The sequence below is a fragment of the Coffea arabica genome, chromosome 6c (genome assembly GCF_036785885.1).
Source record: "Coffea arabica cultivar ET-39 chromosome 6c, Coffea Arabica ET-39 HiFi, whole genome shotgun sequence".
NCBI classification, from domain to species: domain Eukaryota; kingdom Viridiplantae; phylum Streptophyta; class Magnoliopsida; order Gentianales; family Rubiaceae; genus Coffea; species Coffea arabica.
This window is the reverse complement of record NC_092320.1, coordinates 17,986,630-18,126,435: the sequence shown is the minus strand read 5'-3', so window position 1 is coordinate 18,126,435 and position 139,806 is coordinate 17,986,630. Positions and strand designations below refer to the sequence as shown.

The following is a 139,806-nucleotide window of genomic DNA, read 5'->3' as shown; positions in this document are numbered from 1 at the left end:
ATAATGGTAAAATTTATTTCAGATAATTATAAGAAAATTATAAAAAGTTATGCAATCTTCTTGTGCCTCTATAATAAAAAAAATTAAAATTTTAGTTAATGTTAGAAACTATAATCCGGATTAGAACTTTCCTTTCTTGTTATTCTACATGGCAATCAGGATAATTAGATGGGAACAATAATATCATTATGGTAATAAAATTTGAAAGTGAATCACATTGGAAATATTTTTTAGTAAGAGTGTTATTTTGACAAAAAACTCGAAGCTTTTGGTCATTTTGGGTAAATTCTGAATTGACCCCTATATTTTCCCGTAATTCTCTTTCGAGGACATAATAATGTCGGCTTTGCCCCAAGGAGGTGTAGTCCAGTCCAGAAAATATGGGCTTGAGAGAGAAGAAGGAGAGACAGTCAAAAAGATGGGCTTGTTCTGTTCATTCCTGTGTTTGTAGGGTTCTGAAGCTTTTGGAGTTTTGGAGTTTATTGCCAAAATAACTCTTCTTCTAAAATATATACTCAAAGTAATTTAATTTTAAAACTTATTACCTTTGTGATCCTTTTTTGCAACTTAATTTTAAAACTTATTATCTTTGTGATCCTTTTTTGCCACTTAAGCTGCATATGTGTCAGGATAAAGATAAAGACGTCCTCCATTTCTCTTTCTCATCTAATATTTTCTTCAATTTTCTCTATAAAGCTTCCCACATTTTTTTCTTTCGTTATCTTTCCCTTGTCAAACATAATCTAAGAAGCCAATCTTTATATTAATAGCATCTAAAAAATATGTTTCGCAAGTCGATAATCTTAAGGTAAATGAAGATTATTTTCGTTTTTTCAAAGAGTAGGAAGGATAACATAAACAAATATGATAACCTTGAAATTTTTGTAATTGATTACAATTTTCGTTGCAATTTTTGGTGCAATTTTTGTATTTTTAAAATTATTTTTTGAAAAAATATAAATGCAATAGGTTTGATACATTTAAAAAAATTCGGAGACCAATAATAGTAAGGTCAATAATGGTAAAATTTATTTCAGATAATTATAAAAAAATTATAAAAAGTTATGCAATCTTCTTGTGCCTCTATAATAAAAAAAATTAAAATTTTAGTTAATGTTAAAAATGATAATCTGGATTAGAACTTTCCTTTCTTGTTATTCTACATGGCAATCAGGATAATTAGATGGGAACAATAATATCATTATGGTAATAAATTTGAAAGTGAATCACATTGGAAATATTTTTTAGTAAGAGTGTTATTTTGACAAAAAAACTCGAAGCTTTTGGTCATTTTGGGTAAATTCTGAATTGACCCCTATATTTTCCCGTAATTCTCTTTCGAGGACATAATAATGTCGGCTTTGCCCCAAGGAGGTGTAGTCCAGTCCAGCCCAGTCCATTGGATAGGACATTGTTTTGTGGACATTCTTTTCTTGCAAATACTTCATGAACCGTCTTTGTGGACTATTTTTCATCATGTTACAAAGATATGTCATAAAGTTTGACGTATGAAATGAATAATAAAGAACCAGTGATCTATTATTTGGATTCCCTAGAGCTGCTTTTCTTGCAAATTCTTGGTAAATCTTTGTTTATTCCTACCTTTGAATACAATTTTGTTCCTCGATCCTTGTCGTCACCTTTGATACTAGACTAGATCAGATCAGATCAGACCTTCAAGAGGGTGCTTTAGGTCACTCAATCACAACATTTATTGTAGAGTTTCATGCATCATACATACAATGAGTAATTATACTTCAAATATTTGTCAAAAAGGATTATGGTTTGTTTAAAGTGAGTATTCGGATGGAATTCAGGTATTAATATATTTTAAAAAAATTAGTAAAAGTTAAATAAAAAAAAGTACACAAATATAAGGTTACGTAATAATGATTTGTGTGCACGTTTACATGATAGATTAAATATAATTTGAACCTACTAATGAGTGTCTAATGGACACCTGTTTTAAAAATTCCGACAATTATTTACTTTGCAAACTCCAAATCCAATCGTGATAAAACTACTAGCAGCGTATACATGGACCTCATGCTTCCCTCTTTCCCAAACGTCTTAATCTATGAATTCACATCACATGATAAAGTTCTCCAATATTTATGGAAATGGGGTAATTATGAGAAATGATAGTTGTTTGAAATCGTTTATTCTTCTTGTATTCTCATGATATTGCTAATTTGTAATTTGGCCTGTACATTCGCTTACTTGTGTATTGTGTGGTTAGTTGCGGAGGTATGATGAGGTGATTGAACTGTGCGAGCAAACTCTTCATACTGCTGAAAAGAACTTTAGTGCTATTGACCTTGCAAATGATGATGATGCTCAACGTACAAACTAATTGCTATTGCTCCTTTATAAAAAAAAAAAATACTATATGTGAAAAAATTAAGTAAACTAACATAGGAAATAACCATTTTAACATCATAAATTGATAATAACAATTCATCATTTTCTAACAATAAACGTCACGTCATTTCGAGACTTTCTATTTACACTTAAAAAAAAAAAGGTGATGTATAAAGAGTCCTGATAATCCATATGGCATTATTGAACTATTGGATTCATAATAAAACTTGGGTTTAATCCCAATAAATCCCTTCAAAAAATATTTTTTCCTCGCATTACCCCTTGAATATTTTATTGAACTAATTCACTCAATGTTCTTTTACCATTTTCCCAATCATGTATAATTGGATCAGGGAGTCCAATTTCTGGCTGCATGGTGTCGTGAATTGACCAAAATATGCATAAGTTTTTAATTACTAAAATCTCTTGATGAAAAATTTTCTATTTGGCTGCTAGACCCAATTGCAACCGACTGTAAAATTGAAATAGTACAGGTAGATTGGATCAATTGAACATTGGAGGGAAAAAGGGGAGGGGGGCAATGTAAGGAAGTGGCACTTTCGAGGAGTTTTATTGGATTTAATTCTAGAACTTATAATATAAGCAACATTAAAAAGAGCCTCTATCAATGAACTATCAAGAAAGGTCACACCTGCATGCAAAAATCCCTTTCAAGATATAGCATTTTGTATTTTAGCCTCTAACTTATCCTTTTTTTCCTTTCAAAATAAAAAAAAACACAATATTTTTTTGTTTATACATTGAAATTGGTACCGTACATTTAATCTCTATCGTTCAATTAAAAAAAACACCCCATCTTCATCACTAAAAGCGCATTTTGCACTTTATCTTCTAACATTATCTTTTTTGTCCTTTCAAGATGAAAAAAAATATTTTTTTTATACATTAAAATTGGTACCATACATTTAATCTCTATCATCCAATTCAAAAATACTTGTTCTCCATCATCCATCATGAAAAGCACCTTGTTGTTACCTCTGTGTTAGTAGAGCACCTTGATCCCTTATCCACCACCACTCCTTCCCCATTCCTGTTTCCACTCTCATTCCCCCAACCCATCACACCACCAACAACAAAACCAATCAGCTAACAACGGCCCCGTGCTGTAAAGGATAAAGTCTTGTGGTTGCAGGGATTCCTGCTTTGAATTGTTGTGGATTCTGGCTTTTTAATTATGTCTGGTTATGTAACCTGTGCTTTTGTTAACTTTGTCACCAGACCAGGACAAGAATCCAGGCATCAAAACCTTGTCCATGTCGGTGTCTCATCTGGATTCTGGACGTGTTCAGTTCCCATATAATATAACAGCAAATTGGACAACAGGAGTAGAGGTTGATGAAGGGACTCCAATGCCATGATTCTGAGGTGGCCCGGCCGTGTTCTATGATTTCAACGAGTTTCTTTGCATGACAGAAGTCCCGGCTTTTCATCAAAGTCCAAGAAACCAAACAACATTATTCATTGCAGAAGCAACAAAAAGCTTGGTTACAACTTACAGGATGGTCTAGGCAGCAACCAGCTTGCTAACGTAATTCTTGAAGATTTGGGGTGATGGAGTGGTGGATTTCCATTTCCACGGCAAGCTAAGGGTTGCGGGATCATTACATAATATTTAGTAAAAAAAAATGGTATAATAACTAGGTAAAAATAGTAAAAATTGACCCTGAATCTTGGGCACTTCCATGTTTCATAACTAGGTAATATAGGTGTTATCATCTTTAGATTGTCACCAAATGAAATAATGCTATAGTTGAAGACTGAACAACCCACAAATCAAAACATAGACCAGAGTCTATGATTGTCACTGCCTAGAGATCCCACACCAGGGCAACCTTTATGGCCCATTGATCAACTGGCCTATTCTGAAGAGAAAATATTGCTAGGGGAACACGAGGACTTTAGACATTAATTGATTGAATGGTACCAACATCAAATTTGAAAAATTCCAGTTGTGACAATTGATAATTAAGGATGTATATTGCGAGCAGTTGTGACTAATAACCGGAAGCAGCTACACAGGGTTTACGAACTTCCAACTGCCTTTTAAGGAAAGAAAAGACATTGGATACATTAAGCATTTCAACAAGATCCAAAACTCAGCAGCTAACAAGACTTAACTCAAATGTATCAGAAATTTAGACAAGGCTCAGCGAGCTGCCTGCTGTGTTTGAGCGTGTTCCAAAAGTTGACTGACTAACTTGTAAGTACGCCCGGAAAGAGCTTTGGTATGGTCAATGAGCTGCTCATACCTGCAAGGAGGCAAAATAATGAGGTGATAAGACATGGTCATGAAAACTTAAAAAGGAGATGATAAAAATCGGTTGAAAGCAGAAAAAATATACGCATCAGAATGCTAGTCTTATCTAGCAGAACTTACACATTAGGCTGGTTTGGTTCCATCAGAACGGTTCCTGTCTTGGAATCAATCTTGGCATCAAGTTTCGAGGTTCTAATAAGATTCACTATCCATCTCTCCGCTTCCTCATAGTTCAAATTTAGCTTCTCAGCAAGTACTCTGCCACAATTAACATATGAAAATTGGAAGAAAAAAAAAAGAAGATGATTCAGAATCCATCAGAGATTAAAACAAACAGATGCAACTCGAAAAGCAACTGATCATGAGATTTCTTTTCAGAACACTCTAAGGTTCAAAACTCTCGTTCAAAGCACACATCAACTGCACAAGAGTCTCAAAATAAAACATTATAGGTGGAAACCCTCTCCTCTTTTGGTTATTGTAACAACCACAATAGGAGGACAATGTTGACTTCCGAATTGAAGGTGAAAAGTCAAAGTTCTAAAGTTTTCTTCCCAAGTAAATCATCTGTGAAGTCCCAATGGCTACGACCACCAACCAAAACAAGTATAAAGAAGAAAGCAAAGCGCATTGCAAGCATATATATACGCTACACAAAAACGTCACTACTCTAATTATCTAAGTATACAGTGCAAACATTCATATCTTCATAGTAAGACGACAGTCATGGAGATTGACACAAGATAGGGAAGCATGGAGCATGGGAAAGAACCAACTTAGGGGTCATGAACTCTATTAATCAAGTGAGAACATGTCAGGCTCCGAGCTAGCACTGCCACAATGGCTTCAATAGTCACCGGAAAGGATAACAGAAATAGAGGAAAGAGAGAAAGGTAGGTAGAGGAAGAGAGAGAGGGAATTAACAGAAAGAGGGAAATATTGGAATTTGCTGATTTCAGACACATCAGATCCTAACTGCCTATTACAATCATTCGGTGGGTTATTTATGCAATTAAGCTTTAACCGCCTTTATTTACTACTAACTGTCACTTAGTTGAACGACACCGTTTCTGGTGTCTGTGCCCTGCGCCTACCAAACGCTAAGCAATGTGAATAAAACGACAATAGCTAACTTCTGGGTTCCTGACAGAACAACAATCAAAATCATACACATACCCCATGTCAATCCGCTGATGAATACGGCAGTAGGTCTCAAAGATAAAAAGCCGTGCATTTTCAAGAAACTCATCTCTCAGTGGAACTGACGCAAAGTTGCCTTCCTCAGCCCGTTTACCAAGGAATGGATCATTTAGAATAACCTGCATGTAGCATCTACGTCTGTGAAAAGCATATTAAGAGTAGCTGGGTAACTGATATACACATTCTTGATGTTGAACTGCAACTTGACAACATTACAAATGTAAAAGAGATCATTAAATTAGTTTAAAGATCAACTTCCGGGAGATATTGAAAATAAAAGTTGCCCATTAGAAAACATATCCACATTGTGTTTTGTCTTTTCCTGGAATGAGTTAGCACCAGTCATGCCAAGTCAAAAAACAAAGACAACTGATAAATCAACCACCGATAATAGGTAACAACCCTAAATGGCCTAAAGCCTGAAAATATAAACATAAAACAAGTAGTTGATATACTTGTGCAAACATTCCCTTAAAAGCACAATGACAGACAAGTATTTGATAAACCATATTAATAATAGGAAACAAACTTAAGACGACCGACAATAACAGGATACCACATGGTGTATGCAATACTTACTTCTTCACACTCTCTCATCTTTTGTTGAGCTGCATCAAAGTCATATTTGACGTATACACATGCCAAAAACTCTGTAATGGGATCCTCATACGAATACTGTTCTTGCTGAATAACCTTTATAAAATCTTTGAATTGAGGTCTTCTCCTTTTGTTAACAACAAATGCAGTAGCCAGATAACGTAAAAGATGGGGAGCACTTGTTTGGATGGCATTTAAGTACCTGAAAGAGAATGCTTCATGATCAATGAACCGCTCGACGAGAACACAAGTTAAAGTACAAGGAAATAAGAACTTTCAGCACCAATTTACTCAAGGATAAAAACCAAAAGACTTCTCTGAAAGTCGATGTCCATTAGTTACCCCATTGTAGTTAAAACTATGAAATTAACCAGCTATTCTAACACCAAATATTACTCAAGGAGGTAACCAGCATGCTTTTGTCCATGCTAGTCAGAGTTAACCAAAAAAGCAAGGATTAACTTGCATGTTTTATTTTTGACAAGACAGTAAAGCTATCAATTTTAAAATATATTTAGACATCATCTCATACATGATCATGAAACACAGGATGACCTTTTCCCTTTTCTTTCTTCTTCCTCTTTTTTTTTTTTTTTTTTAAATAAGATTAACGAGGCCAAACCTTGAGATGTTTTGGATTTGCCTATTACGATATACAATTGTCATGAGTCGAGACACAAATATTTCTTTTCCATAGGCCCATCAAAAAGAAATCCTCAAAACAACAGGCTTCAGCATATTTGATAATCTATCATTTTAATGGAGCTGCAGTGGACTAATAGAAAGGCCCTTTGATGGATACCTAATCCGCTTAAAAGGAATTCCTAAGCCCATGACATGCAATAAGATACAAAAGAGGAGGAAAATTAAAAAGTTCAGTTGGGACATCAAAAGATACTGAGACATTTAATTATTATATGAGGAATGCAAATACCCTAAAAATCCAGGTACGAAAAAAAAAGATGGCTGACATTATTCAAGAAAGTCTTTAGTGACAGCAAGGACAAAAGCAAACCCCTCCCAAAAAAAATTAATCTGTGTGCCTGTGGTGACTCTTGTTTGTATACATATTAAAAAAAAAAAAGTTTTCCTGTACAACGGCCCATATAGATATGTATACATATCAGGTCCATCTTCGTAAATGTTGAAACTATAAAACTTTATCAGGTCTGTCCTTGCCAATAGATTGACCAGTCGAGCAACAGCCATATACTTCTATAAGCCACACATAAAATTCAATGATGTAAATTTCACACTTATCAGCTTGACAACTCAATTAAAAAAGAAATAGAAAACATAGACATGTAGCTAAAATACAAAAATTTAGCTCATATTGCAATACTAGTAAATAAAAGCAACAAAAGCTAAATCTGTCATACTTGTCCTGATTAAATAGGTCAATGATCTGAGTTCTCCCATTGTCATGGTTAAAGAAGATGAACAGACTCCAGTGCATTAGCCATATTCTGTTCTGAACTTGATTCAAAGGAGATGAGAAACTCTGCATGATAAAATAGCCACATCTATAATCAAATAACTACTGGTCAAATCAACCAACATGTACAAATAATGCTTTGAAATCAACAATCTATACCTTTGAGTCAATGATTTCCTTCACACGGTTAAGTTCGTCAAGTGCAATGTCCCAATTCTGCATGAGGATTTCAGCAGCTAACTTCCCCCATAATGCACTAAGGCTTCTTTCACTGTTTGTGCACAACGTCCTGTACAGATACAGATAATCAGCAGCACCAGAGTAGTTTCCACATTCAAACTGAAACTTGGCATACTGATACAATGCCTCTATTTGTTCTGGACCAATCTGTAGGACAATGTGCCAACAACATTGATTATTAGGGATGGTAATAAATAAACTTCTTCACATTAAGAAAAAAAGGCAAATGGAAAAGTAGGAAATATAAATCTACTTTTTGAAAAAGCCAATTGTTAGGCGAATATAAATCTCATTAAAATGCACTGACCCAGCTGCCCACACCCACACGCACGCACAGAGAAATAAAGAGAAGGAAAAGACATTCACAGCCACAAATTATCTGCTTATGCTTTTATCTCCAGAAGTCAGTGATATTTTTGATTCATTGATGATTGACCATAAAAGAAAGCAGTCCATTATAATGAATGATCATTGAAAATTATATCAAATGTACATATCAGTCAAAAAAGACATTCCATGCTATTTACTCATCCTATCAGTCAGAAATGAAATCATCTTCAGCATGTGTCCCAGAATTGCTCTTTTTCCTCTGTTTGTTCACCTTTGATTTCCAAACCAAGTAATTGCATTCCAAATATTATAACGCTAATTACACTTCTGTACACGGTACCAGCTACAGAATGTAGAGAAGAGGATCAAAATCATCTGAAAAACAAAAATACCTGGTACCGTTCATTGAGCATCTGGAGATTATACTGCTTTTCAGCCCTTAACTCCTGATATGCTTTTTCATTCTGCAAAAAATTAACCAAAGGAGATGCTCCCTCCTCCAATGCTTTCAATCTAGCGACAACCTCAGCTCTCCTGTCCACCATATCTGAAAACACCAAAAGTTTATTCACCAAAAAAGCAATCTCAAACAAGCATTAAAGAGTATGCACTGATGACCAATAAATTCCAACCATGAACTCTATTAATCGTATACACATGCACGCAACTGCAGCCCCCTCACAAAACCAGATATAGAATATAAAAAGGCAAAATATGATATCCAACAGCAGGCAAATCCCAAAAAAAAAATCCCAATTACTGATTACGTCAAGTACAGTAAAAGGACCTTGAAACCACTGAAAACAAATGGGAAGCAAGAGAGCCCGTGATAGTGGCAGCCACCCTTTCTTCAGAAGTATTATTTTTCCTCTATATTTATGTCAAATCCCAGAAAAAATCCTTAAAAAACCAAAGCTTCCCTGGTTCTCATACCATACTACCCCCTCCCTATACACCTACCCAACCAATGTCTTAGGAAAAAATCGAAATTGTCAAAGCAGCCTAGCCCACCTAGCATTGCATCTTTAGCTCCTCACAACCGTATAATTCTTCCGAACAAGAAGCCTGAATTTCAAACTAGGACAAATCAAAATGCACACCAAAAGTCACTAAAATACAGAGCAAAGAGGCAATTTTTTACCTAAACACAATAAACCCAAAATCCAAAATCCCAATTGAATTAAAAATAATTAAATCCTCACCCACATAAAAAACACAAAACCCACATCATATAACCCCAAAAAAATTAGAAATTTAGACCATTTAAATGTATACCTTGGGGTACATCTTCTGTATGGTAAAAGGCCCTGTGAATATCCATGGCATAATCAACCATATTGGTCTGGTTAAGCAGCTCTAGCTTAGCCCTCAAGATATCTTGATCAGGGTAAAGCTGCCTCTCTTGCAAGAACTCAAGCAATGGAAAAACCAAATGCCTGTCCAGATTGGGAGCGATTCTGGGCGTCAAGTCGTAGTTCGCCATCCCGCTTCTTTTTCTCGAAACTTAATTAATAAGAAAATAACAATAATACAGAAGAAGCCTCTGAGCTTTCCTCTTCTTCTTGCTCCTTCTTCTTCTTCTGGGCTCTTTGTTCTTAGCTTTGAGAGAGAAGAAGGGGAGACAGTCAAAAAGATGGGCTTGTTCCGTTCATTCCTGTGTTTTTAGGGTTCTGTAGCTATTAGGGTTCTGAAGCTTTTGTAGTTTGTTGCCAAAATAACTCTTTCTTCTGGAATATATATTCAAAATAACTTAATTTTAAAATTTATTATTTTTGTAATCCTTTTTTGCCACTTAATTTTAAATCTTATTACCTTTGTGATCCTTTTCTGTCATTTAAGCTATATACGTGTCAAAATAGAGATAAAGACGTCATTCATTTCTCTTTCTCATCTAATATTTTCTTTAATTTTCTCTATAAAGCTTCCCACATTTTTTTCTTTCGTTATTTTTCCCTTGTCAAACATAATCTAAGAAGCCAATCTTTATATTAATAACATCTAAAAAATATGTTTCGCAAGTCGATAATCTTAAGGTAGATGAAAATTATTTTCGTCTTTTCAAAGAGTAGGAAGGATAACATAAACAAATATGATAACCTTGAAATTTTTGTAATTGATTACAATTTTTGTTGCAATTTTTGGTGCAATTTTTGTATTTTTAAAATTATTTTTTGAAAAAATATAAATGCAATTCCTGTGTTTTTAGGGTTACGAAGCTTTTGGAGTTTATTGCCAAAAGGGAAAATCGCCAATTTAGTCCCTAAACTTTTTTTTATGTCGATTTAGTCCCTATATATTATTTATAGACAATTGCATCCCTAAACTTATATTTCGGTTCCAATCAAGGATCTTTGCGGCGGCGCCACCGTATAATTTCCATTAGGTTCCTAATCGTGCAATACAAAAGGGGTATTTTAGGGAATTTTATTCTGGCGCCTTTCCCAATTAAAAAGTAAATCAATGAAAACCCCAAATCCAAGTCGTCCCTCTCTTTGAAAAAAGAGAACTGGCCAATTTTTGCAGACCCGCGTAGAAAAAGCACTGCAATTCAATGCATTCGAGAAAGAATTGGGACAAAGCTTCCTCAAGCTCAGCTAGCGATCGAATTGTTAACACCGGCATCGGAGCAAATTGTTCAGAAACAGGAAACTCGATTTATGACGGAAACGAGAACTACTACAATGGAGACAAAATCGTGCGTTGCCATTGCCTAGAACAATGCCGAATTGTGACTGCTTGGACAGAGGCAAACCCATCAAGAAGGTTTCATGGCTGCAGAAATTATGGGGTAATTTTTTTGTATGTGCATAAAGTTTAGAATTTGTTAAAATATTTCTTGTATTTTAACTATGAAATGGTGGTGAATGCAGAAACGTGGTGCTTGTAGATTTTTTTTGTGGTATGATCCACCCATACCCCAAAAGATGAAAAATATAATGGGCGCACTTTTAAGGGATCTGAGAAGTGTTGAGAAGGAAAACGCAGCATTATTGATTGAAGTGAACAAGTTGAAGGCAAAAGTGAAAATACTGTTTATAATTTGTGTCTGTTTTGGCATTTTACTTGCTATTGTACTTGGAGGCAAAGAAAGGAAGAAACAAGGTTTGTTGGAATTGAAGATGTTGCAGTAGTTTTGAACAATGTATGGAATTGTATGGTTCATCTGTACTTTAAAAGTAAATGCAGTTAAGTTTTCATCTATGTTTGACTCTGTTTTGCATCTGGATTTGTTATTACTCTGTTTCGCATTTGGATTGCTCATGTGAGTTTCTGTGACAAGTTCAATGTTATGTTGACATTGTTGACTGAAGTGAAAGAATTGCAGAAGTGATGGCCATTAAAAAATTGTTGCTCAGTCGAGTCATATATAGTCATCAGCTTGAATAAATTGCAGAAGTGATGACCATTGCTTGAATGAATGCAATATATAGTCATCAGCTTAAAACAATTGTAGAAGTGATGACCATTGCTTAAATGAATGCAATATATAGTCATGGGCTAATACGAACATCTTGAATTGGAACAATGCAATAAATAATCAGCATCTAATATATCAATTTCCAACAAAAGTAATCATTTTTCCAAAAGCATATAACTGATTTCAGCTATACAATTCCCAAAAGTAATCCAGGTCCTACCAGCCAAAAGAACTGGGTTCGGTTGTTGATTAAGGACCACAAAACCAGAGTAGATACAAAAGTGGACAAAAGACAGCTAGTACAAAAGACATCTTTTGATACAAAAATGGACAAAAGACAGTTTTCCATCTACATATCTTCAGCAGCAAATAGAGTAGAACATCTCCAGCTTGCAACTACTTCAGCAGACATCAATTCCATTCATCTTCACTGGACATCTTGCTCATCAAGTATCCTACGAGCCTGTAAATGAATGTCTAGTGAGAAACGCAAGAACAACAGTAACACTGAAACAGCCATCCTTCTACTCACAACAATAGTAACAATAGTAACTAAAAAACTCACTCTGCATTTTCTTCTACTCACAACAGTCATCCTTTTTCGCCAAGATTGTGCTTGATTGCAAGTGCAAGTTCGTTTGCTCTCGCCTGCAATATGACAAAAATAACAACACATAGTCCTTTTATTTGGCCTCTGTGAGCTTTCAATCGGTGCACTGAGTTGCACATCCATTTCTTCAGTCATTTCAGTAGCTTGCACTTCATTAAATAAACAAACCAAATAAACAACAAGAAAAGTATTACTAATCCAAAAAAAGAAAGAAATGAATGAACTTTATTACACTTGAACCTTACCAGAAACATGATCAGCATCTTCTTGAGCCATATCAGAAATATGATCAGCATCTTCTTGAACTATACCAGAAACATGATTAGCATCTTCTTGAACCATACCAAAAACATGATCAGCATCTTCTTGAACTATACCAGAAACATCATCAGCATCTTCTTGAACCATACCAGAAACATGATCAGCATTGTCTTGAACTATACTAGAAACATGATCAGCATCTTCTTCTCCTTTGGCTACCATTGGACAGGTTCTAGCATTGTGACCAAGCACCTTACACTTTCCACACTTGTTAGTGTTCAAAGGTGGTTTTCTTTCACTGCTGTCATCGCCTTTAACATTCAGCTGGCATTTTCTTTTAATGTGACCCTTCTGATGACACTTGGAGCAAGTCATCTGTGTGACACCCTTCCTGGACAGCTTTGTACACCCTTTAGAATCAGGCCTTGGCTCATCCGATTCTCTCCTTCTTGCCTTTTTAGGCCTTCCAGGCAGCTTCAATTTCTTTGTTGCACACATAGGGACCTTCTTAGATCTCTTCCAGTTATTAGGTCCATTAATTGGACCAATAGCTAGCTCATAAGCTTTCAGATAAGCATCTCTAGAATAACATTGGTGCACTAGACTTTCTGGTTTAGCTCCAGTCAATGCAATGCAACCAATAGCATGAGAGCAAGGTAAACCAGTCAACTCCCACTTTCTGCATGTACAAGTCATTGCCTTTAAATCAACAACAAATGTACTCCCATACATAGGTGTCACCTCAAATCTGGATTCATCAGACCACCTAGCAATACTTGATCTAGAGTCCTCCTTAATCTTTTCAAGTTTTTTCTGAATTTTTGGGCAAATAACATCATTTCTTTTTCTCATCCACTCTCTTTTTGTCCTCAGTCTTTCCATTAGGTATATCCTAATATTTTCTAACATACCAAGGATGGGTTTTTCTCTTGCTTCTAATATCACAGAATTAAAGCTCTCACATACATTATTAAGAAATATGTCACACTTGTAAGTGGTCCTAAAATGTGACCTTGACCAATGGTTGGGTGATGTGTTATCAACCAACCATTGGTGTGCACTCTCATCATACTGCTTCAATCCATCCATTTCAGCTTCAAACTTATTAACATATGAGGACCTTGCACATGCCCAAAACATACCCTTAATAGTTTCACTAGGATGGTGCTTCTTAAAATTGTTGTGTAGATGTCTAACGCAATGTCTGTGCTCCACTCCTGGAAGAATTTCTTGAATTGCAGAACCCAATCCCTGATGTTGAAATTACAAAAAAAAGTTCACAAATTAGTATAAAACATGCACTTTTGTTGCAACAGTAGTATTATTAGAAAATATAAATGTTCACCTTCTGCCTGTCACTGATAAATGTCCATCTTTTCTGGTCATGGATTTTAAGATCATACTTTAAGAAATCGATGAACCATTTCCAAGACATCTTGTTTTCAGTCTCCACAATTGCATAGGCAACAGGATATATGCAATCATTAGCATCAAGGCCTACAGCAGTCAAGAGTACTCCCGGGTGTGGTCCTCTTAGATGGCAGCCATCAACACCAAGTATAGGGCGGCAACCTTCCTTAAAGCCTTTTTTCAAGGCTGCAAAACAAATATACAACCTCTGGAATCTTTCTTTTCCACTATCCTCATCAATCTCTGTCTCGGCATGCACTGTGGAACCTGGATTTGAGTTCAATAATTCCTCACAGTAGTCCCAAATCCTTGTGTATTGTTGCTGATACTTTCCTTGAATCAAGATTTTGGCTTTTGCAAAGGTCTTGTAAACTTGATCCTTTGTGATATTTACATTCAACTCCTTATGCACTTTCTCTTTAAATGCACCAACTGTAACTTTTCTATTCATGCGCAAAAACTCCATGTAATATCTAGCCAAAAAACCAGAGTTCGCATGTTTGTGATGGAAAGTTCTACCACATTGATGTTGTGGTCCCATTGTTCTAATTACGAATGCATCAGAATCTGGTTCTTTTGCAGCATAAGTAAACCACATGCATTTTTTATTCTTGCATTTTGCCCTGATCCTTTTCTGGTCATTCTTCTCCCAACTATGCTCCTTACCCCACTGCACAGAATATAATTCAACAGCTCTCTTAAATAGCATCTTTGTGTCAAACAGTAAACCAACAAACAATTTAGGATTCTGCATGTCAACTTCTGGCCTGAACCTCACATATTTCGGCTTACTTCTTGAAGAGTTTTCATCTGAGGAATCATGGCAACTATGTAACTCCTCTGTGTTTATGGAATCTGATTCCTCTTGGACAGGAATTTGGTCCCCGTCATAAACATCAAAATACAAGTCAGCAGCAAAACTTTCTTTTACTTTTGCTTGTTCTTGCCTATGTGATTGTACTGGTACTTTCTTCTCTTCAGCATTTGGTATACCAGCTTTCCCTCCAACACCAGTAGTATATATGACATTCTAGCCATCAATTGCATTGTCAACAGCAGCAGTTCAATGATTAAATATTATGTCATCTTCATCATTACTAAAATCATAGTCACTGTCATCAAATCCTTCACCATTATCACCTGACTCAGATTATGCCTCGTTTTCAGCCTCAGCACCATCCTCTTCTTCAGTTTCAAGACCTCTCCGTTTACCATTGTTCAATTCTTGGACAGGAACATGAACTGGAAGTTCTTCATTCCCAATGAAGTCATCAAATGTGATGTCCACATTCCATAAATCCTCATTTTCCTTCTTAGTTTCACTTTCAACAGGTGATGAGTTCTTTAAACCAGGATCTATGGATCTAATATGAAATTCATGTACAACATAAACTTCAACTTTTCCAGTTTGTTTACCTATGGCAACCATGTCTATTACATCCTCTTCACCATCTATCTGCCTAAGTCTCAACCCACCATTTTCAGTTGGGATTCTATACCTATAGCTAGCATCTGCTTGACACCCAAGTAAGTAGCCAAAACCTCTGACAGCATCCCTATTAATTTTTTCGGCCAAAACCCCCTCAAAAAGCTCCATGCTACCACCCAAATATTTTGTTTCTGGTTTTTCAAAGTATGCCCCACCATAGTAGACATATAGAGTAAACACATCCGACTCAGCACCTGTTTCATTTTCAAACAAATTAAACTAATTTACACCACAATCTGCTAGTTTACAAGCACAAGATTTGGGGTACCATTGTCTACCATTTTCACAACATGAAAGCAACATTACACATTAAAGTTAAGGGATAGGGACCACATGAACCCATTTCTACAAATAACGACAAAAAAAATAACCTAAGAAAATTACCCACCATCAGTTGCAGTAAAATGTCTGCTATTTAACATAAGATAACCCCACCAATCATGATTATGCTATTAACTTAACAAAACAGACAGCATTGTAGTCCTTAAACTTACTTGATTTGCTTGTCTTCCTCTCCTCAACACAGCTTCTTTCGTGCTTATTGTCCCCCATTGCCTCCATCATTCGCTTTCTTATGCCCTCTATTTCCTTATTCAACACGATTTGCTTCGATTTTATTTAGCAGATCATCACTCAAGCCCTAGATTTTGCCCAAGAAATTTTTTGTTTTCATTTTGGGTTTTTGGGTGTGTATTTCTCGCAGACTTGTTTCCGTTACTTTTTAATTGGGAAAGGCGCCAGAATAGAATTCCCTAAAATACCCCTTTTGTATTGCACGATTAGGAACCTAATGAAAATTATACGGTGGCGCCGCCGCAAAGATCCTTGATTGGAACCGAAATATAAGTTTAGGGATGCAATTGTCTATAAATAATATATAGGGACTAAATCGACATAAAAAAAAGTTTGGGGACTAAATTGGCGATTTTCCCTTGCCAAAATAACTCTTCTTCTAGAATATATACTCGAAGTAACTTAATTTTAAAACTTATTACCTTTGTGATCCTTTTTTGCCACTTAATTTTAAAATTTATTACCTTTGTGATCCTTTTTTGCCACTTAGGATACATATATGTTAAGATAGCGATAAAGACATCCTTCATTTCTCTTTCTCATCTAATATTTTTTTCAATTTTCTCTATAAAGCTTCCCACATTTTTTTCTTTCGTTATTTTTCCCTTGTCAAACATAATCTAAGAAGCCAATCATTATATTAATAGCATCTAAAAAATATGTTTCGCAAGTCGATAATCTTAAGGTAGATGAAGATTATTTTCGTCTTTTCAAAGAGTAGGAAAGATAACATAAACAAATATGATAACCTTGAAATTTTTGTAATTGATTACAATTTTTGTTGCAATTTTTGGTGCAATTTTTGTATTTTTAAAATTATTTTTTGAAAAAAATATAAATGCAATAGGTTTGATACATTTAAAAAAAATTCGGAGACCAATAATAGTAAGGTCAATAATGGTAAAATTTATTTCAGATAATTATAAGAAAATTATAAGAGTTATGCAATCTTCTTGTACCTCTATAATAAAAAAAATTAAAATTTTAGTTAATATTAGAAACTATAATCTGGATTAGAACTTTCCTTTCTTGTTATTCTACATGGCAATCAGGATAATTAGATGGGAACAATAATATCATTATGGTAATAAAATTTGAAAGTAAATCACATTGGAAATATTTTTTAGTAAGAGTGTTATTTTGACAAAAAACTCGAAGCTTTTGGTCATTTTGGATAAATTCTGAATTGACCCCTATATTTTCCCGTAATTCTCTTTCGAGGACATAATAATGTCGGCTCAGCCCAGTCCATTGGATAGGACATTGCTTTGAAAGAGCCTTAAGAGGTAGATTATCTTGATATTGGGCTTCATAGGCCCAATTGTATCTGCCAACACTCAAGCCTCAAAAAGAGAAATCTGCAGCATGCCAGGCAGCTAATCTAAGTTGTGACTTGACAAGCCGAAGATATATACACCTTTTTTTTTTTTTTCCAAAGCTTTGAAGAAACCTTAGGCCTTGTTTGGATTGTCATTTTTCCTAAAAAAATTTTATTATATTTTTTAATTACTTTTTTTTATCTCATATGCATTAAATCGTTAAAGCATATTTCTTTACAAAATTTTCAGAAAATAGCAATTCAAACGGGTTCTTAGTTTTGGAATTTTAAATGAGGAGGCACCATTTTTGTAAATCACAATATTGAGATGCTCATAATTTACATCAAAACACTGACTTGTTTTTTTTTTAAAGTATGCAGACATATTTTCAAGTATGATTCAACACATATCAAATATAGTTCTTTTGTTTTTCTTATTGTATTTGGCTAAGATTTTAATGTTTACAAAAATGGTTTAGCATAGAATTGATTGATTGTATAATTGGAGATCCTACTTCTGACTCAGAAGAAAGCCATCCAATTTGTTTCTAGAATTTGAAAAAGTAATCAAGTCATACAATGAATCATAGTGAAATTTCAATCAAGCCCTAATTGTAATAGTAGAACAAAAGTACACAAGATGGCATTATGAAATGTTTGGATAGTTCACAATTATTTTCTTTGTTCACCAAAAACCTTCATTTTTTATGCAAACGATTCTCAGTGAATTTTGAAGATTGAACTCAAAAGTGGGAAAAGTTAATATATATAATCAATTTCTACAACTGCTATTTGGTATTGAACAATCTGCACACAAAAGTAGGCTGTCATGAAGAAAGGAATAATCCACATGTAGTTGTCCTCCAAGTGGATTGTCAATGTTACGTTGCTAAATCAGTGACTGAATGATCAATAAAATTAATATCATGAACCAAAAAAGAAGAAAGAACAACCTGGTCCTTTTTCTTTTTCTTTTTTTTCAAATTCCCTTCTCTTTTGTTTTTTGGTTGAGGTTGATCTTTTTGGATTCCCTGGACATTCTTTTCTTGCAAATACTTCATAAACCGTCTTTGTGGACTATTTTTCATCATGTTACAAAGATCTGTCATAAAGTTTGACGTATGAAATGAACAATAAAGAACCAGTGATCTATTATTTGGATTCCCTAGAGCTGCTTTTTCTTGCAAATTCTTGGTAAATCTTTGTTTATTTCTACCTTTGAATACAATTTTGTTCCTCGATCCTTGTCGTCACCTTTGATACTAGACTAGATCAGATCGGATCAGACCTTCAAGAGGGTGCTTTAGGTCACTCAATCACAACATTTATTAATGTAGAGTTTCATGCATCATACATACATACAATGAGTAATTATACTTCAAATATTTGTCAAAAAGGATTATGGTTTGTTTAAAGTGAGTATTCGGATGGAATTCAGGTGTTAATATATTTTAAAAAATTACTAAAAGTTAAATAAAAAAAAGTACACAAAAACTACTAATGATTTGTGTGCACGTTTACATGATAGATTAAGTATATATAATTTGAACCTACTAATGAGTGTCTAATGGACACCTGTTTAAAAAATTCCGACAATTATTTACTTTGCAAACTCCAAATCCAATCGTGATAAAACTACTAGCACAGCGTATACATGGGCCTCATGCTTCCCTCTTTCCCAAACGTCTTAATCTATGAATTCACATCATATGATAAAGTTCTCCAATATTCATGGAAATGGGGTAATTATGATAAATGATGGTTGTTTGAAATCGTTTATTCTTCTTGTAGTCAATGTATGCCATTAACTATGTTGAACGGTTGAAGCCGACCAAATTTAATTTGGAAGAATAATTGTGATAATATTGGACAAAACGTTGGCTTGGCACTTGGTCATAAAACTCATTTTAATGAGATCTAGTAAATTGCATTATATATGTTCTCTTACAAAATCTTAAAACACATGTGTTTTGAAATAGACGTGGAATAACTTAATAAGTTTCACAACAGAAGAAGGGCATTCCAACTATCCCATTTCCATTTCCCTTCAACTTCACCTTTTACTACTTTAATAATGGGAATTTCTCTTGAAGGAATAACGTACATGAGAGAAACTCAGGAAAAGTTGAGAGTTAAATCTTTGAGGAGACTGAAAAGTCATATGAGAACTCAAGAAAGAATGTTAATTATGAAGTACCATGCAAATACTCAAAGGGTTCAAAGGCTTCACGTTTTCTAAGTACGTAGTACACCACTCTAGCACTAGAATTTCCTCAATGTGTCGCCTAGAAGAAAGAACAAGAAACCCTTATGCCGTTTTGACCCACACAAAAAAAAAAAAAAAATCTCTCCATAATTCTGCTGGATTTTCTAAGGATTTTCTCACTAAATTCCAACTTCCAATCAAGTCTGAGTAAAATAAAGAAATTGGCATGCGGATTTGGACAGGCATTCCAAGAAAAGGAGGAAAAAGAAAGAAAGAATCTATATATCAACTAGTTGAAGTGTCTAGCACGGAAAACGGAAAAAAAAACTAGTTGAAGCATCCAACTTTTTATTTTTGCCTGCATAGGTATAAAATTGATTTCATCATCTCGTATGCCAAAAGATAAATTTGGATACGGATAAATAAACATTGTTAGGAATCTAATCAATTTGGAAATGGACCGAAAAACTATATAGATATATATAATTGGGGATACTCTCAAGCACCGCCCCTATAGCTCAGTGGTAGAGCGTCAGTCTTGTAAACTGAAGGTCTGTAGTTCGATCCTGCATAGGGGCAAATCCTTTTTTGCTTTTATCCCTCTGCTCAAGAAAGAAAAGAATCATTCTGTTTTTGCCTTTGTCTGGATTGACAGAAAACTTGCCTGGTCACCGTACAAGGAATACAACTTTAGTCTAGCCCATTATTTAAACATTCTTCCAAAAAAAGAAGGTAAGAAAAAACAGACAGAAACATGAAAGCACTACAATCAATTTCTGTTCCTAATTTCTTGCCGTCTCGAATTTCACAATCCATATATCAATGTCACATGACCGTTAAAAGACTGTTTGACTTACTCCTTTGAAAACTGACAACCAAACGCTTCGAATTTTGAGTCCGAAAACACAGTATCCAGTCAAAATGATTCCCTGATTCTCCTATAAATATTCAACATTGAGATTGGTATATAACAGCACTTGTTTGTGTCAGTCTAGCTGCCTTGTTTCAATGACTCTTCTTCTTCTTCCTTCTACAACTTGATTGCTTACCAGATTTTTGGCTGTGGGGCTGTACTTGTGCCTCGTGGGGTACCTATAACTTAAACCAAGATACACAAAAGTTCACAGGCTGTTACACATTCTCATCATGGCTATTAAGCAGAAATTCATACATTTTTTCTTCACGTTGTTGTTTCTTTCATCCCATCTTCTTCTGGTCACCTGTAAGAATGCTGATGATTCTGAAGTTGGTATGATCTCCTTCTTCTTTCTAGTCTCTTTCTTCTTTGTAGTCATAGGCTCATAGATTGCAACAGTTTTTTGGGAACGGTTGTATATCTGTGCTTTATAATAATATGGCATTGCATTTTGATGTTTTTTACTCTGCTCTGCCTGTAAATTAATTCCAATTTGTTTTCGTGGTTGAAGATATGTTTGAGGCCTTGACGTTTCTGAGACCCAAATCTTTCAGCTGCTGGTTTCGTATTCTATTGCTTTTGTCAAGTTCTTATTACTCTTTTGAAATCTGATTGCACTTTCTATCTAATAATTTTGTCAAGGATGCATCAGATTTTGGTAGCTCGAAGTACGTAGGATTACAACACTTCTTAGACCCCTTTGGGATGAATTAAATACACCTAGTGATTTTTAACTCTCTGCAACATGTGATCAAATCAAAATAATGGCCGGATTCTCAACAAGTTAGTACATTTAAGACAGAAATATAACAAGGGATTTTGTCAGAACATGCTAGATGTTTCAAAATTAATTCTAACGCCCTCCCTTGGCCCTTCCCTAGAGAAGTTTCTCCACAATGCATAACCTGACAAATTCAAGGGGTCAAACTTTGATGAATCCTTGCATTAAGATGGCTAACGGATTCTGCTGAAGTCGGTGGAAATGCTCAATTGCTCGTAATTGGAATTTCTTGTTGAGTACCTGAATTAACTTTGTCCCATGAAAACTTTAAAGTTTTACAGGATGAATCACTTGCATAAGGTAGTGCCGAATTGTCTACACTCAAGCAAGCTCTGCATGGATCGGAATCGTATCTGTAACATTGATTGGTAAATGTGGACACACAAAATAATAACTTGTAGTAGCAGCTTGATGACAAAATTACAGTTCATATGGCAAGAATGGACAAGGTAATTATCTGGATAGTGACACTTCTCTGAGTGCTGAGAACTTGGATGGACTAGGTTCCTCTCCTGTTGTCTCTTTTAACCTGTGTAATTTTTTTTATTGAAACTTGTGCTGCACAAATGAGTTTGTCTAGATCCAAGATAATACTAAGCATTTCCCCTCCCTGGTTCTTTGGTCGACCTCGTGGTTTTCTCAAATAGAATCTAAGGAGGTTGTCGATTAGTTTATACTGGAAAAGATTACAAGAAAAGCACCCTCAGCTAATTAATAAGAATCTCTTCAACATCTGTCTCATTCACACTTCTCTCTTTTGAGACATTCTTTGTTATTCTACGCTTAGTTTATAGCAATTTGAGGACAAGGCTTTTCCAGTTTGCAGCAGTTAGTTCTGTTTCTTGATCTTCCTTATATTATAGCAAGTCTAAATGAGAATCCTATATTATTCTCTTTACAAAGCTTTGATTCAAAGGTAACATTCGCATCTGTCTGTTCAAACATTTATTTAAGTCTACTCCAAAAATTTAATGGAATCCCACTGATACTTGGCAACAAAGAAAATCCATTATTCCCTCAATCTGCATTGTCTTGATGAATGATTTGTATTATTTATTGCAGTTAATTAATTTTGTTTATCAGTCTAAATATGGTAATAACAGAAACATGCAACTCCCTACGGAATGTGATATAATTCCGACCTTTTCTTCGGAAGATCAATCCCGTGATTCCAGACCTTCTGACTGTTTTGAACTGTAATGGCATTTACATCTTGTGAAAAACAGAGGACGAGAGTCCATTCACCTATGAGGAGGGAACTGGGAAAGGACCAAAGAACTGGGGCCACATTGATCCACAGTGGCAAGTTTGCGACAATGGGAAATTGCAGTCTCCAATTGATCTTCTTGACGAGAGGGTGCAGATCTTCCCTGGTTTAGGGAAACTGAAGCGAGGCTATAAACCAGCTGCTGCTGTACTGAAAAATAGGGGACATGATATTTCAGTAAGCCATTATGGTTCATTCAACTCTTAGTACTTCAATGATTTTTTCTTAATTTCTTCGCCTTACCTTATGAGCTTCAATTGATTTTTCAAAGTTCTTGTGCTGCATCATCACTGTTTTTGGTGTTTTTTCCAGGTGGAATGGAGAGGTGATGCAGGAAAAATAGTTGCAAACGGTACAGACTACAAAGTGCTGCAATGTCACTGGCATTCACCTTCTGAACACACCTTGAATGGGACAAGGTTGGCATAAAGAAAAATTACTAGCCTTCGATTGATCAATATGTTTTCCATACATGTCTAGCTTCTCTAGTTATATATATATATATATATATATATATATATATGCGTCTTTTGTTACATTTAAGTTCATGAACCCCAATTTCTTTCTTGGCAGGCACAATCTGGAGCTGCATATTGTTCACAGAAGCTCCAGTGGAGGCATAGCTGTGGTTGGAATTCTATATGAAATTGGCCGCCCTGATTCTTTCCTCGCGAAGGTAATTTCAAGTTTTTCCCTAATTCACTATGTCTGTTTCGTATGCTTTTTCTTTAACAATATATCACAGAAATCAATATGTTTTTAACACCATAATTATGGCTTTTCCAGCTTGATATTTTTTTGGGAGCAAAAATTTTCCAAAGCATGAGCATTTCGTAATGTTGAATAAAATAAAGTGTTGCCTATCTTGTACAAATTTGATTTAATTTAGTAGACTAGCTCTCTCCTCTTCTTTTTTCCTCCCTTTATAAACAAATTATTCCAGGATTTTTTCAAACATGCTTGCAACCAAATTGTCAAATGGACACCTTAAGTTGACCAAAATTGAATATGCATGTAAAGCTTTTAGTTCGTTAGCTCTTTGCAACTCAAGTATAATTTGTATAATCACCAAAGCTGTGCCCTTGTGCTCCTAGGAGATATGTTGAATAGTATTTGGTGGATAAACAATCTTGTTGCCTGTAAGCTTCCCTATGTGGCTCTTTACGCACCCCACAGGCTCCAGAGCTTCATACACCTGTTTCAAGAATTATCTGCAGAATGCTAGTTTAATTCATCTTGATCCATTTTCAATCATTAGAAAGGCTGCATTTTAACAGTCTCACTTTTCCTTTTCTTGACTAGTTGTTGCACCATATCAAGAGAGCAGATGAAGGAGATGTCATTGATTTGGGGGTTGTTAGCCCAGGAGACATCAAGTTTGGAAGTAGAAAATACTATAGATACATTGGTTCTCTTACAGTTCCACCATGTACAGAGGGTGTTCTTTGGACAATAGTGAAGAAGGTTCAAAAGACTCAGAAATCACCCTTCTTCCTTTCCTCATATGTATCTTACTTTTACATAAAGTGAATTCTTGCACGCACTAATCAACAAGTTTTGGATTGGTAGGTAAGGACAGTCTCAAGGGAGCAAATCAGAGCAATCAGAGATGTTGTGCATGATGTAAGGCCCTTTCACTTTGCAGTTTCAGTATCCATTTCAGCTAGCATGGTTGAGTGACAAAATAATCATGCATCCACGTAAATTTTTATGTTTTAGTTCTTTCTAACATTCTGTTTCGTTTCTTGATTTATGAGTGGCACTTATCAAGTGCTCTCTGAAGTCTGCATCTTTGTAGCATGCAGGATATTTTTAACAGAAGAAAACTTGGATTATGCATTTCTTTCTATTGAATTAGCTATTTTTCTTGAGAAACATATGTTTTCTATGAAAGGACCAAAACAACAGCCATAAACAAAAACAGAAATTCATTCACTGAGTTGACTACATTAAGCCATTCAGGCATATTCTATTCCCTGGAGTTCAGTATCTTGATCCAACTTTGTTGGCAATACAAGGGGACATATAGCAAGATCTTTTCTTTATGAATCTCTTATGGATGATGCTTACTGTGTTGTTTTCGCCTCAGGGATTTGAAGCAAATGCAAGGCCTCTGCAACAGGAAAATGGAAGACCAGTGTATTTGTACAGACCCATAGCTTAATACAAATTTGTATCACGTTTGTCTAATTAAGGCACTGGCATTATGTTAATTTAGGACAGCACAAGACAACCTTGCCATCAACATTTCAGAAACTACATGATGGTAAGGGGTGTTGTCCTCTTCACAAATATGTAATCTAGTACAAGGACTTTTATCTTCTTCTGCAATCTCTTCTTATGTGATGGTAGTATTATTAAGAGTGCCCCCAAACTCATGCTTCATACTAGTTGGAGAGCGAGGTTGCCCGGGCAGAGATGTTGATTGCATGTACATGTGCATATACATATACATATAGGTATGTATCTATGTATCTATATATATATATATATATATACATGTACTCATGGATTAAACTATTAGTAAACCCTCGAATTCAAACAAGTAAAAAGACTAATATCATCTGTAACTAGCACTTGCAGGCTACCTGTTGAATAAAACTATCCATGCAACTAATATCAATCAGTAGCCTAATTGTACTCACAAGTTCAGCTGAACAACGAACGAATCAAATTCGAAACAATTAAAGGGAAAACAGAGAGCAAAAGCAAAAGATCAACACAACAGAGTAAAGTATGAAACGAATGACAAAAAAAAAGGCCTAAGATTGACCACCTCTTGATTAGCTTTACTATATAACAAAAAGACAAGCTTTTGAATCAGCTATACAGAAATTACATGCAACCCAATATTGGCTGATCGAAAAACGAAATCAGTAGCCAAAATGGCATCCACCAACCAAAAACTATAAGCCATTGGGAAGGAGCTGAATGGCTTCCCAAAGAATAATATAACTTTACATTTCATAACATCAAATGTAATAGCAACAGCAACAATAAACAAGAATTCAGCTGACCAATGTCCAGTTTTTGTTTGAAATCAACTGCTGAGAATGCACTTCGAAAACCTCTCTACTAACTATAAATGGCTGCATGCATAACTCCAATGTTGCTTAAATCAGCAGAATTGCAGACACATACAACAGCACACTGCAACAATTTGAACGACCGATTCTGGTAGTGAAATGCAAAAAGACTACACAGCCAATTGAACTAATGTAGTTGCTATTTTAGTTAAAAGGGCATTAAAGGAACCCTGGGGCCTCATCGTCAAAACACACCACAAAATCAGGACATATTACGATCAGACCAGAAAATAAGAAACCGTTATTCCTCCAATTGTGAAAGAGGCACCCCCTATTGCACAGTAACATCCTAGCAAAAATCATCAAAAAACCCACTTATTCATGGTTCCCACTGGAGCTACAAACGAGTCAAGTCGAGTCGAATTTTAATCTAATCAAACCGAGTCTTGAGTTAGTTTTATCAAGTTCGAAGTCAAAGTCGAGCTCGAGCTCGATGAGCTGCCAATTTAAAGCGCGAATGCCAATCCTTAAAATATAGCTGATAAATAAAATAATATTTTTTCTTAATAAATAATAAAATTTTAGGAATATATATGTAAATTTATTATTAAAATAAATAAATATACATACATACATATATATAGTCGAGCTCACGAGCTAACGAGTTTAATATTTTTCAAGTCGAGTTCGATTTGGTCAGCTCGGGCTCGACTCGAGCTCGATATTGATTGAACTCGAGTCAAGCTTGACTCGAACGGCACGCGAGCGGTTCGATTCGTTTGCAACTCCAATGCCGACAGGGTACCCCTCTTTTTTTAGTAGGGACATGGTCCATTTCACTCTATTTTTTTTTAAAGTAAAATTTTCCTATAATGATAATGTATAAAGGAGTATGTCATGATATCTCAAATTGAATAATGGTAGTATATATTGTCCGTGTCAGTGTTGTTAGATTCGTATTAGATTGGCCGGTCCGACTGGTCTAATCGATTTTTTTTCGAGTTGATTAGCAGTGCAAGATCATTGGTTAGTAGCACAAAATCGCTTTGATAAAAAATCAGTTAAAAATGTCAAATATCAGGCAAACTAGTGACACAGTTAAATAACCACCAGCCAGCCATTAAGGCTTGGTGTGAATCCTTGCCTCCCACCAATTGTCAAATTTAAAGTGGCTTGGCTTCAAAAAATTCGGGCGGGTACGTACTGCACCCGTCTGGTCCGATAGTGGTCCAGTCCCCTCTGAGTTATCCCTAGGCTTCCTTAGGTTTGCCTCCTCCTCCTTAGTGTAAGATAGATTAAATTATACAACAATTGTTGTCTCTGAAACAAAAAAAAAGTGACACAGTTAAACTGCTTGACCGGATTCTCAAACTTTTCTTTTTTGTTTTTTCCAAATATAATTTGAGTTACCTAAATTATAAAACTTTCATTGTCTAAAACTTATTATCCAACAATTGTCGTTTCCAAATATGTCTAAAACTTATAGAAATATAAAATAATTATAACACCATGCTAATGTCAGTGGACTTTTTGAAACGGTCCAATCAATCTGACCAATTGACCTCTAATCCAATAATTTAATCGAGTGCTAGTTGCTCCAAATTTAACAACATTGGTCCGTGTAGGAAATACGAATCTTCTTTTAGTTATTCGACTTCAACTCACAAATATAATCATTTAATAATCAAAACCGGGTTAACCGATCAGAATTAATAATTAGCTCATTTGCATTTTCGCATCACGAAGTTTCGATGCTATTTGATGTTGATAAAAACTTTCCTTTACATGGACATTCTTCCACAAAGAAGGTAGGGAAAAATGAATTAATCGGAGGATGTGACAAGTCAAAGACGGTTTGACTTGCATTCTGGACAAAATGACCAATAACATCATACAATCCAAAATTGTCCATTGATTCACCGATAAGTATGCCAGATTATTATGATCACTCTTCTAGTACTAGACAACTATTGTATTTAATCAATCCTGCTGTCTTGTTTCAAATACTCCATTCTTCTTCTTCTTCCTTATGAAACCTTGATTGATCACAGATTTTGGCAGTGGGGTTGTGGGAATAACCGAAATAACACCACTAACGTATCATCCCGCAATCACTCATAAAGGCCAAAAGGCAGAATTTCGTATCATTTCTCTTCATTTCATTCCTTTTTCTTCTGGTCACCTGCGAGAATGCTAATCCTTCTGAAGTTGGTATGATGTCTTCCTCCTTCATAGTTTTTCATTTGCTTTTCCTTTCCTAGATTAACCTTTTAGATATACATGCATGCAGATTTTATATATGTTATGAGCTTTAAAAGCATGCAAGTTAATTTCTGGTATCTTTTCCTGTAATTTCTATCGCAACTTATTTCTTGGTTGAAGATGCTGTTGAGGTGTTGGGATTAACTTTTAAGCTTCCGTTTTGTGATCAACTCATTTTCTTGAAATCTGACGCCATATCTTTGTTAGTTTTGTTAAGCATCCATCAAATTTTGTTAGTGGTGGGTGGAATTTGCCCATTAGCTTAAATCCCCAAAGCACAGATGAATTAAGCATGCCAATGTGTGCCCGTTCATTCTCAGCAATCGGTAATCTAACCAAACCAATAGTTACAACACTCTTGGCGCATTTAAGACAGATACAAAACAAGCGATTTGATGAAATTTTAACTGTGCATTCGAGATTACAATCAGTTGATTGTGTTTTATCTTTGCCCTCTCATGTGCTAAACCATGTTTCATGAGATCCCTCAGTTATCTTTATAAGATTTTATTCTATGACATTCAACAATGTAAAATAAATAAATAAATAAATAAAATAAATCAGCTATTCTCTCCTCAAACCATTCATTGCTGGATTTTGGACCGCTTAGATTGGATAGAGTTTGTTACGCTTATTTTAGGAATTGCGCAGGATTCCGAGTTTAGGTTAGGTCCGTTTAGTTTCTTGCTATAACTATCAAAATGTTAATGCAACCGGTAAGGGTACATGCCAAATGCCCACCATTACAATGGTGTTCCCCCGGTATAACCTCCCCCGATTTTTACTAGTTCATCCGATTCTTGACCGAATTTGACTAGCTCAATTCAATTTTTGAGTTAATCATTATACCTAATCAAAGGCATGGCTGATTCATGATTCGATCGGTCCAATCGGCTAGTCTAGGCCAATTTTTAAAACCTTATTGGTAATGAAAACTGATAAATAGTTAAAGATTGAGTAGAGTAATGTGAAGCCCATCCTAATTGATTTATATAGATTTATATAAGAGTAAGACATATGGGTTCACTGGAATCTTTTCAGCACATTTACGGTTTTAAATTTTCATTCAAGTAAAATAGAAACTACTAGACTTCATAAATTAAAGATCTAGAGTTCAAATTCCCCTCGTCCCTCTTCTCGCTTCTTAAATTCCATCCTTCCCCTATTAGGGAAAAAATTGTAAAATGAACACTATTTTGGGACAAGAAATAGCATATTGAATCCAAGTATTAAACCAACTATCTCTAGAGTAATTAGCAACGAGGGAGAGGTTTAAGGCTCTCCTTGGGTGTAGGTCAATGAATCAAATCTCTTGACATGCATTTTTCTCCAGGATTTTCTGGAAAAATTCACCAACGGGTGCATCTGTCTAATCCAGTGACAATTCAGTCCCCTTCAGATTTTCCATTGACCCCTTTGAGTTCATCCCTTACCCTTAGTGTAGAGTAAAAGTAGGAGTAGGTGTAGAATCTATCGTGTTGGGGAAAAAAAAATCCAAGTATTAAGAAACAATATTGGTCGATCTATCAAAATTAACAAATAAAACTCCCCCCCCCCCAAAAAAAAAGCCCTACCTTTTTTCCTTTTTTGGATATAAGTAGGAATAAGGGAGGCTTACTGCATTTTAGTAATAGTGTACTACTCTCTCCGTCCCGTTTTGTTAGTCTTGATTTTTTCTTCACACAGATTAAGAAAGTATAATTAATTTGGTTGGAAACATAAATTTAGATTAATAATTTCCTAAAATACCCTTATGCTAATCACGAAAAGTGCCAATTAATATCAGTTACAGCTAATGGGTTAGTATTGGAAAAACCCAACGTATTCAATGTAGTGGGTTAGTATTTAATAACAATGTATTAATAACAAGATATTTAATAAGGGTATTTTAGACAATTTGAAAGATTACTACATTTCTTAATGGGAAAGTGGACTACAATTTGGGACAGACGAAAAAGGAAAACAAGACTATCAAAGTGGGACGGAGGGAGTAGTTGTTTGGCAAGGTAGCGGGTTAAAGTTGGCTGATATCACTTTTCGTTTTGGGCACTGAAAAAATGAAAAGGTGGAAATTGTTTTAACTTCCGCTCCCTATACATAGCTTGATAGGTTGAATTCTTGCAATGTTCTTGGCACTTGCAGAAAGGAGTAATACTACTGTTTTGAGGACTCACGGTCTTGCGATCTGTGTCTGAAGGTGCTTGTAAACGAAGCACAATCTTCAGGCGTGCACAACAAAGCAACACAAACTGCAGACTCAACAAGAAGTCCAAATCTGCAGGCGTAACAGCGTTGGCCTAAATCCACAATTTTCAATGGAAAAACCAATAGCCGCACGATGGAAGTGTACGAGAGGAAAACATTAAACCTATCCGCAAAGTTCCTATCATGGGTTTTGTGCTTTATGAGTGTAATACAAAAGGGTTAATTTCAGATACCTCCGAAGTTTCTCATAATATCACTCATCTTCTCAGAAATCTCTAAAATCTCACTTACTTCCCTTAAATTGATATTTCTTGTAACATTTTAACTCCTTTGAAGGAAATACAAGAAAGATAAATTTTTTAATCCAATACTACTCTTATGTTATCTTACCTATGCAATTTATAACAATAATAAAAAATAAAATAAGATTAAATTTTTATAAGATATAACTATTTATTTTAGTTATATCGGAATAAAAGCAAAATTTACAAATATAAAGAGATTATTTTAATTTTCAATACAACTTAAACTACACAATAAATTAAAATATATATTCCTAAAAAATTCTTGACTTCCTTAATTTCCCCACCCACCCCACCTCCCCTCCCCCACAACAGAAAAAAAAATTCCCAAAAAAAAAAAAAAATTAATGATGGCTCAGCGACCATAGGAGCACTTTCAGAAAATTACAAAAAAGTTATACAGAACAAACTACATCCGGCGAAACATAACATCCCCACAATTACAAAAAGCTATACTACGTAACCCAAACTTCAAAGCATAGAATTCCCACAAATTAGTTGCAAGAGAGTTTAATAACCAGGTAGTAAACTACATCCGGCCGGATTATCCAACAAAAAAACCAAAAAAAAAAACTACATCCGGCGAGACTGAGGACTTAGTCTCGCGGAAATCCTTTGCACATCTCTATGCAATCAGAAAAGGCAACACAGTCAACATGAACGACTCATAAGTGAAAGTTGCTGAGCCAGAGTACGAAGTATCCTTCTCCTTGAATTTCTCCGTCAGTCCCTGCGCACGGTAAAATCATCTCAACTCACATGATATACGAATGTTAATACTAATTTCGACGTATTCCTTAATCGGTTAACAGTTAATAAGGTAAGCAATCAGCATGTGGCAAATGAAGAGGCAAAACTAGAGAGGGAATAGATGTTGTATGGAGCTGACATACCTTCACGGTGAGGCAGCACCTGACCAAGCAGAAAAATATAAAAAGCAAAAACATTAGAAGACATGATAATAGAACATATAAATTGTAGTATAAAAAAAGAAAATATGGAGCACATAAAAAATGTGAACATACTCGATGAAATTGTCGTATTCAATGGCATTGCTCTTTCCGCCAGTTTTATCAAACTTAGACACCAGCAATTCCAAAACCACAGGTGATACTGCAAATCCCAGGCTAAGTAAGGCCTCTCTCAATTCTGAGGAATCAATCTTGCCACTCCTGTCCCTATCAAACCTTTCAAATATTGCCTGCACAAGCAACAAATAGACCGATCTCTATCAGATATCATGCAGAGGAAGATACATTCATCACATTAGGTGTGACTATGGAACTAAAAGCACATCAACTCACCCTCCAATTCTGAAGACTGTAGAAAAGTGAGGTGAACTCCTTGGGACCTGTTTTCAAGACAGCAAATCAAACATCAAAACTGCACCATCTTAATAACCAACTTGAATTTGGTCACAAATATTTTGGAAGAACAAGTCATTCTAATCAAAACACGGTAGCAAATTGTCAAAAAAAATCATGACCCAGCTTGACCACTTAGAAGAGTTGAAATAACTTAGTGTACACCATCAGCAGACAAAATTTCAGCTTTCTAGTTTAAACAACCACCCCAAAAAAAAAGGAGAATGCCAGTCATATTTAGTATAACTTGCAAGGTTGCCCTGCAAAGTTCATAAAACTTTAAATTGCCACAGAAAATGTGGCCAACAGAAATTTTAATATCATGAACACTCTTGTTCCTTAGGCAACATCATGACAACATTGGCAAGCAATTTCTTGTCCTCCTCTCACAACCAGAAAACAAGGCAGCAGGAACAAGATGGATTTCTTCAAAAGATTAATACACAGGAAATATATCGCACACAAAGAATCACATATTTTCATATCTGAAACAGAATAGTCATGCACCCACTAGAGAAGAAAGCTTTTTGCTGCCAAGAGCAGGGAACTTAAAAATATTGGGGCTCATGCTTTGCCATTTGTCATCATATTATAACATCTTATTTAGCAAATTTACTCCATCTCAAAAACTTTCCAATCACACATAACCTCTGGTTATTTCCGCCAACACTATGGTAGTCAGGGCTTGAAGCAGGAAAAAACAAATTTGACGTCCCAATAAGAAGAACATCTAACATCATTAAACCCAAAAAGAACTCAACAACAAGAAGAGGAAATAAAATGAAGAACTACCAAAAATGAACAGACCAGCGCATATCTTAAGAATGCAAACTATCAACCTAAGTGACAATATGTATTCTTGGGTGTAAAATTCACTCTAAGAGACTGACCTTCGTTGTTTTCTTGCATTTTCATTCCATTACTGTATCATGTGTTTCTACTTTGTACTGTTCTTTGTCTAGCTTGTAACAAGTATATCAACGGATAGACATGACATCCTTCCACAACATCACAGTTTCCTGACCTTGACAAATGCAACCTCCCACCCTGAAATCTCATGAAATTCTAAAATAACTGCCATTTTTATTTCATGCCCCACGAGTCCGAATGGTCCTTTTCATAAAATAGCCAAAACAATGTACCAGATTTTTTACTCAAGTGTTAAGCAGATAGATATCAAAGAGTTGCCACCACAGTCCATCACTAAGCTTAACCCCTGGGCCAAGAATAACAACTCCATTACGAATTGCAAATAAACCCCATACAACCCAATGCCACGAATACATATTCTACAACCATCAATAATAGCCGCACAACAACAACAAAAAGCAATCAATAAATGCAGATATGACATAAATTAATGATACGCGTAAAAATCACCAAGACCAGGTCCATTGGCCAACTAAACCACTTGCAAAAAGATAAACAAGTTCAATAATAGTCCACAACAAATTTTTTATCCAAACAACCACTCCACTGAGCCTCTAAGGTTTCAAATCCCAGTTTAACCCAAAAAGTCAAACAGCAAATACTTGGAATAGAACAATTCAACAAGACGAGAAAAATCCCATTCTTTTCAGATAATCTCGTGAACGTCACGAACACAGCCCCTTAAACCCCCCCACCCACCCCCAAAAAAATAAACCCCCGGCTTTTCTTTATATGGAGATAAGTCTGTCGTGGTCAATTGCTAGCTAGTTCTTTACGGCTAGACCAAGGCTGGCAACACACATCGGGGCCGGACCGTTGAGTGAACCGGATAGGCTTCAGGTTCACGGTTCACGGTTAAATTAACACCTTCGAGTCAATCAATGACTTGTACCATTAACACTAAAATTTGCACGGCACAAATATACAAATGTGCGTATCGAAATGGATGTAAAAATTACACAAAATAAATTAAAAAATTAACCAAGAAAAGAAATTATACCAATTTTTCGAGCATTGGAATTGGTAAAAAGATACATTAGAAGATGAACAGTCCTCAAACTGAAGCTCTGATTGTACGACGAAAGTGCCTTCTGGAGCTCCTTATCATCAATAAATCCACTCCCATCCTGATCAGCAATTTGGAAGCAAGCAACGATATTGGGATCAGTGCCAGGCGGAAAAGCGGAGGGGACCAAAGCCGCAAAAGGGCTGCCATATGGTGGCGGTGGAGCTGGAGCACCGTAGGGAGCCGAGTGCGGTGGAGCTGGAGCACCGTAGGGAGCGGAGTGCGGTGGCTCTCCTGCTCCGTATGGGGCGGAGGCGGAAGGCTTGTTGTCCTTGGGAGGCTTTGCGGGGTCGGAGGAATAAGGTGGAGCAGATGGGCCGGAGTATGGGGTGGCAACTGGGGCGTACGGAGATTGTCCCGGTGGTGGTGGTGCTCCATAGGGTTGCGCGGACGGTGGTGGTGGTGCTCCGTAGGGTTGGGTGGAAGGCGGTGGTGGAGCGCCGTAGGGCGGTGGTGCACCGTAACCGTAATTATGAGGGTAACCCGACATTTTGGCTAACTTTTTTTGGGAATTTTACTATTTTTCAGTTTCTCGGCGATGCAAGAAAAGCTGAAGGGGGACAGCTGAATTTATACAAAGCGGAGAAGTTGTAAGTTGTAATGCACCGAGAAGGTCAGATAATTTCCCACTTACAGTGGCAATTTCGTAGTAACACTCAACTTCGACTCCCAAAATTTATACATTTTTTGTTTTGTCTTGTACCGAATTTGGATTAAAGACTAAGGTCATGTTTGATAACTGAGGGCTTGTTTGGAAGTGAAGTTTTTGGCCAAGTTTTTTACCTACTAGTTTTTTAACAACTTTTGCTACAGGAACCCTAAAAAACTTATCAAAGTTTTTTACCTACACATTTTAAAATAATACACAAAAAACTTTCCTTTCAATTTTTCTTCTTTTTTCTCCCCCACCCAACCGGCCACAATCTCCACCACCGCTTCCGGCGGCGGTAATGAAATCTCAACACCCCAAGCTAAAAATTGCACCCACGTCCACTTTTTTCTTGCGGGTTTTTTCGCAACTGTACTCAAACAATGCTCAGTCCGACCACCACCACTTCTCCAGCACTCCCTTTCCCAGCCATCTCTGATCAGCCACCGCCAAAACCAACATCACCACCACCAGCACCTCTTCCTCCTCCTCTCCCTCCTCCACCGTCTTCCTCTCATCCACCACATGCACCGACCAAACCCGATTCGGAATCATCCTCATCTTCCTCAAACACCTCCCAAAGCTTCACCCAATGGAGGTTCCCGCTGACTAACTCCCCCATCTCTCACCATTTTATACACCCGTATCAGCAAACTCAAGAAAAGCCGAAGATTTCGGAGCCCACCCCACCAAGAAAAGCGCATGATTCTCTGCCACCGCCGCAACTATCCGCTACCAAGTTGGAAGAAACTTTTCACGTTGCGGAGCTTCGTTTCAGCTCTGGATCGGACGAAGACAAGCTCGGCGCGTTACACTTGCTAGAAAAGTCACTCGTTCCAAACCCACGTGCAGTCGCGGACGGTGGAGATGCGGTGGCATGATATGGGAAGTCGGCGCAGTCGAAGCCGGGGCTTGGGGTTGTGGTGGACGCAATGGCGGATTTGGAGGGTGCAGTAGCAGAAAGGTCGTTGGCAGTATTGGAGTGGGGGAGCTTTTGTAGGGGGTGGGGGAGGGGGGTTGCGGGCAGAGGGAGAGAGAGGGGGAGCTTTTGCAGGGGTGGGGGAGGAGCTTTTGCAGGGGTGGGGGAGGGGGGTTGCGGGCAGAGGGGTGGCGGGCAGAGGGAGAGAGAGGGGGAGCTTTTGCAGGGGTGGGGGAGGGGGTTGCGGGCAGAGGGGAGCGACGGGGGAGCTTTTGCAGGGGGCGGCGGAGGTAATGGGGAAGAAGAAGAAGAAGAAAAAAAGAAAAAGGAAAGAAAGAAAAAGAAAAAGAAAGAGAAAGAGAAAGAGAAAAAGAAAAAAAAAAGAAAGGAAAAAAAACCTTACAAAAATTTCTACAAAATTTTTACCTTACAAAATTTTTCAAAAACTTCTACAGTACACTACAGTAAAGTTTTAGACAAACTCCCAAAAAACTCAGGTTCCAAACAGGCCCTTAATTCAGCACTTAAATTTAATGAATTCAGATCTTAACATATGCAGACAGTTTAATAATCAAAATTGAACATATGAATTAATTAAGTGATATTAAATTTTCTACACAAAACTTGCCCCCAAAATTAAGTGATAAACTATTTACTTATCATTGAAAATGATATGCACTCAAATGTATTAAATTTAATATTTAAAAATTTAAAAATTTAATAGATTCAAACTTTAATTTTCAGACTTCAATTTTATCAAACACACCCTAAGGCCCTCAAAAGCTCCATTTGGGCTACGATTACTTATCAAGGAGCACTCTGATACAAGTGTTTTTAAGTTAATAAAAAATTAGCCTCCTTACAACAACACGAAAAATTAGTTACCAAACACTTTAAATGAACTTTTATTATTTAAAAGCGCTTCTTAATTTTTTTTTTTTATTTTTTTTTTTTGTAAACGCATCGTAGCTCCAAACTAGACACAAGGAGACTGATCTTGCTTTCTATTTCGCTTTTTTCTTAATGAGTTGATTATACAACCCTTAACATTTTAATTAATGCACTCTGACACATGTTTGGATATCCATTTTTTCGTAAAATTTATTTTATTTACATCATAAATATATTTTTCATAATTATTTTATACTTTATCAATTTTTTTTTATCTCACACGTAATACATCACAAAAAAAAAAAGAGTTATAATGTTGATCTAATAAATTTTTCTAAACAACCTTCTATTCGAGCACAATCTTCATCCCCTTGAATTTCATAGCATAAAAACTTTTTGCAAATAAAATAACCATAGGCCTCGCGCGCCATCAGGGCATTGTAAAATTCTAATTGTTACATAAAACATCTACTAACTTCTCTATTATTTTCTTTCCTTCACTTGGTTTATTTTCCTGGGATGAGTTGGGTAAAACAAACTTCAAATTATTAAGCAGTAACGTTTGGGGAAAAAAAAAAAGAAAATACCAGGCAATAAGGTCTTACTTACTAAGTAAATCTTATCATTCTTAGTAAAGAATCCATAGATATTGACTCTTAACATATAGTTGACTGTCCATTTCATTTGATACAACGCGGCGCTAAACTCGGTTTGAAATGTGGGCAGCAATTCTTAAAGTCCAAAAGTGCACTCAACTGACCTGTTTTTTTAATCCTTTTCTTGCCATTTGGTTCTTATATTTTAAGCAAATGTATTTGGCAAGTAGCATGACGGGAAGACGTGCGAGGACATTTTATAATTTTTTAGAGTCTATATATCTTTTACTATCCTTGCATCTTGACCTGTCATATGATTGAAGAGATGCCTCCACCAATGCAGTGCTTGAATACATGTGCTTGTTTATTTGAAGGGATCCACGATGAATTACACACTACTTGGAGAGTAACACATATGTATCTCATCTTTTATTACACGATTTCTGATCTGTCGTTATAAATTACACTCTAAAGAGAGTAATAATATGAATTCACAATTAAATCATACACATGCGTGTATACACGCACATATATTATTTAATAAGTCACGATACATATTCCGTAAAATTTAAAACTTTTAACATATTGTCAAATGGTACCCATAATCGTAGCTATTATGCGTGTAATGATCATGATGATATCGCATCATGGTTATTACATTCCCACTGTAGGAGAGGGTATAATTGTTAGACATAATAAAGGCATTACACCCCGTTGTGTTGTTCTCTCAAATTATTGTAGTGCCGGCTTGTTCATCCTTACCATTCCCCATATATTGTAGTGCCGGCTTGTTCCTCACCATATTCTTTTTGCATGTTATATATAACTTAGGAGGTGTTTGCATCGCATTCTGGAATCGGAATCCGAAGAGCAGTCGGTGTCAGAATCATAAACCCCACTAACTGTGTGATTATGTGAATTTTAGTCATTCCTCCTTCCGTGTCTGGTTGGAAGTGAGATGGGATTTATTTCATTAATAAGTTAATCAATTTGAGACCCAAGATACAGACCGATAATCATAGGAGAAAGAAAGAATTTAGCATTTTCATCCCTATTAATTAATTCCTACGTACAATAGCCTACAAAAAATAGCTACGAGTATCATTAAACCTGATATCCATTTCTGCCCTTCATATCCACTTACCAAACAACCCCTTTGTGTATAGTGTTTGGCACAAAATACAACCAAGTTTATGTCTGATCTATATTGGTTGAAAAGACATGGATTGAAGAATTATTTTCAAGAGGCATTTATTTACACTGACTTTAGTTGCTTCAGTTGATCACAATTGGAGGAGGCGTTTGATAAAACTGAAATCTGAAGTTTAAATTTTTTAAATTATTGAATTATTAAGTATTAAATATAATACATTTGAGTGTATATCACATCCAGTAATAAGTGAATAGTTTATTACTTAATTTTAGGTTGATCACAATTGGAGGAGACTAAGGGTGCGTTTGATAAAACTGAAATCTGAAGTTTAAATTTTTTAAATTATTGAATTCTTAAGTATTAAATATGAGGTATTTGAGTGCATATTACATTCAGTGATAAGTGAATAATTTATCACTTAATTTTGGGGGCGAGTTTTATCTAGAATATTCAGTGTCACTTAATCAATTCAGATGTCCAATTTTTTGTTGTCAAACGATCTGAATCCATTAAATTTAAGTGTTGAATCGAATTATCAAACAGAGCATAAATTTGATTACTCGTTAGGGTTGCAATCTTTGTCCTACAGAGGTGCGCTACCCATTGTGAAATACGTGATTGAGGAGTTTGTGGATCCTTGGAGTTAAGGGGGCTTAAAAAAACGCATGAAACCTTCACTGCTTTCTTTAGACGTTTAGGCTACCCTTTAGCATTTCTTGATGAGCTTATGATCTATGTTGTTTAATCCCGCTTAGTTCCCATTCGGTTGTATCATTGAGTTTACGCACTTTGAATTTGGTTACAAGCTTTGCTGTCAAAAATAAATTATGAGAGTCTAGTTGCATGTCCAAGGCACAGTTTAGTTAGGATCAAACCAGGATGTTAGTTTGTCTATGCTTGCACAAAATTGTTCGTTTCAACAATAGTACTTGCCCCCGCGTGAATGGTCCAGCGGTAGCTCCTCCCACAGGTAATCTTTAGGTCCCGAGTTCGACTCTCCGCTCTGTTGGATTCCTCCGCGCACTTATCGCCCTTGGGTCGGGTTGGGGCGTCGAGCCCGGACCGCAGGGAATTAGTCGAGCCCCGTAAGGATTGCGTAAAAAGAATAGGTAAATATCCAGCAAATTAGTATAGATTAATTGCGAGCTCGCGTAAGGCACAAGAACATTGTTTTGATTTATGCACAAGGCTACTGTTAAAAAAAAAAAAAAAGATTTCGGTCTTTATGAATTAGGTGTTTTTTTGAGGTATTGTCAAAAATTTTATTATAGTATTATACATAAAAAAATTTAGTATTATGCTCTGTTATTTTCTTACTGAATTTAATTGAACACATGAAACAAAAGTCTTTGGAAGTAACAATTGAACCAAGCTCCACTCCAGAAGTTCTAACCACAATTACTGAAACTCAAAACTCTTCTGAAGAAGCTCAACCGCCAACCTAGAGAAGCAAAAATCTAATCGTGTCCTTTTTCATCCCTATGTCATCTAAAGGATTGCAAAATTGCTGCCTTAGCTATTTACTTACCTCTCAAGACTACGACTTTAACTATCTATCAATCTATCTCAAGGCTACGACTTATTACACCTTATTTACATATACTAATTTGCTTGCATAATCAACACATTTTTCAATCATCTTTCTATCTCACATACATCATATCAAAAAAATGTTACAGTACTTTTTTCACAAAATTATCTCAAATAATTTACAATCCAAACACAACATTAACTCTCAATCCAATCTACAACTATTATAATTCTCTCAACTGTTTATCCACTATAATAGTATGCAATGTTTTATCTACACATAGAATGACATTTTTTACTACCATTAACAATATGCCCTACCTGAGGGAAAAATAAATTGTCCAACATAACCAAATTATTTAACAACACTACAGGTATAAAACTCTCGTGCTTTGCATGGGCCTTCTCCCTAGTATAGAAAATATGGCAAACCCAACCTATTAATGTGCGTGTATATGTATCATGACCTTATTTTAAAATTTCATAAAGTCAACCAATTTAAAACACTAAAACTGTAGTAGGACCAGCCGACCAGGCCAGCCTAAACTCGGCTCATCCGGTCTAAAATATAGGGCCAAACCGCGTGTCTTATTTGGCTGGATAAAATTCGGCCCTAAATATAAACCTAATTTAATGGTGAGTTGAAGGTTTAACAAGGCTCAGCTTGACTAAAGCCCTGCTCATGTAATTATTTATAAAAATATGTTGGTTGTATATATAATAAGCGTAAACCTTTCATGTATTGTAAGTGCATACACTAACAAGTTTTAATGTATATCACATATATAAAATTTGCTGTTTAAATTCAAATTGAGATAATGTAACATACATCTAGATATGTAAGTGTATATACTGACAATATATGAAAGATTAATTCATATAATAATGTCTACAATTCAATAATTGTATATAATAATATATGTATTATAATTTAATTTTAAAAATATGATGGTAAATACATAATTACGTATTAATTGTAATTTTGGACGCAACCCGAAGTGAGCCTGAAGTCCCAATCTATTCACCTGTTGAGTATAAGCCTCATTAGATGAGTCTACTACCGAAACGCCCGGTCCATTACCTTCTTTTTTTTTTTTTTTTTTTTTTTTTTTTTTGTGAGCCGAGTTTTAGCTCGTAAAGCCCAATTGCCATCCCCATTAAAAACTTTATAATTTGCCAAATTTCTTTAATTTCTACACAAGATTTGATGGAGCACTTACACGTCTTTTGTGCTTCGACAAACAATTTAAGGGGATAAAATAAATTTCAAGATTAATCTTTTATACATTAACAGTGTATACAACATCATCATTGGATACATGACAACTCATCTAAATTTAAAATTACATTTCAAATTTTGCTCATGTGTCATGTATCCAACCATAATAATGTATGCATTATCAGTGTATATAAGATTTGCTCCAAATTTCACAACAATTAAATTGGAAGTTTAATTTCTATGCAAAAGTATACATAGTGCTGCAAATCTTGAGGTTGCTACCCTCTTTCTCACAAGCTTTTTGTCTCCGTTTGCTCTTCACAACCTCACTTAAAAGAGCACTGGGATTCTTCAGAAAACAGATGAAGTACAGGCTGTACTTGGGAAATTTCATTCAAAATAGCATAGGTTGAATTCCGATAGTTTTTGGAACACTCTTAACACCAACAAAGTTTTGCGCCAACACAAATTGATTTACTTGACAAGAACGGATTATTTTTTTACAAAAAAAATTGTGTATTCGATATCCATTATTAATGTGAGAGTTGTGTTGGTGGAACCTTTGTAAGCGACCTATAATTCTGGAGTCATATATTGATCTGTGATGGTGAGTAGAGTTGAATCCACCAAAACCTTTTTCTTTTACGGAAAAAAAAACCCAACAAAGTTCAGCTTTATTATGAAGGGTTTTCATCATTTTTGGATGGGAAAGTTACTCCCAAACCCAAACGTGAGAAGATGCAAATGGTATTTCTATGGAATTTCCACTTAAACCCTATGTACTCAATCTGCACTTCGCCAGAACAAGAAACAAAGTCGGTAACTAACTACTCAAATAATTGAATTACTGATCTTACCTAAAATGGGATGCCTTAATTGATCGCCTTGTTCAGAAGTAGTGCTTGAAAAAAGGTCATGCAAACTGCTAAAAAGAGTTTTCATAACATACAAGGTATGAAGGTATCATAGGGTTAAAGGAGTATTGGACGGTAAAATGAAATATAAGGTATGAAGTTTTCGCCGGGAAATGAGATGGGTGGTGAAAAAAAGAACGCCTAGGATAATTTCCGTGCTACTTGAAACAATTCCAACTTTCATCGTCTGCTTTGAGAATTTCGATCTTTCCAAGTGAATCCGCGTCTGCACAATCACAAGATTAAGGGTCAATTGCAAAATACTAACTAGTACATATCAACTTGCCATTTGGTCCTCAAAATAATTGCAAAGCTTTTTGTGGCCTTAAAACTTTCCTGTCATACCCTTGAAACGGGTGAGGATAAAGTACATGAAGCTAAATCCCAATAAGTTCAAATGATAAATCCAGTCATATGCTAAAAGGATGGATGAAGCTATTGAAGGTGCTTGAAATTACCAACAATCAAACTTCCAACAGCTTCATAGCAGAAATCACCCAAGAAAAACCTTGCTCACTTGGTAAAAATCATGAATATAATAGTGGTGGAACCTTTGGAGGTCCCTTTTTTTTTTTTTTTTATCAAGAAATTCGTCCTGTCATATGCAAATTGTAGAATGGTATATAGCCTTTTAATATGTTAGAATGTGAAGTGTTCAAAACAAAACAATGAAAAAACAAATTCAATGAGAATGGTTAAAGTGTAAAGTAGAATTAATTATAATTATGCTCCTATGTTTTAACACAATGAATATAAGTAATTTCTTGGCTCTATTTTAATTATTTGCTTTAACAATTATAACATGTTAATATCTTATATCTACATCAAAATTAGATTCCTTTATGATTTGAAACTAATCCACTTTTTAATGAGAGATTTTTTTTTAAAAAAATTATGACAAGGAGGTGTGAATTGGGAAAACTTACCCAAAAAATTAGGGGAAAAAAAAAGGAAGGATATCTGTTGCAATATATAGTATTTGGATCAAGGAGAGGTTTAAATCGTCAGATTAATTTTTGACATGAATTGGACGGATGATCAAGATCTTGTTAAAATATAGTATGTGATAATGACTACCGTTCTATGTCAGATTCGAGCGATCAGCTCCCCTTTTTTAGGGTATGGTAGGCTTACCTGGATAACCAGGGTTTGAGCCCCCTTACTACCGTGCTCGGAGTGGAGTGGGGCCTCCTCTCCCGAGTCGGAGTGGGAGTTGTCGGCCCGAAGGCCCGGATACCCGGCCCATCAGAAAAAAAAAAGAAAAAAGAAAAAAGACTACAGCTCTGTGCCTTTGCTCATGAACCCCTGTGACGGGAGTAGCATTTGACAACGCGTCACGGCCGTAGCTGATCGAAGCCCGATCACTTTCCTCAACCCATCCAAGGAACAGAAAAGAAAAGCTCTCACACACAAACGCACACATACACACAGAGTAGCGCAGGTTAGCCTATAGCACCGTACCCGGTGCACGTTAGCACGGACCAATGTTCTCCAGCTCTGCGTACGCCCCTTCTTCTCTCATCTTCTTTCTCTCCCCAAGACCACCCTTTCCCTTATCTTTCTCCACTATCTCCTCTAGGGTTAGGGTTCTCGCTCTTTTCGACGTAGTTCTCAGCCTCCTCATCTTCTGCTACTGCTACTTTTACTACTATATCTTATTCATTTTTCATGCCCCAATGCTCGTCATAAACCTGGGGCTCCGACCCTTATTCTTACAGCAGAATAGCTCATGGACTCCAATCGGCGCTTCTCATACTCCAATCTCTTCAATCTTGAGGTAATTTTACATGGGTTTTTGCTCTTCTCAAATGGGTTCTCTTCGCTTTTTTCAATTAACTACTCTATTATTCTCTGCTGGGATTCATTTTTTTTTGGTGGAAAGTTTAGTGCTTTTTGGTAGATTTTGTTGGTTGGTTAATTTGGGTTGGTTGCACTTAATTTATATGGATTTAATGTAGCTTGAATTGGGTTTTTCTTGAATTCTGTGATGTCCTTTTGATTTCCTAGTTAGTTATGATTTTCTTTTTCTTGATTTTGTTTGTGATTTTTTTTTTTGGGTTTTGTTGTAGCCGTTGATGAACTTTAAACTGCCTCAACCAGATGATGATTTTGATTATTATGGAAATGGTAGTAGTCAGGATGAGAGCAGAGGTAGCCAAGGTATGCAGTTTAGCTTACTAGCAGCTTTTCCAGTTGTTTTTCAGTTTTAACTGTATCTTTTGGTTCCTCGTTTTATGAAATTCTTTCTTGTAATTATAGTTTGATACTGCATTGCAGCCAAAAGTAGTTGCTTTAGCAATTTGTTTCTTTTTTTTTATTTTTTTTATTTTTACGTTGATTAAGGATAGGTGTTCCTTTAGCAATTGAGTTTTGGAGAGCTGGAGTGTGAACTTAATATTTTTTTATGTTATTTTTACGTTGGTTATGGACAGGTGGAGCAATGGGGGAGCACAGTAACGGAGTCATGTCACGGAGGGAGTTAAAGAAGAAAAGGCGAAGTGGGTATAGCAGTGACGACGAGGACGGAAGTTATAGTAATCATATATCTGAGGAACAGTATCGAGCTATGCTTGGGGAACACATTCAGAAATATAAAAGGAGGCTCAAGAATACCTCTCCTAGTCCTGCATCAATGCGAACTGCGGTCCCGGTTGTGAAAAGCAGTTTAGGACTGAATAATCAGAAATTGCCTAATCACCAGCTGGGGGGGTTGCATAGATTTGAGTCAACTTCAGATTTTCTGAATGTTAATCATTCTCAGAAGTTTGGGAATTTTCACGGATCAGATTTTACACCAAAATATGGTGCAGATAGGTTTGCTTTCTTTCTTAAGGCTTTCTGATTTAGAATGCTTTTAAGTTTCCTTTCCTTTTGTGGCTAAATTGTATTGAGTCTCTGACATTCATAACCTTTACCAATTTTGTCCTGCAAAGTTGAATCTGTTAACTTTCAGATTCATCTGAATTCTGTCTACATGATGCCAAACCAATATTAATGATAAAGGGAGCAAATCTGTAACTGAAGTTGATCGTAGCCTTGAGCTTATTCTCTTCAGAGATTGACTAAAAGCCTAGTAACCAAATGAATAGCTGTTGAAAACCACTGTACTCTAATCTAAACTGAACAAAATTGCCAAACAGATGATTTGTTTTAATTTACCTCTTCTTTTTCAGTTTGGACTAAATTCATTGCAAAGGTCTTATTTGAGAATACTCAAACGTGTAACATTCAAAATCTATGCAGATTAGTTAGTGAACCTGGCTATTTGGACATTGGAGATGGCATCTCATATAGGATCCCTCTCCCTTATGAAAAGTTGGCAGCATCGTTAAACCTGCCAACTGTGTCAGATATCCGCGTTGAGGAATTTTATTTAAAGGGAACCCTTGATTTGGGATCTTTGGCAGCAATGATGGCTTCTGAGAAGAGATTTGGACTCAGAAGCCAAGCAGGGATGGGTGATCCTAAGCCTCTCTATGAATCTCTACAGGCCAGATTACAGGCTCAGCCTGCTAATACCTCAGCCCAGAAGTTCAGCTTGCAAGTTAGTGATGCTGCATTAGCAGCATCCTCCATTCCTGAAGGCTCTGCTGGAAGTATACGGCGATCTATCCTGTCAGAGGGTGGTGTTTTGCAGGTTTATTATGTTAAAGTGCTTGAGAAAGGAGACACTTATGAGGTGAATGCTGACATACAATTGTGATAAATTATATTTTCTCCTTATCCGACTTCTCTCCTGTTTGGGGTGGCCTAAAGGGATGGGGGCAATGATTTTTATTTAAGTCCTCCGACCTGCCTTCTATGTGTATTTCTTATACGGTTGAACGTGTGGGTTTTCAGATTATTGAGCGTAGTCTGCCTAAAAAGCCAAAGGTGACAAAAGATCCTTCGGTGATTGAGAAGGAGGAGAAGGAGAGGATCGGTAAATACTGGGTGAATATTGTAAGGAAAGACATTCCAAAACATCAAAGGAATTTTAGTAACTTCCACAAGAAGCAAATTACTGATGCTAAGAGATTTGCAGAAGTTTGTCAAAGAGAGGTAAGCCATATGAAAGAATTTTCCCTCAACTTCTTGGTAATTTTCTCCTGTTTCTTGTGACAATAGGTTAGTTGGTATGATTAGATCAGTTCAGCATTTATTGTTTCTATCGACAACTGTTAGTCATCTTTGCTGAGTTTCAGTGGTCTGCTTCTTTTCAGGTAAAAATGAAGGTTAGCAGGTCACTTAAGTTGATGAGGGGTGCAGGACTTCGCACACGGAAATTGGCCAGAGACATGCTTGTATTTTGGAAGAGAGTTGACAGGGAGATGGTACTTTGCTTCCTTGTTTACTTTTCTTATGTAATAGTTGGTCTTTTATTCTTTACATTGGCAAGAAGTGGGGAGAATATAAGCTTTCAAAATGAATGAGAATGGATATAGGAGAAGGCATGGTAGCTTTCTGAGGTTATCTGGTTGTTTGTCGCTCACATTTAGTTTTATTGACCTTGAAATTGCATGGTTGTTGGATAGTATATATACTAATGTCTTTTTACTGGAGCCACTTTGCTATAGTCAGTCTATATCTTAGGATGACATAGGGCCTTAACTGCTATTGAGAAGCTTATTTAAAATCTGAGCATGTTTATCATCAAAGAAATCCTTAAAGAATGTTAAGCCTGTAGAGTTGTTAGCGTTGATATTTTTATGCTTTGTTAAGTTTTTGTAGCTCTGAAGGTCTTACTTCTCTGAAAATATCTTGACCAGTGTTTAGGCTTAGTTTTCTGACCCAAAATTCTTTTCCCTAGGCTGAAGTTAGGAAAAGGGAGGAAAAAGAAGCTGCAGAAGCTTTAAAACGTGAACAAGAACTACGTGAAGCTAAGAGGCAACAGCAGCGGCTCAATTTTCTGCTTTCACAAACTGAACTTTACAGTCACTTCATGCAAAACAAGTCAACTTCACAACCAACTGAGGACTTGGCTACTGGTGAAGAAGAATCAGATGATCAGGAAATGCTGACTTCTTCAGAAGCAAAGCTTGATGAAGAAGAGGACCCTGAAGATGCTGAACTGAGGAAAGAGGCTCTGAAAGCTGCTCAGGATGCAGTTTCAAAGCAAAAAAAGATGACATTTGCATTCGACAATGAATGTCTGAAGCTGCGGCAAGCCGCTGATATTGATGCACCTCTGCAAGATGGATCGGTTACGGTGTCTGCTAACATAGATTTATTGCACCCGTAAGTTTCAGCACTGTTGTATGATTTATATTTTGTGTATTTGTGGGCCAATTTCTTACCGTCTGATATGGGCAGGTAAAAGGACAAATTTCATTTTGTTTGATAGCAAACTTCTCTTTGTTAAGTTCTGAAATTCTCTTTGTGAATTTATTTTAGATCAACAATGCCTGTAGCTTCAACTGTGAACACACCAGAGCTGTTCAAAGGTTCACTCAAAGAATATCAGCTCAAAGGCCTCCAGTGGCTCGTAAATTGTTATGAGCAGGTGAGAAGATAACTCTTACAGTTTTGGTAGTATTGCATCAATTTTTGAGGTTTTGGTTGTAGAAAGTTGACTCATATGTCACAGGGTTTAAATGGTATTCTTGCTGATGAGATGGGCTTAGGAAAAACAATTCAAGCCATGGCTTTCTTGGCTCATTTGGCTGAAGTAAGATATATTCTTCTTCTTCTTTCTTTTTCCTTTTCTTTTTTTTTTGATTTATTATTTATTTATTTATTTATTTTTAATATCTGTCAACATGGAATTTTTTACTCAAATTGTTCATGTTCTACAGGAAAAGAATATCTGGGGACCTTTTCTGGTTGTTGCGCCAGCTTCTGTCTTGAATAATTGGGCTGATGAAATTGGACGTTTTTGCCCTGATCTAAAAACTCTTCCATATTGGGGTGGACTTCAAGAGCGAATGGTACTTAGGAAGAACATCAATCCAAAGCGGCTTTATCGGCGGTAATGTTTCATTGACAATAGTTATTTTATATTGCTTTTGTCCTTTATGAAATCTTTAATCCAGAAGTGATGTTTGAATGAAGAATTGACTTCTTTGAGTACATGTAACTCTGAATTCAAGAGAAAGTCCTATAGTCCTGACTGTTGGTAGAACCTTACTCTGAATGGAATGAATGATCATGGCTAATTGTAGATTACTGTCAATGATGTCCATTTGAAGACTGGATTAGTTGCTTTATGCTTAGGCCATAAAGGACCAAAAGATTGATTGGTGAAAGAGAGAGTAAGATCAAGCAGGATCGGATCTGGCAGATGGTCCACTGAATTGTGCAAGAACCTTCAAGGCTTCAGGAGAGGGTGGAATGCATAGTTTCTTGAAGTGAACCACACACTTTTGTGAATAAGAGTGTAACTATATGAATTAACAGTATTTTCACTTGCATGAAAACATCTAAATTAACAGATATTTCAATTGATTTAAAAACTTTAATGGAAAAAAGTATGCAAGGCAGCAAACATTGAAAGTGCATACTACTATGGCATAACAATTAACAGAAAAGGGAGAACCATAAAGCAAAAATAGCAAACATTAGTAACACTTGAAGGTTCACATGTTCTGAAGCATTCACCGTTCATAGACCATGAAGCTCCTAGTTTCAAAGCTGGAAGTAACTTGTGCTATATGACACCTGCAGATTACTATCTCCATTTTCTCTTTTTGTACTGATTCTTGACATTTTAAAACAGGGATGCTGGATTTCACATTCTCATTACGAGCTACCAACTCCTAGTTTCTGATGAAAAGTACTTCCGACGAGTAAAATGGCAATATATGGTGTTGGATGAGGCTCAGGCAATCAAAAGTTCTAACAGGTTTGAAAAGTACTCTACATACAGACATACAAACATAGGGAGAAAAAGAGCAAGAGCAGGGAAAGCCTTTTGATATTTTGAGTATGCTATGACAACAGATAGGAGCTGTTATTCGCTATAGTCTGTCTTTGACATTTTTAATGATTTTCACAAATAGCCTTGCTATCTCTATTGCGAATATACAAATTTTAATGCTTGTTTTGTTTATTGCTATATTAGTTTTGGCAGGATTGGGGGGTGGGTCCAAAAAAGACCTCATCTAATCATGTTGATATTTGACTTGGCAGTATACGATGGAAGACGCTTCTCAGTTTTAATTGTAGAAACCGCCTGCTTTTGACTGGTACTCCAATTCAAAATAACATGGCCGAGCTATGGGCTCTCCTTCATTTTATCATGCCAACCTTGTTTGATAGCCATGAACAATTTAATGAGTGGTTTTCAAAGGGGTATGATTCCTTACATGTTTCCTGTGCCTGTATAATCAAGTTATGTAGCAACAGAATATAGTCTTAATTGATCTTTGTCATGTATGACCAGAATAGAAAATCATGCAGAGCATGGTGGGACATTGAATGAGCATCAGCTTAATAGATTGGTGAGTGTTCAAACATATGCAAAATCATTCTAAGCCTGATTGATGCAACAGCAATCTAAAGCGCTTTTATTTTTATTTCTCCAACTACCAAGTCTATGAGGAATATGTCTTTGTACCAAATGGGCTCTGTGTCTTGTGAGGCACATGAATTGCATCTATTTTTTTCAGTATCGAACTGTGTGAATGAGATGCCCTCTTTCCACATTAGTTTCTGTCCTATCCAATACTCTAATTCTGCTTTCCATTCCTGATTAACACTATGTTGTTGGTGAATGGTCTCCAAAGCTTTTCTTGCATTCTGTTTGATTGTCATGTTGCCATTGATGTAAAGCTACTACTAAATCAAATAAACTTGACATCATATTTTCAAGTGAACTTTTTTTACGTTTATTTTGGAATTGTGGTTTAATGACCCTCATATTGAATCTTTTTCTTGTTAAGGACTTTTCTGGTTTAAATATGTGAATATGCTTTTGTGTATGAGTTGCTTTGACTTGATTAATCTGCGGTTGCTTAGTTTATCTTTCTTTGGCTCTTATTCTTCTTGTCATGTTCTTTGTGAACAGCATGCTATTTTAAAGCCTTTCATGCTACGGCGGGTTAAGAAGGATGTGATTAGTGAACTTACTGGCAAAACAGAAATAACTGTGCATTGTAAATTGAGTTCTCGCCAGCAAGCATTTTATCAAGCTATAAAGAATAAGATATCCCTAGCCGAGTTGTTTGATGGCAGTCGTGGACATCTAAACGAGAAAAAAATTCTGAACTTGATGAATATCGTCATCCAGTTAAGAAAGGTAATTTGGTTCTGGCTTGGAGCACTATGTTGTTTTTTGTTGTATTAAGGGTTTTTAGTTGAAACTTATTTATTAAACTTGATGTAACTCTTGTGAATTTTGAGAATTGGCCTCCTTTTCTTTGCAATGGCAGGTGTGCAACCATCCAGAGTTGTTTGAGAGAAATGAGGGTAGTACATATTTTTACTTTGGAGATGTTCCAAATTCTCTTCTTCCCCCACCTTTTGGGGAGTTGGAGGACATATACTATTCTGGTGGTTGCAATCCAATTACATACGAGGTATTTACTAAGTATGAAGTAACTTGGTTTTATTGTTGTTTTTTTGTTTTCGTTTTTCCTGGTTTAGATTCTTCTTTTCAAATCCCATGTGAGCTAATTGTATTAGAGAACTGTTGCTTACAGGCTTAATGCATTTTTAGAGCTAATTGTATTAGAGAACTGTTGCTTACAGGCTTAATGCATTTTTAGTCATTCGTCATGATAGTGGACATATATATCGTACTTTATAAGATAATAACAGGTGCTAAACCTGTAATGTGATAGATAACTGACTCTAGTCTGGACCCTGATTTTAACATGTCATTGGTTTAGAGGCTGATTTTACGTATTTTTCATGGAATCACCTGATTTTCATTGCGTTATGGGTTGGATGCTTTAACTGTTGCTGGTAATCGTCCATTTCAAGTTACTGTCCCAGAATCCCTCCTCTATTCTCCCCTTCACCCTTGCCCATAAAGAAAAACAATGAAAACCCAATGAAAGAGAGAAGGAAAGAAGGAAAGATGAGGTCGCAGATAGATGAGAGGAATTTAGTATTTTCTGTTTCCTAAACGAATGTCCTCTCACTGAAAGGGTTGTGCATTTTGTGTACTCAAATTATGTAATGTTGATTGAAAATATGCCTCTAATTGTGCTTGGTGTTCTTGCATTTGATTAGAGAGAGATTTATGTATAGTTCATTATTTTTTTATGTATAGTTCATTAGAGAGAGATTTATGATTAGTGAGAGATTTATGTATAGTTCATTATTCTTTTCATGTTATATTTCTGTATTGTTCACTAATGTACTCAAAATTTTCATACCTTCCTAGACTTATGCAGTCCTGACTAGATTGTCTTTTGAATTCTCTTCAGATACCAAAATTGATCTACCAGGAAGTTGTCCGACAATCTAACACATGCTTCTCAGCTTTAGGTCAAGGTTTTACCAAGGAATTGTTTGAGAAATATTTTAACATATTTGCCCCTGAAAATATATATAGATCTATGCTCCAAATGGATGAGAACCTTGATGGTTCTTTTGTACATAATGGAACTTTTGGATTTGCCAGTTTGGCTGATCTAGCACCTTCAGAATTGTCACTATTGGCAACTGGTACTTCTGTTGAAAGATTGTTGTTTTCAATAATGAGATGGGATAGGCAATTTATAGATGGAATCTTAGACCTGCTTATGGAGACTGAGGAGGATGATTTTGAACTCAATCAAATTGGGAGGGAAAAAGTAAGAGCAGTCACACGAATGTTATTGTTGCCACCTAAATCAGATACAACTCTGCTGAGAAGACATGCAACTGGTCCTGAGGATGCTCCATTTGAGTCTCTAGTCATGCCTCATCAGGATCGGCTTCTATCCAATATCAAGCTTTTACATTCAACATACTCTTATATCCCAAGAACCAGAGCTCCTCCTGTAAGTGCTATGTTATATATTGGTCGAATTTATCATTACATTGAGTTGAAATTCAATCTAACACGTCTTCGTGTATCTTCCTTGCTTTTGTTAGATAAGTGCCCATTGCGCCGACAGACATTTTGCTTACAAAATGCTAGAAGAACTGCATCATCCATGGGTCAAAAGATTGTTAGTTGGTTTTGCACGCACATCAGATTCTAACGGCCCTAGGAAGCCAAATACTCCTCACCCTTTGATTCAAGAAATTGATTCTGATCTACCTGTTTCACAACCTGCCCTACAGCTGACATACAAGATCTTTGGTTCCTGTCCACCAATGCAGCCCTTTGACCCTGCTAAGATGCTAACAGTATGACAAAATCTCTCTATTAGCACACTTCTTTTAGGATATAAATATCCTTTTAAAAAGGGGCAGGTAAAATTTATTTTCATCTCTTTAACATTTATGTTTTTAAATCTCTCAGGACTCTGGAAAGCTTCAAACTTTGGATATATTACTGAAACGCTTGCGTGCTGAAAATCATCGTGTGCTTCTGTTTGCACAAATGACAAAAATGTTGAATATCCTTGAGGTAATTTAATCTCCATTCTATTTTTTGTTCAAATTATAATAGATTTCAGAATTGTATTGTGCATGTGATGCTAAAACTCTCCACATGGTTTGCTTGCTTGATCTCTGGCTTGCATTACCTGACGTGATATCAGTTGATGATTTTTGAGATTATGACTTGTTTCAAGTGAGGAGTTTTTTTTTTGGCCGCACCTTGTAATTTTATTTAACCCTGTTTGTTGTTGTTGATGGTGGTATTGTCATCGTTAAGGCATGGGAAAACTGTTTTGGATTTTTTAAACTAATTTGTATAGGAAATAGATAAGAAGAAAAGGCAATTCATCTAGTTACCTCCTAGGAGTTGAACACTGTAGAAACCATGTATGACTTATAGCACACAATTTTGGGTTGCAACTTTTCCTGACAGTCCTTTGAGGAAGGATTTTAACTTCTGGCTAGCAAAAATATCAGGGCCAAAAGGGTTTTCTCTGAATTGGTTAGTTCTCATAAAGGATGCCCACGTTTGTCATACCCATTTTACTTAATCCTTACGGAACTTAATACTAGTGGTCATAAGTGCAAGGATAAATATTGCCAACAGTGTATATCCGCAAAGTAGAATGTTGTATTACGTAGGCCTGCTTACTGGACTGGATTAGTTTTGAATGCTTTTTCTATTAGCATTACTAATCTTGTTCTCTGCCCAATCAACTTTTTGGCTTTCAAAGGGTTGCATCAAGTCCATTTTTTACTAGTGAAGGTTTTATTATCGTGTTGATAAATAGGTTACAGAAGTAAAATGACAGGCTGTATCATTCTTTATTAGAAGTCTTTATCTGCTTATTAAAGAATTAGAGGTGGTACTGGACATTGATTGTGTAAATTTTGGTGTTGATTTTTACCAATTTTGCAGGACTACATGAACTATAGGAAGTACAAATATCTAAGGCTTGATGGCTCCTCCACAATTATGGACAGACGAGACATGGTTAGGGACTTTCAGCATCGGTATGTGCTAATCAAGTCATGAGATTCGTCTGTCTTCTTTCATGTGAAACCCCTGTGATTGGAGACCAAAACCTTACTATCCTATTGTAGGAATGATATCTTTGTGTTTTTGCTGAGTACAAGAGCTGGTGGGCTGGGTATCAACTTGACAGCTGCTGATACTGTGATTTTTTATGAGAGTGATTGGAATCCAACCTTGGATCTGCAAGCAATGGATAGAGCTCATCGGTTGGGTCAGACTAAGAATGTTAGTCTCCCGTCACATTTATTTCTCCATTATACATTTGTCCAGGGAAAATAAATGATCTCCTGACCATGACATACTGTTTCAGCAACCAAAAACCAAGAAGGAGCAACTGTGTGATATCTTGATGGAAGCTGTTTTCTGAGAACATTATATGAAAAGATTTTGCTTTTTTGCTTGCTAAAAAAATTTAAAAACCCGACTTTTGTACTTGATGCACATGTAAGGTTAACTTGCGTGTAGTTTGTGGTTGGATGTAACTGTTAAGGTTTTTTCTCGAATAAATCTTTCTATTAATTTATATGACATTTATGTGTTGTGTGTGCATATAAGTTTGATTACATCTGCTTTCTAACAAATGGAGTCATGTAGATCTTTTTAAGATGGAAAATAGTCTTTAAAACATTCCATTTTACCGGGATACATCCTATTTCTATTATTTTCAAATCTTGTTGAAATCTTCTTGTATTTTCTTTACATCCGCAATGAACTTCTTGATTAATTGATATTTTAAAAAATTGTATTATTGATTGGTAATAGTATTGTATTCATCCTTTATTCTACTTCTCATGGTTTTACATGTTCTATGTTTTGTTAAAGGTTCTTATTGTGTAAGTGATTCGTTTCAACTAGGTTACAGTCTATCGGTTGATATGTAAAGAGACAGTCGAGGAGAAAATTTTACAGAGAGCTAGTCAGAAAAGTACTGTGCAGCAGCTTGTCATGACTGGTGGTCATGTGCAAGGTGACCTTTTGGCTCCGGAAGATGTTGTATCCTTGCTGATTGATGATCCTCATTTGGAGCAGAAACTTAAAGAGATCCCATTGCAGGTTCATTCTGAGTGAAGCTGTGCATCATTTGCTTTTCATAGCTCTTGATTTGACTGATTATTAGACATGAGGTTCCTTTGCATTTGAATTATGTGTAGAGTTAGTTGAACACTTGTTCTGTGTTCCACTTGTCAGGCTAGAGAAAGACAGAAAAAGAAAGCTGGAACAAAGGGCATACGCATTGATGCAGAGGGTGATGCCTCTTTGGAAGAGTTCACGGAGCTCGGATCTCAGGGCAATGAGTATGGTGCTACTCCTGATCCTGAGAAAGCAACCTCCAACAATAAAAAGGTAAACATGGTTTTCTTATTTCTGCTTCTTCTTTATTACTCGCTATTTGAGATGGGATTTTTCTTTTTTTGAGTGAAACTCCAACTTATATTTAACTTTTTTGTTAGTTGTGATACTTTAGCTTTTCTTTTTCATTATATTGTATCTCATGCAGATTAATAATTAGCAATAGAGCTACAAAATCTATTTTATTTGGTTCGCATGTTCTACTTTTAGGTTTTAGCTGGACTCTAATATACTCGAGTGATAGATTGATTTTCAGGTCTTCTTTCCTTTAGCCAGGCCCAAATACACTTGAGTGATAGATTGGTTCAGGTCTTCTTACTTTTAACTAGACCCATACCTGAGTGGTATAGGTCCAAAAGTCTAACCAGTTCATTATGTGTCCATTACTACGTTTTTAAATCAACTTTGGATCGGGGCCTGGGCTAGTTCATGTAATAATGTTCTACACTTAGTTAAAGCTTTATTTTCTGTTCGGGATTGCACTTCATGGCTTAAGTTTTAAATTAAATGTGTTTGAAGAGTATTTTGGTGGTTTGAAGTTGTTAAAAAATGCGACTAATTTCTCTGTCAAACTAGTGTATTACCAAAATGATTGGAAAGAGCCGGGGCATATGAAATGTGGACAAGGAACTTCTATGCAGACGAGTACGTTTTATACATTGGAAGAGGTCGAAGCCTTTTAAAATATTACCGAAATTAAATAGAGCAAAGGATCACTATTTGGACATGTTGCAATGTTAAAACCAAAGTGGATCCTTTTTTGGTTAATTACCATCATGTATCTTTGTGCGGGCTTCTCTTTTCTTTGATGTAGGTTGAATACCAATTAGCTATTGGAATATGTGACTCACTAGTCATCGTCTACGCTAAAACAAATATTTGCTCCATGCTGCATCTTAGAATATGTGCCTGTTTTAAATCTCAAGTACTCTTCATGCAGAGGAAAACAAGTGACAAGCAGACTCCAAAGTCTAGGTCTGTGAAAGGATCATCGCCTCCTAATTCTTCGTCAGCGGACTATGAGTTTGATGACCTCCAGGTGAACACTGAGGTACATCATCAGAGACCAAAAAGGTTGAAGAGGCCAACAAAGAGTGTCAATGAGAATCTTGAACCCGCATTTACTGCCTCCCCTAATGTGGTTCAAGAGGCCAATCAAAACCTCCCTGTGTCCGAGCTAAATTCCGGTGGTTACAATCACTTGTTGACTGGGCAGTAGTATCCATAGGGGATCATCTTCATTGTCAAGCTGCAGCTCTTTCTTGCACCACGAAAGCAAAAATTTGATGTGAGGGTGACCGGAGACTCGGGCTTCCCTTAATGCGGCGTGCTGCTTGCTATAGCCGGACCTGATAAAAGCACGGAGGATTTTGTAGCAGCGCTGTACAGATTAGATTATTGGGTAGGATATTTACTTCCTGATACCTTGCTATTATATATGGAAATATAGAAGATGTATAGTAGGGCTCATCCTTGTCTCGTTTAGGGGCTGTAAAAGCATTTTGTTAGATGGTAGAGAACTGAATTTTGTAACCGGTCCAGTACTGATGCTGACGAGCGTTGTGGGCATGGAAACTCCCATTTCATACATGATATATTGAATGAAATCCAAAAATCTGAGACTAGGCTCTGATGATGAGAAAGTAGATGAGCGTGTAAGGTCTTTTTGAGGCATTTCCGGGCAGCACGCGTGCAAACCTTGGAGACAAAAATTTGTGCTGGCCTTTGGTCACCAATGCTGGAGCACAAGGCAATGTATTTGCATATTAAATTAGGGATTATTGGCAGGTATATTTGAATAATAGATTAGAAAGGAATTCAGGAACAATATCTCTATATGAATTATGTGTTTTCTCAAAAATTAGTACTGTACGTGAAAAACTTGTCATTCTAATTATCTTTTTGGGTATTTTTAAAATTTAAAATTTTAGTTAGATGTTTTAAAAAAAAATTTTAACTCTCCTTGCCATAATCATCCACGAGTACCGCGTACCACCAGCTGCCACCGTGCCCTCCTCCCTCTTCTACTCTTCCCTCCTTCCTCCTCCCCGTTCCTCCCTTCCCTCTCCGTCCTCGTGACCAACCTCTTGGGGGAAAGAAGGAGAAGGGGGGGGGGGTGGTTAAATTTTTTTGACTCTCCTTGTCATAATCATCCACGAGCATCACACACCCCCAACTGCCACCACTCCCTCCTCCCTCTTCTACTCCTTCCGCGTCCCTCCCTCTCCCCCTCCCCGTTCCTCCCCTCCCCTCCCTTCCCTGGTCCTCCCTTCCCGTCCTCGCTACCAAAATCTTGGGGAAAAGGAAGGGGGGATGGGGGTGGAAGGGGGAAGGTTAAATTTTGGAATGTTTTTAATGTGGATTCTAAAAATAAGTACGTGGAAAACAACGCGATCCATACAGAGCCATTGAATTTTGATAAAGCTCAGAGCGCACCCACAAGCTTTTCATCATTGCACTCGACTAAAAATGTAACAAAAGGCAAACCATTTAAAGTCAAAGATCAATATAACATATTAAAGGCATTTCACTTCCCCCCAAGTTACTCCTGCACACCCCATCCGAGTGTGAATAGGTCTCCAAGGAAACAATTTATCGGAAACCAAGTAGCTGAGCAACTAAAAGCTCAGAACATTTTGAAATTAAAGCCAGGAGACTTGAAAGCTTCACAACCTATACTTGTGTCATTACACTACAGAAAGGGCTTGAGCATGGTGTCGAATATGATCATCGATAAAGGTGGCAATGAAGTAGTAGGAGTGATCATAACCAGGCTGCATACGCAAGAGAAGTGGAACAGTGGCACTCCTGCAGGCTTCTGCGAAATTGTTTGGCAGCAGCTGATCATGTAAGAATTTATCATCCTCTCCCTGAAAAAGGTGAAATTGCTGGTTAGGAAATCACTAAGAACTCTCTCATTCGTCTCTTTCCCACATAGCTACAACAACGAAAGACCAACAATTTTATCATCCTCTCCCTGCATGCGACGTGATTCAGTACAGCATACTTGATCAATGGAGCGGCGGTTCCCTATGTCTTAACATGCAAAGATACGAGGGAAAAATTGTCGATGCCAACAGAGAGAAGCATATCAACATGAGTAGAAAAAACCTTCTACAAGTACCACTGCTAAGCTCTCGAGCTCATGTCCAAAATGCTATAAGATATCTTGCAGCCAAGAACTCAAAATTATCAATTGTTTTGGTTCTTGTATTCTACAAAGAAATGTGCGCGCTGCTAACAAAATCAGAAGACCATTCTTGATGTCATCCTGATAGTTAAAACTCATAGCTTATAGAGTGATACATTGATAATTATCCGCATATTGAAAGTGAAGTGCAAAGTTCAATATTCACCAAAAGAGGCACAGCCAGTGAGACCAATTCTGAAGTGGTAATTGTAAAATGCAACAGGAACAAAAGGAAAATATACCCGACTATTATTTTTCAGGGTGCACAGTTTCTCGGAGAACTAGAAAAATCAGAAAGATAAAAGTCTGATATATTTGTGCAAAATTAATTTAATGACAAACATTAAGTTGTTACCTGATCAATTAAAATGGTGGCGGAAACATCTTTGAATTTTGATACAAGCAAAGTGGCATCATATTCCTGCACAGTTACCGTAGCAATAACATCTAAGATGTCAACTTAACAGCAATTCAACATGTCATGCCAAAGGGTAACACTCAAGATTGTACCTCCCAGTCAGCTTTATTTTCACCCAGGTAGTTTGTGAAAGCTTTCTGGCCCCAGGGACAATTCATAGGATTGACAATTGGTGCAAAAGCTGAAACAGACTGAGAGAATGGAGAAAAATATCAATGACAATAAAGAATTCATTAACAGAGAAACAGAACATAAACTTGTTCTCTATGGTTAGGAGAACACCAAGGGAACTGGAAAATGCAGTAAATTTCAGACATTTTTTGAATTTTTGTTTATAGGATTAACATCTGAAGGCTCGCAGAGCTCAAATTGGAACAAGAAGACCTATCATTCATTAACAAATCCTCTCTTGCAGCTATAATATTCAACATCAAATTCCCAAGAAGTGATTTATTTATTTATTGTTATTATTATTTTTAACTTCACAAGAAGGCAATATCACCAAGAAAAAAAATGACCTTATATTTTTCCAGATTTTTCAGGTAAATTGTTAGTGCTCCATGACCACCCATAGAATGACCAGATATGGATGCCCGAGATATATCAAGTTGAGGAAAGTTTTCACTAAGGAGAGTCGGCAATTCCTTGACAACATAATCATACATACGCCAATTCTTCCACTTCTCTTGCTTTGCATTCAAATAAAACCCAGCACCTGTTTTCCAGATATATCAACTAAATTTTCAGCAAAACACAGTAAAATTCAATAGAAACTCAACGCTTAAACATAAAGCAACAGTTGCAACAAATGAAAAACCCAGGAGATAACACAAATATAGTGCATCTTTTGACAGGGCATGAATGTGTACAACATTCTCTCTAAATTGATGGCACTAGTGCATAAGAAATCCAGGCACATGATTCTGAGCTTTTTATCATTAAGAACAGTTTCACTATTGCATACCGACACCAAAATCCCAGCTGTCAGATTCCCCTTCGACAGTTAGGCCTCCTGTAACAAACAGACGAGATGTTAAGAATCTGGCTTGTACAATCAACACAAGCCTCAAGTGTGATATCACTTCAAATGCATATGTGTCACTTTTGTCTTGCTTCTTTAACATAAAGGCTATGGCCCAAAAAGCAAAAATGGCAATCATATTACGAGCTTTGTACCTTTAATTCAAACAAAAACACATGTTAACATCTATAAGAATGCAAGGCCTTTTTCCTTTTCTCTTTGCCTTTTCTTTCTATACAGAATATTCCCCAAAGGTGGCCACAAAGTCCTTGCAATCATTCCAAGGTTAGACTTTAATAATTTGCAGCAATTAAGATGGAGGAATTTAGAGATTTCATTTAAAAAATGCAAACCAGGCAAATTTTTGATCTCTTTAAAGCACCTTAGATTAGAAAGACAAGGATGCATATATGGCAAGTAATGAAGATACTTCCTTTATGAAAGACCCACTTAAATAAAGCTTTGATTGCAAAAAATAAGGCACCCTCTCGAATTGTGGAAATTCACTTACTTTAGCAATCATAAATACTACATAGTGAATATCTGTAGCCTTTTTTTTTGGACAATAATTTGTAGCCTTAGCATCTGAAATGTTACTTAGAAAATGCATAATGCCTATGCACCCTCTGAAATTTAAGACAACAATCTTCCTGTAAACTTCAATATGTCAGTGGAGCTCTAAAGACTTGCACATACGTTAGCTATTGCTTGCTTCAAATTCTAGTGCAACTAGAACAGGTTCTGGTTAACTTCGTGGAGTTCCTTAGATTAACAAGCATACTTTGTGCCCTAAGTCTTAATTTATTAGGTCTCTTTATTGCCATGGTGTTGGCTATCTCAGTTCACTTGATCTCAAGTCCACCCAACTTTGAAAGTATTCTGTGCTGAATACCATAGACTTCTAAGAATAAAAATATTGTATTTGAACTTTAGGGAAGAGGACAGTTGTGTGAAAGGCAAATGCAGGAGGAAGAAAGGCACAGTATAGGAGGTTGCTGCAGTTGCCAGGAGGGAAAGTGGTAGAGAAAGGTGGGAAAGACAGATAACAGGGCTGACCAGCACTAACAGAAGAGCTCAATTTTATAAAACAAAACATAGATTAATAGGAAAAATTTTATAACTTCAGCAAATACAGAGGGATTGCTGTTTCATTTTTTCCCTGTATGTACTAAAGTTCCCCAAGCATAATGGAGAAAAACGAACTTCATGACACACAGAAGGACCAAAAGTTTCTTATTTAAGAAGGTTAACATGTTATTTCAAGCAAATAATAGTTTGGTGGCCAAAAGTGTATGATGGATGAAGTTTAGTGGTCCCCTAAGTCTTTGGCCTTTTCTTTAAGCCCTAAAACTTGTCTTTGCTCACCTCTCATTCACTACACCATATATAGGCCTTCGCAAGTGCTTACATGCAGCCAAAGATTTGGAATTTGGGAGGGAAACTAATATGACAATTGAGGATTCTTCCATCAGTGACTAATTCTTTTATAGGATATTCTGAAAAGTATTTCAACATAAAAATTGACTCACTTGGAGATGTATCTGGAGCAATCAGAGCAACACCTTCAATTGAAGCAACTCTTTGAGCACCAGACTTGATAATGAAGTTCTCATCTGAGCATGTAAGACCAGAGAGCCAGTAAAGTACCTGGACCAAAAAGTTCAAACAGCATCTCAGTGCTCTGTGGGATGATTCCAAAATTTACATCACAATGAATATCAAGGAGAAAAAATATCTTAAGAACTGTAGAGTGAAAGAGGTTTAGCATGTATCCTGTCAATCCAAATAAAAGTTCACATTAGCCCTTTCAACCTTATGTCTTGCATATTAAATCATCAAACTTCTACCATAGGTGAATTAATTACAGTTGATATTGATGCATTGATCTCATTCATATTCTCTTAAACATTTCCTGCGCTGATGGTATATACCAAACAAATCAACAAGGTTGGGCATGTAAAGAAGTGTCTCCAACAAAAGGTTCCAGACTATATGCAGTAAATCACCTCTTTTATTTCTCCACAAGCATAAATGTTTCTTTTCAAATGCAAAGATGTATTCTTTTAGACAAAATGAGTGGTCAAACAGAATGGGTAGGAACACTACATACAACATAACGAAACATGAAACACTCTCTTGTAGGTCATCAACTAAAAACTACAAAAGAGACTGCCACTAGTAATACCAAGTGGTAAGACAAAAATTTGTATCATAATCCATATCTTATTAATGAGTCTCTTAACACATAAATAAACAGTAAGTATGTATATGTGAGCGAGATTGCATTCCAATATACAGCAAACCAACAACAATCATCATATTCAGAAGCATCAAAGAAAACTCAATTCCGCCTGACTACTCGAATATTCAATAAAAGAAATCTATCCAACACCAGAAAAACAGAAGAAAGAAAATATAATGAGTAAATAGTTATTTACACTAAAAAAAATAAACAAAAAGTATCAGAAATGATGACATTATTAACCCACAAAGAAAAAGAATAACTCAAAAAAGCATAAAAGAACATTTCTTTTTCTTTTCAAGCATTTGGAATCTTTGGATATAACAGACAAATTTAATAGGTAAAAATTGAGTCTTTGCAGAAATTGCAGAAGTAAAATCCTAATGGGGAAATCATGCAGATAAAGAAATCTTGAAAGGAAATAAGAAAAGGGTCTGCTCAGGAAATCAAGGTTTTGGGGGAGGGAGAAGAAGATAAGGAGGGGGACTTACAGGGAATTTGTCAGAAGGGTTAGAAGAAGGTGGGAAGTAAATTGAGAAAGTCATGGAACATCCCAATGCGGGGCTGAAGTGCTTGTATCTCTTGTTGAACCCATCAAACATCTTTGAGCTGCTGATTTCTGTTGGTTTGGAATCCATTGTGGAGTCAACAGTGAGTTTGCTGATTGCTCTATCCAAGACGAAAAGGGAATGGAAGTCAGCTAGTTTGTGAGTTGAGGATAGAAAAGAAAAGAAGAGATAAGAAGAGAAAGGGTAAGTTACGAGAGAAAAGGAAAAATAAGAGAAGAAGAGAGGAGATTTTAATGTTGCGAAATGGAATGATTTTGGATATATATATTAATAAAATTTTATTCAATACCTTTGTGAGGATAAAATGGGTAATTTGAAAAAATTTTGTAAGCTTTCAACAGTTTTCCTTCGCTTTCCGCGAGTTTTGGTTAGAAAAAATTTTGGACTGTAGCAGCGCTTTGGCTTCCCTTCAATATCCGTTTCTTTTCTTTTCCGTCTCACTTAAATGTCCCAAACGTAGGAAAATTCACCTTTTTCTTTCTTTCTTTTTTATTCCTTTGAAATCCGAACTCCCAAACTAGCTACACTTAGGCCTGTCAACGGGTCGGGTCTAGACCCGGATCCGGAACCGGATCAGTGAAATTGTTGCGAGTATGAATAGAGATTTAATTCCGTTTTTCGGATCCGGATCCGAATTCGTTTTGTCAAATAAAAAACGGGTCGAATACGGAATATAGTATTTCGACCCGTATTAGATCCGGATCCGGATATAAATGAATTAATAATTTAAAAAATATATATTTATCAATATAATTTGATTAGGGTGATGTATTTGAGTAAAGTCAATTTGATTTCTTTTCTTATTTGGTTTTTTCTTTGCATTAGTTAGAAATTAGTTTACAAATATATTTTTTTCTCATTTTTATTAGAAATTGTAAATTTTGTTAAATTTGTGCGGGTAGACCCGACCCGAATTCGGGACCCATCGAATCCGAATCCGAAACATAGAATAAAAGACCCGTCGAATAAATGAATCGGGTCCGATTCCGGTATAATAATTCGGGTCCGGATACAAAATAATGAATTCCGACCCGAATCCGGCCCGTTGACAGCCCTAGCTACACTGATGTTTCAGACTCTCTATCTCTCGCTGCTAAGGCTCAAGGGACGGAGGAGAGGGACTGAACTGGAAATATGTAATTACAGAATGGAAAGTAACAAGGCAGCATAGATTGTTGGGATAATATCAGAAACAAATCATATAGTTTCTCTTAATATCATTTAGCGCTCTTTAAGGTTTGAAAAATACCGCTTACCTTCCTTACTTTTGTTATTTGTGTAGCAAAATTTAAAAAAAATCCCAAACTACTCTTTAGCTAATTTTGCTAAATAAAAATATTCTTAAATCGCTTTGTTTACTCAAAAAAAAAAAAAAAAAGAACCACCATCTAAAAAAAAACCTCTAGTTGTAGCATCACATCACAAAGTTATAGCCCATGACAATATAAATTTAAAAAATAAAAAATATTTATAAAGAAATATACGAGCACCAATTCAATTCTACATACTTAAAACAGATTTCTTACGAACTTTTTTTTTCCTCAATCTCTTTTCAACCCATCACATAAACCTTTAAGTTGTACTAAATTATTATAAAAGTCAATTCAAAATAAATAAAGAAATCATACCCCACCTTATCATAATCACAAAAAGAAAAAGATAATTAATATTCAATGTATTATAATTTATAAATAAAAAAATCGCACAGTCATCTAAAAAAATAAGTAAAAGAGAATGTTTGAGAAATAGGAAAGAGAAGAATGTGACTTTTTATTTTTTTTTCTTTAATTTTTGGAGTTCCATTTATTTGATATATAAATTATGTACCAAGTTAGGGTTAATATAATTATTTTATAATTACGAGAGAATGTAAGTGATATTTTTAAAATCTTAAAAGTACTAGATGATATTAAGAGAAATCTCAAGGGAGATTTCTGATATTATCCCTAGATTGTTTTTGCTTGCAAATGGATAGTTTCGTATGATCAATTTTAGGCTTAAATACGAAAATACGATGCCTCTGCAACTGCAATTAGGCATGAGTAGCAAATAATCTCACACAGGTAGACTCCATCAAACACTAATTTAAAATTTTCGTCTACACAAACAAGAAAAAGACCAATACACCATGGATAATTAATACAGTGCCAATTTTACTCTTTCGTCGCCAAAGGGGACAAAAATCTCATTTCAAATTTACCTTTCCATTAGAAGAAAATCATAATCATGGGACGAGAAAACATGTCATTTTGCAAAATTTGTTTGACATGTGTGATAAAAATGTCATTTCATACAATTTTCTAGTACTTCATACACATCTTCATTTTCTTAAGTTGACCTTATCCTTGTAGGAGGGTTAGATTGGATGGTAACGTAAGAAGAGGAGGTTGTGAATTTAAAACCTTCCACTTTAAAAAAAATTGACTGTATATATATATTTCTTGTTTTTGTGTAAAAAGTTTATGTATATGCAGTTCTAAGAGTCGATATTCATTTTTGTTGTATTTTTTTTTTTGAATATCTTCTTTGTGTTATTGTTATTTTGCCATTTTTTAGGATTAGAATTTTATGTCTGTGTAGCCAAATAATAGCAAGAATTGAGCAGTTTTGGCTTCATATCGGAAAGCATCAACAACATAACATGGAGCTATTAGGTACTAGCAATTTTTAGGACAACTTTATCCTTGTGAGAAAATGTTCTATCAAAGCCATTAATTACGCTAACAACGTTGAGGGTAATTTTATGTGATACATATTTATTAGTCTTCAAGAAATATTGTGTGTATTTTATGAATATAGAGGGTATTTTTTTTTTTTTGTTTTGAAGGATATAGAGGGTGATTTACTTACTGCTCATTTCTGATAGCAAGGAACATTTCGTATCTAACCCTAACAATTAATTGATTCTGATAGCATGGATCGGTTAGTTTAATTGTTTTTAATCAGACGGGACGCTTAGTCTTTAACTTGTACTTCTCGAAAGATTTTGTTGCCTAATCCTTCTAGGACACGACCCCAATAAAATCAATCCACCCACTTCACCTATTATTCACCTATTATCAAGCAAGACAAGCTATTTAAAATTGATTCCACGAAAGGAATTAAAACACGGACATATCTGTTTGTATGGATTGCTCTCAGGGATACCAATAGGCCGGTTTGCTTTTATATATTATGTATCTATTATTCATATATGTCATCGTGAGTTATATCGTCTGATCTATTAATGGCAGTTCAACTGCGATCCACTTCCTTACTCTTCTTGTTTATGTTTATTATTTTTCTTATTAATTTTTCTGATTTAGGGGCTAATTCCCCGTCCCGTCTGATGCTCAAGAAAAAGAAACAGCAGGGAAACATATTATTAAACTAACCGATCCATCGGAAAGATCTAAATTTGTGGATCTACGCTAGTAATATCATAATAAGTAAATTCAGAACTTTCTACTTATAATCAATCATTCCCACGTTATTGTCCAACCTAACCCTTCTCCGGACGATGAAAGACAATCATGAATTTATGTATGATCTGAGTTCTTGTCGTCAAAACTCGGATGTAAACTCAGACCTAAATCGTACCCAGACTCGACGACTTGTACACATAACTGCAAATGTAGGCATGGACATAAATGAATCATTTGAAGGAATGAGAGCTACTTATAGTTGATACATATTCTTCAGTTTTGCTATTTGCAAATGGTGAGGCGATTGACTGGTCTGGGACGGGTACCAGCAAAATGCACCCCTACGATTGTCCCCCTTCATTTATTTATCATAAAAAAATTGAAAGAAATCTGAACTGTTTCGATGCAAATTTTGAATGAACGATCCAAATTTCTTTATGGCAAATTCGGACCATTAATATCGCCAAATTAATTTCATAGACATTGAGGTGAGACCGACCCGATATGTAAGTGATTTATGGACTTTGTCGGTTCGCCACTTATGGAACCAAAACTTTATCTGACAACTACTAATAGCAATGATACATTTGTCGGTTCGAAAAATGAGTCAATTTCTTAAAGAGAGAGAGAGAGAGAGAGAGAGAATTGGCAGTGGAAAGAAGCCTCTGTCATCAGATTGAATGGAAGAAGAAAAGGAAAAAAAATCAACGGTACCATTTGGCTGTTGACCACCACAAAGACCGTAAGAGTAGGAGTAGATTTCGAATCTCGGCATCCATTGATTCCCAATGATACAGTTGGGCTTGTTTCCTTTCACATAGTGTAGAAGCAGGAGTAGAGATATAGGTGCAAAAGATTGGAGAGAAGGATAAAGGGGAAAAAAAAGAAAAGAAAAGAAAAGAAATCCTCATTGTCCTAGAAAGCCCTCAAGTCAGGTCACCACCTTCCCTCCAATTTAATGACCGTTGGGGAAGTTGGCAGCTCCTCCTCATCAAATCTTTAATGCCATGGGGTTGGGGGGCACCCCTCCCAATTCAACAATTTCCATCCAACATTTAACTCTCTTTTTCCCTTGCTACATTTATTAGCACCAAAAAAATTTGTGGTACATAATTTATAAATGAGCACATATTTTGGTAAGAAATTAACGTAGAGGTTGTATATAGTTTCCATAAATGTTCTTTGACAAATCAAACTTCAGTTTCATGAAATCATGAGATTCTTGTTTCAGAATACTTATACATTACTCGTATACATGCCATTTTCATGTTTCTACCTCACACGAAATTCTTTAGCTTACAACAAAAGTTGCAGGGTCTACATGACTAGAAATTGTTAATTGATTGATATTTTTTCTTATTCATTTTCTTGAGTTTTGATTCGGCCCGGCAGCAATCAACAACTGAAGGTTAGAATTCTTTTGCTTGCTTTGTTTATTCTTGGTTTTATCTTTTTGGTAGATGAACTAACTCGGGCGGATAGTACAAGGCTGCATTTATTTTACAGCACAATTTTAGTCAATTATATATATCCATTCACTGGTTACCAAGAAACTTGCATAGACAATTACATCATTCATTTGATCCGGTTTTGTCACTTTTACTTGGTCTAGAAGAAGTTTAAATACAATAGAATGGTTGGTTTGAAAATCTGAGTGGAGGGAGATGAAAGATTAGTTCTGATTTAGGTGAAGATCCTACTGGTATATAATCTGTTCTCTTCTTATCCTGACCATCAGGGCAGGTCACTTCTTCAGAATTCAATTTCTGGGATAGAAAGATCATATAAAATTTTGAAGTGTATTCCAATATAAGGATTGCGCAGTTGAGAAGACTTGAGCATTTGTAGTTGGATTCTTGGGTAAAACTAGAATGTCATGGAATATCTTGTTTAGGTGAGAAGAATCAAATGAGTTGGGATTTTGGTGATGCAACACAAGAAAAATCTCATTGTTAATTTAAGCCCCTGATTGTTTTATAGTAGTAACAAGAATCAGATTTTGGACCTGAAAACAAAGGTTAGGTACAATTTTGAAGCCCTTCTTCATATCCGTAGGTTTTGATTGGTTCTCCACATTACCCTTGTTCATTAATTGTGCTAACTTTGGTTGAGGAATGATGGTTGGAAGTATTGAAGTGGCGAATCATAAGGTGCATTTGAATGGTGCAATGCAGCATCAAAATGGTTTTGAAGAGAAGCTTGATGAGCTTCGACAGTTGTTAGGCAAGGCTGACGGTGATTTGTTGAGGATTGTTGGCGTTGGAGCAGGTGCATGGGGTAGTGTTTTTGCAGCTTTGCTCCAAGATAGCTATGGCCAGTTCAGAGATAAGGTTCAGATCAGGATATGGAGAAGGCCAGGAAGGGCAGTTGATAGAGCCACAGCAGAGCGTTTATTCGAGGTAATCAACTCAAGGGAGGATGTATTAAGGAGGTTGATCAGGCGATGCGCATATTTGAAGTATGTTGAGGCAAGATTGGGCGATCGCACACTGTATGCTGATGAGATTCTAAAAGATGGCTTCTGCTTGAACATGATTGACACGCCACTCTGTCCTTTGAAGGTTGTCACCAACTTGCAGGAGGCTGTTTGGGATGCCGATATTGTGGTGAATGGATTGCCTTCTACAGAAACACAGGAAGTGTTTGTGGAAATCAGCAGGTACTGGAAAGAAAGAATAACGAAGCCGATTATTATTTCTTTGGCTAAGGGTATAGAGGCTGAACTGGATCCTGTTCCTCATATAATAACCCCTACGCAGATGATCATTCGTGCAAGTAAGAATGTCCATCTTTTAATTCGCGTTTTTTAATCATCCTTGAATCTTTTCATCATGTAGGTGTGTACTTCTTTCAAACATTTGTGCTTATCAAATTTCTAACAATAGTACAGACAGGTGAAATATGAAATAGTTATAGAACTTGAATTCAGTTGAGAAATGAGAATCAATATAACATTTTGTTAATCATTCCTACGTAGCAAGTGCTTCAATTACATGCAAAGGAAGGCTCAGTGGGATATTAATCTCTGGGATTTTCTTTGCTTAAATAGGTTCAGTTTAGATAAGATGATTTTTAATATAGTTCGTTAAGGTATCCAGAAATCCCCCAAATATGAATAGATCTCAATGGCATCCGTCTCTACTCAAGGAAAAGCACATAAGGATCCTGAGCTCAAGAAAAATTTGTTTACAGAGACGCAAACTGTAATTCCTCGAGTGAAGTAGTTTTCGGTCAAGATCCCAGAGAAACTTGATCTACCATGTATGTATGACACACATCATAATTAGACAATAATATGACAGCCAGCAGTGTGCTTAAAATGAAGACTCCTTTTGCTTCTAATTCGACATGCTTTTCCATATCATTTCAACTGAAAAGCGTTGGAAATTTAGGGTTCATATCTTCAAGACACCTGAATGTCACCTTTCATACTTTCCAATCCATGTGGTAAAGTTTTTATATATTCGACTCATATCTGCCTCTAGGTGGAGTACCAATAGAGAACATTCTCTATCTTGGTGGACCAAACATTGCCTCAGAGATTTATGACAAGGAATATGCTAATGCTCGAATTTGTGGCGCTGAAAAATGGAGAATACCACTCGCAAAGTTCTTAAGGCAGCCTTACTTCATTGTATGGGACAACAGTGACCTTGTCACACATGAAGTTATGGGCGGCTTGAAGAATGTTTATGCTATAGGTGCAGGTAAGTCTAATTTCTACAATAATTTCGAAAAAGACTCGTCTAACTATGATCGAACTTTTGATTGATCTTTTAGCTATTCTAGAATTCATTTATCCCTAGAAAAACCAGAAGAAATCCAAAATATATATATCTGTATGGTTATCCAAGTCTCCAGAGGTAGTAATTGCTCACTCTCTCTTTTTCCCTGTCATTGAAGTTTGTAAGCCAAAAGAAAACAGGTATCACAATCGTCTGAGATAAGACACCAATTATGTTGTCTCACTCAGGAAATTGAGTTCTATATCTGCGACATTTTCTGATTATTGGCATCCCCTATCATTTTGTTTATGACTCGAAGAATAGCTGCAGTGGAGATGCTTTTAGCATGTGACACCAATTATGTTGTCATTCACACCCTGAGCAGATTGAGTTCTGTCTCTGCAACATTTGCTGGTTATTGGCATTCCCTAACATTTTGTTTATGACTTGAGCAATGGCTGTATCAATCAGATGCTTTCAGCATGCCTGCCCATATATAGACGGACAGTAGAATGTTGAAGGAACAAAACTTGCACCATTTTCTCTTTTTGATTGGGAAAATGGGAAGGAGTTTTGGCTACAGAGTCAATGATTTGTAACATAATTGAGCAAAGGATTCTGCATTTAGTTCACTGTTGAATAAATTACAATCCTTCTCAGGTCGTAAATTAAAATAGCAGTTCTCTATTCTGGATTCAAATCCTGAGTTTTCATTTTCTCCTCAGGAATGATTGCAGCACTAACTAATGAAAGTGCTACCAGCAAGTCAGTATATTTCGCACATTGTACATCAGAAATGATTTTCATCACCCATTTATTGACGGAAGAACCAGAGAAGCTTGCAGGCCCTTTACTCGCCGACACTTACGTAACCTTGTTGAAGGGGCGCAATGCCTGGTATGGTCAGATGATAGCCAAGGGAGAATTAAGCCTGGATATGGGGGATAGCATCAGCGGCAAAGGGACAATTCAGGTATATTTTGTATCTCTCTTGTACTCATAACAGGAACTTGATATAATTAAATAGCTACGTTCACTTGCACTTAACCTGGAGGATATTCTTCTCACAGGAAATTCCTGTGTTTGTTAACATTTCTTCCATATCTTTGTAGCTATGTAACATCATAGGTAGCTCATAATTAATATTAAATGTACCTCCAAGAATATCTAACATATAATGATACGAGTCCTAGAGACGTGACGATTTAAAATTTAGGCATCCATAACATATCCATTGATATAAACACAGTAAAATAGCCTGAGAACTTCCAAATATGGCCTTGAGTGTGTATTTTCAAGCAATTGGAAGCCTTCAAACTTTTATGAACTTGTATTATTAGTTTCTACTATTTTCAGGGGGTCTCTGCTGTGGGGGCATTTTATGAACTTCTAAGTCAGTCTAGTCTGAGTGTATTGCATCCTGAGGATAACAAGCCTGTTGCGCCAGTCGAGCTCTGCCCCATCTTGAAGACACTGTACAAAATACTAATAACAAGGTAATGGTTTTGAGAAACTTGCTGAATTATCAATGCTGCTTAAGCCTAAATCTGGGTATACTTCTGAGTTTTCAAGTTACATAGAGGGAAATGTATGCCTATGAGCTGAATTATTATCCTCAATACAGTAAAGAAAAGGTCGAGTTTTCTGATCATAGCAAATAATGCTATTCTGCTAATGCTTATATTGTGACTCCAGAGAACAAGGAGTACGGGCCATTCTTCAAGCATTAAGGGATGAAAATCTGAATGATCCCCGGGACAGAATAGAGATTGCACAAACTCATGCTTTCTACAGGCCTTCGCTTCTTGGGCAGCCTTGATCTGCAGGGCGACAAATTAAAGAGTGACTAAAGTTGAATAAGTGTATAAATTGCTTCGGATGGAATTTAGAATTGTCAATGTGACCTCTTCTTTTGAACTTATTTTTTAGTCTGGAGTCAAATGCAGCAACATGCACAATGCAATTTGCAGTGAAATACTTCTTAATCAGCAAATTCCATACTGAGATTTCCTAGATGCATACAGAACTCTGCAGAAAGCCATAGCTTCCAGGTTCTGTTTTTAGATTCTATGAACTGTTACTTCTGGATGCTGATGATTGTCCCAAATCCACACACATATTGCAAAGGCAATCACACTTTTCAGCCCCTAGCCATTTTTATTTGCAGCACTTGGTCTAGATAGCAAGTTGAACTTCATAGTTATTACATACTTTGTTTGATGAAATTTAAGAAACACAGAAAGATGCTTGCAGGCTAATTATGCCGTAATTGAAGTGAATATTACTCCACCATCTACTTTAAGTTATGCCCCTAATAGGACTTAGGAGGCAAACAGAAAAGCTATCATTCCTCTCATATTCACCAAACAAGTCAAAATAAGTTTCTTGGTTCATTTAACTAAGTCAAAGTAATAGCACTAATAAACCCTAATAAGCTTTAACATTACCTTTCAACTCTTAGTTTACTTAGGAGTTCTAGCTTCTAGCATGAAGTACCATATCCTCCAAGTTCGCCAAAGCTTCTTTCAATTGATCCTCTCCAGCATAACTTGTATGGGATGAAGTCGTATCCAGTAGACTCATCTTTGTGATGGATGGAATTTCCAGACCTTCAATCAGTTCTGTAATGGACTGTCGGATTAACCATTTTCCTCTTTCCTTGAGTTCCTTCAGTTTCTCAGAATACGGCGCCCGCAAGTCTGCTTTTACTTCATAGATATCCATCAACGCTTGTACTATTTGTGCAAGACAATCCTTCAAGTTCTTATCCTTTACTAAATAATCTTCATCGACAGTCTTTCAATGTATTCCTACAACCGAAATGTGAAAGTGCTAAATACTTCCCCAATTGTCTTAGGAAAGTAGAATTGGTACTGAAGTTCCTGTGGCACCTTGTAATCTGTAACAACTCTCTTAAACCGAATAATTCTACAGAAGCCTTTGCAAGGTTGTCTTTGCTTCTGACAAATCTAATCTGCCTGCACCATCTTCCTCATCCTGCTTCTGCTCAAAGGAAAACCAATAACCCGTCATTCCAAGCTTAAAGATATCAGTTAAAATGCTGTTAAACAGTTTTGTAGTTTTGCAAAGTTTGTAAATGTACTCATGACGTTTAAATTGATCAGAAAAGGAAGGACTGACAAAACCAATTCCGAAAGAGGTTACTAACTCCTTTGCAATGTCTTCCAAGTCCATGCACGGAGAGTTTATTAGTTAACCTATACCACATTCACTAGCTGCGGTACTAAAAGTCCCGAGTATCTTAACTTCTGCGATCTCCTGCCTGCCTTCTCTTAACATGTGTGCATACCCCGCCGCTAGTTCTCCCACAGTTGTTGCCAATATATCCCATATTTCCCTTGACTCCTCTGCATACGTTTTCAGCTATGATTGTGATGTTGATGGCTCTAATTCCCCTTCTTTATGAATAATATCCATCGCAATATGAGCACTCTCCTCAGCTACGTCACATATTTTTATTAATCACATCATCCATTACTGGGAACAAGAATTTATCCAGTGCCTCTCTCATCATAAAAGCGAAAGCAAGATCATTAATGTTCAGAAGTGAAAGAAAGAAGGAAAAGTTGAAAGATTATGGCTAAATCTGTATCCGACTTGCACCTTTCTTTCAGAAAATGTTCCACGGCTTTGACAGGAACATTGTTAGTCTTGTGTTCCTCGATTTTTCTGACTTCTTTAGCATCATTCAGGCTAAATTCATCAACCAGGTTTACCAAACTTTTCTCAACATTTTCATCCAGGCATGCCAACTTCATCACTACAGGAATACGTGAAATCCTCAACAACCATTTTATGAATACAACAACCCGACAATGGATCAAGAAATACTCCATCAGTAAACCAACCTTCTCTTCGAAAGTATGATAATCTTTATGATCAAGCAGTTGTTCGAAAGACTGCAAACTAGGTTCTAAACTACTACTAGAATCTGCATGTTCAACAGAACAATCAGTAGTAGTTATAGTTGAGGTCTTCACCTTGGGAACAAATTTTGTAGCCTGTTTACAAGTATATTTGCATTTAGACCAACTTTTGCCAGTTTGAAACGAAGCATTTGGGAAACGAATATAGTTTGGATTTGCAAGATTTAGGGTTTGAAACCTGATTAGGGTGGAATAGGAAGCCAACTGAGGATTTGTAGTCGAAACCATAAAACTGGCATTTAGTTCCATCCCGCTAATGTTGTTTATGTTCTCCACGGACTAATATTTTAATACTAGGCAATTCTTATTGCTTTAACTAGTGTGGATTGAATCATAAGAGGGGTAGAATCCTAAGTTCGGAAGGGTTTTTGCAGTGTGTTACTGAGTGGGGTTTAATAATGGTAACAATTCATGTTATGGAAATCTTTCTTGTAAAGTTGCAGTAATGGTAATCGAATAGTTAAACGTACCCAAAGATTTATATTTGATTCTGTGGACAGTAAAGGCACCGGACCTGTAATTATAATGGCAGCATATATTACCTCTGATGTAGTATTGCATTTGGGAACCTCTATGTTCCAACAGAATAATTTGATGGTATCACTCAATCATTCAACACATTAACTTGTGTCCTGAAATTTACTAAGTATTGCATTTCTATCATAATTTCTTTATGGCTTGAACCAAGATAAGGTCTGTTGTAGACCTGGTCCATCGTGCTTGTGAGATCGTCCATGGATGGACAGGGTCCGTATGAGAAAAAAGCTCAGCAAGAAGATACTTTTAGGTTGCAGCCCTTGAATTGTGTGGGTAGTCGAATTCTAAAAGAAAGGCAGCAGTTCCATCAGTCACTGCTGCATTCATTCCTGAGCTTCTTTATTTACTTAATTCCAGATGAAATGTACCTTAAAATCCTCTGTAAAACCTCTGTTTATGTATGATCTAGCTAAAGCAATTTTTTCTAATCATAATTTAGGAGGTAAAGACGCCCTTTGGTTAAGGTGTTGTTTCTTAAGTGACATGGTTCAAAGTCTCGGCTGAGTCCAAGATGATCCGGCCGAGTCGTCACCGTCTCAGGAGGGCCCAAGACAATACTGGGACGATACGATTCCGAGATATTTGACTCGCCGAGACGTCACCGTGAAGGATTGAAACGATCGAATCACACCGAATCACTCAGAGTCATCCCGAGTCAACTCGAATTTTTATTATTTTTACTAATTTTTTAATTATTTTTGTTTATCATATTTTTTACAATTTTTAGAATATTAAATATTTCAAAAATTCCCGTCTCACCGAAACCGCGATCGATATGCCGAGACTGACGAGGAATGGTCCAAGCCGTGACCGCAACCGCGACTGTGACTTTGAACCATGGCTGCCAGGCATCAGCAAGTCAGTAGAATTTGCAGATTGTACTTCAGTTCATTTGGATGTAGAGTATCAGTTCATATCATTAGGAGTATAGTTTCATAGCTTGCAAATTTCCAACGAAGATCATTAGGAGTATAGTTTCAATGGATGGAAGTCTTTAACTTTTCCCCAAAGAAAGACTTGGATGCATAATCAAAGAACTTAGAAAACCAAAAGGAAAGCAGGGAATTCATCTTTTAACAAACTTTACACTATACATACCCCGGCAAAGTAATAGCACTTATCATGGGATTCAGAAAACTAAGATGAGCCAATTGCCTAGCAATGGAAATCATGGGACTCAGAAAACTAAGATGAGAAGTAATATTATTTACCTCCTTCTGATTCTATGGAAATGGAATTAGATGGCTGTATGAAGTCTCATGAAAGTAGTGAACCTTACTCTCCTTACCACACCAAAGGAAACTTGTATTGCTACTCGTCTACTCCTTATTGTAATTGGGAGCACTTTATTAACTTCCCAAGTTCTAAGTCAGTCCAATCAGAATTTACTGCATCCCGAGTAAAACAAGCTTGTCATCTCAGTTGAGCTCTACCGCATTTTGAAGATGCCCTATAAAACAACAAGGTAATTTTCTTGAAAAGCTTGCTGTTTTTTAAAAGGACTACTCAAGCCTCTCTAGTTATAGTCAGAAATTGATGTTTTGAGTTACACTTAGGATAAAAATCATACCGGAAAGAAAAGTCAGTTCCATTACTTGCGGCAAACTTTCTCTTCTGCTTATGCTAGTTTAGTAACTCCAGGAAAATGGGCTAAGGGGCCATATAGAAGCACAGGATATGAAATCTGAACAACCCTTATGATTGAGTAGAAACAGAAACCCATGTCTCTCATACCTTCAGTACTTCTCTGACGGCCTTGAGCAGCATTGTAACGAATTAAACTGTAACTAAAGGATGAATAAGGGTATAGACTAAATCAGGTTGACCTTTGGATTGTCAGTAAAATCACTTCATTTATACTTTAATTCTGTGTTATGAAAGTAGCAAAAATGTGATATGCTACTGTCAGGTTTGTTTCTAAAGTATCATGATTTTGATGGGTGACTGAAGTGGACATGACAATTTTCTTGCGAACTGTAAAAACAAATCTCTGCAGAATTTATTTTGGTCAAGGTTATTCTTGTGCAAAAATACTAGGCCTAGGATTGAAAGTCTCTCCAATTGATTCCTAGCAGTAGATAAGTTCAAGTCGACCTAGCAGCTATACATACATATAGCTTTGTGCTTTAGCTGCTCCAGTTGAAGCATGAATGCAGTTCCAGGGTCATGCAGTAAATTTACACAACTGAAATTCAGTGAAGTTCTTATCTCTAAGCCAAGGTTACATTGTAAGTTCTGGATGCTGATGATCAATCTACTCTAGTACTCTCGCATACAATCATGGCTCAAAGGTATGTTTTAAAACTCAGACCGGACCGGGCGGGGCGGTCGAATTGGGAACCAGCCAAGTGTCCAGTCTGAGTTACTCTAAAAATTCAGTCAAACTCAGAAAACTCGATTGTTCTAATTTCTTTATATTTTCTTGTTAAATATATTTGAAACATCAAATATATATGAATATACTTTTATTAATATTAACATGCTTTTAGGTATTTACATACAATATTTTAATTTTTAAATTATTTTTATTTATGACGTCATCTGGTTCAACCCCAATCGAATCCGATCAGATCCATTGATCCTTGACCCCTTAGCTCGACTGAGTCGATACTTGGATCGAGTCTGAAAACATAGGTTCAAAGTCACGATCGCAGTTGGGAACGTTCCACGTCGGTCTTGGTATATCGGTCGCGGTTTCAGTGAGACGCAAATTTTGAAGCATTTAATATTCTAAAAATTGTTAATAATATAAAAAAGTATGCAAAAAAAATAAAAAATAAAAAATAGCAAAAGAAAATTTGTAAAATGTACTATTTTATACATATGAAATACAATAAGTACTTTTAATCATTTAATACAATGGCATCACAAACAAAATTAAAATAACACAAACCACAATTTTAAAACTAATAATTGCAAAGTAATATTAACCATTAACAATACAAAATAAGAATTTATTTATAGCCTAAAGTTGGAATAATTTCGCAATCTCCTATCAAAAACAAAAAGAAATCATATTAAATAAAAGGCAAATATGTAAAAAATATATTATTACTTTATATTTTTGTACCTGTTAATATCAAGTAGAATAACGATGTGGTTCAAAATTACCTTCATTTCTAGATGAACGGTAAAATAGATGTGGAAGTGGCATAGGACCTTGAGTAGATAGTGTATAAGAGCTATCTGGTGTATTTATTGGATGTAAAGATTGACTAGATGTTTCATAATCATTAGACGGAAGAACTTATGAATTACTAAATATGATGGTAGCATCCAAACCCTCGATAGTTAACACTATCGCTACTACTATATGATGCAGTAGAATCATGACCATAAAATCCAATGCTATTGGAATCAAAAGAAGAACCGTCATGAGATTTATCTATTTCTTTTTCATAGTATTCACTACTATGAATGCTAGTAGACCTTTCGACCTATCCAGATCCACCAAATGACCCATATTCACTGTAATAGTCAGGGGTGATTCCATATGATTGATCGTAACCATATCCAAATTGACTAGTGCTCCAGTTTTGGATAGATTCATACTCATAGGTTGGGTGTATATCTAAATTTTGCATCTGCTTATCGACTTTTCTCTATCTTTGTGGCGCTGAACAGTGGGAGAAAGTATCCTCACTCGAAAATTGAGTTAAATTATTGAGGAATTGACGTTATGCTTCTATGTCAGAACGATAGTCACGATTAGTATCTTGAGTGGCATAATAATTGTCTTGTCCTTGAACCTATAATATACCTCCTATTTGCAGTGTTTTGAAAATCGGATCGGACCAGCCGGTTCGATCGGTTGAACCACGAACCGGCCATGGCACCGGTCCGGTTCTATGCTTGGGTTGACTTTGCCAGAAAACCAGTCAAACCGGTCAAAACCATGAAAACCGTTAAACCGGTTTTCGAGTTCCCTTCCTTTTTTTAAATGTTTGCAAAATGTTTCTATCAAGATTCGAATTCAAGACTTTTGCAATAGAAGACCAATGTAGTAATCATTGCACCATCACATCTTATTTGCCTTTTTTGATAACTTATTTATATAAAACAAACATCTATATTTCATTTTTTTATTTTTTTTACAAAATCTCATTCTCTCATGACTCTTTCTTTCTAATCTTCAACTCTCTCATTCTCTCTCATCTTTTCTTTCGTCAATCCCTTTTTAATCAAACCTATTTAGTTTTAATTTATTGATGTTTTCTTCTATCTTTTAATTTTGTTTTTGTCCATTAAATTGAAAAAAGTTAAAAAAGAATTATTTTTCTTTAACCCAAATTATTTAATGCCACAACTACTCACTTTTATCTCATTTTTTGTTTTCTTATCAAGTTTGCATTTCTATTTTCGATTCGCTTGACTTCTTTCGAACTCCAAACTTCCTTTTTTTAAATTATAATCTTTAAATCTCAAAGACGTAAATTAAAATTTAAGTTCACAATGTCAAATTCTCATAGACGTGAATTTTGTATAATTTCAAAATATTGTGATATTTTTGGGTTGGATTTAAGATTTTTTTGGTATATATAATTGAAATTGAGATGAAATTTATTTGTTTTAACTTATAATTTAAAATTTTTATTTTTGAAAATCCAAATTATTCAAAAATAATGAACTTTTCATCATATAAAGTTTTAAATTAGTCCATTGCATGTCTTATTTTATGCATATATATGTTTATCTAAATTATTTTTTAAAAAATTCATTGAACCGAGGTTGAACCGGTCCGACCGGTTGAACCTCGACCCTTTCACCTCACTGGTTCAATTGACGGTCCGAGTTTTAAAATATTGCCTATTTGTTGGCAATCTTGATTGTAACCACCACTGCGTTTCAAAGAATTGTCCCCTCCATCTCCATTGTCACCACTGTCATCATCATCATTACACTGTCGCTTTTATTCGAAGATGATGAAACAGTATGCTTACTGGTTTGTTTAGTCTTACTTTTCTGCTTCGTATTTGTTGAACCAATTCAGATTATCTTCAAGCAATGTGGGTTGTTCATTTTCTGTTATCCAATCATCCAATATATCATCTTGATGAAAAAATGTAATTTAAGTCAATTGGGTCGTAGAAATCATCAGTTGGGTTTGTTTAGATACCTCATTTTTTCCAAATAATATTTCGTTTGCATCATAAACACATTTTCCAACCTATCTTTTTATATTCCCAATCACCTTTTTATCTCACATACATCACGTCACAAAAAAGTGCTACAGTAATTATTCTAAATAATATTTGAAATAACACTCTATCCAAACAGACCCAGCTAGTTGGTTGATGCATCAAAATTTTCACCTTTAATCGCATATTGTAATGCATAAAACTAATTTATGCAATTTTTTAACTGCCAAACAGTTACGTAGTTTTGTATGAATTAATGACCATATACTCTAATTTCGCTCACAACCAGAGATGTGTAGGTTTGACTCAATATTTTCACTGCAATTTTTTTAAGGTTTGGTGCATATTCACCGTAGTTAAACCACCATTCGTCTAAACAAACAAAGTAATAATAATAATAATAATAATAATAATAATTTATTATTATTATTATTTTAAGATTATAAAAATATTAAATTCATTAATATGATTTAAATATTTATATAAGTATGAATTAAGTGGAAATCTGGTAAATATTTCGATAATGCTCTTGCTGCAATAACACTTCCAAATCCTTCTTTTTTGTCTACAAAAATTTTGATCTACAAAAATAATATATACATAGGTGTTAAAATTTTATAATTTGTTCATGAATATAATCATTAATATAAATAAATAAAATAATCAAATGAATACCGTATTTATTGAATCAACTTGTGCATCTAAATTCGGCTCCAACTTTGCAATGATTTTTTTTAATCCTTTTCGAACATCATCCAGATTAAACACACAAGTTCCAGAATATTGAAGGATTGGGTTCAAAAGATATGCTAAATATAATAAAACCACAAAATTAGAAAATAAATAAATACATATATATTACATATTTAAATTGCATGTAATATTTAAATTACCTGTTGGATGTAAATCACAATGAAGTTGGTTGTACCATCTATTTTTGAATAGCCATTTTTGCTCTATCCTTTGCCTCATAAATAATTGGTAATATTGGTTTATTATCTTTATCAATAGTTTTTAAAACTTTGACCAGAGGCTCCATTATTGCACGCTCATTTCTAACATTTTTTCAAAATTTCTCTGACAATATCAACTCAGCTACTTAACACCTTCTGCTTTTCTCTTGGTAGTGTTATTGAACTTTGTCCATTTATTTGAGGTGCACATTTTTTTCAGTTCTGTAGAATGCCGAAGAAGACTTTCCATAGAAATGAATTCAGTTGCAAATCTAGTGATACTTGGGCGTAGCATTTCCCTTTTCCTTATATATATCTTCATCGGATTCACTATTTTGTTGCTGTTATATATAAAACTTGTTATCTTCTTCCCTTGAGTAATAGTTTCTTTTATATTATCTATCTTGACAATATCTTCCAACATCAAATCTATACAATGAGCAGCGCAAGATTACTAGAATAGATTTTTTTCTTTTTTTTCATCAATAGTTGTCTAGCTGCTTTCATACTAGATTCACTATCTGTCACAACTTGCACAACATTTTTTTCTCCCACAGCCTCTACTACCTTGTCTATTAACTTGAAAATATATTCAGCAATTTTCTTGACATTGGTACAATCAACTGAACTATGGTATATCATATACCTATCACAGTATACCATAAAATTTATTATTGGATGTTTTGTATGGATGCTCCACCCATCACACATAAGTGTACAATCAAAAGTTGAAAATTTATCATAAATATCTCCAAGATATTTCTCAAGCTCTTCAAATTTTTTGTCTAAATATTCATTTTCAATTTGATAAACTGAAGGGCTTTTAATACCAGAACCAGTTTTGACAATTTTATCAATCATCGATTGATAATAAGGATCGTCAGCTGCATGAAATGGTATAGCATTGAAATGAAAAAATTTTGAAATTGCCTTACCGACTCTTTTTATATTTTTCCCTGCAAACATTGATTTGACTGATTTTTGTTTCGAGAGAAACATATGTGAGTCAATTCTTCTGCTTGTCATTTCATCCGCTTGTCTGACACTAAAATTATGTGACAATCCTCTTTTATTTCCAAAAGTCGTTGGTTTTGAAGTGTCAGCACCCATATTTCCTAGAATTCACAATGTTTAACAAATAAAAAATGAATAAATAAATTACAACTTTATTTAATTATATTTAATAAAATGATATCAAATTTGTTATAATATTTTAGTTTACAAATAATACTTGACATAAACATAGAAGGTCAACTCTCAGATACTGAATGCCTTTGTTGTTTGTTTAAAAATTGCAAGTATTGGCTCTCTCTAATTGCTTGCTTCATCTGTTTTTTTTTTCAATGCCATCCTGTTTTCTTCATCAATTTCAAAAACGTTTTCGTCCTCCTCGTCGCCAACTATGTTGAAATTCTATATATATTTTTTTGTTGCAGAGAGTTTAATATTTCTTCTTTTTTCTTTTTTTATTGTAGCTCTTTGAACCTTAGCAGCCTTTAGATGCATTTTTATTACATCTGTAACTTCTTTTGGTGCCCTTGAACAAGTTTCAACTTGTCCTATGATATGATCGACATGTTCTTTCAACTTTGTAATGCCACCATGCATTACTTTTCTACAATAATTGTATCTCACAATTTTTCTATTCCCACCTATGGGTTTATCATGTTCCCAATCAATATCCTTGCTCGGCATTGTAATTGTTACACGTATCAATATAAATGATTATTTCATCACAAAATAATTAAAGATATGTGAAAAAAATACAACAAGTAGTTTAAGACATTTTATAATAGTAATAATTTATTTCTATTATATTAATAAGTTAAAAATCTTATCTATAATGTAAACCTACTATAATGATCGTTTGTTCATTTATTAGAAGAACTTCGAAATTTTAAATGTTTATTAAAATTATTACTGCATTTTAGAAAATTATTCAAATAGTTGGACCATTATGATTATAAGTATAATTAATTACTATTATAGCTAAAGTCAATAAACATGAAACTTCAACTAATAGTTATTTCGTAAAATTAATTATTAGCAAGAAATTTTATATTAAAAGATATAACAGTTATTTTAATATTTTCACCAAATATCAAATGAATTTGGACTAATTTGTTATGTACTTTGATTATATGTGCGATAAGTGTTAAACTTGTGTTTAGCCCAAAATAAATTCCAACAGCACAAATTAGCCAGATAAATCTAAATTTCTAAATTTTATTTTGGACACAATCATAATTAATCCAACCTTGACCCATTACATAAGGGCTATAATTAATCCAAATACGTTTCTAATTCATATCTACTAATGAGTATAGAAAAACTTAAAGAAATAAATTCATACCTGCTAACCAACGGAAAAAGTCCTTATTTCAATAAACATGAAACTTCTACTAATAGTTATTTCATAAAATTAATTACTAGCAAGAAATTTTATATTAAAAGATATAATAGTTATTTTATTATTTTCACTAAATATCAAATAAATTTGGACTAATTTATTATGTACTTTGAATTATATGAGAGATAAGTGTTAAACTTGTGTTTAGCCCAAAATAAATTCCAACAACACAAATTAGCCAGATAAATCTAAATTTCTAAATTTTATTTTGGACACAATCATAATTAATCCAACCTTGACCCGTTACATAAGGACTATAATTAATCCAAATGCGTTTCTAATTCATACCTACTAATGAGTATAGAAAAACTTAAAGAAATAAATTCATACCTGCTAACCAACGGGAAAAGTCCTTATTTCAAAAGAAAGACCAAGGGAGGGCAATGAAAGGGCCACTGCTGCAAGTATAGCTGACGACTAGCTATTTTCGATAGGAAAGAGAAGTTTGATCGGCAATCACAAATCCCAGTTCTCCGAGTTGATTCCTACTATTTTAGGTACTATCTCGCTTCCCTAAAAGTGTCCAAATAAGAAAAGAGATGAGAGAAAGTATCACCAAATTTCACCTCTCATTCACTGAAGCTTTGGGCATCTTGTCCTTTGCACCTCCTTCTCTCACTTTTTCTGTCACCTTGGATAGCTGTCGCTTTTAAAAGAAAAGTTGGAAGTGATAGCTTTTGAAAAAAAAAAAAAGCAAAGTGGTATATTAATGGTGTGTTCATGTATCAAGTACATATTTAGTAAGGTACATATACTTGATACATGAACGAAGTTGAAATAATATTACCGCATCTTCTCACATGATCAGTACTTTGGCAAATTTGTTTTTATTTCCTAATGAATGATTTCGATATTGACTTCTCCTTCTCGTGTGTTGTGACCTACTAGTAGTTGTTACTCGAAAGGCTTCGGGTTTCACTTTTTTAATCATTGTTTTCCTTTTCTTTTCTAAAGGTTTTTTGTTGGATTCAATTTAACTCGAGATGATTCGGAGTGACTCGGGTGTATCAACCATTCACGATGATATCTCGACCGATTTCTCGGTGAGTTAAATATCTCGAAATCGTATCGTCTCGGTATCGTATCAGAAGGGACCGAAACGGTGATGACTCGGCCGAGTCTTTGAACCATGCATACAATAGGAAAAGTAGCCAAGACTCTCTCTAAATCATTTCTGCAATTTGTGCTTAATTAGTCTAACTCTCTATGTGGTCCACAATCCTTTTACTTCCATCGATCACATGTTGGAATATGTGTTGTTTGATATATAGGTGAAAAATGGATGAAAAAGGAGATCCTTTAGAGGTCCCTGCACCAGAACCATACCAAAGTTACGGAAATTATGACACCTCATGTGCTCTTACATGACTAGTCTTTTGAAGCACCAATTTGTCAACATCCTCTCAACAGAAAAAAGCCAACGAATGGGTGTAATATGAGAAAATAGAGTACTAGCAAAATGTAATTTACTAAAAGGACAACTAGAGCTGAGGGGCGTAATGAGTGAGAATTAGAGTGGGTTGGGGGTAGACTCTTTAAAGGCTGTGGCCTAGCTTGGTCATTCGCTTACTTAGTAGGAGAGCAAGTAGAAATATGATACGAACTTGATCTAATAAGAACTTGTCTTGAAAAACCAAGTCGATTAGGCAGCGAAAAAATCTATTTTGACCAGATTATGAAACAATAACTATCTTACTATAGTTAAAGAGAACCCGTCTCTAGAAACCTAACTGATTGGTGATTGGATTGAAAAAAACAAGATGATTTGATTATCTTATCTTGAACACCACAAGTATTCAAAGTAAATACTTGATACAGTTTCTTGAACACCACAAGTACGCAATTTAATTTCTTGATACAATTCAAGAAGAAACTCACATTCCATCAAAGAACTTTCTAAAGGAAAAACAACTCACTTTTATTATTTCATTTCTCAAAATTGTCTTACAATAGAATAGAAGAAGGTTTTTTATAATTAAAACCTAAACTACCAAGACCAATCCAATTTGGAAATAATATAAGGCTCCTAATTTGACTTTGAAAAGACTAACAAAACATAAAATCCAACAAGAAAAGGAAACCCTAAATCTGGCCATACTTGAGACTTAACTTGGCCGATTATTTCACTACTAATTAATGACTAAATTAACATTAAAATACTGAAAAATAACATAACGAGTCAAGACTTAAACATTAACATAAATCCATCATTAAATGTGAAACCGTTTTAACTATGAATGGCTCCATCTGACTCTTCCACCATTTGAATATGATAAGCAAACTTTCAATCTTCATTCTCAAGACTTTCAATAACTTTCGGGATAATTTCTCAATTTTGGACACCACAAACTAGAAGACTTTACTTATGTTAGGCATGCCCATATCTAACAATTCTTGCTCATATCAAGACAAAATATGAAGAGTCATAGGACATTAAACAATAGAGATATTTTCTCAGCTCTTCTTTCATTTGCGAGAATCTACTTCATAGAGGAGTCTTCTTTCATAGGACATCAAATTTGGTCCCTATCTAGATTTTCGACTAGTTTTTTGTCGGAATCTTTCACTTGCCTTGCACGTGATCATTTTTGAAGTATAAAATTGTCAAATAAAATTTTACATAATCCGATCCATAGTCTCTCATATTTTACAAAATAATTTTTTTTTACATTTTTCACATTTCACAAAATAAATTTTTTTGTCTCTCACATTTCAGAAAATGAATTTTTCCATCTCTCATATTTTACAAAATAAAAATTTTCATCCTTCAATGATTATGTGTACGAATAACTTTTTTTTTTTAAATTCATGTATATATTTATTTGATTTCATCTGAACAGTACGAATAGCATGTAATATATCTCTATTTGATTTCACCTGAATATACTGTTTTGGTGAAATCAAATAGATATCTACATGAATTTTTTAAAATTATTAATTTTTCACTCATGTTCGTTTTCTTTTACTCAAAAATTGAAATAAAGAAGACATTGAATCCTAAACATTATCGAATGTTTATATTGGATGAAAAAAATATGATAAAAAGAAGTAAGTGATTGGCACTTTCAAATTTTAAAATAATTACAAGATAAGTAATTCAACTGTTGGTTTTAAAGGTAATGAGTAAAAATTTTAGATTTAAACTGCAATTTATTAACATGACTATAAATTTTGAGATAGAACCCATTAATTAGATGATCTTACTATACAACTTAATAAATGAATTATTATCAAAAGAGAAAAGGCCGTAAATATTGAATAGTGAAATCAAATAGATATATGCATGGGTTAAAAACAAAAACTATTCTTACATATGGTTAATGAGGAATGAAAAAATTAATTTGTGAAATGTGGGGGATGAAAAAATTCATTTTATGAAATATGAAGAACGAAATAATTCATTTTGTGAAATATGAGAAATTATGCACTGGATTATGTAAATAGCAATTTTGCCTTAAAAAATGATCATATGCAAGGCACGTGGTAGATTCTGACAAAAAATTAGTTGAAAACCTAAATAGGGATCAAATTTGATCAAAGTGAATTTGTAAGTAATGTAAAATTATACTTTCAAAAGTGGGGAACGAAAAAAAGTTATTTTACAAAATGTGATAGATTTTTTGAATGATTTTTTTTAAAAGAAAACTCTCGTTCATTTTATATGTACTAGCTTTTGCAAACTCTTTATGAATATTTTTTTAAGTGAAATATTTTGAATCCAAGACATCCTACTCATAATCTTTTCTACTTTACCATTCAACTCGACTCTTCCCCAACTCTCTATGAATACTTTATACTTGATTTTAAAAAACTATGAATTAGTTGATGAAAAGTTGGAGAAAGTTATTGTACAAAATGTGGAGAGAAGAAGCAGAAAGGGGAACTTACAAACTTAAGGTTTAGTTTCTTTTTTTCATTTTTTTCCTGAAGTGCAATAGTATCAGGGAGTAAAAATAATAAAATAGACATCAACATATTGGGAGTATTTCGATATCTATTATTTGAAAAAAAATTATTTATTTTGATTTTGTAGCATTTTTTTGTAATGTGAAATAAAAAAAATGATTAAAAAGATGAATAGATTAATTGAAAAATATGTTTATACACTAAAAATTACATTTATACATAATTTGTGTGAATGTGTAGATAAATTTCCAAGTTGCATCCAAAATTCCATTTGTATACACTTGGTACTATAAAGTTACTGACTTATTCCAATTACTCCTATTGTGCATGTGTTTTTAATTTAATTTTTTAAATTTTTTTATGGCGGCATGATGAACAAATATCTCCGTTTGGATTGCTTATTTTTTTAAAAATAAATTTTTCAAATGCAATGTTACAGTAATACACATTATGTGATGATCCCACCTCCCCCTAAGACGTACCCTAGGGTTTAGCGGATCACCTGCCTAACTCTCGTTAGGACTCGCTCACACACCTTAAGAGAATAACTTACAACCATAGAAAGTAAATGAAACAACAAATCTCAAACTTAGAATATACATAAATGCTTCAATTCAGCTCCAAGGCTTATACATGCCCAAATATATCAAAATATGAAAATTCAGGTACATTCAAGTTTAGTCGAGTACTAGCGCGAGTACAAGCGCAAAAATTTAAAAACTAGACTACGTTAGCCTGTACCAATCTTATGCCTTCGCTCATACCCCCTGTAAGAAAAACAAAAACTAATAGAGTGAGCTAAATCTTAGTGAGATTCCGAATAGCAAGTTGACTATTATTTAAAACTTGAACTCTTAAAATGAGCGAGTGTAAAAGTTCATAAAAGAAATAATAACACGACAAGTAATTATCATTTCAAAATATAAGGATACGAATGGTTCTTAAGAACCAAATTCCCGTTACTTCACCAGAGTTTGATCAAGTAGTAGTTGATACTTCGTCAACTTTCAAGTCAAGTACCCAGTTCCGTAGAGCACCACTTAATTACAATCTCCGTCCACTATTCAAACCCCCTACTGGGTCCAAAATCCTCAATAAACACGACTGGTAATATTCGAGCATACCAATTATTCGAGAAGATAACACTCCATTCGACAAAATAAGAGACCCAGGGTTCATTACCCAATCGACCAAACTCTTGCCGACTCGACTCGAGTAACTAGCCACAGAGTTTCTGAAATTCCAGAGAGTGCGCACATCAGACACAAGTATATCAAGTCAATTGCAACAAATAAACAAGCATATCTTACATTAGGGCAAGTGCGATAAAGTACACCCTTACTCGACCAAACCACGCAAATCTTATCCGATCACGTTGGTAAATAATTTAAATCAAGTATCAAATTCAATTATATATTTGGACGCACTCACTAAAGATTTAGTGCTTGTCAAAATCACGCTCAGGTACAACTCTTTGATTGGAATCTAAATTTGCGATAAAATATCATTTAAGAGTTTAAAATCTACTAGGGTTCGAAACATAGGAGTTTCGTTTCAAGAAAATCAAGTAAATGAAACTTGTTTAAATAGTAAGCATATGACTTATCAAACTCTAGAAAATTCATACTCGCTTTTTTAGTTTTGATAAAAAAGTGATTTATACTTTGGAAGTCGCATTTGGTTTGAAAAATCAAGAAAATCGTATTTTTAAGGGTTGTTACTTTTAACTCAAAAAAGTAACATCAAGCCATTAATCACTTAATCAATTCCATATCCTAGTTTAATAACATCATTTACTAGGTATACAACAATAATCAAAACTGAAAAATAAAAACCCTATCTAAACATTCTGTTACACCATTAAAAACTAAACAATCAACTATAGTAAGCCAAGACTAAAAGTTTCTATACCAAACTTAGCAAGATTAAGCAAGAAGAAAGAAAGTGTTAGCTTTATACCTTCCAAAAGCCTTTTGAAAGTAAAGAACCAACTACTAGCTCCCAAGATTTCTATCACACCAAGTTTTCTAAGCACCAAAGTGAAGGTTTAATCGGTTTAGTTTTTGTGATTCAACTCAAACAAGGCTAAATCAAGATGTAGTTGGCAGTTTCTTCCCTCTTGTTTTTCTTTCCAAGAATTTCGGCCAACATGAAGGAAAATGAAGAAAAATGAGCCAAAATGAAAGATTAGAAGAAAGGAAAATATCTTGGTCAACTTCCATGGATTGCCAACACTTGTCACTTTAAGATCATTTCTTTGTTTTTATTTTCTTTTCTTCCTTTTTCCTTAGTCAATAATGGTGGCTGACTTAAGGATTAATTTAGGGAGGTTTAGGTGAAATAAAAACAAGAAAATTAGAGTAAGAAAGTAGTGGTTAAATGATGTAGTCAATCGGCAAAAAACGGTGCACGTCGGTTCAAGTCTATTTTTTTTTAACTCTATTGTACTTCTGTTTTAACTTATTATTAGCACTTCTAATCACACACTTCTTCTTACATAATACTCACTCTTATCCACCAAATTTAGTACACATATCTCACTAAATAATCACATGACCAAAATACACAAAAATCCTAATTTACGCTAACTATAAAAGTAAAGGTAAACTCTCGATTCTAGTATATATTACACCTATTGAGAGAGTAAAATGAGTGGAAAAGGGAATTTATAATTTAACTTATTCAAAATAAGAGAAGTATAAGGAAAATATAGATGAATTTCTAAGTTCTCACGCAGTAGTTCAAAAAACATGTCATCCATACACTATATCAAATATTTCAAAAAATTTTAAACTGTTACAGTAAAATTTTTCAAAAACATCAAAAAAACAACTAATCCAAACAGATGTGTTGTACATTTTGGTACAACTTTGTTGAGCCGTTCCCATACCCAAATAAGAGGGGGAAAAAAAGTTTTAGTAGTGCTCTTTTCCAACCTCGAACTCTCCGAAAACCAGACACTTTTTACTCTCGGCTACTGCCCCGACGAACTACCCCAATGGCAGAAAGCAACCTACCAGAAATTTTGAAACCTTTTTACCAGCGAGCTGCTGAGGCTGAGGTTTCTGATTTCTGTTTAGCTTTTAACACCCCACCTTATGGGTCTAAATCTTGGTGCTTTTCTTTTCTTTTTTTTTTTTAATTACTTGTCATTGATATGTTATGCTTTAATTTTTCTTGTATCAAATCTCATGCTTTAATTCAATTATTGAAGGGCTTTACCAGGAGTTCTTAGACTAGTTTGATGAATTTATTTTGACGTTTCTTTTACTGATGCATCAATCATGTTGACGAATTATAAATATATGAATCAGATATTAAATTAGTCCAGCAATCTAAATTTGGAGTTTCGGATTCTTCAGTTTGATGTTTTTGTTTGGTTCCTCGTGAGAATTGGAGTAGCAATAATTGGACTTGTATGTCTACAGAAATTTTACTTAAATCCTATGGTATACAATTCAACTCTCTTTGAGGAATTAAACACACTCTTGTGTAGTGGAATTTATACAATTCTTTTGTATTTGGTATGTAAATGTAGTTATAGAAATACAGAATACTATTTTCTCGTATTCGAATGCTACTTTTTACTTAATTTTTTTATTATTAATCATTGTAGGATGCGGTAAGCTTTTAACGGCAATATGTTAATAAAATCAGAGTTTGGGAAATCTGTCCTTATTTCTGTTGACAATAGGAGTTTTACTGATTGAAATTTCCTTCTTTGTCATGTAGACTCGATTGGAAAGACTTGAAGCTGCTATTGCTAGCGACAGAAGTCGGTTTAACGATCAATGCATTTCAGTGGATTCATTTTGAATTTTCTGACATCTACTAATTGACTCAACCTTAACCTTTTCTTCGTGTGGATATGCTTCCTCAGATGCTGGGAATGATGAATTATTGAATAAGGTTCGTGAGCTTCAGTCAAAGCTAGAAAATGTGAAAGCAGAACAAGCTTTAGAAAGGGAAAAGGTGTGCTTTGTGTAGTTTTCCTAATTTTTGTACGTCAAATAGTTCTGAAAAAGTTACCCGGTCTCGCTTTATATCCCTTTTAGGCTCAGAAAGAGCTAAAGCAGCTAAATGCAGAAAATGCCAAGCTCCAATATCGTATAACACATCTTGTTCGAGCAGTAAAGGATGCTGATTGTATGTTACAATCTAAGTGAGGTAACACTATATTCCTACACTGCTTATTATTTCTTGAGAAATTTACTCATTCTTGTTATACGGTAAGGCTTTGTGATCGAGCCTGAAGGTTTTCATTGCCCTAAAAACAATCATTGGCTTTCTTTTTATTGTTTTTTCTCCATTTGGCAAGTGCTTTTAATATTTGTCATCACTACTTCCTTGATTTGAAAGACTTCTGAATTATTCATGCGGAGCTCAGACAAAGTTACTCTTGACATGAAACTTACATGTTTTATCTGAATGGCCTTTTCATCTTACATGGAGAACAATACATGTCATCTCTGGGGAGTTTTACAACTTTCTTTGTTATTTAGTTTAATTTTCTTTATTCAATCGATAATTTTTCTAGTACCCTTGCATTATTTTGTACATGCTACTTTTCAGGGACTTTTGGGACTTACCTCCGTATTTATCTCTATCAACTTGGAACGTGCAAGATGGTAAATATCATTCTATCTTTGTGAAAACTTAGTTTGCACGTTTGAGATTACTTTTTGAGAAGTATGTGGATAGACAAGCATCCTTTGATAACCTAAAAGGTTATTAGTGTTACCTCACTTAGAATGTTTAAGAACTGTAACACTAAGTGAGGTAACACTAAGCATTTATGAACCATCTTCAATGTTTAAGAACTTTGATAACCTCAGATGCTTTAGATATTTTACCAATAATACATGGTCCGGAAATGGTTGAGGAGAACATTTTGAAGGTTACTGTAAGGAGAATAGACAGACTAGTTTACTATTGTCGTCAAGGTTTGAGAACTTTGTTGACTTTGGATGACTTTGTTATTTCATAAACTGTACTTGCTTCTGAAATGGTTGAGGAGAACATTCTTCAAGGTTACTAGAGTGAGATATTGAATCCACTTTTAGAACTTGGCTACAGAGAATTAAAGTGAATACAAGGAGGTTGGATCTTATGACTTATGATATCCATCTCCAATCTTTGTCACTTTATCACAAGACCTAGGACGATGTAGAAGAATATGCTTGGATAAGCAAAACGGGAAAATGACTTGTTAACATCATAAATACGTTGATAGTAATTTTATGGAGGGAGCAGCAGTTAGAACAAACAAGAATAAGAAACAGATAAGATTTGCAGTTAGCACTTAGCTGCAGTTCCTTTTGACGCAAACACTGTATTTAAATGAAGAAACGCTATATGGTAGTCAGGGTTACTTGTTGAATGAAAAACTCAAAAATTTAAATGCGGGACCCTATTTGGAAATGATCATCGTGATAAAGCATGTGAGTCACTATCGCCCATTGAATGAAGTTGAATAGGTTTTCCATTGATACGTTAGTTCACAAGTGTTTCTTGCATCATACTGTATTGTGTCAAAAAATTTAGAAAGTGGAGATTAAGCTTTAGGGATTCTTTTTTGGGAACCTACATAAAGAAGCAAGTGTGTTTCTAGGAGAAATAAATGAGAGATTTGATCTTCATCTCAGACCTCTATTATCTCAATTGAGACTCCACATGTTAGATTCTTCAGGCATCTGACCTTTTGTCTTCTCAGTCACCTTTAAACTACAAAAGGACAAACATGGATAAGAAAAAGCGAGAAGGGTAAATATGCTGTTAGCTTACTGAAGAAAGAATTTTTTTTACTCAGAATTATACAAATGATTCTATAGTCACCAAGTGAGAGCTGACAATTATTAGTATACATATGTAACATGATCATTTTGTCTTGATGTTAATACGTGGCTAGGGCATTCTTATGTAAAGGTGGACGCTACCTACACCATTTATTTACTAGATTAGCAGTGTCCTTTTTATCATTTATATGGAAAATAGAACTGCATGCCTGGGAACTGCACTTAACCAGCTGTAAACATCTCTTTGGGGTGAAAAGCTGAACTTTTTGCTTCTGGGTGGTTGTACTGTGGTGATGGGGGAGAATGATGTGTAGCTCATGCTGATGAGTAGTTATGGAGTCTAGTTTCTCAAGTTTTATCTGGATATTAACCTATTTACTTGGAATGGAGGGAACTTGGTTGGTCTCATGTAGCCCCACTCTTGTTTTGTCCCTTCTACTTACATGATTAATTAGTTATTCTTTTAAATAACTTCACTTTCAAATCGAGCTATTTCTTTATTACTAGAATATACCCACTTTCTTGAAATGGAATATAAACAATTGCCAAAATGGCATAACATGTTAATTTGGGGGAGTTGTATACTTTGAAAAGCTTATATTGCAAATTAAATATCTTAGATTTCTTGAAATGGAATATTTTAGATTTCCAGGATACTTTTGAATGTCTGCACTTCCAGTTTGTTATTTTAGCGATTTAGTTAGTGAGTTAAAAGTCTTTACCCCTGCAAATGAGAAGTATTTTGAAAAACCTCAAATAAGCTTCATCAGAAAGATCCTTGCAAGACTGCATGCGCGAGATCCCCTGGGGGAGTAGGATTTAAGAAGGGTGTGCCTAATAAGAGCTTTTTTAGATGCAGCAGAAATTTGTTGGTACTCCAAAAGGTGTCTCAGAATACTGGTTCGTGTTTAGATCATGCAAAGGATGGCAATAGAATGTTGCCAACTTCTCAGAAAGGATAAAAATGTATTAAATTCGTAAGCAGGAATAAGGAGGAACAAAGAATTTCTAGAGATTTTTCCTAGAAACCATCCAGTTCTTGATTGCACGCACGTTCAATGTAAACCTCTTGTAGATGTTAATTTTTAGTGCAACTCTTGTTGATTTTCCGTAAATAGGGATTTGAGTAGAGTAATGCTCTGAATGTCAGCCTATGACTCTAGCCTGGTTTATAAAGGTGGATGTTTGACTCTTTCGATTTTAACCAATGGCTAAAATCATATCCAAATTAGTTCTTAATGATAAATCAGAGAAAATTAAGGAACGGAGGTAAGAAATTAGTTTTTCTGTCGGGAATGGATATAGTAAATGTAGACCTTTCCAAGGCAAGTCTGGTTCCAGGTCAGTGACAGATGTACTTACTGTTTTTTTGGAGCCATTAGCATGGAGGAAGATGACTGAAATGAGTGTTGTCTGCTTTCTCTTTTGTCTCATTAGATAATTCTTGAAGTTATTGTGTGCAATTTTCTTTCTAATTGTAGCACTCATTATAACATCACTTGGAATTTGTGCCTTGGGTAATTTAGTTCATTCCTACATGGATCGCTCTGGTTTAGTTATTCTGATATTGGGCATAGAGACAAACTTCTCTGCTTTGTGACACATTATTAATGTTGAAACGATGGTCATAATGCCTTGTTTCATTGGTAAGTAGATCTTATTTTGAGTACTTCAAATTTTGATATGATAAATGTCCAGGTTCAGCATCTGAATATAGAATTTTTTTGGGATGATTCTTTTTTGGTGGGAAGGTTGGGGGGGGGGGGGGGGGTTGGGCTGTAGGGTGAAAAAAAAAGCAGTTTTCAAGTTTTGGCGCTTAAATATTTTCCTAATCTCAACCTAACCCCTATCTAGACTTATTCAGAACTAAGAAAAATATTTCTCTTCAGAGGCAAAATCTAAAACTCACCTTTGTGAAAGATTATGTGCAATGCCACAACACACGACGGTCAAAAGTAACAAGATAGAAATAGGAAGTTGGTGATTCTCTTCTTTTTTTCCTTCTCTCTTTCTCTCCCCACAGCCCCCCCCCCCCCCCCCCCCCCAAAAAAAAACCAAAAAAGAAAAACCCCAAAAAAAGTTCTATATTCAGATGCTAAATTGGTATAGTACTCGAAATAAGATCTACTACTTACCAAGGAAACAGGGCATTATGACCACTTTGTCTCAACATTAATAATGTGTTGCAAAGAATAGAAGTACATACCCAATATGAGAATAATTAAACCAAAGAGATTCATGTCGTAATGCATTAAATTACCCAGGGCAAATTCCAAATGATATTATAATGAGTGCTACAATTAGAAAGAAAATTGCACGGGATAACTTCAAGAATTATCTAATGAGACAAAAGAAAAAGCAGAGAACACACATTTCAGTCATCTTCCTCCACACTAATGGCTCCAAACAAACAGTGAGTACATCTGTCACTGACCTGGAACCACATTTGCTTTGAAAAGGTCTACATTTACTATCCATTCCCGACAGGTAAACTAATTTCTTACCTCCGTTTCTTTTCCTTAATTTCTCTAATCTATCATTTGGATTTGATTAGTCATTGGTTAAAATCGAAAGAGTCAAACATCCAGAGGTGATATTCAGAGCATTACTCTACTCAAATCCCCATTTACGGAAAAATTACAAGAGTTGCACTAAAAAATAAACATCTTCTCTACAAACCTTATTAATTCAACCCCTAACTTTAATAAGTTAATGACAGTAATGTCATTTAGACACATGCAAATCAGAAAGTAGACTGAAGTACTCCAAGTTATCATGATTCATGTATATATATTAGAATTTATATAATTACAGGTTACTGAAAACTCTGTGCTCGGTGGTCCTGCCATTGCAGAATTTAAGGACCACATGGATGCAACCTTGAGAACCAATTCCCATCCTTGAACATCTAACACTCCATTTCTTGATATCAAATAAGTAGCTAGGAGGGGATAAATGTTTATTTGTACAAACAAAGATGTTTCTGTGCTTGTGAAGCACACCAGAGATTTCAAACTATATGCTACTCTTTTCTAACAGGAAGGTAACTGCACTATAATCGAAATGAATATCAATTCACTTCCACCACATCAAAATACGATTGTCGAATGCAATTGGAAAGAATAAATGGCATAATTGAAATGGAGAGAGAACCAGTCAAAGAGTTGGAGACTACCGAGCTGAAATGTGGAACACGCTGTTAAAGTCTCATAATGTCAAAAATCTACTGAGCTGACTGAGCAGGCAAGGCAATTACTTTGCTTCCCAGGAAGCATGACAAGAGGAGGTCATTCAAGCTGTTTTATCCTTTGTGAGTGACAAAGACAGAAGGCAACAGTCAACTAGGGCATATAAAGAAAAAAGGTGGCAGAGATTACTTTGAAAATTCAAGCTTTAACATGGCATCTCTTAACTCCTAAGAAGCCATTTTAGTAGTTAGGATAGGCTTACCCTAGGGTCTTCATTTACAAATTTTATGTATACCCTTTTTAGCACTTAGTTTTTAAGTTGGGCATGATATTTAGTCAGAAAGAATATATGAACTTTGCTATCTTAACAAGAATTTTGTGGTTTTGGTATCTAGGGACCAAGGTTCTAAATTAGGAATTGGTTTCTACAGTGAAAATGCCTCAGTAAAAACTCAGGTTGGAGAAAATATCTAGAAGCCCATAACTATGCAATTCTCATCCAAAGAAATTGCAGATTTCAATCTAACAAATGGTCCAAACTGGAGATGCTGCAGACTTTTAGTGTGTTACAGAGTTGGTGATGCGATTTAGTCTTAGGTCCAATACTGGATGCTTTCTCAGAATAGTTTCTAGAACCAAGGCAGTGAAGAAGGAAAAAGAGAAAAAAGAATCACCAACTTCCTATTTCTATCTTGTTACTTTTGACCATCGTGTGTTGTAAAGTTCTGGCATTGCCCATAATCTTTCAGCAAGGTGAGTTTTAGATTCTGCCTCTGAAGAGAAATACTTTTGTTAGTTCTGGATGAGTCTAGATATGGGATAGGTTGAGATTGGGAAAATATTCAAGTGCCAAAACTTGAAAACTGCTTTTTTTTTCACACTTTTCTTTTTCTAAATTTTGTTGTGTTTTATTTTTCTTTCTAAGAATTGTTTGTTTGGTTTCTTGTGTTTTATTGTTGTTTGCAGGGAAGAATGATATTCCATTTTGTGACCTGAAAGTGTACCATGATCAAAAGCAGCAGACAAACTCCAATGGTTTATTTTTTTGCTTTCTTCAAATTTAAAGGGTCACTTATATACCTTCGTTACTGCAAATACTTTCCTTCCTTCAAATTTTTATGCTAGTGTCAGGTGGAACCATTCTAGAGGCTCTCACTTATCTGCAGTATATAGAAGACTTATCTGTGAGTAGCATGTGAAATCAGTTTAGGGCTGTTCATTTATTGAGAATGAGGAAACTGCAAATGGTCTCTGTTTGGACTACTAAATGGAGGTAAGTCTCAGATTGTTTTGGCTTTTGATTGACATGATTTCAAAATGATAAGATAAATCCCCAACTCATCACTCGGTTGAAAACTCCCAATCCTGACAATACTCTCATTCTGTAAATTTGTCTTTAAGCTTTAACATGGAATTCATCCAGAATCAGATTGATACTTTCTGAAAGCTAAAGGAGAGCAAGTGCTGACTGTATCAATCCTTGAGAGAAAACGGTAATGGCTTTGTAACTTCCCTGATACTGCTAAAAATGGCTTTGTAACTTCCCTGATATTGCTAAACAACAGATTAGTTTAGAAGATCGATCTGAGAGAAAAAGGTGATGCCCCTGGTTTTTCTGTAGCTGCTGGTGATTTGTCACACACGAAAAGAGTTGCTTCTGCAACTACTATTTATCATAAGCCAACTCAATAGATTTGCTGATAACGGTTGGGGGAGTTGCTACCACTTAATCTGCTGAATTGCCACCTGCCTGCAGTTGAATTATAACCACAAAAAGTGTGGAATTTCACAGAATCGAAGAATGCACTATCGTGAATATTATCCATATGCAGTTTTCCAAGCGAGTAAATCACCAGCAACATTATTGCCCAGTCAAATATCAAGCTCCATGGGGAAAAAAAAGCTATCAGAGTACCCAAAATCATCAAAATTTTGTCTAGATAAGTCACACTTACACATTCTTAAAGTTTACAATGGCATTGTCTGTAAAATGGCTAAAAAACCGAAGTAAAAATGAGTTCATGCACCTTCTATAGCTACTGGAAGCATATTGCACTATCAGACTTGTTCCTTTTCTAAAGTGACTCCTCAAGAAGCTTGATCAAGCCACTTTTGTTGAGTTTGGAGTATCTTTTGAGCTTGCGTGCCTTTGCCATGGCTCTGAGTTGAGCCATTGTCAAAAACTCGAGATTCATTGTGGCCACTGACGTAGTACAAGAGACTAACTTGAGGGACTTCTTAACTCCAAATTCGTTCACTGCATGAAAGCTGGAGACCGGATCGATTTCCACCTTGACCAAACCTTCCATCCTTCCCTCATGCATCGTCTGAGCGGCTTGGAGATTGCCCGACTCTTCGCCTTTCTTGATCAATGGCTCCGTTGCCTCTTTGGAGGTGCTATTGAACACCTGTGAAGATGATTCCCCAAATGCCCATCCGAAATCAGAAAGCCACAAATCTTCTTGCTTCGTTATGGGGGGAAACTCCGTCTCTATCCAGTTGGTTATATCAACCTCTTCGGCCTGCTGTTTTACGGGATCTGTCATGTAAACTGAATCGATATCTGCAAGCTGGAACATGCTCTGAAAAAAAAAGAAAAGAAAAGAAGATGCAACACAGTTTCTTAGTCATATAAGAATCATCTTCGAAATGAAAATTTAATCGTGTAGATATTGAATCCTCCTCATACTTTGTAGGGGGCAAAAAAATTTTGTGAAAAACCAAAATCCCATTTTTGCCAAAAGTCTCCATTGGTTAGGATTTTAACAAGTAATTTTATAGGAAAAAAATTATTTCTTTATTGAATCAGAATACAAAAGCAATAGACAAAAAAAATCAAGAAAAGAAAAAAAAATACATTAACGCACATAATTTCGTTTTGCACATTGTGCAGATATTCTACATCCTCGTTTAGATATTTAAATATGATATATCGATCCTATTTTGACCTGCATTGAGAATTTCATACGGAGTGACTTCACAAGAATTAACTTTAAATATAGTTATTATAAGATATGTTTATTTATAATATAATAATATGTACAACTGATAAGTCACGTCTACAACATGAAAATGTAACAAGAAGAAAGGATACATCACTGTCGCTTACATCAAACTAAAGAAGCCAGAAACCAAGAGTCTCACAAATGATTAGGCCGAACTTGTTTATCAGTTTGATACATAAGAAACATCTCATACCATATCAGTTTCTGTAATAGTGGTTTCTGCGGGATTTGGAGATGGCTTCAACTTAGTGCTTTCAATTCCGAAATTCTGTACTGTGACTGCCCCGCCTGTTTCTTCAGAAAGATTGCAGCCCACTGTTCCACTGCTTGAACCGGCTATGTGGCTCAAGGCATTCGCACTGGTATCCATCATCATGGCAGTTGCTTCCTGTTTGTTACATGAGGTTAGCAAAGTCAAAAGAAAATTTGTACATTTATGGAGTAATTGATTCCTAACTTTGTTACTGATTGGTAGGTACCTTCTGAATGTCTGGGGTATACATCCTCTTCACTGCCTTGGTTGTTGAATCATGTATTCGTGTTCCATGTGCTATCTCAATGCTTGAATCAATCTCCATCATTTTTCTCTTGGTGGATACTTCACTTGCATGTTCAGAAAGATTTGGGAACGAGTTGATGATTGTGGTATCTCCATTCTGATCATTGTTTGGAGAAAACCAATATGAAAATGTAACAAAAAGAAAGGATATCTTGTAGTCTAAATGAGTCACAAGTTAGCACTTGACAGATTTCGCCGAGCAGCCATGCTAGGAACTGCAAAATAATGTAAGGAGGTTGTCTTTACCTGGTCTTTCTCTTCCGCATCCTCTGAAACTTCCAGATTAAAAGGTTCAGAAACCTCTTTCAAGGATTTGGCAGCACAGGCTACTGCTTCAGCATTGCTCGAGCCGGTCTCATCTGTGGACTGGAGAGCGGCGAGCTTCTCAGCATTGAAACTTGAACTCTGTAATGGAGGTTTCCACAAATAGGGAAGAAGTTGTCTTACAAGAAATAAATACAAATTCCAAATCACCCAAAACACCAAGATGACATCAAATGTCCAGTGATACATATAGGTAAAGATGGTGTATTTAACATCACATTTGCCAGCAATACCATATACAAAAAGTGCAGAAGATGTTAAATTAAAAGTACATCACGTTGGCATGCAAAGTCATGATTATAATTTAAATCCGCAATAGCCCATACCATTATTCCCCAGAAAACGTGATGAACAAGAGGAAGAGAAAAGTGATTTGTTCACCTGATCCAGTTCATGTAAACGATGAAGCTGTTTTACTTCCTTAATTCTTAAAAAAATGTTGATTGGTCCTAGAGCAAAAGAAAAGGTTTTCTTTCCCTGAAAGTTACTTTGAATAAGTTCTCAAATACCTCACCCGGTAATATACACTCAAGCCTAACTCTTTCAGTCATACATCTATCTGGCTTTTGAGATGCTTAATACCAGTGAACGTGGTATGAAGCATTTAGCAGCTAAGGTCTCAGATATCTTCAGGTATTGGATAGGAAATTTATACATATTCTGCACAGTGACAGGACACGTTACAGAATAACCAGAGCAGAAATAATCCAGAACAGGTTTTCAGCAGCTTCACATCAACCAGTGCACTTATTTACAAACAAGAAAATCCAGCGAACTATGTCTAATCAATTAACCATGCCAACTTGCTTAGTGGGGCAGCAGAGCAACAGGATAAAATTCAGGTATTACACAAACCTGCTTATCTCTGTTTGGAAAGTAGTACTTTTCCAGAAGAGCTTTTAGTATTTCACTCAGTTTCGGAGCAGGTTCTCCATGTTTCTGGTGAGGGACACCCATTTCATGTTCCATTTGTAGTGTTTCATCCTGACCAGGATCTCCATTTGTTTGGAAATTAAAATCCCGCTCATGTTCCGCTTGCAGGTTTTCAATCTGAGCAGGTTCTAGATGTGTTTGGCAAAGAACACGCATCTCATGTTCCAATTGTATTTTTTGGTTCTGAGAAGGTTCCTTACATGTTTGGATGTGAGAATCAAGGTCCTCCTCTGTTTGTAGGCTTTCAATTTTTCCAGGATCTCCATCTGTTTGAAAACAAACATCCAATTCATCTTCTGTTTGTTGATTTTTATTCTGAGCAGGATCTCCATCTGTTTGGAAACCAAAGTTTAGTTCATTTTCTGTTTGTTGCTTTTCATTCTGAGCAGGATCTCCATGTGTTTGGGAACTAGACGCCTGTCCTTGTTGCTGTTGCACTTTTTCATTCTTCAATCTCTGAATCGAGATATCTAGCGCCTTGATCCTCTCCGTCAAAGTATCAAAGCATTTCTTAGCCCAAGCATCATCTTCCAAAGCCACTTGGGCCTGAAGAAATACAATTTCTTCCTCAAGTTCCTTTATCTCGGCATCAGCCTGAGGTATCAGTCTTTTCAGCACTTCGATACAACACCTTTCATTTATAGCATCTTCTTCCATGACATCTATGACATACATATAACGGAACAGAGGGGACCTTAAGTCAGTCTAAAAAAAGTCTCCAAAGAAACTGATTAGCAAACATTGTAAAGGGGATAAACTAACCGCGCCCCACACCAGAGGAGAAATCAGACTGCCAATTTCCTGTAAAATCAGCACTGTCATCTGTAACCAAAAATTACACAAACAAAAATAAGAACTTAGGTTTAGTGAAATAGAAAATTTCCATCTTTTAAAATTTGAATCTATACAGAGTTCTAGTAATTTTTTCAGTCTAAACAACCACCAGTAGTAACTTGAATCATTTAGCTAATAAAATAACAAGGCAGAGCAACCTTCACAAATTGGTGGATCCCAGAGAGAAGAATCCATAGTCTTAGTCAATTCCGACCTGCAATATGAGCACAAAAATATGATGATAAAATATTTTGGTCATACAGAGAACATGTTTCCAACGGATATCCGCTGTTGAATCTGTAAATAAATGAATATCAGTAGTGTACACATCCGGATTTTCAAAAGAAGAAAGATGATTAAAAGGCCATCTCAGCATTAACTTAGAACAAGATAGTTCATCCCATGCAACAGTGATCCTGCTAGCATGCAGATTATATAATACCTTGATAGCATGAAGATCATACATCCAAGTCATTGGTCAGCATTTTCCTCCTGTCTAATTTTCACAGTTGGAGAGTCTAATCCAAAACTGAGTCTTTGGTTAAAAGCAAACTTTCATGCTTTCCATTGTCTCTTACTGAGTTATCATATATGGAATCTTTCTGAAACATTGGAGTCATTTCATGAATTCTCTTATACTGTTTCCACCATTACTTATGATCACTCAGCGTATACTGAGAAAAGCTTTATCCTCTGGATCATGAGGGCTAGTTTATCTTATCATGCAGCAGCTTGGAAACAATAGATATGAAAGGCAACTGTAATAGGAATGAACATAGCCTTTGTTCCCTCTATCTTACAGGTATCATTTCAACTTTTTCATTTAGTACTAAATGGAAACTAGCAGTGTCATGCTGTAATTGGAAGAGCAATTAATTGAAGAACACCTATAATCACCATATCAAGCTGATTTATCTAATTACATGCACAAATTTGTTTAAAACAAATACTGAATATTTAGGCAGAAATATCATCTAGCAAGAAAGGATGTGGGGGACAATATGGATGAGTTGTTAACAGTAATAGAGAAGGTGCTGATCAACTGCGACAAGCGTCTCACCCCAATGGTACCATTGCTCTGTAGCATTAGGGAAGAAGATCCTTGCAAGTGATACACTTTCCCCACACACACATGTATAATCATTTGTATCCAACATAGACATAGAAAAATCAAATTTAAAGAAAAAATAGATAATTTTACACGTCCACTTATTCATTTGCACATTATTCACAAGCATGCACAAATTTAATTGCTCGGAAAAAAATCAGAATTCAAAAAAGAAGACACTAAAAAAAAAAAAAGCAGAAAAATCCCCAGTTATATCAATCATCTAGGCGGCCTTGATCACATAAACGCAACATCAAACAATTCAGCAATGCAGAACTATGATTACTCGTTCCAAACTGAAGAAAACAACAATACATTCACTAGTTCGAAAATTTTCATATTTCACTCACACAGCCAAAAAGACAATCCAAAAAAAATTCCATCTTTCCTCACCAACTCCATCAACTGAGCTCTAATGATATAACTAATAACAGTAAAAAGTTGAAATTTTGCGAAGTGAAGACCAAAGCATTGTACCTGAAAATGATCGAAACCACCACGGAAGAGCTCACACACAGTCACGCACTGAAATTTGGGAGAGATTGATGATGACAGCAACGAGAGAGTGGAGAGTTTACGCACAGAGTGACAGAGTGGCTACCGGGATGGATGCACAGGAAGAAAGACGCAGCAGTGGCACTGTTGTACTTATTTGTAAATAGAAGGGTATAATTGGCATGGAAATCTTGTCCGTACTCGTCTGGGATTAATGGTAGATGGACCCCAGTTGGATTTCCATGAGTGTGAATGCATCGGTTCCTACCGTCTTAGTAGGATAGTGACGGTTACACATTTTTCTTGGCATTTTGTTCTTTTTTAATTTTGCTCTTATTTTGTCTTGATTTTTCTAATATTTGTTAATTTGAATTTGGACTTTTTTTTTATCATAATCAAGTATGGTTAAATCTTCACATAGTTAGATATAATTAAATCAAGGGGTGGCTATGGTTCAAGTTTGAATCAAAATCGGATTGGAATCGATTCGATAATTTGTTGAATCGGAATCGAAACTGAACTTTGAAAAACTGGAAACGAAACCAAAACTATGAGTAAAGGTTTAGATTCAAATTCACCAAAAATTTGAACTGAAATCGGAACGGGTAGTTTAGGACCTATTTAAACTGTCTAAACAAATATTTGCTATCTAAACCTATTTGGTCAATTTAGAGTCCAATATCAATAGTCAATACATGATATCAGTAGTTCTAATCCTAGACCAACAATCCATCGTCTCATTCTATTACTCCCTCCGTCTCACTTTGATAGTTTTGTTTTCCTTTTTCGTCTGTCCCAAATTATAGTCCATTTTTCAATTGAAGAATGTAGTTGTCTTTTAATTTATCTAAAATACCCTTATTTAATGTAAGTTATTATTACTATAAAGTATAAACTACCTTATTTAATATAAATTGTTAGTGTTGAATATAACCTATCCCAATTAATGTATTTAAATTTTCCAAAACATATTGATATATGAAAGCCAACTGTATTTAATGTAAGGGTATTTTAGAAAAATAGCAATCTAAATTTGTTTTTTCAACAAAGTTAACTACTTTTTCTTAAACTGTGTACAAAAAAAAAAAAAAAAAACTAGAACTATCAAAATGGGACAGGGGGAGTAGTAAGTTTATATGCCATGACTACTCTAAATCCAAGACCAATTTAATCTAATCAACAATGAGATTTTTTTAATTAAATTTGCATCATTTTTTATTTTTTCCTTACACATGATAATACAATAAAGTTTTTTTTTTACATTCATTGCTATATTTTTTTAGAATCAATTATATAAGAATAAGTGTTTAAACATAACAAAAAGAATTGAAACTATAACTGAAAGAAACCAAAATAAAATCGGAATCGAATCCGAAATCATAATCATACTTATAAGGGCTAATTGAGGTTCCACCCTTACAAAGAATCAAAACCGTCGATTTTTGAATCGGAACCGACAATTCTGAAACCATGACCGTATCTCACTGAATCTTTGCATGATTAAGTATAACTAAATCTTCACATAATTAAGTATTATTTGTACTTTCCCCCGACTAGATAGTGGTCACTTTAAATATTTTCTTTGTACTCCTGTTAAAAAGGATAAAATACTTCGAACATATTAATTAAAAAAAAAAACATATCAGTGTTATCCACATAGCTATAAATTAATCATGAACCAATGCCATTTAAAGTTCTCCAACCAACATGTTATACACAACTTCACGGTACATTTCTCCAATTTTCCATATCTATGATTGTCAATCGTGTAATGTGAGTGCAAAAGAAATAAGATTTTCAGGTTTCAGATTATAAGGCTCATGCCTAACTCACACATATATTGTAATATGTAGAATTGTACATTATTTACGTGATTACATATTATATATATATATATATATATATATATATATATAGACACACATGTATACATAGAATTATTTGGGTCAGGCTTTAATCAGACTTGGCCTCACAACCTAATCGGGTTCTATATCTAAACCCAAACTCTACCCAACCTAATTAAACCTAAGGTTCAGTCCCAACTTTTTCAGGTCGATCAGGTCGAGTTTGGATAATCCAATCCTATTGACGGTCCTAGCCATACTTGTCAATATTCTTAAAGACTTGTAATTTCTTAAATATTCTTCGATATTCCCTAAATCAAGAAGCAAATGAAGTTTAAAAATATTTTTTATTTTGGTTGCACATACATCTAGTGTATGTGTATCTTCAACACTGACTAAGTATCATTAAATAACTTTCCTTGGACTTAGATTTGTTAAATAAATAGTGAGGTATTCATTGTCAATTGGGAAATTAGTGCAAAGTGAAGCCATAAATTATAGCTCAATCTTTCTGAATCAAGAGTTTAACTCCTAACAACCTTTTCTCCATAAGTTAGGCATTGTTTGGATTGAGAGATGTGAGGGAAATGAAAGGACAAGAATAGGAAAGCTTTGAATTTTTTTTTTTTGTCTGGATTGATTTTTGAGGGAGGAAAGAAAATGATTGGGAGGGAAAGAGTTATTTTTGTAAGATTTGATTTCCGCACAAAAGTGAAGGAACCAAATTAAATGAAATAATTTAAAATTTCATTTTTTTTCATTTCTTGCTAGTTAACTAATACTTATTGAGGAGGTCTTGATTTAGTGGCGAGGTTGGGGTCCCAATAATTAGAGGTCCTGCATTTAAATTCTTTCATTTTTTTCATTTCTTGCTAGTTAACTAATACTTATTGAGGAGGTCTTGATTTAGTGACGAGGTTGGGGTCCCAATAATTAGAGGTCCTGCATTTAAATTCTCCCACCGTCTCCTCGTTTCTTAAGTCCAATCCCTCTCTCCCTAATCGGAAAATTTTAAAAACATCGGAAAATTTTAAAAGCAAAAAAACTAGCACTTTTTCTTTCCTTTCTTTTCCTTCCTTAAACCAAACAACAAATCTAATTTATTCTTGTTTTTCTTTCTATACTTAATTTAAGAAATCATGAAAACCACTTTCCTCCACTAACATTTCCTTTCTTTTCTATTGGTAACCTTTTGTAACCTTTTCTTTCCTTTCCCTTCGTTTCCTTCGATGCAAATGGAAACAAGAGGGTCGTCACGTTATACATATGGGTTGTTTGGATTTTTTTTATGCTTTTGATCAATTTTCCTCTCATATTTAGTATTAACTTCCTTGCACCATTTAAGTTCGTGAATTTATTTACATTATATTTCTAATATTGGTAGTCTTGTATTAAACTACTTGTCAACAAAGGGAGGATAAGTACTTAAAAAAAAAAAAAATTAGTTCTCTTTTAATTTATCAACCGCTTTCAATTTAAATTTTCTTCATTGAAAGTCATGTTTGATCTATCGATATTGAGGGTTAATAACTAAAAATTATAATGATAATTTCATAAACCTTCCTGGAAATTTTTGACAATTTCATTGAGCTCTCTTGAAATTTTAAAACTTACACTTATCTCCTTTGATTTGATACTTTTGGTAACCAAACGTTAGACTTGATCAACAATTTAAACGAATATCCCAAAATACCTTCAATTTATAAAGTTTAATTACTTTCCAAAGCAATTGTTAGCACAAATATAAAGAAAGAATGTCAAGTTTTGTATACCATATTTATTTTTTGATAAGCAATCATGACAATAGTTCAAAATTATGATAAAATGCTTTTAATGGTGCTTTACAAGGAACACATATTCTTTCTAAATTGAAGTAATTGATGATTACACAATTCGAACAATTTCGAATTCACCTCAAATAAAAAATGGATAGAACCCTTTGATTAAACAAATAAAATTAAAATTCATATTAATTAATATTAAAAAATTTTTAATTAAGGCTCAATTTGGATCTAAAAGGATACGAATTTTTTTAAATATGAATACAAACTTTTTATTAGTTGATCCTTTTATTTGGATTGATAATGTATTTCTACATTAGAGTAATGATTTCAAACTATATAATATAGTTTCAAACCATTTTTTCAGATATTGAATTAGAATACTCTATTAACACTATCTATATCAAGCCAGGCCCATTTAAATTTCATTTAGTCACCATACTACTTCTAGAATTTGTTTTTTTTTAGATTGTTGGAATTAACAATAGAATTCAGTAGTATTGACAAATTCTTTTGGAGTTTTTTTTAACTTTTTCTTTTTTGTAAGTGGGAGGTCTTGAACCCAACCTTTTGGATATACAAACTTTCTATTTATCAAGTAATGAAATTTGTAAAAAAAATAATTTGGAAGGCAATGCTTGAAAACGATATTGAACATTACAACAGAAAACATAATAGTTATTGAAGAAATTTTAGAAGAAAAAGAATGATTAATTAAAAACATAAATGGATTAGTATGGGCAATATGCTAATAGAATGCTAAAAAATGAAATTATTGTTATGAAATAATTAATATTGTGGATATCTATCACATTTATTTCATCCCCTAGATGGTGATAAGTCTTTTACTTTTTTCGAGATAATAAAACTATCACGACTTTTAAGGTGATAAAGATGGCATGATTTTCGATAAATCTATTATGAATCTCAATAAAGCTGGTACGACAATTGATAAAGTTATCATGTCTTATAAAAAGATTGTATCACTATGTTATGATGAAGAACTAATTGCTATACTTTCCACTATAAATAGGGGTTACCTCCTTTCTAACAAAGTGATAGAAAACTGAGGTTCCATTTGAGTGAATGAAAGAACAGCTTTTTTTTTACATTTCTCTTCCCCTAGGCTGTTTAATTTTCCTATTTTCTTAACATATTATCCACCACAAAAACAACTCAAATATTATATCACATTAGCAATAGTTTTGTAACAATTATGATAATATAAGAAGTATTATTAACAAATAATCAATTCAAATAAAAGGAATAGATAATGTGATTAGAGAAAAATGAAAAAAGAAAAATTATGGGTTGGTTGATAAAAAATGAGCAGTGATACACTAGCCCATATCCGATTCCTTTGAAGGACGTGGTTTGCTCGATAGGACCTGCTCCGGCATCCATTTGGCTAACCAAAAAATTGAAACCGACAAAAGAATAAAACACACTACAAATAGAACAATGAGATACTAGCCAATATCCAATTCCAAAATTAAATAAGGTGAGATTGGACTTGGAGGATGAATAAGTATAAAAATTTTCTTGTCCGAAAACTAGAATGGAATTGAGACAGAAAAGCACCACTAATCAAATAGCGCTTTCAACTTTCTAACTATGTGAGTAGCTAAAATCTGCAGAATTAAAAAAAAAATTCTGTAATCAACCTATGTGAGTAGCTATGCATCAGGAACTAAAATAAGAACAAGTAAACAGTATGCCTAGTTATCAAATATTGGAAAATGAGTACTCAGCTCAAAACGCAAGGAGTAATTTCTTTTGCTTCAAGGACCTCAATGCCAACCAGCAAGTATTCCCCACACTTTTCCTTCAGGATAGAATGAGTGAGTATTCCTGGAGCAACAACCTTCCTATTCCTGCTGCATCAGATATGATAAGACTGCAGCTCCAAAGGTAACTCTAAGTACCTGATTTGTGTAAGATATCTTGAAAGAAATGGCTAATCATCCATTGAAACTTACTCTCCCACTCTGTGGAGATCCTGAAAACCAGACGTTTTGACTGAACGTGCTCCCGCACTTGAGAATAGGAACATGACAAACACAAGCGGCCAAGTGTCCCAGTTTTGCTAGAACAGAACTGACAAACAGGATCATAATATATCCCCCAAGAATAAACTCTCTGCTTAGTAGCTAACCTCTTTAGAGTTGTAAGAGTTAGCTGGAACTTCATTAACATCATTATGATCATCAGTATCATTAATTTCATCATCAGCGTCATCGTTAATACCAGATTCATCATCAACATCACCATCACCGTCATCACATGTAGCATCAGCAACATCAGCGTCATCGTTAGCATCATTAATTTCTTCGTCAACATTATCATCATCAGAAGATTTATACTTTACCTTGCCAACACTTTTGATGGACTTCTTGTAACTTATTTTGCATGCAGAGGAGGCCCAAGTTCCTTTGCCTGCTTTAAAAGAAGCAACGTTTGAGGAGGAGAAAAGATCATGATTTGGGAGTCGAAGGGTTGAAGGCTTTGGGATGAAACAAGACTTGCCAAAGTAGCGAAAGTTTGCAAGGGGATTAACAGCTTAGAGTCAGCTCCATTGTTGCTTTGATCTGCCATAGGTTTCGCATTTTGCTTTTCCTTTGACTGCGGTCTCCTATTTTGTGATAGAAAGTTACAGGGTTTTACAACATATCCATTAAAGATTAACTAAATATTTTTAAATTTCTCATAAAGATGAATAAATATGTTAAATATCTGATAGATTTTTGTAAAAAGATACATCAAAGTTATGTGTAAAAAGTATACCAGAATGATCCTGATAATGAATACACCCATCAATCTAATCGTGCCATATCAGCAAAATCCCATTTAATCTTTATCTCATTAATTACTTTCCTATTTTCTTGCACCACTGTAATTATCAGTTGTTCCTTTATTTTCCGGAGCAGTTGTTCCTTTATTTTCCAGAGCTTCTTGCCCTTTTTTATTTTTTATTTTTTGCCCTCCCAATGCCACCTCTTGTTTCTTTTTTTTTTTTCTTCAAAATCTTCGAATTCTTTTTTTTTTTTTTTAACAAACTCTTAAAACAACAAAATCAGCTAGCAAACAATATCACGTTAAGAACTCCATGGTTGGACTAATAATTGACAACTTTTCACACTTTTAATTTTATGTTGATTTTTACCCAAGTTTTTTTTATTTTTTTTTATTTTTTGTATGTTTTGTATGATTATTTAACCAAAATAATCATGTTATAGTTGTAAGAATTTGTAAGAAAGCAAATAACCAGACTCCAAAGATTTGGAGTAAAAAAAGAAGAAACAACTGTTAGCAAGAGTCAATTGAAAATAAAATAAATCATCGTTCTTAAATGTTAGAGATTAAGCGAGATTTTACTGACATGGTAAGACTCACACTCTACGGGTAAGTGTACTCAAGATGTTGTCGTACTTTTTCTTCAATTTTCAAACCCTGAATCAATCGAAAAGCTCAAACAAGTGATTGGAAAAAACTTGAAGGATGGGAGAAAATGAGGAGGAGAAGAAATTAGCTGGGGAAAAGAAAGAAGTTGCCGACATTATTGCTACACTTCATCAAAAAAAAAAAAAAAAAGGTTTGACGATGATTATCAAACCATAGAAGTAGAAGTAGATATGTAAGGAGTGTCTCTAATAATCTAGAGAAGAACTAAAAACAACACAAATTATATGTATGTTTGTGATATAAATAATAGGAGTGTAACATATTGCATTGTATCAAATAGCACAAAAATGTAATATAATTTATCACATGAAAACTATGAATTAAGGTTATATTTCTAATAAACTCAAACAAAAAAAAAAAAAAAAGTAGAGAGAAGACTTCGTGACATTGTAGTCTGAATCTTTTACTTAATTATTCATCCAAGTTTAGTAATCCTCTCTTCGACTCGAAAAATAATTTAACTCCGCCCACCCAGTTGTGAAAACCCGTCCAACCCAACGGCCTCCTCCGGCACCGGCAGATATCAACTCGCTCTTTTCCTCGGTTTCTATGGGTACTTGACGTGCCCCTGAGTTTCTTGTAATAGTACAACGTTTTCTTAAGCTATTATACACATTTGGTTAAAAATCAGGAAACAATGAGGAAACTCCTTCTGATTGATGAGCAACCGGGAAACCTTTTTTTTTTTTTTTTGGGTGGGGTGGGAGGCATCTAAAAATTGCAGCAATGGACTTATGTGTTTGTGTTTTTTTTTTTTTAATCTTTTCTGCGGTTGTTATTGGTGAAAATGATCTTTGTTGGAAACAATAGTAAAGCAAGTTTTGAGAATTGGAATTTGTTTAAGTTTGGTGAATTAAAACTAATAGGTGATATAATAAATTCATATTGAAAATCATTCTATGTTTATACGGCAAACTCGAGATTCATAAAAACTTGCACATTTATATTAGTAAATTTTTTTTTAAGAACAAAAAGTTTGCACCATTTATGTTTCAATCATTTCTTACTTGTGAAGTTCCTTTTTCTCTTTTAGCTGGTAAAGGTAAATGCATGCTACATATTTAGAGTTTGAACTTTAAATTTGGATATAGGTTATGCGTGCTAGAATTTATGCAAAATTTTTTTTTTTTTAAATACAACTTTGGTTTGACCCGATCCTATCAATTTTGGCATGAGTTTTGTATACTTGAATCCTTAAACCAATATTTCTTTAAATCTAGACTCGGAATTGCAAAGTGTTAGATTGGCTCTGCCTAGAATTCACCTACATAGATAAAGACAACAAGTGAATTCAATTTCTCCTTTGGTGTAAATATTATAGGCAGGTAGAAACATCGATAGAAAAATTGGATGACCGCAGAGATATCCACACGAAAGCCATTCGTGGTGCTTAAACTTCCGTGTAGGTTTGGTCAGGCAGTGAAGGTACTGGAGGACTAACAAGCTGATTCACAGCAATGGTGTGCAAGGGCCTAGTTGATTCTCGCCTGCCCTCTTCAAATCGGTTCACCACTTGCTGCATTGTTGGTCGACATTTCGGGTTTGCGTTGACGCAATCCAGGGCTAACGCTGTTGCGACAACCACATTTCGAACCACCAAAGGGTTAGTCGGAGGGGGCAGACGGGCTTCAAGAAGATCCTTCAGCAGTATTGGTTCATTGGGTTGTGATGAAAAGGAGGAAAGGAAATCTTGTGGATGCTTTCCAAACAGCGTTTCCAGCACCACAACGCCAAAGCTATACACATCGGACTTTTCAGTGACCACCATGGTATAAGCTAGCTCTGCATTGACAATTAAAGTTAATCTCAACTGGACAACTCTAGATTTACTATTCCAAAAAAAAAAAAAAATCATTTCAATTGGAAGAATTTTTCCTTTTCTGTCCTTGAAAGTTAAGCCTAATATGTGCATATGAAAAACAAGTTGGTGAAAAGAAGAAAGTGATCTGGGATAGCAAGGTAACCAACCCGGTGCCATGTAACCAAAGGTGCCCGCAATGACTGTTTGATTTGATGAATCAAGTTCCAAAATCCTCGCAGTTCCAAAGTCAGAAAGAGTTGCTTCGAGCTGTGAATTCAAAAGAATGTTGTTGCTTGATACATCCCTGTGAATGATTGGCGGATCACAATCATGATGCAGGTAGGACAATGCACTAGCAATGCCCTTGATCAAATTCACTCTTTTAATCCAGTCCAGCTCCACAGCTTCGGTTTCATCTCTCAAGATACAAAACAAGCTTCCTCTGTCCATGTACTCATAAATCAGAAACATGCATCGCTTGTGCAGACAGAATCCGAAGAGCTTTACAATGTTCCTGTGCCTGATTTTAGAAAGCACGTCGGCTTCATTCCTAAAGCTCTTGTCAAAATTTGGATTCTCGCCTTCCAGACGGTGAAGCTTTTTCAAAGCCACTACTTTCCCACTTGGCAACCGAGCTCTGTACACGCTGCCATACCCCCCTGTCCCGATGCAATAACTGACACCAAAGTCATTTGTTGCTTTAATTATGTCTTCGTAAGCCATATGTCCATCATAGTTCCATATTCTGAAAATGTCTCCATGTTTATTGTCCATCAGATCAACTTCCACTTTCTTGAAGCAACAGATATAAATTACTAATCCGCCAGTTATTGCGAACACCAACAAGGGTACGCCAAGAACTATGATGTAGTAGAGGGTGTGATGTCTATGATTTCCCATAACAGAAGGAGATGCACCACAAAGTGTGGAATTGTAACGCAAGTCTCGATTGCCGACAAATCTTTCTGAACCAAACTGAAAGCCAAGGTCACACGGAAGTTCACCTTCCAAAGCATTATAGGACAGGTCGACGTCCGACAGTTGCATAAGAGACGAGGGGACGGTGCCAGAGAGAATATTGTGGGAAAGATTCAAAGTGAAAATGGGCCTATAGGATTTAAGCATGTCATCCACAAATTGGGTAGGAATTGGGCCTCTAATTTGGTTTGAGGAAAGATCTAGAATTTGTAGAGAAGTTATCTCAGAAAGTCCAAGAGGCAAGGAACCACTTATTTGGTTAGAAGAGAGGTCCAAAATAAATAGAGCAGCCAGATTACCAAGGGTCGGAGGGATTTGACCAGTCAGTCGGTTGGACCCAAGGAGAAGCTGTTCCAAATATTTCAAATTTCCTATTTCAAAGGGAATGGAACCACTTATTTTGTTAGAAGAGAGGTCCAAATTAACTGGAGCAGTCAGATTGCCAACGGTCGGAGGGATTTGACCAGTCAGCCGGTTGGACCCAAGATCGAGATATTCCAAAATTTGCAAATTTCCTATTTCAGAGGGAATGGAACCAAAAATTTGATTCCATTGAATGTATAGTTGGGAAAGACTTGTCAAATTAAAAAGAGCTGAAGGAATTGTCCCGCTAAAGTGGTTATTGCTGAGGTCAAGAATGTCAAGGTTAGACAATTGTCCAAGAGTTGGAGGGATGCTACCAGAAAATTCACTGTAACTCAAGTCTAATGCAATTAAATTCTTCAAATTTCCTATTTCTTTTGGGAGAAATCCTCCCATTAAGGGATTCGACTGAATGTATAGTAAGGAAAGATTTGTCAAATTAAAAAGAGCTGAAGGAATTGTCCTGTTAAAGTGGTTATTGCTGAGGTCAAGAATTTCAAGGTTAGACAATTGTCCAAGAGTTGGAGGGATGCTACCAGAAAATCCACTGTAACTCAAGTCTAATGCAATTAAACTCTTCAAATTTCCTATTTCTTTTGGGAGAAATCCTCCCATTAAGGGATTCGAGTGAATGTATAGTTGGGAAAGACTTGTCAAATTAAAAAGAGCTGAAGGAATTGTCCCGCTAAAGTGGTTATTGTTGAGGCCAAGAATGTCAAGGTTAGACAATTGTCCAAGAGTTGGAGGAATGCTACCAGAAAATCCACTGTAACTCAACTTTAATGCAATTAAACTCTTCAAATTTCCTATTTCTTTTGGGAGAAATCCTCCCATTAAGGGATTCGAGTGAATGTATAGTCTGGAAAGACTTGTCAAATTAAAAAGAGCTGAAGGAATTGTCCCGCTAAAGTGGTTATTGCTGAGGCCAAGAATGTCAAGGTTAGACAATTGTCCAAGAGTTGGAGGGATGCTACCAGAAAATCCATTGTTACTCAAGTCTAATGCAACTAAACTCTTCAAATTTCCTATTTCTTCTAAGAGAAATCCTCCCATTGCGGGATTTGAGTAAATGTATAGTCGGGAAAGACTTGTCAAATTAAAAATACCTGAAGGAATTGTCCCATTAAAGTTGTTATTATCGAGGTAAAGGGAGCCTAAATTGGACAATTGTCCAAGAGTTGGAGGAATGGGACCCCCAAAAGAATTGTGGCTCAAGTCTAGAGTAACCAAATTTGTCAGGTTTCCGATACCTGGAGGAATTAAGCTTCCAATCGAGTTCGAAGAAACATCGAGATGTGCTAGTTGCGTGAGGTTTACCAGAGAAGATGGAAGCTCACCTTGGAGTCCGTTGGAAGATAAATTGAGATAGGTGAGTTTGGAGAGTGCACCTATTTGATGTGGGATGGCTCCGTATAGACCATTTCCACTGAGATCCAGTCTAACCAGGTTCGGAAAAGAAGAGAAGCTGAAATTTGTCAACCCATCTTGAATTCTGCAGTTCGGAAGTAGTATTTCGGTAACGCTACCAGCATCGTTGCAAATGATACCAGACCAGTGGCAGTGGGCAGAGATGTTTGTTGCAGTAATACTGCTGTCTCCCCACCAGCCACTCTTGCGCAGTGCTTCAGCTTCCAATAAATTCACAGCAGACTCCTGTGCTGCTGCTACTGCAACTGGTGCAATAGGCAGTATCATGAGAAGAACAACTCCGCTGCATACAACATCCATCGATGCTATAGTACTATGAAAGGCCGTAATTAAGATAAGATGGATGAAATGTAAGCACCCGCCCTGATTAAGTAGTCTGGATTGAAAGACTCGCACTTAAAATGCAGTGCAGTCAGCACTCAGCAGTGTTTGTGGTCTTCCGCATTTGAATGGTACGCCGTGTGGAATTTCTCGTAAAAATGCCACGCAATTGGCTATATTGACTGTTCTTATTATAAAGGAAAAGAATTATAGAATATCATCAACAAGAGAAAAAAAATATATCCAAGAACTCTTCCATTATTACTGTGAGCCTTCACAACCTTTTTTTTTTTTTTTTTTAAAAGAACTTGAAAACACACTCCATCATCTTCTCATGGTTCTCGAATCTAATTATTGCTCTTTGTGCTAAAGAGTAAATTATAAATTCTAAGGACAGATTTCTGTTTAAAAAAAATCTAATTGTAGCTCAGATATATAAGGCTTAGTCTGTGAGTTTAGCAGATTAAAAAAAAAAGAAGAACGAACAATTTAAGTTATGATAAAAAGGAAAAGAAGTACTAGAACTTCTTTCATTTTTGTTGTTTGAGATTAGCGAGAAAGGGAGCAAATTAGTAATGTTTCAGTCTTAAAAGTACATTTTGCTGCCAGTAATTCAATACCTTTTTAGTATCTCTTTTGCCTTCTATGGGCATTCAAATTCATGACATTTGCGTACATGTGAACACTAAGACATTTGAGTTTAAGCTGTAATGATCCTTCTTTTGCATTTCTATAGATTTAGTGAAAATGTGCAACACGAAATACAACATTTGATGTCATAAATGATCTAGTAATAATTGGTACAATGTGTAGACCAGCACAATCTTCATATTTTGTCAATGATTCTTTTGTTGATAAAATTTTGAAATTTTAATTACATGGTTATTCGTTTAACAGGTACAGATGCGAAATTCAACTTTAACTAAACTGGTAAATTTTGCACAAATTTAGCTAAGGCGGTACAGTTAAAAGGAAATTACTTGCAACCTTTTTTTTTTTTTTTTTTTTTTACAAAAATAAAGTTTAAAAACTTACTCCACAATCCTCATATGGTTCTTAAATCTAATTATTGCTCTCTTTGTGCTAAAGAATAAATTCTAACTTCTAAGAGCAGATTTCTAAAACAAAAAAAATTGTAAATCTTAGATATAAGACGTAGCTTGTCAATCCTGGACATTAAAAAGAAAGAATGAAGAACAATTTGAGTATTCCGTGGTAGTCTGGATTTAATGACTTGATATGGACAGTTAAACAAGCACCATGATATACATGTTTTAATGTGTACCACTAGAATTGTTGTGTGTAATTTGTTAGAAATGCCATTAAAACAAAACACACTCTGTATAATTACTCTAAAGTCCCTAGATCATGTACACATTCACATCTCCCCCGGTGAATTGATTGGTTAAAATAATCTTGTTGATCAGGATTTTCTTGCCTCCTCGATATTTTTGTCCCAATAATGATTTTTTTTATTTATTTGAATAATTAGTAACGCATAAGATATACTCATCTTTGTTCACAATTCGTAAGCTTAAACCTGTGATTGGAGGGATTGTTTAGCATTGATTACTGGTTAATGGGCATTGCTCAAAGTCACATCTTTCAAGTTTCAAAAACCAGTCAAATTTGTCGGGCTGAAAGGTTTCTATTCAACTCTGTTGATTGTTCTTTAAAGGCAAACGCAGTTTAGACACTTCTCAGAAAGAGAATGAGTCAATAACTTTTATTATTTCTTTGAACTGACATATTTTTTTAGAAAAGGACTTTTATCAGATACGTATACAAATCTACCAATCGAACTTCGAATAAATTGGAAACCTTTGCCAAAATTTAAGAAAAAGTGGTACACTTAAAAGGAAATTATTCATAACCTTTTTTTTTTTATTATTTAAGAACAGTCTCTATCATCCTTGTATGCTTCTCAAATCCAATGGGTGTCCTCTTTTTGCTAAAGGGGAAATCTAAGGGCAAATTTTGAGAATGCGATTAACAGTAAATTTTAGCATGCAAGGCTTAATTTGTGAATTTAGACGCGAAAAAGAAACAAGAAAATGAGAGAAAGTACTGGCACTTTCTTTGACATTGTTTTGACAGTCTCATGAGAAGAAGAGAAATATAAGTAGAGTTGTTAAACGAACTGAACTGTTCATTAGCTTGGCCCGTTTAGACTCGTTCGAAATTTTATATGAGACGAATTCGAACAAATATTTTGACTTGATAAGTAATCGAATGAACATGAGTTAGTTCATGAACATGGACCTAATTGTCATTTTACAAAATTTATGGTTAATATTATATTCCTAATTCCATACTTAATTGATCGCAAACATGTGTTTCATTGTTTGTGAACGGCTCGGTTATATTAAACGAGCCGAATTCTAACTAGGATTTTCCTTAACGGATCGAACACCAACACAGATTTGGATTTCGAATATTATCGAATGAACATGAGTTTTGTTCGAATAGCTTAACGAAAAGAATTCAAATATGAGATACCCGACTCTCGACTTGACTCGTTTACAACTCTCTAAATATGAGTAGTATATAATATATATGTTGGCCTTAGAAGTGTATTCTCCTGCTCAAATATGCGAACGGATAATTTCGCCCCTTTGCCCCTCCATTCTGTCAAGTCAAATAGCAAAAGTTGATAGAATGGCCAAAAACTTAAACTAACTTGTCTAAGGGTTTAAATAACATATAATATAATTTGGGGGTTAAAAGTGTACAAAAGTGATGGATCGCTTTGGGAGTCGGCTGAGCAATTTACTCTTTTTTACTAAATGAAGTGGCTAATTCCTTTATGCCATTTCAGGTCAATTGCATGAGTTAATTAGCCTGGGTTAGTTTGGATTTAAAGTCTTGCATTTACAATCAAGTCAAGGTCCTTTGAATCTAATAACCGGCATGGATATTTTATTACGCGTTTTAATTTGGAATACTCGCAATGCTGTCTTTTTCGGCATCTGATTTCATCTCGCTTTCGAGAGTCAAAGTCGGTCTTTTACTCGGGTCTTGTGTGCAACTTCTTAGAAATAGCCCCAACTTCAAGTACAACTAGTTAAACTAAGATATAGCTTATTTGTTTTAAAGTCCATTGATGATAAAAGTTTCTTAGATAGTGAAAAAGTGGAATTTCTATCAATTTTTTTCCTTTCCCTCTTACATTTACAATGCGTATTATTGTCATGGAAGAAAAACTATTCATAGTCTAGAAGCTTCTCTTTGAATCATATTATAGTAGTTTTACAGAGGTACAAAATTTGGCTTCTTTTATATAGGCAAATTGCTCAACCTCTTGCATTTTTGCGTAATATGACATGACCTCCTTTAAAGTTTCAAAATACTCACATAATCTCCTATGGCATTATATACAATAAAAAATGGATGGAAAGCATCTTCGTTTACATAAATATCTACTTAAGTCCTCTATAGTTTTGCATAAATATTCACTTAATTTGCTCTAGTGTCGTACACAATCCTCTTATGATTTTATGAAAAGTGATTAGACCCTTATTCAATTTATTGCTCAAAATAAGGACAATATTATCATTATAGCTAACATCTTATGAATACTATTTTTCATCAAACTTCCCCTTTACATAAAATCATAAGGGAGTTATGTGGATATTTTAAAACCTTAGAGGGATCATATGATATTATGCAAATGCACAAGAGGGTAGTCAGTAATTTGTCCTTCTTGGCTTCTTATTTAGGATCTTGGAATTTCGATAATTATTTTTAGGATAAATTACATATAACCCCCTTGTAGTTTTATATATTGCCACATGACCTCTTAAAATTTTCACATAATTCTCTTGTAATTCTATATAAAGTAAAAAAGGGATGGAAAACACCATCAATAACAGCAATTGAACTAGATACCCTCAACAATGTGTGTGATAAAATCATAATGTCCACTAAACCATTTCTAATTCGCATGAATATTCACTTTATTCTCGTGTGATTTTTACATTTATTCATATAATTCCATTACGATTTTATGCAGGATGATTAGGCCATTATTTGTTTTAGTGCTTAAGTAACAGCGACATTATTAATATTTCAGCTAATTCCCGTCAAATCTTTCTGAGGTAGCATGAATTTAAAGATTTGCATTTAATGTCTAAGTCAAGGTCTTTCCAATCCGCGTCTTAAGGGGACCAAGGGAGACTTGTAACGTGTTCTTTCTGGCCTTGATTTGATTACACATTTGAGAGTCAAGTTCACTGCAATTCTTGCGCAAAATTTCTTAGAAGACTCTTCTGCGGTGCTTAAACACGTTGAAGACTTTTTTGTTTCTTGCCAGGCTTTGTTTTTTTCTTTTTTTTCCGATAATTTAAAGGGATTTGCACTCTCAAGAATTAATGTGTTAAGGACTTTTTAAGGAGTGCCGAAACTCATTAAAACACTTAACTGGCACCGAATTTACAATATGAATACACACAGTCACTCTTCCGAAATAATTACACTTTTGCTAAAATATTAACAACCGACGTCCTTTTAACCAATAACGCATGTCCTAGAACACTCGTTAGTCAAACCTATTAGACGAAATACTCTTTTATGGTTTGACTTTTATTTAAAATAGTTCTTAACTGTTTCTTTAACTGGACTGCATCTAGTATGTTGAAAGACTTTTTAATAATATTGTGGATCAAAACATACATAAGAATTATATACTAAGAATTGTAAAGCTAAGACATTTGGAATGAATACATATGAGTTTATATGTGGTGGTTTTTGGTATGAATAACTAATTCAAAGGCTAATTGCATGAAATTATCAAATTATACATATGATAATGCATCATTTATAATCAAAACCACGCCACTCGAATTAAGAAAGAAAATTAATTGACATCTAAGACAAAATGTTCTAAGAAGAAATATCTTTTATTATCTAAGAAATAATGGTATGCGAAAAAACTATCTTTAATATCCTACCTTAGTTGATATGACCTACAACTCGATATCTAAAAAATGAAGATCAGTTCGTTTGATTGTTTAGTCTTAACACACTTGGTAGGATTATGGTATAAATATTTAATTGAAGTAGTTGATACAATTATATTTCGTAGATGTCAACAAGCAACCAGAAAAGAAGTTTCAAATTCCACAAGCTAATATAAGATGGTCAATTTGTCAGCAGGGAGGCATCACTATTTCGATTCGACTGTGAGGAGCAATATACGCATTAATTGATGAAACTTTGCTAGCATTCATTTACAGCATTTTACAGATCCTGCATTCATTTATCATGGCCTCCAATTTCTTCCATAAGCAGGTCAAACTGGATCGTTGGCGGCAAATGAACCAGAAGGTGGCCTCCAATTTCTTCTAAAAGTAATATTTGCAAGAACCATTTTGATCATCCAATCCACCAGAACCATTTTTGATCATCCAATACATCCAGGCAGAGGCATTCCTCGGTTCCCATATGAAGAAAGGTCAAGATTACTCAAATTATCAGTTGTACTCTTAGAAGCAGTTTCTGAATGCGTATCAGGAATACCCATCTGTAAACAGTATCATAATTTTCCTTGGTTCACATATGGGATAACAGAATCATCAACCATCTGTAAAGCACCCAATTGTGAAAACCCAACCAATAATTCTTTTTACCAACCATTCTGAAGACAACGCAAATATCCACTCCACTCCAACCCAACAGCCACCTCCCCTGCCTCATCCAGTGACGGAGCCAGGATTTTTTTCTTGGGGCCATAATTTTTTTGAAACAAAATTACCTTAATATGTTATGTTCTAAATAATTTTCATCTATTTAAATATATGACATCTTAAAATATCAAATATTAACTTTAATTATAAAGGTACGTCTATTTCATAAATATGTAACATAGTCATAACTAAAATTAAGACAAGAAATAACCTTTGATTAAATATCTTATAACATCACAAACCACCTAAGTTGCACATTATGAGAAGATGCTCCAATATGTCACTTGTGCAAAAAAAAAAAAAATATATATATATATATAACTATGCAATATAAATATAACTATTTTCAATTAAAAAAAGATAAAAGTTATGTTAGCATATCTTGAAATTTCATCTTCTTTTATTAAGAGTAAATTGAGATTTACGTTCTTTTATAGAACTAAATTCATGTATAATTGAATCAACGCTAAATTTTCGAACAACTTCCTTTTTTATGTACATTGTTAGGCAATCATTCAAGAAAATATCTTTTATCTTGTATTGGAGCTTTGTTTTGATTATCTTCATAATTGAAAATGTACATTCTATAGACTATAGGACGGAGCCAGGATTTTTTCCTTGGGGGGGGGGCCAAAATTTTTCTGAACAAAATTATCTTAATATGTTATATTCAAAATAATTTTCATCTATTTAAATATATGACATCTTAAAATATCAAATTTTAATTTTAAGTATAAAGGTATGTCTATTTCATAAATATGCAGCATAGTCATAACAAAAATTAGGATAAGAAATAACCTTTGATTAAATATATTATAACATCACAAATTACCCAAATTTTACATTATGAGAAAATGCTCCAATATGTCACTTGTGCAAAAACAAAAATATAACTATGCAATATAAATATATCTATTTTCAATTAATAAAAGATAAAAGTTATGTTAGCATACCTTGAATTTCAACCTCTTTTCTTAAAGGTAAACTGAGTTTTACGTTCTTTCATAGAACTAAATTCATCTATAATTGAATCAGTACTAAATTTTTGAACAACTTCTTTTTTTTTTTATGTAAATTGTTAGACAATCATTCAAGAAATTATCTTTTATCTGGTTTTGGATCTTTGTTTTGATTATATTCATAATTGAAAATGCCCGTTCTATAGTTGCAGTTGACATAGGAAGAGTGAGAATAAATATAATCAATTTGTCAACAATAAGATAGATCACTCAATTTCTTGTCTTCACCAAACCTTCAAGTAATTATTTGTATATTTGTATATGGGTCAACAAGAGTATAGACCACTAATTTTAAATTTTTTATCAATTAGGCTAAGTTGTATATTTGTATATGGACCAATAAAGTAAGTATTTTTGTTTTAGCCCATTGATAGTTATGAATTGAGTCTTTTATTATAATATATCAAATTGAGTCAATTTACTATGGATTATCAAATTATATGTTTAATTTTTTGAATGTTAAATAATTAGCACAATAAAAAATAAATAATTTTTTTTGAAGAAAAAATTAAATCAACGGTGGCTAATTCATACACATACACAGATATATATATATATACATATATATATAAAAATTCTCATAATATAAACTAAAATTATAAAAATTAAGGAGGACCAATTTTGTCTTATACATATATTTACATATTATGAATTAAAAATTTCAAAACTTAGGTGGCCCCCTGGCTCCGTCATTGCAGTGGTTCCTACACGTATCAACTCCCTGTTTTCCGTGGATTCTATGGGTACTGCGTGCGCTCCAGAATTTCTTTAATAGTACAACCTTTTCTTAAGCTATTATACACTTTAGGTTAAAAATCCAGGAAGCAATAAGGAATCACCAGCTTTTTCCTCCAAAAAAAAAAAATAAATAAAGGAATCACCAGCGTTTTCCTCAATTGATAAGCAACCGGGATAGACGGGCATCAAGAAGATCCTTCAGCATTGTTGGTTCATTGGGTTGTGATGAAAAGGAGGAAAGAAAATCTTGTGGATGCTTTCCAAACAGCGTTTCCAGCACCACAACGCCAAAGCTATACACATCGGACTTTTCAGTGACCACCATGGTATAAGCTAGCTCTGCATTGAAAGTTAATCTCAACTGGACAACTCTAGACTTACTATTCAAGAAAAAAAAAATAATCGTTTCAGTTGGAAGAATTTTTTCTTTTCTGTCCTTGAAAGTTAAGCCTAATATGTGCATATGAAAAACAAGTTGGTGAAAAGAAGTGATCCGGGATAGCAAGGTAACCAACCCGGTGCCATGTAACCAAAGGTGCCCGCAATGACTGTTTGATTTGACGAATCAAGTTCCAAAATCCTCACAGTTCCGAAGTCAGAAAGAGTTGCTTCGAGCTGTGAATTCAAAAGAATATTGTTGCTTGATACATCCCTGTGAATAATTGGCGGATCACAATCGTAATGCAAGTAGGACAATGCACTGGCAATGCCCTTGATCAAATTCACTCTTTTAATCCAATCCAGCTCCACAGCTTCCGTTTCATCTCTCAAGATACAAAACAAACTTCCTCTGTCCATATACTCATAAATCAGAAACATGCATCGCTTGTGCAGACAGAATCGGAGAGCTTTACAATGTTCCTGTGCCTGATTTTAGATAGCATGTCGGCTTCATTCCTAAAGCTCTTGTCAAAATTTGGATTCTCGCCTTCCAAACGGTAAAGCTTTTTCAAAGCCACTAGTTTCCCGCTTGGCAACCGAGCTCTGTACACGCTGCCATAACCCCCTGTCCCGATGCAATAACCGACATCAAAATCATTGGTTGCTTTAATTATGTCTTCATAAGCCATATTTCCATCATAGTTCCAAATTCTAAAAATGTCTCCATGTTTATTGTCTATCAGCTCAACTTCCACTTTCTTGACCTTGCTTTTGCAGAAGATATAAATTACTAATCCGCCAGTTATTGCGAACACCCCCAAGGATACCCCAAGACCTATGATGTAGTATGGGGTGTGAATGTGTGATGTCTATGGTTTCCCACAACACAAGGAGAAATGCCACAAAGAGTGGAAGGGCAACGCAAGTCTGGATTGCCTGCAAAATTTTCTGAACCAAACCGAATGACAAGGTCACACGGAAGTTCACCTTGAAGGGCAACTGTTACAGTCTTTAACATGTCTTTTTAGGGGATTGAGAAATTTGAGACGGATATGAACACCTTGCATCCGATTTTGACTGAATGCTGCGTCCTAAAGTCGGACCTGGAGCTTGCTCTTATCCAATTTGCCAACGATATTAGCTCAGAAGCCCATGTGGAGGTCAGTACTTTGTCATGTAGAATCTTTCGTAAAATAGTAAACATGCTCCCTTTTGAATGCTCATAATTTATGCCTACCAACAACATATGTAGCCTAACCTGTGTTTTTGAAATCCAAGTTTTAATATGAGATGGAAAATTGCGCAATGTTTTAAAGGGCCCTTTATGATCCTTGGAGTTATAGACTGCAATCTCAGGTGCACCTTCGCCTGGCAATCCAGAAAAAGGGAAAAATTTGCCATCTTAATTAGTTGATTTGGTCGTCATGCGTGCTTCATGTAAAGTGATACATGAGCTAGCTGATTTTTCATGAAAAAGAACAAGCAAGCATTCATCTGGAGTTACATCACATATTAGGGGTTTCCTCAATCCTATCTCTGCAAATTAAAGAATGGAAATTCATTTGATTGACTTGCAAAGAATAATTTCTTCCACATTTGCTTTCTGATGTATGAAATACTAGAACCAAGGAATATGTGTTATGCAGTATAGAAGTTTGAACAAGCCATGAAACCAAATATTGTGTTCTTCTTGATATTTGTTTCTGATTATTCTCAATGTTCTTCTTTCTGTTTCCTTGTCCTATAAAATAAACTTCAGATTTCAAGACACTGTTTGCCTGAAATATTGCTGGTCTAGTCCATTATGTGCTTCAGCTTTCTATATGGCATAACTATTCACTGCACATATTTCTTGTTCGATAGGTCATGAGAAATGCCAAAGTGGGCATGAAAGAGTATCGGTTAGAAAGTATGTTTCTTCATCACACGTACATGTTTGGTGGCTGTAGACAGTGTTCATATACATGCATATGTGCTACAGGTGACAGCAGGTGTGCTTCTTTCCTCCTTTTCTTCCTATTGCCCCTCTCATTCCTTGTTGTTTAAAAATTAACTTTCCAAAGTCTACATAACAAAATCTTCATCACAGAAAGGTATAGCAACAGTTAAATGTATAAAAGTTATGGACTCAGTGGCACTGAAGCAAATGGCTGCCGGTAATTCTAGTGAAAATTGAGACGACAAACAACCTGAAAGCATTAAAGGGGTGGAAATTTTATATTTATATGATGTAGCGTTGGGGTTAAATGCAACTCTATGAGTTCAACTAAGATCAGAGAATTATTCACGTAAACTTGGATGCTAGTGTTTATCGGTTGAGAATTTCTTTTTAATTTTCGCTGCTTAAGATTTTTTTGAATATTAAAGAAATTGATTAGGCTTGATTTTGTTTCATTAGTTTGTTTTATGGTGTCTTTGAAGTTTTTGTTAATGATATTTGAGATCCTTTTGTCTGGTCAAGTTTGCATTATTTTTCCCATTTCGATGTCATTATTTGGGCTAGTTGTGCCTTTACTAGCGAATGAGTTTCAACAGGTCAGTTGTACGTAAGATGGATATTTCTTTGATTGCTAAAAATTGTTGGTTCATAGTTTATGTCTTCATTTTCAGCGCTGTTCTCCACTATGGACATGCTGCAGCCCCAAATGACAGGGTAGCTTTCTTTCTTGCTTCTATCTTCTGATATTTCAGAAATCAAAGAAGTACAAAATATGTTCCTGTACCTCTAACTTGCAAATCAGCCATTTCGTTAACTCTAGTCATTCCTTTGATATGAGTGTTGTATGTTGTAGCTAAAAACGTAGAATATAGATTTCTGTGTATGTTCTTTTTGAATATTCTACCAGCAGCAGCAAGAAATTAGTTGCACTTGTAATAGCTTAAGCAAGTTGTCAGGGGCAAGAATTGTTCCTTGTCAACAGTATTCTTTGAATGTGCAAAAGGAGATAGACAGACGATTGTCTACTAAGTAATGCATTCAATTAAACACAATGGATAAATTGGCCGGAAATGTGTGCAAGGATATCTATCCTTAGGTGTCGCTGTATCAGATAATATTAGCTATCATTGTATCTGTACATGTATGTGTACCAAGTTTTTTGTGTCCTAGCTGTTTCTGAAGTGAGAATCAGCTGTAGTCTAACTTGAAGAACTATTCTCTGGCTACATAATTTTGTTGCTCGAGTGAGAAACAGGCTCTTCTGTGTTCAGTTTGTTTTGTTTACATTGTCGCTTGAACAAATATTAATGGCTTCTCTTTCACCTGGGCTTTTAGCATGACTATTGTGTAGAGTCTTTGTATGAAGGCAGCAATAATTGATTAAGCATAAAATGGTCGATGCTGTCAGGCGTCAAGGACTCAGTGTTTCCGGATGCGTAAATTGTTTGGCGCTCATATGCTCAAAGTTGCTTCTGCCTCTTTCTTTGCTCTATGGGTTGAGATGCAAAGGATAATCTATAGTACATTATGTCAGCGTGGATTGCTACACGCGCTGATCATATGAGCAGCCTGCTTGGATTATTGGTGATTGTGGCATGCGTGAAGTAGAGGATCCTTGTGATTGTAACTTGGATTGTCGAGGATTCAACTTGACAGTGTATTCTTATTCTTTAAAGTTTTTTTTCTGACATTTTCTTGACGAAAATCAAGAATTTGGCAAATAAACCTAAATCCCCGAGCAACCTTCAAAAGCCGACAACTTTTGAAGGCAAATAAACCTAGAATTCTGACATTTATTCTTTAAAATTCGGAAATTCATAATGTTGCTTGTGCTCATTTAGGAGTGTTTCTCTGAAAGAAATTTTAGTAGGCGGCAGCCTCTAACTCTACTTTACTTTTTGTGATTGAGGGATTTAGTTGGACTTGGATTTTGAATCCACTTTAGGAATTGCTGTTGTTAAAAAGTGTTTTACGGACTAGAGCTCTGACTTCTTGGCATTTGAATTCTTCTTGTTCAATACAGCCTTCTTTGCTTTCCACCACTTTCTAATCCGGTGGGAGACTTTGTTTGCATGATTCTTGACTGTCTCGCCAGCATTTAGGATTCCTTTTGTAATCCTTCGTGTCCAATCATCCTTCTTGTTTTCCTTTTCCCTCAAGACTTTTCCCTGCAGCAATATTTTGAGTTAGCATGGGAATCACTTATATTAAATGACATTCAAGCAAAAAAGGATCTTCTTGGCTACCAAATTTGAAGGAAATTGTGCCTCATCTTCATCATCTTCCTCGTCTACATCATCATCACCGAAGTTTTTTGTATTCATCAAATCTTCCTTTGAGTACATCTTCATGCCAGGAGCTCCTGGCATCCCCTGAAGCACGAAAGTAAGATCAGAATTAAGATTGACCATAAGAGTAAAAGGAAGCTGCCATTCTCACATATCAGATAATCACCTCCATAGATTTTGGTATCTTCTCCATTTCAGCCTCCTTGGAGGACTTGGGAACAAAAGGCTCTCCTGGAATCCTATCCTGACAAGACAATGAAAGAATCACAAGGTTCATTTCTTTAGCAAAAGGTACTGATAAACAGAACAGGCAACCATGATAACTAATCAAAGAAACGCGTACAACAAGTTTTTCTTGTTAGCTAAGCTCAAATATCCATATTAAATTCCACTCAGAGATGATGCTTATATCTGCAATAAAGCATGTGCAAACGGAGATGTCAGCTGTAATCTCTGATCTCTGTAAACGTCTTAAAAGTCATGGTGCACCCATATAGAATTAGCACTTGATGATTAAATTAAAAGTAGGGGGTAGAGGAGAGTTGGCCTTGCAATGGCTACAATGCATGCGCTAACTAACACCTTGGTGGTACTTATGGATAAGCTATAACATTGAAATATTTCAACATCAAAACCACAGTATCCTTGGTATATGCTCATCATTTTGGTGACAAGATCTATCAATACAACATCATGCTTTAGAAGCAACCTTATCCAGTCTTTAAAAATCTCTCAACAGCAGCTTTGCATTTTGTCACATTTGTTAGATATGGCATTATATGTTCTACCTTTAAACTTCCATGGGTTTTTAACAACTCTCTCTCTCTCCTGTCACTATAAATATAAGTAACTTGAGCCTTGTGAATTTCCTAAACAGAGAAATTGTTGTATGCCATCTGTCTAGACAGTTCTCATCAGTCATACTTTTCCAATTAGATTACTGAGCAAAAACAGAATTGACTATATCAAGCAGGCTTGATGTACTTTTCATAATCTTTCAAGTACAAATATCCTTTAACTCTTAAAATAGCTTTTTAAAATTATCACTTTTTTCCTAAGCAGATTAAGAAAAACTGAAGCATGAGAGCAGACCCTTCATAACTTCAGATGCATCTGTTGAAGCATCATGGATAACCCATGTGGCATTTTACCCAGGCATAACACACAAATTTGTTTCTTAACATCCTTTTGTTGCAGGGACCAATACTCAATAACCACACCTATCAAATTTGAACCCATCATTTCACTATTTAGTCCACCTATTCATTTCCACGAAAAACTAGACATGTTACACATGGTTTTGTCATGGTCAAACTTTTCAATGTTAACATCAGATAAATTCCACTATGGCTCTCAAAATTGGTACAACATCTATCAAGAATCACATTCATTGGCTCTTTCACTAATTCTATGTCTGGTTATATTCATAAAATTATTATGTCATATTACCAATAAGAACTAATCCAGGAATTTATGCCCTTGCTTTAAACTCTTCTAAGTCCTTTGCACTTTAAATTTTCAGTAATTACCATTAATTGATAGAATCAGAGAAACTAGCCTAGTTGTCTACATCTATAACGAATACCCAAAGGCACTTGAATCAATTGTTTGTGAACACAGAAAATTTTATATACAGCAACAGAGTCCAGTTTCTTGCCACCTGACTAGAGAAGCATTTAAAATAGCTATATGGATTGCCTTATGGGCCCAATAGAGAAAAAAAACTACTGAAATCCACGGTTCAGCATATCTTTTTAACTTGAAAACTAGCCAGTAGACGTCAGAGAAAATTTACCTCAGGAACTTTAGGTGGCTTTTTGCTGCATGCTCCTCTGAGGTCCTTACAAAGAAATTTCACTAGAGAATCAACCCGAGGTTTGTTCTTGTACAGGTATTCTGCCACATCAGTATCCGAATACCCCATGACCTGCAAAATGTTGGAGCTTTTAATATCTTGGTGTTATGCCTCCCAAAGGGGTCAATAAAAGATGGGAGCAAATTCAATGAGAAATGCAGAAAGCAGAAAGGGCTTGTCAAAGTTAAGCAAGCCAGGCAAGTAATCTATTTTGTTAACAGTTGTAACATTAGTTTCCTCACTCTGACTGCCACATACAGTAACAGGAAATTGATTTTTCCTTAAAATATACTCTATGTAATACTAAGAATGTCTGTACATGCAGTATCTAAAATTTTGGCCAGTCAAAGTATACAGCGGAACAACTGGTAAAATCTTATTAACAAAAACATAAATATTACCTCTTGACAAGCTCATCAATTGTTTTACATTCTGAATTGCACTGTCCTTTAGAGTCTTGTTCAACAAGCTGCATCCAAGCAAATAAAAGAGACATAAATGATTAAGGATGAAAGTCGAAAACATAAGTTGATGGGATATCAAACTGCTACTATACTTAACCTTTTATGCACTTCAACTTCAACTTCATTCATCAGTGTCACAATCACCAATAATCCTTACAAGAGCAAATTCCATTGTGAAAATGGTGGAAGCGATTGGAATCACGAATGACAATTTCCTTGTTTGTAATGTCAGACACACCCTTCATGAACTCATGGCAGTCTCCACATATGCGAAGATTTTTAAAGATTCTAATTCTTCCACCATTGGCATTGCTCACAAGTGCAAAAGCCAAAGCTAGCCTCTCGCTATGATGAAAGAGGTTTTCTTTCTTAACAGCATCTGGTACATTATGAAGCACATAATGTGTGTTTGGAGTATAACCAATTGACTGAAGTCTTTGATGCAGGTCCTCCAACTTTTGATAAATATCAGTTAATCGTGGATGTGAAGCATCCTGGGACAAAAAGACATGCGTTTTGGCATCGACCTCAACCCAGCTACAACCAGGTTCCTTCTTAACACCTCTACTCGACATTAATGCTCTAATTCTTGAGACATCATTCCACCTACCTTTGGCTGCATATATGTTAGACAACCATATATAACTTGAATCCTCATCAGGATCGATTTCGAAAAGTTTTTGAGCAGCTTTTTCACCCATTTCTACATTTCCATGAATTTTACAAGCCCCAAGAACAGTCTCCCAGATTAACGTATTTGGAGCTATTTTCATATGTTGAATGAAGCTTTCCAGCTCGCTAAACCTGCCTGCCCTGCCAAGGATATCAACCATACAAGCATAGTGATCAACTGAAGGAGCAATTCCATATAATTCGCTCATCAAGTGGAAATGCTTCTTTCCTTCTTCAACCAAACCCATGTGGCTGCATGCAGAAAGGACACCAATAAAACTAACCCCATTAGGCTGCACATCTTTATTCAACATGGCTCCAAAAGACTGAAGAGCCTTTTCATTCTGCCCGTGTTTGGAGTGTCCACATATCATTGTGTTCCACAGCACTGTATCAACTGTTTCTATGCTCTTAAATATCATTTCAGCATCATCTATGCAACCACATTTTCCATACATATCAACCAGTGCACTGGCCACATATACATCACAAAAATGTCCAGACTTAATTGCCCAGGAGTGCAGCTGCTGTCCATTTATAAGGCTTGCTATCCCAGCGCAAGCGCTCAGGCAGCTGGCCAGAGTAAATTCGTTAGCTTTGACTCCTTCCCTATGCATCCGATTGAAGAAGCCAAGGGCCTTCTCTCCTTGATTATCAGTTTGAGCATAACCAGCAATGAGAACTGTCCAAGTAAAGATGTCCCTTTCACTCAATCTGTTAAAAATCAACTCCACATCATCCAGGCATCTGCACTTAGAGTACATGTCAATCAGAGCAATTCCTACATGACCATCAGTACAAAGGTTACTCTTAAGTAAATAGGCATGCACTTGCTTCCCAAAACTAGCATTTAGCTGGCTAGTGCAAGACCTCAAAGTGCTTATGAAAGTGTACTGGTTTGGCATTAGGCCCTCTGTAAGCATCTTCTTAAAAATCATTGGTCCTTGATCAGAACTTTCACCATCATGATATCCAGATAAAAGTGCATTCCATGAAACCACATCCTTTTGACTCATCGCAGAAAAAACCTTTAGACCATCATAAACTAAACCAAGTTTCATGTACATGGTGATCAGAGCATTGCTAACTGACAAATCGGACTCAAAATGAAATTTCCAAATGCAAGCATGAATGCTTTTGCAAAAGTGTGGATCACCCAAATCCGTGGCAGTGCTAACAACAGTTGAGAGTGAAAATTGGTTAGGCCTCAATCCCGATTGCATCATCAAACGAAACAACTCCACCGCCTGTAGTTTCTGTCCTTGTTGATCAAGGCCACTTATCATCGTACTCCAAGTCACAATATCAGGGTCCCTGATCATCTTAAATACTTGCAGTGCATCATTTGCCAACTCACATTTGGAATACATATCAACTAGACCACAACTAATAAAATCATCAAAGGCACTCCCGATCTTGATTGCCATTGAATGAACAACCTGGCCTGCCCGCAAACTCCGCGAACTTGCGCATCCCTTCAGAACAGTTGACAAGGTATAGTTACTGAACCTCATATCAGACTCTGTCATTTTACAGAACAAAATCAAAAGTTTATGTCCATCACCCAGTTGGGCATACCCATTAAGCAAAACATTCCATGATACAGCATTTTGCTCCGGCATGATGAAAAATACTTTATCTGCATATTCCATTTCACCACATTTAGCATAAAGATCAACTAAAGCAGAACCAACATAAACATCTGTAAATGCCTCCCCTTTAACAACCTCAGCATGCAACTGTTTCCCGAATTCTAAACCAGAGACCATGGAACAAGCTCTTAACACTGTTGCCAACGTGAACTCATTAGGTCTTATGCCTTCCCTCCTCATCTCACAAAATAACTCAACACCTTCTTGGCCAAGCCCTTCAGCTACAAACCCCGAAATCAAAGCAGTCCACGACACTACATCTTTCTCAGGCATCTCATCTAACACCCTACGCGCAAAGCTCAAAGCTCCACACTTAGCATAAAAGTTAATTAACGAAACAAATAAATGACTGTCAGGGTCAATCCCAATCTTGATCAAATTTGCATGAAAAACTTTACCCTCATTCAAGCATAAATTTACAGCACAATACCGAAAGGTTTCCGAGTACCATCTCAACACCTTTCCTCTGTCCAAATTTACAACACCGCCGTCGTCATCCACCCCACCTAAATAATCCTCTCTAATTCTCCGTTTAATCCCTCTTTGCATGGGAAGCAGCTCCAAATCAGGAGAATCGAGATTTCTCGGCCCCCTTTTGGACCCATTTGAGAGTCGGAATCTTGGGACTTCTTTGTTCCTCCCTCCATTTCTGGACCCCTTTGCGGGTGCATCAGGCGACACAAATCTTGGGATCTTGGCATTTCTGAATTGAGAATCGGTAGCTATATTGTTGTAGTCGATGATTCTGGGAGCAGCACAAGAGGAAGAAAGAGACCGCACTGATAGTAAAGGAGGTGGAAGAAAAAGTGTCTTAGACTGCAATTGCTTGAATCTTGCTACCATCTAGTCCAAAATTAAATCCTAGCCAACAGGCACAATTAAGTACATAATTGTTAAACATCTCATCTATATCCAAGTAAATGAAAGTAAGATCTGTTCCAAAAAGTAATGATATAAATGCAAATACATTTTCGACAATTTGAATGATGCAACAACATACTTGGCAAAGCATATAATACAACTCAACACATTTTGCAAAAATTTGCATGACATGTTAATGCTGTGAGAAACAATATTACTGGGGGAAGAAATTATAATTTATGCCCATAATGTACAGGTATCTCATTTATCTATTGGACCACGTCAAAAAGCACAACGGTCTGAACATCCACTGGAAGAAATCATCACATTTAAGGGGAAAAAATTTTCAGAGAAGCATCATTTTACATGAAATTAGAAATGCCACCAGACTGCTCTCCGGAAAAGCATAAGAACGTCCAATTATCACTACCCAACCAAGTTTCTGGCTGCAGTACAACCAGATATACACAAATAAGCAAGGGGTTACCCGAATACCCATCGCATAATGACAAACTTCAATTGAAACTATATGAACAATGACCACCTTTACTAACACAATAAATCAAAAGCTATACATTTTCAGCATCTTAATCAATTCATTTGGTCCACATTTGTCCCAGATGAAGTTGCACTTTTGCTATGCACAACTTAATCACAATTCATGTAATAAACGAATAGACAGAGAACAGGGTGGGGAAGGAGGCAGCAGTTCAGGCAAATGACTTGGTTTCTTTTGCTGGATTGAAACAGCAGGAAAACATATCAAGGACTGTAATATCTAAGGCATATTTCCTATATTTTCTAAGAGAATGACAATATTCAAACAAATTCAATCCTCAACAACTACATTCAAGGGGAATTAACCAAAATAATAACAATATAAAAAGAGAGACAATTTTCCTTTTGTCGTTTAAATTTCTTATACTTTTCTCTCTTCAGCTTTAGATGAAGTCTTAAATGGCTCCGATATCTGGATCAGGAAACAATCAGCAATTAAGCATACAATCAGAGTCAAACACTAAACCCAGCAGCATGCCAAACCCCAAAATGACAACAAACATCATACGCTGTAGATTCACGCAATAATCGCCAAAAGCAACAGATACATTGAACGTATGCACGAGAGCGGAAATAGAATAACAGAAGAACGAGATCTATGAGAAATCGGTGCAAAACCCTAGACGATGAGCTGTGTTCCGAGTAAATCAAAGCCGGAAGTGGAAACTACGGCGAAATCAAAACTGAGAATGAGAATGAGTTAAAGTTACCTGCGAAGGAGAAAAGAGAAAGTCAATAAAGAAGAAGTGGGCGAGGCGGCGTGGATTGTGTGGCCTCAGCGGCAGCTTTGGCTTTGTTTTGCGAAGGACTGCTACCGTGTGACTGCTAACGAGACCGAGAAATTTGTCAGGATCCGGACTGCATAAGCTCAGAAACAGACTAGCTCAGAAACAGTCTAGCTCAAACGACACCATTTCACTTATGCATTCAATTGACCCTAGTCTAGCCCAAAACGTCACCGCTCCAGACCTTTTCTTCTATCTTGACAAAATTGAGAGTTCTGATAATATATAGTTAGTGATATTTACGTAAGCGGTCGTACATTTTTTACCGCGGTTAACCGGCTCTGGTTTTGACTTTTGCTTTGGCTTGGTTGAAAATGTTCTCTCAGGTAGATTATAGTCACCTTTTTCTTTTTCTTTCTTTCTTTCCTTTTTTTATTTTTGATTTTGTATGAATGAAATTCGCGGCCCTCAACCAAAAAAAATAAAAATAAAAAAAATACACATAGTGTACCTTAATTATTTGTTTTTTAATTGAAGAAATTTCCAAAGGGTTTTCAATAAAGAAATTGGCGCCCCAATGAAAAAGATTAAAAAATACACTAAACACGTAAAATCTGCAGATATTTTTTTTTTTTATCTTTTGACCTTTTGATATACATTTATAGTGCATGGATATTGTTCCAGTCTTGGAGCTTGGACTCCGCTTTGCATCAAAACGTAGTCCATCACATCACAATTCTCGATCACACTGTCAAATTTTGTCAATCAAGTCCAAAACATTGGTGATCCAAGCCCAAATGTGGAACTTGTGGGATGACAATCTAAGCCCTTTTCTGCTTAGCAGTCACTTGGCCCCATACCCCGTCCCTAAGAATTCCTTTGGCATTCATTTATCTCTAAGCACTCGCGGTTCAATCCCAACAGACCCTCTAAAATTGTTGGTTATTTTAACGGAATTTACTCAATTCAGTTTCTCGCGTTGTTGGAATAGGGGTGGTCAAATCCTGTGTCGTTTAAAGTTGCAATTGCACCAATCGCATAAATATGGTGCTGACACGTTTTAGTAGTCACATGCTTGTACCTTCAACTTCTAGTCACAATCACGCAAATCTTTTTATCCCTAATCATGTGACACAATTATATTTAAAAAATCAATTTGAAACCGTGATTTATGCGACAGGCAATCTAATCCCTAGACTAGGTATAAACTTGACGTATTAAATTTCTAAGCGCGCATAAATTAGCTATTCGTATTGTGAAACAAAATTTACATTATTTTATAACGACATAGAATGAAAGTTGGATGAATTTAGTGTAGATGAGAGGTAATGTACATTTGTTTATACAAGATAATTGATGTGCTCGGGCTTCAACCTCCAGTAATCCCTTCAAAATCCTCGGTTATCATTAACCGAATTCAACTTCTCGCATTGCTGGAACAGGCATAAACTTGATGCTCTCAGTTTACATGCGAAAGATATTTTAATAGACTTCTATACATGAAGCTTAGTTAGTAGACATGTTATTCATAATTTTAACACCGGTCTCATGCATTTCTTATAGATTTCTGACGGATTTTGAAAAGAGTTAGTAATATAACAGCCATAATTCAGTGTCCGAGAAAGGGAGAAACAGATGAAAATCATATGCAGCTCCTTAAATATTTAGCGATTCCGGTGCCAGAGTTGGTCAACGAAAGAGTATAGCTACAAAAACTGTCATTCTTCCTTCCTCTGCCCCTAGAAAAGGAAGGAAATTGAAACGCATGCAGCAACCTCGTACATGACTCAAAGATAGTTTACGTCCTGAAATGGTCAACAAGCCACCATAACATTTGTTGTAGTCTTACCTGAGTCACGTAGCTGTTGCCGTCACCGGAGATGGAGGTCTTCGTTGATGATCTCTCCCTTCTTTTCTACTCTCTGTGTCCTTGATTGAAATACATAGTACTTTTTAGAGGGGTGGGGGAGGGAAGACTCGAAGAATTTTACATCACTAGAATCTGACCTTGGATCAATCCCTTCGCCGGAGATGGAAGTCATTGTTGGTGACCTCTCTGTCTCTTTCGATCTCTGTTTCCTTGATCGTTTTTTCATCGAAGTAGATAGAAAAAAGCTATAATAAATGATTTGGGTATCAAATACTGTTTGAGAATGTGAATGATATCTAACATAAGTGACTTTAAGCTGTTATGATTATTTGCAGGACGTAAACCTAATCCATTAGACTGGTCTGCGCGTCATAAAATTGCAGTTGGGGCTGCTGGAGGACTGAGATATCTTCATGAAGAAGAGTGCAGAGTGGGCTGTATTATCCATCGTGACATGCGATTTTGAACCACTTGTATGCCATTCTAATCTCCCTCACTTCTTTTCCAATCTTTCTTCTATTCTTTATCATAATTGTTGAGCTTTCCTCCAAAACTAGATGAGTAAGATGGTTGTACAAATGCAAACTTAGGATCGAAAACTGTCCTGGAAAATCCTTTGCCTCGTGTAATCTGGCTCAAACAGTCCTATACTTCGAGACGTTTTGTTTCATGTATAGCCTGAATATGGATTGCAACTTTAGTATAAGCAGCAATATAAAATGATATGAGTGTCTAGAAATATTCCTGACGGCAAATCTTTTAACCATACTTATTCTGTTAAAAATTATTGCCTAACAAAAAGAAAATGCAGGCTCTGTAAACAAAAAGATCTTTTCTTTCACTGTTTCACTCAAGGTGAGATGATGTTTATGCCAGTAGTCATGTAAGCAAGCTGCCTACAGCTGTACAACCTTTTCGTTTTCACAATGTCATCTCTGGTACATTGGCAATATGTTTGTATCTTAACGAGATGGAGGTTTAGATTTGAATTTGTAAATGCAAATCCCCTTGCCAAGTGTCAGCTGAATTGTTATTTTTTTTTTTTTGAAAACGATAATTAATTATATTAGCTTGTGTAAAAAATATACACTTAATGAGCAAAGGCTCAAGTTGAACTATACATGTGTCAGCTGAATTGTTAAGTACACCATAGATCCTTCTATTCACCCGGGAATCCTTTCAAGCATTGTCTAAGTTCAGCTTCATCCATATCATTATCTTCTAAGTATTAGAACTTCTTTCGTTTCTGTTGTTTGAGATTAGCGAGAAGGGGAGCAAATTAGTAATGTTTCGGTCTTAAAAGTACATTTTAACTCTTTTGCCTTCTACGGGCAGTCAAATTCATGGCATGTCTTTGTTCAAGGCATTTGCGTACATGAGAACACTATAATTAAGACATGTGGGTTTAAACTGTAATGAAATGTTAAATGTTTATTAGTATAATTAATTGAAATGTGCAACACGAAATGCAACATTCGATGTCATAAATGATATAGTAATAATTGGTATAATGTGTAGACCAGCACAATCTTGATATTTTGTCAATAATTCTATTGTTGATTAAATTTAGACTCCAATTTTGAAAATTCAATTACATGGTTATTAGTTTAACAGGTACAGAAGTTCAACTACACTGGTAAATCTTGCCCAAATTCAGCAAAAGCAGTACAGTTAAAAGGAAATTACTTGCAACTTTTTTTTTTACAAAAAATATTTAAACACTTACTCCACAATCCTCATATGGTTCTTAAATCTAATTAATGCTCTCTTTGTGCTAAAGAATAAATTCTAGGGTAAATTACATTTTACCCCCCTGTGATTTACCCCTTTTTTACATAACCCCACTATGGTTTCAAAAGCTATACATAACCTCCTCATGGTTTGGATTAAAATGTCAAAGAAACGGAAATAGTCACTTGTAACGGAACTTCTAAAAATGTCAAAATTACCCTTATAAATACATGACACATTAACCCCCTATGATTTTTATATTTTACCATATAACCCCCTTATGGTTTAATACTTTACCATATAACCCCCTTATGATTTTCAAAATATACACATAACCCCCCTTGGTTAATACATAAATTTCAATCTTACATAAGGGTATTTTTGACATTTTAGGTGACGCCGTTACGAGTGACTACTTCCGTTACTTTGACACTTTAATCCAAACCATAAGGGGGTTATGTATAGTTTTTGAAACCATAGGGGGGTTATGTGAAAAACGCTAAACTATAGGGGGGTAAAGTGGAATTTGCCCTAAATTCTAACTTCTAAGAGCAAATTTCTAAAACCCCAAAAAAAAAAAATTGTAAATCTTAGATATAAGGCGTAGCTTATCAATCCTGGACATTAAAAAGAAACGAGGAACAACAATTTGGATTTTCTGTGGTAGTCGATGGGGATTTAATGACATACGTGTTTTAATGTGTACCACTAGAATTGTTGTGTGTAATTTGTTGGAAATGCCATTAAAACAAAACACACTCTGTATAATTCCTCTAAAGTCCTCAAACTTCATCCCACTCTCTATAATTCCTCTAAAGTCCCTAGATCATGTACACATTCACATCTCCGCCGGTGAATTGATTGGTTATAATAATCGTTCGAAATTTTATATGAGTTGAATTCGAATAAATATTTTAGCTCGATAAGTAGTCGAACGAACATGAGTTCATTCACGAACATGGATCGCTTTAGGAGTCGTCCGAGGAATTTACTCTTTTTAACTAAATGAAGTGGCTAATTCCTTCTATGCCATTTCAGGTCAATTGCACGAGTCAAGTAGCCTCGGTTGGTTTGGATTCAGTCTCCTTCGAATCCAGTAACCGACATGGATATTTGATTATGCGTTTTCATTTGGAACACTCGCAAAGCTGTCTTTTTCGGCCTTTGATTTCATTCTGCCTTCGAGAATCAAAGTCGGTCTTTCACTTGGGTCTTGTGTGCAACTTCTCGGACGCACAGCCCCAACTTCAAGTACAAATAGTTCAACAAAGATATAGCTTATTTGTTTTAAGTCCATTGATGGTAAAAGTTTCTTAGATAGTGAAACGGTGGAATTTCTTTTAATTTTTTCCTTTCCTCTTACATTTACAGTGTGTATTATTGTCATGGAAAAAAACTATAGATAGCCTAGAAGTTTCTCTTTTGAATCATATTATAGTAGTTTTACAGCGGTACAAAATTTGGGTTCTCTTATTCGGGCAAATTGCTCAACCCCTTACATTTTTACATAATATGACATGAGCTCCTTTAAAGTTTCAAAATACTCACGTAACCTCCAATGACATTATGTATAGCAGAAAATGGATGGAAAGCATTTTCGAGTTTCGTATCTATCTACACAATCCTTTTGTAATTTTATGAAAAGTGATTAGACCCTTATTCAATTTAGTGCTTGAAATAAGGACAATATTATCATTACTGTTAACATGTTATGAAGACTATTTTTCATCAAACCTCCACTTTAGATAAAATTATAAGGGGGTTATGTGGATATTTTAAAACCTTAGGGGGATCATATGATATCATGCAAATGCACAGGAGGGTAGTCGGTAATTTATCATTCTTGGCTTCTAATTTAGGATCTTGGAATTTTGATAATTATTTTTAGGATAAATTACATATAACCTCCTTGTGATTTTATATATTGCCACATGACCTCTTAAAATTTTAAAATTTCCACATAGTTCTCTTATAGTTCTATATAAAGTGAAAAATGGATGGAAAATACCATCATTAATGGCAATTGAACTAGAAGCTCTCAACAAATGTGTGTGATAAAATCATAATGTCCACTAAACCATACATAATTTGCATGAATATTTACTTTATTCTCGTGTTGTTTTTACATTTATTCATATAATTGCTTTATGATTTTATACAAGATGGTTAGGCCATTATTTGTTTTAGTGCTTAAGTAACAGCGACATTGATGTTTCAGCTAATTCCCGTCAAATCTTTCTGAGTTTAAAGATCTGCATTTAAAATCCAAGTCAAGGTCTTTCCAATCTCCGTCTCAGGGGGGACCAAGGAAGGCTTGTAACATGTTATTTCTGGCCTAGATTTTGATTTCACATTTGAGAGTCAAGTTCACTGCAATTGTTGCGCAAAATTTCTTAGAAGACTTTTCTGCGGGTCTTAAACACATGGACGGCTTTTTTGTTTCTTGACCAGGCTTTGTTTTTCCTTTTCTTTTCAATAAGGGTAAAAAACACTTTATCTTTATGTGGTTTATCAAAAAGCGCTAAACCATATGAGGGTGAAATGTACATTGCCCTTTGGATAATTTAAAGGGTGTTGCACTCTCAAGGATGACTATATTAAGGATGATGCTGTCTGGATTATTACTTAGACCCTGTCTGGATTATTAATTTTTTTTAGAAAATTTTTATGGCTTTTGGTGAATTTTTTTTTACATATTTTTTAATTTTACCTTACATACATCATATCCAAAAAAAAAGTGTTAAGTAATTTTCCGTAAATAAAAAAATTTTCAAAAAGTGCAATCCAAACTATCTCATTAATACCCAAAGTTTGAGTTTTAACTAGATAGCCCCTAGGATTTTAGAAATTATTTTATTTGCCCTTAAAAATTTATAAACTCCTTAATTTTACTCTCTTACAAATTGATAAAAAAAAAAATGCAAGTTATCACGTTATTTTATGCCTTTGGAAAATCTAAGGCCATGATAATTATACTTACTGCTACTTTTTTTTTCTTTTTACGGGATTAGAAAGACTAGAAAGGCCATTATAATTGTTTTTTTCTTGATTTGGGAAAGGGAGGGAGGGGGTGGGCTTTGCTATTTGGCACCATCTTACCCCTTGTAGTGCAGGTGTAAAAGAAATTTTAAAA

General features: G+C 35.3%; 11 protein-coding genes, 2 long non-coding RNA genes, 1 other non-coding gene and 1 pseudogene across 25 annotated transcripts; 6 read left to right on the top strand and 9 right to left on the bottom strand.

Annotated features, from left to right (window-relative positions):
* Window positions 1-4,258: 4,258 nt before the first annotated feature.
* Window positions 4,259-10,097, bottom strand: LOC113692175 (eukaryotic translation initiation factor 3 subunit E-like). Its single transcript, XM_027210547.2, has 8 exons — window positions 9,717-10,097; window positions 8,834-8,988; window positions 8,031-8,258; window positions 7,816-7,937; window positions 6,419-6,638; window positions 5,816-5,958; window positions 4,760-4,897; window positions 4,259-4,631 (listed from the first exon to the last, which is right to left on the bottom strand). Exons 1-8 carry the CDS (start codon window positions 9,922-9,924, stop codon window positions 4,529-4,531), a joined length of 1,317 nt encoding a protein of 438 aa, XP_027066348.1. The 5' UTR covers window positions 9,925-10,097; the 3' UTR covers window positions 4,259-4,528.
* Window positions 10,098-10,789: 692 nt separating this feature from the next.
* LOC140008006 (uncharacterized) lies at window positions 10,790-11,674 on the top strand. Its single transcript, XR_011815422.1, has 2 exons — window positions 10,790-11,229; window positions 11,312-11,674. It is a non-coding gene; the product is annotated as an uncharacterized lncRNA (long non-coding RNA).
* Window positions 11,675-20,233: 8,559 nt separating this feature from the next.
* On the top strand, window positions 20,234-20,305 carry TRNAT-UGU (transfer RNA threonine (anticodon UGU)). Its single transcript has one exon. It is a non-coding gene; the product is annotated as a tRNA-Thr (tRNA).
* Window positions 20,306-20,633: 328 nt separating this feature from the next.
* LOC113692505 (alpha carbonic anhydrase 4) lies at window positions 20,634-25,021 on the top strand. Its single transcript, XM_027210921.2, has 7 exons — window positions 20,634-20,975; window positions 22,650-22,867; window positions 23,003-23,109; window positions 23,264-23,366; window positions 23,993-24,154; window positions 24,260-24,313; window positions 24,780-25,021. The coding sequence occupies exons 1-7, from the start codon at window positions 20,873-20,875 to the stop codon at window positions 24,852-24,854; spliced, it is 822 nt and encodes a 273-aa protein (XP_027066722.1). The 5' UTR covers window positions 20,634-20,872; the 3' UTR covers window positions 24,855-25,021.
* Window positions 25,022-30,829: 5,808 nt separating this feature from the next.
* Window positions 30,830-34,435, bottom strand: LOC113694102 (calcium-binding protein CBP). The gene is made up of 5 exons (XM_027212951.2): window positions 33,780-34,435; window positions 31,790-31,836; window positions 31,511-31,686; window positions 31,379-31,397; window positions 30,830-31,215 (listed from the first exon to the last, which is right to left on the bottom strand). Exons 1-5 carry the CDS (start codon window positions 34,333-34,335, stop codon window positions 31,111-31,113), a joined length of 903 nt encoding a protein of 300 aa, XP_027068752.1. The 5' UTR covers window positions 34,336-34,435; the 3' UTR covers window positions 30,830-31,110.
* An 8,364-nt stretch (window positions 34,436-42,799) lies between these two features.
* Window positions 42,800-56,182, top strand: LOC113692345 (chromatin-remodeling ATPase INO80). Its single transcript, XM_027210742.2, has 23 exons — window positions 42,800-43,493; window positions 43,786-43,876; window positions 44,149-44,530; window positions 44,960-45,395; window positions 45,557-45,757; window positions 45,919-46,029; window positions 46,506-46,933; window positions 47,090-47,198; window positions 47,283-47,363; window positions 47,491-47,663; window positions 48,411-48,536; window positions 48,824-48,985; window positions 49,077-49,134; window positions 49,701-49,931; window positions 50,065-50,211; window positions 51,067-51,624; window positions 51,719-51,976; window positions 52,092-52,199; window positions 53,091-53,185; window positions 53,276-53,432; window positions 54,063-54,260; window positions 54,396-54,551; window positions 55,498-56,182. Exons 1-23 carry the CDS (start codon window positions 43,446-43,448, stop codon window positions 55,774-55,776), a joined length of 4,593 nt encoding a protein of 1,530 aa, XP_027066543.1. The 5' UTR covers window positions 42,800-43,445; the 3' UTR covers window positions 55,777-56,182.
* A 788-nt stretch (window positions 56,183-56,970) lies between these two features.
* Window positions 56,971-62,231, bottom strand: LOC113693724 (S-formylglutathione hydrolase-like). 2 transcript variants are annotated; one of them, XM_027212346.2, is made up of 7 exons: window positions 61,920-62,231; window positions 60,716-60,833; window positions 59,130-59,177; window positions 58,684-58,880; window positions 58,258-58,356; window positions 58,103-58,168; window positions 56,971-57,427 (listed from the first exon to the last, which is right to left on the bottom strand). In XM_027212346.2, the coding sequence occupies exons 1-7, from the start codon at window positions 62,064-62,066 to the stop codon at window positions 57,245-57,247; spliced, it is 858 nt and encodes a 285-aa protein (XP_027068147.1). In that variant the 5' UTR covers window positions 62,067-62,231; the 3' UTR covers window positions 56,971-57,244. The 2 variants fall into 2 exon arrangements, with proteins under 2 accessions (XP_027068147.1, XP_027068148.1); XM_027212347.2 differs by having other exon boundaries at window positions 57,355-57,534; window positions 61,920-62,206.
* Window positions 62,232-66,550: 4,319 nt separating this feature from the next.
* On the top strand, window positions 66,551-71,119 carry LOC113691723 (probable glycerol-3-phosphate dehydrogenase [NAD(+)] 1, cytosolic). Its single transcript, XM_027210006.2, has 6 exons — window positions 66,551-66,809; window positions 67,140-68,176; window positions 68,887-69,108; window positions 69,852-70,099; window positions 70,483-70,622; window positions 70,822-71,119. The coding sequence occupies exons 2-6, from the start codon at window positions 67,516-67,518 to the stop codon at window positions 70,943-70,945; spliced, it is 1,395 nt and encodes a 464-aa protein (XP_027065807.1). The 5' UTR covers window positions 66,551-66,809; window positions 67,140-67,515; the 3' UTR covers window positions 70,946-71,119.
* A 15,479-nt stretch (window positions 71,120-86,598) lies between these two features.
* Window positions 86,599-88,128, bottom strand: LOC140008038 (uncharacterized). Its single transcript, XR_011815453.1, has 2 exons — window positions 87,977-88,128; window positions 86,599-87,251 (listed from the first exon to the last, which is right to left on the bottom strand). It is a non-coding gene; the product is annotated as an uncharacterized lncRNA (long non-coding RNA).
* Window positions 88,129-88,909: 781 nt separating this feature from the next.
* Window positions 88,910-97,058, top strand: LOC140008531 (uncharacterized). 9 transcript variants are annotated; one of them, XM_072053199.1, is made up of 8 exons: window positions 88,910-89,078; window positions 89,750-89,792; window positions 89,898-89,989; window positions 90,073-90,184; window positions 90,590-90,645; window positions 95,967-96,273; window positions 96,402-96,493; window positions 96,566-97,058. In XM_072053199.1, the coding sequence occupies exons 1-4, from the start codon at window positions 89,016-89,018 to the stop codon at window positions 90,181-90,183; spliced, it is 309 nt and encodes a 102-aa protein (XP_071909300.1). In that variant the 5' UTR covers window positions 88,910-89,015; the 3' UTR covers window position 90,184; window positions 90,590-90,645; window positions 95,967-96,273; window positions 96,402-96,493; window positions 96,566-97,058. The 9 variants fall into 9 exon arrangements, 8 of the variants coding, with proteins under 8 accessions (XP_071909300.1, XP_071909306.1, XP_071909304.1 ...); XM_072053205.1 differs by having other exon boundaries at window positions 88,924-89,078; window positions 96,424-96,493; window positions 96,622-97,058; XM_072053203.1 differs by having other exon boundaries at window positions 88,924-89,078; window positions 96,424-96,493.
* Window positions 97,059-97,075: 17 nt separating this feature from the next.
* LOC113693084 (uncharacterized) lies at window positions 97,076-102,327 on the bottom strand. The gene is made up of 8 exons (XM_027211664.2): window positions 102,241-102,327; window positions 100,814-100,869; window positions 100,584-100,643; window positions 99,744-100,483; window positions 98,811-98,969; window positions 98,485-98,661; window positions 98,199-98,393; window positions 97,076-97,582 (listed from the first exon to the last, which is right to left on the bottom strand). Exons 2-8 carry the CDS (start codon window positions 100,848-100,850, stop codon window positions 97,076-97,078), a joined length of 1,875 nt encoding a protein of 624 aa, XP_027067465.1. The 5' UTR covers window positions 100,851-100,869; window positions 102,241-102,327.
* An 8,194-nt stretch (window positions 102,328-110,521) lies between these two features.
* On the bottom strand, window positions 110,522-114,251 carry LOC113691651 (uncharacterized). Its single transcript, XM_027209892.2, has 2 exons — window positions 111,314-114,251; window positions 110,522-111,127 (listed from the first exon to the last, which is right to left on the bottom strand). The coding sequence occupies exons 1-2, from the start codon at window positions 114,213-114,215 to the stop codon at window positions 110,736-110,738; spliced, it is 3,294 nt and encodes a 1,097-aa protein (XP_027065693.1). The 5' UTR covers window positions 114,216-114,251; the 3' UTR covers window positions 110,522-110,735.
* Window positions 114,252-121,825: 7,574 nt separating this feature from the next.
* On the bottom strand, window positions 121,826-122,885 carry LOC113693083 (MDIS1-interacting receptor like kinase 2-like; annotated as a pseudogene).
* Window positions 122,886-125,973: 3,088 nt separating this feature from the next.
* LOC113693082 (uncharacterized) lies at window positions 125,974-128,209 on the bottom strand. The gene is made up of 4 exons (XM_027211663.1): window positions 128,081-128,209; window positions 126,452-126,529; window positions 126,244-126,369; window positions 125,974-126,165 (listed from the first exon to the last, which is right to left on the bottom strand). Exons 1-4 carry the CDS (start codon window positions 128,207-128,209, stop codon window positions 125,974-125,976), a joined length of 525 nt encoding a protein of 174 aa, XP_027067464.1.
* LOC113691652 (putative pentatricopeptide repeat-containing protein At3g23330) lies at window positions 126,269-133,269 on the bottom strand. Of its 3 annotated transcripts, none has more exons than XM_072053193.1 (7): window positions 133,058-133,269; window positions 128,702-131,789; window positions 128,542-128,609; window positions 128,081-128,212; window positions 126,629-126,696; window positions 126,452-126,529; window positions 126,269-126,369 (listed from the first exon to the last, which is right to left on the bottom strand). In XM_072053193.1, exon 2 carries the CDS (start codon window positions 131,769-131,771, stop codon window positions 128,745-128,747), a length of 3,027 nt encoding a protein of 1,008 aa, XP_071909294.1. In that variant the 5' UTR covers window positions 131,772-131,789; window positions 133,058-133,269; the 3' UTR covers window positions 126,269-126,369; window positions 126,452-126,529; window positions 126,629-126,696; window positions 128,081-128,212; window positions 128,542-128,609; window positions 128,702-128,744. The 3 variants fall into 3 exon arrangements, with proteins under 3 accessions (XP_071909294.1, XP_071909295.1, XP_027065694.2); XM_072053194.1 differs by having other exon boundaries at window positions 128,702-131,707; window positions 133,058-133,265; XM_027209893.2 differs by lacking the exon at window positions 126,629-126,696 and having other exon boundaries at window positions 126,452-126,524.
* Between the last annotated feature and the right edge of the window lie 6,537 nt (window positions 133,270-139,806).

Coding starts and splice junctions, on each gene's coding strand:
- LOC140008531 (XM_072053199.1), top strand. CDS start 89,016: ATGGCAGAAAGCAACCTACCAGAAATTTTGAAACCTTTTTACCAGCGA. Junction 89,793..89,897: donor TGCTATTGCTAGCGACAGAA/GTCGGTTTAACG, acceptor ATGCTTCCTCAG/ATGCTGGGAATGATGAATTA. Junction 89,990..90,072: donor AAGCTTTAGAAAGGGAAAAG/GTGTGCTTTGTG, acceptor TATCCCTTTTAG/GCTCAGAAAGAGCTAAAGCA.
- LOC113693084 (XM_027211664.2), bottom strand. CDS start 100,850: ATGGATTCTTCTCTCTGGGATCCACCAATTTGTGAAG. Junction 100,644..100,813: donor GGATCCACCAATTTGTGAAG/GTTGCTCTGCCT, acceptor TTTTGGTTACAG/ATGACAGTGCTGATTTTACA. Junction 98,970..99,743: donor TTCCAAACAGAGATAAGCAG/GTTTGTGTAATA, acceptor CCTCCATTACAG/AGTTCAAGTTTCAATGCTGA.
- LOC113693082 (XM_027211663.1), bottom strand. CDS start 128,209: ATGGGGTATTCGGATACTGATGTGGCAGAATACCTGTACAAGAACAAA. Junction 126,370..126,451: donor AGATACCAAAATCTATGGAG/GTGATTATCTGA, acceptor TTCGTGCTTCAG/GGGATGCCAGGAGCTCCTGG. Junction 126,166..126,243: donor CACAATTTCCTTCAAATTTG/GTAGCCAAGAAG, acceptor ATATTGCTGCAG/GGAAAAGTCTTGAGGGAAAA.
- LOC113692175 (XM_027210547.2), bottom strand. CDS start 9,924: ATGGCGAACTACGACTTGACGCCCAGAATCGCTCCCAATCTGGACAGG. Junction 8,259..8,833: donor TGCTCAATGAACGGTACCAG/GTATTTTTGTTT, acceptor ATTGTCCTACAG/ATTGGTCCAGAACAAATAGA. Junction 6,639..7,815: donor GACCTATTTAATCAGGACAA/GTATGACAGATT, acceptor ATTCTCTTTCAG/GTACTTAAATGCCATCCAAA.
- LOC113692345 (XM_027210742.2), top strand. CDS start 43,446: ATGGACTCCAATCGGCGCTTCTCATACTCCAATCTCTTCAATCTTGAG. Junction 45,396..45,556: donor AGAAAGGAGACACTTATGAG/GTGAATGCTGAC, acceptor GTGGGTTTTCAG/ATTATTGAGCGTAGTCTGCC. Junction 46,934..47,089: donor AACATAGATTTATTGCACCC/GTAAGTTTCAGC, acceptor AATTTATTTTAG/ATCAACAATGCCTGTAGCTT.
- LOC113691723 (XM_027210006.2), top strand. CDS start 67,516: ATGATGGTTGGAAGTATTGAAGTGGCGAATCATAAGGTGCATTTGAAT. Junction 69,109..69,851: donor TGTTTATGCTATAGGTGCAG/GTAAGTCTAATT, acceptor TTTTCTCCTCAG/GAATGATTGCAGCACTAACT. Junction 70,100..70,482: donor GCGGCAAAGGGACAATTCAG/GTATATTTTGTA, acceptor TACTATTTTCAG/GGGGTCTCTGCTGTGGGGGC.
- LOC113691651 (XM_027209892.2), bottom strand. CDS start 114,215: ATGGATGTTGTATGCAGCGGAGTTGTTCTTCTCATGATACTGCCTATT. Junction 111,128..111,313: donor CTTTGGTTACATGGCACCGG/GTTGGTTACCTT, acceptor TTGTCAATGCAG/AGCTAGCTTATACCATGGTG.
- LOC113691652 (XM_072053193.1), bottom strand. CDS start 131,771: ATGGTAGCAAGATTCAAGCAATTGCAGTCTAAGACACTTTTTCTTCCA.
- LOC113692505 (XM_027210921.2), top strand. CDS start 20,873: ATGGCTATTAAGCAGAAATTCATACATTTTTTCTTCACGTTGTTGTTT. Junction 22,868..23,002: donor ATAGGGGACATGATATTTCA/GTAAGCCATTAT, acceptor TGTTTTTTCCAG/GTGGAATGGAGAGGTGATGC. Junction 23,367..23,992: donor CTGATTCTTTCCTCGCGAAG/GTAATTTCAAGT, acceptor TTTCTTGACTAG/TTGTTGCACCATATCAAGAG.
- LOC113693724 (XM_027212346.2), bottom strand. CDS start 62,066: ATGGATTCCAAACCAACAGAAATCAGCAGCTCAAAGATGTTTGATGGG. Junction 60,834..61,919: donor ACCCTTCTGACAAATTCCCT/GTAAGTCCCCCT, acceptor TTTTTGGTCCAG/GTACTTTACTGGCTCTCTGG. Junction 57,428..58,102: donor CCACCATTTTAATTGATCAG/GTAACAACTTAA, acceptor CACCTTTTTCAG/GGAGAGGATGATAAATTCTT.
- LOC113694102 (XM_027212951.2), bottom strand. CDS start 34,335: ATGTCGGGTTACCCTCATAATTACGGTTACGGTGCACCACCGCCCTAC. Junction 31,837..33,779: donor TTCCAATGCTCGAAAAATTG/GTATAATTTCTT, acceptor TCTTGAAAACAG/GTCCCAAGGAGTTCACCTCA. Junction 31,687..31,789: donor ACAGTCTTCAGAATTGGAGG/GTGAGTTGATGT, acceptor TTGCTTGTGCAG/GCAATATTTGAAAGGTTTGA.